At 33.0% G+C, this 144,179-nt stretch overlaps 6 protein-coding genes and 1 non-coding gene across 7 annotated transcripts in view; 3 read left to right on the top strand and 4 right to left on the bottom strand.

The window, feature by feature from the left end:
- The window catches only part of LOC132712978 (uncharacterized), a 12,664-nt gene extending 3,284 nt beyond the window's left edge, over positions 1-9,380 (bottom strand). The window contains exons 1-4 of the mRNA XM_060695420.1: positions 8,918-9,380; positions 3,716-4,357; positions 2,485-2,637; positions 1,124-1,451 (exon numbers count right to left, since the gene is read on the bottom strand). Of these exons, the coding sequence (XP_060551403.1) occupies positions 1,124-1,451; positions 2,485-2,637; positions 3,716-4,258 (1,024 nt within the window). The 5' untranslated portion in view covers positions 4,259-4,357; positions 8,918-9,380. The remainder of the gene's footprint in view (positions 1-1,123; positions 1,452-2,484; positions 2,638-3,715; positions 4,358-8,917) is intronic.
- Positions 9,381-15,633: 6,253 nt separating this feature from the next.
- On the bottom strand, positions 15,634-15,706 carry Trnat-agu (transfer RNA threonine (anticodon AGU)). The gene has a single exon. It is a non-coding gene; the product is annotated as a tRNA-Thr (tRNA).
- Positions 15,707-15,921: 215 nt separating this feature from the next.
- On the top strand, positions 15,922-44,269 carry LOC132712977 (spermidine synthase-like). The gene is made up of 8 exons (XM_060695419.1): positions 15,922-16,142; positions 21,300-21,420; positions 37,874-37,966; positions 38,729-38,882; positions 40,015-40,098; positions 42,545-42,690; positions 43,625-43,747; positions 44,195-44,269. The coding sequence occupies exons 1-8, from the start codon at positions 16,012-16,014 to the stop codon at positions 44,252-44,254; spliced, it is 912 nt and encodes a 303-aa protein (XP_060551402.1). The 5' UTR covers positions 15,922-16,011; the 3' UTR covers positions 44,255-44,269.
- Positions 44,270-66,456: 22,187 nt separating this feature from the next.
- On the top strand, positions 66,457-71,864 carry LOC132712976 (galactose-3-O-sulfotransferase 2-like). The gene is made up of 2 exons (XM_060695418.1): positions 66,457-66,804; positions 68,130-71,864. The coding sequence occupies exons 1-2, from the start codon at positions 66,725-66,727 to the stop codon at positions 69,445-69,447; spliced, it is 1,398 nt and encodes a 465-aa protein (XP_060551401.1). The 5' UTR covers positions 66,457-66,724; the 3' UTR covers positions 69,448-71,864.
- Positions 71,865-85,631: 13,767 nt separating this feature from the next.
- On the top strand, positions 85,632-95,441 carry LOC132712982 (arylsulfatase J-like). Its single transcript, XM_060695423.1, has 9 exons — positions 85,632-85,719; positions 86,003-86,378; positions 87,488-87,671; positions 88,177-88,355; positions 91,372-91,486; positions 92,769-92,864; positions 93,176-93,425; positions 93,985-94,136; positions 94,901-95,441. Exons 1-9 carry the CDS (start codon positions 85,694-85,696, stop codon positions 95,134-95,136), a joined length of 1,614 nt encoding a protein of 537 aa, XP_060551406.1. The 5' UTR covers positions 85,632-85,693; the 3' UTR covers positions 95,137-95,441.
- A 764-nt stretch (positions 95,442-96,205) lies between these two features.
- On the bottom strand, positions 96,206-126,302 carry LOC132712975 (uncharacterized). The gene is given in 22 exon segments (XM_060695417.1): positions 96,206-99,424; positions 99,996-100,092; positions 100,432-100,611; positions 101,333-101,462; positions 101,924-102,067; positions 102,627-102,829; positions 103,432-103,588; positions 104,334-104,454; positions 104,908-105,059; positions 105,354-105,470; positions 105,929-106,059; positions 107,278-107,374; positions 108,158-108,366; positions 109,415-109,564; positions 110,106-110,231; positions 110,637-110,718; positions 112,169-112,341; positions 112,947-113,121; positions 114,215-114,253; positions 114,256-114,331; positions 114,333-114,386; positions 125,725-126,302. Coding segments are annotated over 22 exon segments (2,844 nt in total). The 5' UTR covers positions 125,856-126,302; the 3' UTR covers positions 96,206-99,324.
- A 2,399-nt stretch (positions 126,303-128,701) lies between these two features.
- On the bottom strand, positions 128,702-134,282 carry LOC132712981 (amine sulfotransferase-like). Its single transcript, XM_060695422.1, has 6 exons — positions 134,013-134,282; positions 133,279-133,438; positions 132,472-132,632; positions 131,606-131,706; positions 129,706-129,883; positions 128,702-128,934 (listed from the first exon to the last, which is right to left on the bottom strand). Exons 1-6 carry the CDS (start codon positions 134,188-134,190, stop codon positions 128,822-128,824), a joined length of 891 nt encoding a protein of 296 aa, XP_060551405.1. The 5' UTR covers positions 134,191-134,282; the 3' UTR covers positions 128,702-128,821.
- Between the last annotated feature and the right edge of the window lie 9,897 nt (positions 134,283-144,179).

Below are 144,179 nucleotides of genomic sequence, written 5' to 3'. Positions count from 1 at the left end.
CGGTGCTCGGGGGCGTGGACGGTAACTTGCGGTATCGTCCATGAAGAGGATCATCAAACCGAGCCTGCAACATTTTCAATTTTGCCGTGTTGGGCTTTCTTTAGGGATTCTGTATTTATCTATTTCAAAGTGTAAAATGAGCAAAGAGCAGTTACTCCAAAATTAAGGAAGAGTTATGGTTATTTTGCACTGCACTCCTACTCAATGAGGTCTATCTACCTACAAAGTTTCTTGTTGATACCTCTTGTAGTCTAACACATAAAATCAAACGGACGGACAGAGGGACAGACGGACGTTCTCACAGACAGTAATTATGTGACTACTCTATTGTTCTATCTATTGTTCTTTTGAGCCACACAAAAGAAAATAGCCACATAAAAGCATTACGGAATGAATGACATCAAAGGGAAAGAACAGTTACCTATTGTCCCTCTAGCCACATAATTACTTTCCTGTGAGTGCGGACGGCCATCCAGACAGACAGACAAAGCGGCACATGATCTTGTCAATAAATGTATAACAGACAGCGGATTTGTAAAAAAGATAAATATAGAATCCCTAAAGAAAGCCCACACGGCAAAATTGAAAATGTTGCAGGCTCGGTTTGATTGAGCCCGTCCATGGACGGCACTGGAAAGTGCGGCACTGGAAAGTGCAAGTTACCGACCACGCCCCCTAGCACCGGCTTAAGCAGAATTCAACATTTAAACATGAAATAGTAAAGTTTTGAATTAAGAAACATCCGCAGATGTTTTCATACGGCGGTTATCATGGAACCTTCAATGTGACACTTCCGTGTCATTCCATGAAAAGCGGCGTATGGTCCCCAAGTAATAAAAAGCGTGTGCCCTAAAGCCTGCATATCACAGACATGACGTCATAAACACAAATAAAAAAGCAGACTGTATATCCTGAAGATTATAAAGTATTCAAGTAGGAAAACTGGAACCAGTGCCTAAGTTGAAAAAAGCCGAACAGAAGAAAATAAATATACCATTTAACATGTATACACAACAATAATGCCGAGCTGAACGATCTACAAAGACATGACAAAAATTTTGAATATGATAAAAATGTATCGATAGAGATATAATCACTTTTTTAGCTACTTAAATTTACCCACCGTCTTTTTGTTTCGTGTAAACGACATTGTCCTGTTTTTGTTTCTTTTGCAATTCTTCAAGCGCCGATTCAGATTCTGTTCTTATTCTCTTGATACCACGTCTTACTGCATGTTCTATTTCACTTTTGTGTTTAGAGAAAAGTTGTCGAAGCTCCCCTAAAACTTCACTGATACCTTCCTGTGCATTCGATTTGATAGATTGCTTTGCCGCATCCAAGAGATTTTGCTTTGACTTGTCGATACTTTCTTTAGCCTCGTCTATAGCGTCCTGAAGATACTTTGTGATATCTCTGCTAGTATCTGTTATGGTCCATGAGTCAGAACTGAGCTAAAATAAATAAAGAGATTTGCAATACTAGATAAAAAATTTATAACTTGCTTATATAAATAGAAGACACTCTCAAATCAGCTTCCATGACCTAACTCTTATTTGCCGCCATTATATTAGAAATAATTTTAAATATTTTTAAGTGAATTGGTATACAATGGTTACATTTTAGATAAGCATTTCAACGGAGGATAAAACCCACAGAAATTTATCATTCGGATATAATTATATTTATTTCTTGGAAAAAATATGTTGATATAGTTCCAAATGAGTTAGTATGAACATTTATATGATGAATAATGATATTTTGTTCAAGAACAATATATTATCTGCTATACATATAAAATGGAGACAATAAGAATCCCCAAAGAAGCCCGAAACGGCAAAATTGGAAATGTAGCATGCTCGGTTTAATTGAGCCTGTTCATGGACGGTACTGTCAAGTGCAAACTACCGTCCTCGCCCGCTAGCACCGGCTTTAGCAGAATATAACATTTAAACACAAAAAGGTAAAATTTAGAATATAGAAACATCTGTGCCATCCAATGAAAAGCGGCGTACGACCCCCAAGTGAGAGGAAGCGTTTGCCCTAAACGAGAAAACAACGGGCGGAACTAAACAAAATGGAATTTTGAAAGGGGATCAGAGGTTATGAAGCCTGCATATCACAGATAAGACGTCAAAAGCAGGCAACATAGCCTAAGAGTATCCAACTTTATTCAAGTAGGAATATTGGAACCACTCAAGTAGAAAAATGCCGAAAAATAAGAACTAAAATGTACCACAAACACAACAATTTGTCGTGCTTAAAGATCTTCAAGTATTGAAAATATAATGTACCGGGCGACTATTTACAGCCTACATACGGCACAAACAACGCTGATGTGGCATTAAAATAGAGAAAATAAGAATCGCTAAAGAAAGCCCAACATGTCAAACTTGTAAACCAAAATACATTTTATAAAAGTAAAATAAATACTCGTAGCAGTATAGAAAATGATATTATGAATATCACTTGCCGTGTAATATTTACCTCTCTGATGCTCTTTATGGCTGACTCAGCTTTTTTGTTACTTTGTACAAAGTCCTCCAATACCTGAATAAGTATGCTGATGTTGTCTTGGAATTCCTTATTCGAAAGTTCATAGCCATGATGATGTCTATGTTTATTACCTATTGCTCTAGCCTAGAAAACGAAAAGAAGAAGACTAAAAAACAATTCAAGCAAACATTTTTACATTGCTACCTTCGAAAAGAAAAAAAGGCACGAGAATGATGGAAATCAGTTGCTCATCTACATCAGTGGTCTACAATATGATTCAGTTTAAATGATTTCCTCAGTACAAATAATAGTTGAGGATTACCCGTTAAACAACCGCTTGTTTGTGAGAAAAAGCATTTTTTTTACATTTAAACAATCTCATGGGTCCCACCGAAATTAGTGTGCATACATTTGACAATAATCACTCATGACTCATACAAGAACATGCTTTTTTTGGGATCCCTTTAAACAGACTAATGAAATCTATTTGTGCAAACTTGAAAGTGGATCATAAAAGAAAACTACAAACACAATGAGAAGTTGTTAATATAATAATAATGTTTTCGCATTCGATGCCCCTAACAAGTACCGACAAATTATTTCTAAAGGACCATCTATGGATGCTACAAGTCCCGAGATGTTTATTTATATTGCTATGATTAGCTTTAGCGGCTTCTCAATTGTACTTAAATAATCAGAAGAGTTTGTTTTGTTTTTATTGGGTTTTACGTCACACCGACACAGTATAGGTCATATGGCGGCGTTACAGTTTAGCTGGTGGATGAAGACACCAGGTACCTTCCGTGCATTATTCAAGGCACGAACGGGCACCTGAGTAGAACCATCGACGTTCCGTAAGCTAGCTGGATAGCTTCCTCACAAGAATCGAAAGTGCAAGGCGGGATTTGAACCCAAAGCGGTAAGGGGCTAGTGGTTTAAAGTCAAAGACCTTAACTACTCGGCCACGGATGCCACTTATCAGAAGAGAGGAACCACACATCAAATTTTGGTGCAAGAGTTATGAACCTTGTCACATAAGATGTGGTTGATGATAAGGTGCATATATTTGAAGTTTGAATTGACACCTTAAGAAATGAAAAAGTTATAGTGAAAAATATTTTACTGCACCAAAACTTTAATCTGAAATCTGGACGCCGATGCCGGGGCGAGTAGGACAGCTCTCCATATATTTCGTATAGTTGAGCTAAAAATGTAAAGTTACCTTGCAGAAAATATTGTTGTTGTTTGATAAATCTGTCTGTACCTTGCTGTCAAACATTTTACAATTTATTATCACATTGATGATGCCATTAAAATCGGTTCCTGCAGCCGAAAGTGAAGAATCATAACCATCAGTGGACATGAAACATTTGGCTATCTGCCAAGGTGCGTCAGACCATTGCCGGGCATCGGTATTCTTCCACGAGGGTCGGTTAAATCTGTGTGCATCTTCAATACCATCTCTCACGTTTTGGCATACACCCAAAGGACATGTTTTATGGACGTTAACACATTTCCGTTGATAGAATCTACAGATCTTATTCTTGGAAGAACATTTTACGACATTTTCTGTCAAGCAAGTCTTACAAGGTGTTGTTATTTTTGTTTTTGTAGTTTTGTCACGATAAAGTTCATCATGAAAATTTGTTATTTCATTTGCAACAATATCCTGTAGTCCTTCTTTCGTTAGTACTAAAACAACACCATTTTTTATCCAGTTTTGGAACTTCATTTCGGACAAGACTGGCTTTTGTACAGATGCCATGATGATTCTGCACAAAACGATATCACACTTCAGAGAGACTTTTTATCTCCCTTTTCTTATTTCTATTTGTCTATATTATTTGCACATCGTTGTATGGCTCTGCAATGTAGAAAAAAATAGTTTCATGTGTGAGAAAACATATAAATAAAAACACACTATGCCCCAGAAATAGCTTTAATTTAATTCTTATCCAAGGTTATAGTTACAAAGTTACTCTTTGGCCAATTACCTAAACCATCTTTTTCTTCTGTTGCTTCTGAGCAGTTAGCGCATCTATAGTGAATAGTATTTTGTATAAAAGTCAAAATTCTATTTTTTTTCTACTTTTATGACAATTAACTTTACATTTAGCGCTACTTTCTCCAGGTTACAATCCTCTAACAGGTTCTAAACCACTATATCAACGTTATAAAACTCGTGTTTGCTCCTTCTAAAGTAATACAAGAAAAGCATTGATGCAAAGCATCAAAGGGCGACGCCAAAAGAATTTGATCCAGTTTGCACCTAAATACTTAACAAAAGATGTGTACTTTATAGCAGTACCATTTCATGTGACCTGGAGGCTAGGCCCAGTTTAAGTTGAAACTTAAACCAAAAAGAAAAGACTCTGTCTTGCCAAGATGCAAAGACAATTTATAGTCAATTAACTAATCTTACGATTTATTTTACCAGATACAAGGATACCTGAGTCATCATCATATAATCACAGGCACGAGTATTGGACCTGGGAAGAAAAAGTATGACCAGATTGATAAAAAAAACTGTGTTCATCTTAAAAGTGTCAAAAACCAAAAAAAAAAAAAAAAAAAAAAAATGTAAATAATGACCCCCTTTAAAAATATACTATTAACTTAAAGTATATTTTTAAAGGGGGTCATTATTTACATTTTTTGGTTTGTGACAATCTTAAGACGAACACAAGTTTTTTTATCAATCTGGTCATATTTTTTCTTCCCAGGTCTGATACTTGTGCCTGTGCATATAATAAAAGCTTATTGCTCAGGTTGCAGACATGTCATTGACATATATTAGACATAAAAGAGGACCTAAAATGAACATCAGGGGGACACCATAGGTACTCAGAGCAGTAGTAGGAGTACCAGCCACATCAACCAGCTGCTATCAGAGATAAGACTTGAACCATGTAAGAATGTCATTACATATGGCAGATGCTTGAAGTTCCATGAAGAAGAAGAAAAAGAACTTCTTCATGTGCAGTATAGTGTGATCAACTGTATCAAATGCTTTTTGTAGATCTAAAAGTATCATGCAATACTGCCTTTGTCCATTTCAAATAAAATACAATCTATTAAATGAATCAAACATGTGTCAGTTGAAAAACCACTTCTAAACCCTGACTTAAACTGCCTGACCATGACATCGAACCCATGACTTTCAGAAGACCAACTGAGCTATCCGGCCGGCTAGACATTTTCTCTTTAATAATGAAATAGTTCTAAACCACAACATATTTCCCCACTCTATTGGTTTATGTCCTTGAATTTCTGATGTTTACAGAGCATAGTGAATTAAACTCATGGTTATATGCAGTCACTGGATGAGAAAAACTTTCAGCTTGACCAGAACACAAACCTGTGACCCACAGAATAATGTACCGCGGCTGTAAGCGATTGGACTATCTGGCCGCTTACACATTTTCTGGCCTTAAAATAGTGAACAGTTCTAAACCGTGACAGATATTTAGATTTTTAAATTAACAGATAATTAATTCTTAATTAATAAATAAGAAATAAAAACCTTACATACTCATAGTCTAAATTAAAATAACAATTTATTTATTATGTATAATTATTTTTACTAAAAAGGGCTTAGACAGTAAACTATTGGTTGTGCCATTATTTATAACAGGTCAATTTGAAAGTGAACATAACTGTGCTAATACATGTACAATATCTATTTTTTGTACGGATAAAAAACTAACCTTTTTTGTATGATAAGAAATTTTATGAAGGCTGATTTGTATTTTGCATCAAGGGCACTGGGCGAAAACACGAAAATGCAACAAACACACCACTTTGTGTCTGGCGCCCGGTTACTTTTTTGTACTTTGTTGGTTTTCATGTGGCAAAAATCACCCGCTATAAAATTTAGTGTACAAATTTATTCAAGGGCAAATAACAATCTACTCTATGAAAAGTCTGTTGTCGGGTTGACTCAGGAGACCTAAGCTTGGAAATTGAGACCGGTGTCCCTCCATTACAAATAGATAAGACAGGAGCTGTCCTTTTCAATCTATGCACATGTTAGAAAAAAATTAGAATAACCATTCAAAATATGATTTTTTGAGACTTTATCAATTATATTGCTTGATCCAAGTTTCAGGACATTTTCAATCAATACATGTATTATCATTTATAACTTTAAATGAAAGTCTCATCCCTTTAATAATAATGACATAACTGTAACTATTTAAATTCAGAAATATTATAAGTCTCATCATATCAATATACTAAGATATACATGTATGCACATAACATTAATAATTCCCAGTTTCTATTAAATAAATATGAAATCCTAACATTAACATTGGTACTAATGGATGGAATTCAAAATCTAGTAGAATATATAAACTCTGTTATAGATACTATTATTAGCCAGCTAACACTGGGTATAAACAACTTTAACCTGTAGACTGATCAATACATGTATTATCATTTATAAATTTAAATGCAAGTATCATCCATCATAACTGTAAGTCTTTAAATACAGAAATACACATTATATCCATATACTATGATACACTTGTATGCACATTACATTAATAATTCTCAGGTTCCATTAAAAATAAATATAACATCCTATTAACAGGAATTCATAATCTTGTAGAAAGAAAACTATACTGTAATGTACATGATATTGTATAGTACATGTATAAAAGTAAAAAAAATCTCAAATACTATATATATAATATAAATAGTCTATATCATGTGATACAGATTAAGTTGTGTTAGTGTCTAAACATTAAATGCATATCTTTTACAGTAACAAATACTGTCCCTCTTTTAACCTTCCGTTAGACTTTACTATACAATGTATAACTAACTGCATATAATGTAATCAAGTGTTTAAAATGAGCACCTATATGTATAGCTTAAATATTCTACCTTTCATTTTTACCAAAGGTTATTTTAGTAACAATTCATATACAAACACATAGAAAATAATAATTTCACATAGTGATTAGAAGATGCCTCTAGCAGAATACCTATAGGTATGTACCAACTGAACAAACTAGAAAAATCTGTCCTAGGGTATATCAAGCCAGTAAAAATATATATCAATATTCACTCATCAGGGCCTCTCTGCTTTTGATGACCTTACAACTGGTAAATTTTATAAAAAACAAAAAATAGTAAGTAATACTAAAGATAGAGTAGACAGAAAAGAACAAATAATTTAGTAAACATGAGTTACTTCCCCTTAAAATAGAGAAAACCTGAAACCCAAAAGAACACCCTTAACATTAAAATGACGAAATGTTGCAGGCTCAGTAAGTTTTATTAAGCCATGCAAATTAATGGTAAAGTATTCATAAAAAAATAGATGACCATGTGACAGCAGTTATTGCAGAAAATCGGATAGCTTTCAACATCCGGATACTGGTACACTTTGTAAAAACAACCATTCTGTGCAACAGATCAACGTAATATGGATAAAATCAATAGGATAATCGTTAACAACAGTCCATTACCTATCCTTATACTCATTTGCAGGTGAACTTTCTTCTTGTAAGAAAATTTTGAAAATATATAAATGAATGAACGAACGGATACAGCATCAATGTAGACCACAACGATATTCGAAATCCGGGTTTTAGTATTGTCAATAAAACTAAGGGACAAGCTGTTAAACTGAGCCTGCAATTTCGTGAAAATAATATCACAATGCACATGCTTTTTATATAAAGTTATTAAATACAAATATAACAACATATTTGTTTACTTGATTTTTACGAATCAAAATAAATCTAATTAACTCAACATGAAATTAACTGCTAATAATAACAGCTCCTTCCATAGGCAAAAATAAAAAGCATTCCATATAAGACGACGCCGCTCACCGGCGTCGCCAAAAATATATTCGTCTCTGAGTCACAACGTGCAATCTTTAACATTCCTATACAAGCAAATAACATTTATTAATTACCAACATTTAAGCTCTCTCCCATTTTTTATTCCACATCTCTTCCATTTTTATCGATCCGTTCCTTAAGTAAGGAATTTAAATTTTAAAAACATTTTGTAATGCGCTTCAGTCGATATAATGACATTTGATAGGCATATTGCATTAAGATTTTTATCCAAAACTACCAGAGTGGACTATTACAAAGCCATCCATTAAATATGCTTTTGTTAATTAAAATAACATAAGGGAAATATAATGTACTTTATATGCACATATTTGTTGATCGTCGACAAGATCAGCGCTGAGTAGGAAATATCCGTCTGGCGGAAATAACTTGTACGCGCTACTTTTGACCTTGACCTATGAATAGACTGGTAAGTACACGCTACTACGCGGAACCGACAACTTTATAGATATTTTCTTTATTTTCTGTTTATCGGTGTAAACTGTCTTTTAATCTTTGTGTTATCAAACATACGCCAATTGAGAAGATGAATATAAATATCAGCTTACCGTTAAACAATGTAAACGCCAATTTCAAAACAACGGCCTACACCAAGTCCCCGTCTAGATCCTTCAATATATACTGATGTTGTTTTGAGACAATAATCGATCAGGTCAAAGCAAAGAATGACAAAAAGCTACTCAAGCGCACCATCATGACTATTGTAGGGTTATTAGTGAATATTCCATCACACGTACATATCCATAATTTCTAATTAACTAGCACAAATCATTCCAGGCACCGTCCTAATAGAGACGTTCAAAACATTAATGGAATATAATTATAACAAAACGAAAATTTAAGATATAGTTACTCATTCCTTTAAAAAAACATTCACCCAGTCCGATTGGCGTGTAATGTAAACACAAATTATAATGTTTTATTTTTAAAGCGTGCATGCCATAGTTTTGTTATTCAACTATTACAACTATCGAGCCGTCTGCTCAAAAAGTATCAGTTTCATGTTCTAGGGTAATCCCCGTCTTTACTCAACATTACAGCTTATGTTTATGTTACTATATCATTACACACGAACAAGCAGGTCATTTTAAAGCTTTCGCAAGTTTTTGATTTTATAGTTCGTAAGAAATAAACATGCATATATTCAGAGTTGTCAGATTTTTTTTTTCGGAAGAATTGCGTCTGTTATCAGTTTAACTTCCTGTTAAATAAACAGGGAAAGGACTGAGTATGAAAAGGATTTTCATTGGTCATTTTAAAATTATAGACCGAAATCGGTAAATCTCATTGGTCATTCTTAAAAAAATTGGAAAGGATAGTTCTAACCAATCTACAGGAAAATGTAAAGAATATTTCTTACCATTCTAAGATAAAAATTTTAAGGATAGCTTTAAAATAAAATGTTAAAATGAAATGTAAGGGATAATTTTGCCACTGTAAAATTAAATGTAATGGATAATTCTAAAATAAAATGTACAGGAATGAGGATAGTTCTTAAATTTTTGGTTAATTTGTCAATGATTACAAAATTTTTAAAGTCAAACGTAAAACAAGTAAAAGGGACACCTAAAATAGAAGTTGTCCTAATTTGAATAATCATCAATATAGATATGCTATAATTTGATTTCAATGCTTACAAAATTGGTATTTCCTTTAGCTACAAGAAATAACTATTATGTCATTGTTATGCAAGCATTGCTAACATTTCCTTTTGTATTGAATACTTAGAAATAACATAATTGTGCATGTTAACCCGTTTTACTTCAGCAGAGTATCTTTTAAAATTTAAACCTTTAAATAACAGCAGAAGAAAAAGAGAGCATCTTATTCGCTATGGCATGACACCCTGCACGTAGGTCTATTATTGCAATGTATACATTTTAAGAAAACTGTGTCAAATTAGCTGTTTACAAAAAGACATCGACACCAGTTTACATGCTTCCATTGCTTTTAATTTATGAAATTCGGGTATGTTAAAGATTTAAAAAAGAAGAAGTTGTACAGCATGATTTTTTTTCACCATGAGACAGGAAGTTTAATGACGGAGTAAATAAGTTAATTTAATATATATCGTAATTTAAACTATAAATTGTTATGGCTGCTATAATAAAACTATACTTAACTGTTTGTCCGCTTAAATGAAAAACAGATAAGAGGTATCATGTACTCGCACGTGAGTTGTTTCCCGTTCTATACCTTGTCTCTTGACTTTTAAGCTCACCTGTTACAAAGTGGCAAGGTGAGATTTTGTGATCAAAATTCGTCCGGTGTCCATCCTTCCGTAAACTTTTACTTATATTTAAACGACATCTCCTCCTAAACCAATGAGTCAATTTCATCCAAACTTCACAGGAATATTCCTTTGGTGGTCAACTTCAAAATTTGTTCAAAGATTTTAATTTCATGCAGAACTCTCTGGTTGCCATGGCAACCGAAAGAAAAACAACTATAAATAATCTTTTTTTAAAGAAAACCAAAGAGCTAGAGCTTACATATAGGACATAAACATCTTCTAGTAGATGGCTACCAAGTTTGTTCAAATAAAAGTTCTAGGGTCAAAATTGATACCGTCCGGGGGGTCATTGATTTTCCTTATATGTAAAAAATTTAATAAAAATTTAAATAATCTAAATACTCCCCAAAAAGCTAGAGCTTAGATATTAAACACAAAACATCTTCTAATGGGTGTCTACCAAGTTTGTTTGAATAAAAGCCCTGGAGTTAAAATTGGTCCGACTCTGGGTACATTGATTTTCCTTATGTGTATATAGTAAAAAATCTTCTTAAAAAAAAAACAAAAGATAGAGCCTAGATATGAGTGTTTACCAAGTTTGTTTAAATAAATGCCCTCGGGTCAAAATTGGCCCCGCCCGGGGGGGACAATGATGTTTTCTTATATGTACATATCTTTTGGAACTGTTGTTTTCCCTTAGCAATAGCGACCAGTAAAGATTTTACTCATGCACTATTTCAGATACAAATATGAACTTTTTTCTATCAGTTTAAGATTAAGATTTTATATCTGTTTCTGTTTATAGATTACAATGTTACTTGTTCCTTGTCATGGAGAGTTTTGTATTCAGGTGATCGATTTCAGGCCCATTATGGCCCTCTTGTTATTTTTTTTCTTTTAAAGATTATCAGAAATAATCATAAGATAGTATAAAATAATGTAGGCCAAGGTTAATAAATGCATCGAATTTTACCCATTGACAAAAAACACCAACAACAAAAACCACACACGCACGCACGCAAGCACACACGCACAAACACACACACACACACACTCACAGAGAAAACAGTGTACGGTCGAGGGAGCCGGGCTGTAAAAGCTTGATATATTATGATATTCTTTTATAAATCAGCCAAGCAAAGAATGCAGTTGCTAGAGGCATAGGTAATCCTTCTCTGCAGCTGTGGCTTCACCTACACAGGCCTCTCCTACGGCCACCTATGTGCTGACCCTCGTCATATAATGCTGCTAGCGTGCTGCAACAATTATATTCTGCCTATAATAAGAATAATCCGCGTAGAAATCCTTGCATGAAGAGAAAGTCCATGTTAAATCCAATGGAATTCACAAAAAAAGCATTTTTGAGACAATAACAACAAACTCAAGGCGCAATTACAAGGAACTCAAGCCGCCCGGTCGCCGGACTGCAAACCGATGACCATCCGGTGCCTGCTCATGAAACGTCCGGGTACTGGGCGATAATCGTTCGCCAACTGGTGTCTATTCGGGCGCCGGGCGAGACCCGGGAGATGTCCGCCCGGATGTCTTTAAATCGGAAGGTGATATTTTGCATTAATTGCCCGATCCAAAAAAAAATCCCCCGGGAACCGCCCGTCGGCCGGACAGTATCCGCCCGATGATTTCTTTAACTCACTGACCCCAAAAATTATCGCCCGGACGCCGTTAGCTTTTAAGTTGTATAACTTATATAACTCGATGGGGCCCGCCCGATGAACAAAATTTTCAGCTGCTGCCTCCGATTGTCACTGCTGCCAGACGACCGCCGGTCGATATTGCGAGTTTTTGGAGAAATAGACGACGTTTATTTGTGACTGATCAAGGCTTACACATCTATTTGGCACTATTTGGAAATTTGACGTTTGGAAAGTAATAATTAAGCCAATCAAATATGCCGTTTCGACTTTCAATTTATTCAAGCAAGATCTCTGCTGTGCCCCCTAGGCAGGAGAGTAACACTCTGTCAATGTCACAGTTATCTTATTCAGTCCAAGGCCATGATATTTTAACATAACGGTCGAGTTCGATATAAAAATGTATATAATAACTCTATTTGTTACATGATCAAAAGAAATAAGAATTTTGAATAAACGAAGAAAAAAATGAATTTGATAGTTTTTCCTTCCCATATAAAATTAAATTCCCAACTCGAAACCTTGGTTCCTTTTTATGGTATAGATCTATATAAATGACCGAATTTTGATTTTTCTAATTGCAAACCCCAAAACGTGAGAGTCGATTAGAAATTGTGTTGATGTTCTTGATTGGTTAGATGACTAGATAATGCATGAAACTGATATTTTTTCTTCCCATATAAGATTAAATTCCCCGCTCGAAACCTTGGTTTCTTTTTATGGTATATGTAAATGACCAAATTTTGATTTTTCTAATTGCAAACCCAAAAACGTGAGAGTTGATTAGAAATATTGTTGATGTTCTTGATTGGTTAGATGACTAGATAATGCATGAAACTGACACAAAAATATTCAGGGAGGAAAGAGCAGCAGCATTGAGGCCTGGGCCTAATTCCGTTACTGACTTAAGAGACTCGTTAGATTTCGGCGACATAATCACAAGTTCAGATCCTGGTTAGATTTCGACGGCAGCACCACACGTTCAGATCCTGGTTAGATTTCGACGGCAGCACCACACGTTCAGATCCTGGTTAGATTTCGACGGCAGCACCACACGTTCAGATCCTGGTTAGATTTCGACGGCAGCACCACACGTTCAGATCCTGGTTCGAGTTCGACGGCAGCACCACACGTTCAGATCCTGGTTCGAGTTCGATGGCAGCACCACACGTTCAGATCCTGGTTAGATTTCGACGGCAGCACCACACGTTCAGATCCTGGTTAGATTTCGACGGCAGCACCACACGTTCAGATCCTGGTTTGAGTTCGATGGCACTACAACCCAGACCTTTTAAACACATATCACCCGCAAGTTAAACCTAGAAATACATGCTTTCTTAAAGCATATATAAATACTTGCGAAATCTCTTTAAATCTATCTTTTTTCCATTCAAAGAATGACCATAGAAAAAGGAGGTAAACATTTAAGAATATACCCATTGACCATAGAAGATAAACATTTAATATTGTGAGGAATTCAAGGTATTTCAATTACGCATGTAGGAAATGTCATGGAAAAAGCGTGCATAAAATCCCTTTGATATTATAAAAGAGCTGCTATAAGGTTATAAAGCCTAAAAACAAATTGAAATTTTACACATACCAATTAAGTAAAGCACTTAAAATGAAAAAATCTGCCAAGAATAATAACGAATTATACTCAGAATTACATGTTATTAAATATCTATTTTTGTGCGATTCTTAGCTTGATTTGGTACACGAATCTGGAAACAAATATTTTCAGTCTCGTCATCTGACACATGAGGTCACACCGTGAATGGATCTCTTCCGATTTTTTGCGAATGATTCGTTATAACTACATTATGACTTACAAACGGAACTGGACCGAGTTATATGGTTACAGTATCAGACATCTACTGTGAAAAATAGTGATATTTTATATTTCCCACCAGCAAATTGTATTTGCACCTGTGAAAATCCCGTACATTTTGTCATTTAAAAGCGATTCAATACACATTGTTCGTTTCAATACACATTGTTCGTATATAAAATAACTAAATTTGTGTAAAATAAATCATATCTGCAAATGATAGAAAAATGCATATCAATTACAGACTCGCTCTCTAAAAAAACAAATCAAAACAAATCTTATTTCTTAATTAAATAAGTGATGTGAACAAATCCGTGAACATTTACCGAATTTCATTTTCGATAAATCACGGGCTTTAATTAAAGGCATGATTAAAGGCAAATTATGCCTCAGAAATCCATATATATATTTTTTTTAATGTCAAACATGTGTTTAATTATATTTTAATAATAGATTTAGAGCATGGCTGAGGAAAGTAGCGCTGAACATGCAGTAATTGTGTCCTAAATGTACCAAAATGTAAACAAAGTAGTATTTTGACCTATATACAAAATACTAATTCACTATAATTAATAGCAAAAGAAGTAGCCTAGGATTCAGGCGTTGATAGTTTTTGCTTATTTATCTTTTTTTTTTTATTCATAACATATGCGCTATTCCGTATTAGTTCTTCGTTTTGATAGTATCATGCAGTGTCGATTTGCCAAACAGAAACATAACAAAAAATCGACAGACTGGAACCCAGGCTACAAAATAAGCAAAGAAGGTTCAATTATATGGTAAATGAGTATTTTTTTGTAACTGTAACAAGATACCAAAAATAAAAAGGTTTTGAGGAATAAAAATGATAGAATTTCTGAGGCAAAATTGGCCTTTAAAGTCCGTGTAATGATAAATTAAGCAAAACTTTGCACTTCACTACTTATTACTGCATATTTGCCTTAATTAAAGTCCGTTGTTAAATTACTGTTGCACTTCACTATTTATAACTGCATATTTGCCTTTTCGTGGCAAAATATACCAAGGAGACAGAATTTTACACATAAAAGAACACAATAAATATAATTTCTTCTCCTTGATAGGTGTAAAGTTAAGTGACATAACAACAGGCATGCACGTATAATGCCTCAGAAACATGTTTTACATCCTTTAGAAATGGCAAACAAATTTTTTATTATGTTTACATAATGCTTATATAGGTGCATGATATAGACGCATAAAAAATAACAAAATATATACAGCGCTGAATGTGAAAATATTTGTTTTCATGTAGCAAAATGTAAACAAAGTATTATTTTGACTTCCATACAAAATACTAATAACTAGATCTGTACTGATTGCAAAAAAAATAAAACAAACACAAAAGAGTGTTCAAATAATTGGCTAGAGTTAGCTAAATGTAGCCTGTCCTTTTGGAAACTATATAATGTACAGGATACCAAATAAAAGAGGTTTAAGGTTGAAAATAATCAAATGGAGACTGGACCTTTAAGACATCACAAGGTGAATGATAAATAATTCTTGTATCACTTTTGCATAAACCAAAAAAGGCTCCAGTGGGGATCGAACCCACGACCTCCTGTTTACTAGACAGGCGCTCTAACCACTGAGCTATGGAGCCAGTTGACTGCTCTGAGGCTCAAAATTAATAAATAACCATATTTTCTTTTTAATACAAATAAAATATGTTAGCAATTGTTTCAAACTTACCTAAAGTAATAAACTTGTATCATTCATCCCTAAATTTTGCTTAATTTTAAATATTTTTTTGTACCTTTAATGTTAAATGCAAAACGGAAGTACACCTGTAAAAAGATCAATATCAGTGAAGCGCTTAAAATTTTCAAGCGTCCAAATCATTGACAAAGTTGTTAGCGAGCAACAGAGTTAAATTCCAAAAATAACGTGTTTCAAAGTATTAAAAAGATGTCACAAGTTGAGAATGGGTGGTACCGCGAAATGAATGAACAATGGGAAGGTTACAGTGTAGGGTTAAAGATAGAGAAAGTGTTATTTGAAGGAAAATCGCAATATCAAGACATTCTCGTTTTCAAAAGGTATCATTTGATTTGTCATTTCATTAGAAATTTATTTAGATCTAATGCATAATTTGAAAAGTTTTTATTTTAAAGATTCTGATTAATGCAAAATGAAAATATTTACTAAAATTAAATTGGAGATATGTCAGCAGTATCACCACTGCCATTTAATCCAACTGCTGAACTAGGCAGCAATGGTCGTGCAATATTCACTAAGGATATTCCGATATGGTTATGGTATAGCCCAACAAATTGTGCCCTTTAGGGCTTTTTTATATAGACGATGGTCGCCCTTAGACAGACATCTATGAAATATCAGATTATTAAATGGGTCTGTCTTGCCGTCGAAATATTGAGACTAGGTTACGGTAGTGCAATATATCAGACGTTACAGGCTTGTTATAGTTTATGTGGATCAAGCCTGACGTCTAGAGTGGTTTGACCAATGCTCGGCGCATACCAATGCTTGGCGTAAAAAAATATTTCTTTAGAATATCTGAAAATGTTTCAAGTTATCTCCCCGATTTAGGTCACTGGTGCTTTTATTTATATCTTCCACCATTTTATCCTGGTGCGGTTCACTGCTGGTGAAGTCACGTGACAATGCTTATAGCAGACGAACGACCGTATGTAAACAGCAACATATAAAATATACATGTACATTGTACTTATCAATTTAAAATAAAATAATACAAAATTAGGCAAAGTCTATGAACTGGGAAGTTGGTTAAGAAATCGTTTGTTTTTTCCATTTTAAAGGTGTCATTCGGATTTTCATGCACCATACCAGGATCCGTTTCCACTCAGAATACTTGACTATTATTATTAATCTGAAAAGTTGCTATTTTTCGTTATAGGAATACCCCGTCTATTATCATTGAGTTACATTAAAAATGGCGACGCCCAACTAGAACTGACACTGAAAATTTCATTGATAGGTGTAGAATTTTATATATGTATTCTTTAATTGTTTTTTTATTTGATTTTCTTTTAAATATACACGTGTAGTCTATAGCAGGGCAAGCCAAAGGTCGGGCTGGCTTCACGGTCCCAGTCTTTGACTACCCCGTATAAACATCAATTGATCTATTTTTGTCTATTACTGGTTAAGTAAAGCACTTTGCAGATTGATTCCAAATTTTTTGAAAGGAAAAATATATTGGAACACGCTGACGGTGCATGGGCAATTTTTTCGTTAAAAAATATTCTGTTCGAATATTCTGACTCAGTTAAACGTTGCATTTGAATTAGCCAATCAGATTTTGCACACTGTTTGGCAGCCAAATGTTTTTTGGCGGTGTAAGGAATTTAATTATATGAGAGGATTTAATGATGATTTTTCTGATGAGACAGTTTAATTAGTTTGTCAAAAGGTATTTATTTTTCAGTTTTGTTCATAAATAGGTCAAAATTAATGTAAATACACTCTGTCTTAATTGTTTTTACGTTCCGCCTGATTTTCTGGCGGAATGTTCTATGGGTTTTTGAGGAATTTGGATATGACGTTGCTTTGCCCAGAAGCAAAAATATCACAAAGCGACCTCATATTTATAGGACTATGGTTACCGTTGATTAGTTAAATCAAATTGAAACATTTTTTTTTACTAACTAGTGATTATTGATTATAACATGGCTGTATAATTATTTTGTTCTTCTATTCGATTATTGCTTAATAATTAATAAATCATTGTTTTAATTTAGAATGCAAAAACAACACTTGTAAACATATTTGTATTGGTTGTAAATGTAATGTATGTTGATCACGTTCGAATAAAAAATGTTAGACACCGATGCATAAATTGTATTGAATCAAAATATTGAAAGAAAGTGTCAATTAAAAACCTCATAATTGTTTGTTGGAAATTGGCAGTATACACATTGCCCTGATAAATATATATGCTCTATCTTCTCCAAATCCCGCCTGCGTGAGGTGTTAAATTAAGGAATTAAACTAACATACATGTACAAAATGTATATCTTTTTCATACATGCAATTTGGAAGAGTTTGTTTTTTTTTCTTAAAAAGTTCATACAATAATATAATTTGCAGTGCATATATTGTGTAATACACTATAAATTTGAAAACATTTAAAAAGCAGTTAATAGGTAACTAGATGTAAAGTATTGTATTGAATCTCTCACGAGTAGATGTGTAACAAAACAAAATTTAATTAACAGAATTCCAGATTTTTATGCCCCCACAGAGTGGGAGCATATAGCGTTGCACTTGTCCGTCCGAGTGTCCGTCCGTCAGTCCGTCCGTACGTCCCGAAATCTTGTGAACGCAACTCCTCTTAAACCGGATGGTAGATTTTGCTTAAACTTACAAGGATGAACAACCTTAATGTGTAGATGGTAGTAAAGGAAGGAATTTTCGCTGCGACCAAATTTAACAGAATTATGGCCCTTTGTTGATTTTTTCACTAGATCTATGTAGAAATTTTGTGAACGCAACTCCTCTTAAACCGCATGGCAGATTTTGCTTAAACTTACAGGGATGAACAACCTTAATGTGTAGATGGTAGTAAAGGAAGGAATTTTTGCTGCGACCAAATTTAACAGAATTATGGCCTTTGTTGATTTTTTCACTATATACTATGTAGAAATTTTGTGAACGTAAACTCCTCTTAAACCGCATGGCAGATTTGCTTAAACTTACAGGATGAACAACCTTAATGTGTAGATGGTAGTAAAGGAAGGAATTTTTGCTGCGACCAAATTTAACAGAATTAAGGCCCTTTGTGGATTTTTTCACTATATACTATGTAGAAATTTTGTGAACGCAACTCCTCTTAAACCGGATGGCAGATTTTGCTTAAACTTCACAGGGATGAACAACCTTAATGTGAGATGGTAGTAAAGGGAGGAATTTTCGCTGCGACCCAATTTTAAGAGAATTATGGCCCTTTGTTGATTTTTTCACTATATACTATGTAGAAATTTTGTGAATGCAACTCCTCTTAAACCGGATGGCAGATTTTGCTTAAACTTCAAGGGATGAACAAACTTAATGTGTAGATGGTAGTAAAGGAAGGAATTTTCGCTGCAACCAAATTTAAAAGAATTATGGCCCTTTGTTGTTTTTTTCATTATATACTATGTAGAAATTTTGTGAACACAACTCCTCTTAAACCGGATGGCAGATTTTGCTTAAACTTCCAGGGATGAACAACCTTAATGTGTAGATGGTAGTAAAGGAAGGATTTTTTGCTGCGACCAAATTTGACAGAATTATGGCCCTTTGTTGATTTTTAGTTTTCAACTTGTGGCACATGTAGTCCAAAAAATATTTGACCTAGAGTCATAAGATTGACAGAACAGTGGCGTGTGGGGGCATCCGTGTCCTATGGACACATTTCTAGTTTTTTTCATAATACTCAGGTATTACATTTTTATGCCCTCACAGAGTGGGAGCATATAGCGTTGCACTTGTCCGTCCGAGTGTCCGTCCGTCCGTACGTCTGTCCGAGCCAACATTTGATTATTATGAGCTTCATTCTGTAGTTAAATAAAGAAGATAATCTCATAAAATTGAAAATTAAGAGCTATTTTTTGTTTTTATGAGCTTATTTTGCTCATGGACGTTGGTCCAGGTGGTGTTTATGAGCTCATTTGCCTCATAAACATCAAATTTTGGTACGTACGTCCTACCATCCGTCCGTCTGTCCCGAAATCTTGTGAACACAACTCCTCTTAAACCGATTGGCAGATTTTGCTTAAACTTCCAGGGATGAACAACCTTAATGTGTAGATGGTAGTAAAGGAAGGAATTTTTGCTGCGACCAAATTTAACAGAATTATGGCCCTTTGTTGATTTTTTCACTATATACTATGTAGAAATTTTGTGAACGCAACTCCTCTTAAACCGGATGGCAGATTTTGCTTAAACTTCCAGGGATGAACAACCTTAATGTGTAGATGGTAGTAAAGGGAGGAATTTTTGCTGCGACCCAATTTAAGAGAATTATGGCCCTTTGTTGATTTTTTCACTATATACTATGTAGAAATTTTGTGAATGCAACTCCTCTTAAACCGGATGGCAGATTTTGCTTAAACTTCAAGGGATGAACAACCTTAATGTGTAGATGGTAGTAAAGGAAGGAATTGTTGCTGCAACCAAATTTAAAAGAATTATGGCCCTTTGTTGATTTTTTCATTATATACTATGTAGAAATTTTGTGAACACAACTCCTCTTAAACCGGATGGCAGATTTTGCTTAAACTTCCAGGGATGAACAACCTTAATGTGTAGATGGTAGTAAAGGAAGGATTTTTTGCTGCGACCAAATTTGACAGAATTATGGCCCTTTGTTGATTTTTAGTTTTCAACTTGTGGCACATGTAGTCCAAAAAATATTTGACCTAGAGTCATAAGATTGACAGAACAGTGGCGTGTGGGGGCATCCGTGTCCTATGGACACATTTCTAGTTTAAAACGTATTGAATTTGATAAAGGATTTTATCACAGACTTTAATTACTGTAATTAGAGTCTGTGATTTTATTATTTTATTACATATGTGATGACAATACACCATAGAAAACAAAGTTTGTCATTTGGGTAATATGTATTTAATTTAATAACATTTGGCACGATTATCACATGTATTGTTGATTTTCCATTTAAAGACAGGCATTATTTAACTATTTAGGTATGTGATTTATTTGTTCTTTGTTAGTTGATAAAATAACCAAGTTTTCAGATAATGTATTATATATAATATATTATTATGATTGCATCAAGATAAACCTTATCTTATCCATATTACATACATTTGTAATTATAATAATAGGCATATTGCACAGGAAAGGGTGACGAGATGACCAAAAAGGTGACGAGTTGACCACGTGACGAGTTGAATCGAAATTGATACAACCATTTAAACATTAATAAATGCCTTTATCATATCAAATGTCACAATGATAAATATAAATCATTAGAGGATTTTTTTTCACAATTATTTGGACTGAGGACAGAGCAAATCCCTGGCTTGAACAAGTCTTAATAGAGTAAAATTTGCAGACTCAGAACTCTAGTCCAACCAATTGGAGGAGAAGTCCTTCCTTTATTTTTGCACTATTGTTTTGCTTTCTGAGCTTTTATACATGCTACTCCACTGTCTTTGTTTTGGCTTGATAAACTTACTTAGTTTTGATCTAATTCTGTTATTTTTCAGTTCATCATTTGGGAATGTTTTGGTATTAGATGGCTGTATACAATGTACTGAGCGAGATGAATGCTGTTACCAGGAAATGATTGCACATTTACCACTTTGTTGCCATGCCAACCCAAAAAATGTATGTATATTAATATCTATAATCAATTACTAATAAGTTAACATCAACATTTAAAGTTGCATGCCTCCAGATGAATAAAATATTTTCAAGAAAAACAACCTTAAAAAGTACTAAGATTTATAAAAAAAATAGGTAAAAATATCAACGATTCAAGTAATAATTTACATATTACATGCGCCTCTGTGGTTGAGGGGTTAGTGTCGATGACTTCTAATCCAGTGACCTCTCTGGCGTGGGTTCGATTCCCAGGAGATGCTTTGGTAGTTTAGCACAGAGGAAGGTAGTCTGGTACTGTTGTAACTCTCCAGGAACGATGGTTAGGAAACTACCCGTCTATATGACTGAAATACTGTTGGGAAAAGGCGTAAAATGAAACAAACAAACATATTACATGCCATAAATGACTGAATCACTGTGTGACTGCTTGCCTGGTGAAAAAGGCTGATTAATTTATGTCCTAGCAGATTTAAGGGTAACTGGTTGGGGCAATCAACTGGACACTCTGAAGATTTCACAATTTTAAAGCTAGACACATGAAAATTTTGCACAGTACAGCTTGGTTCTTCTCCAGTCTAAAGTTTACGTTTGTTTATATTTCCGTTAATTTCCATATGTAACAAATAGCACCTATTGTATTGTATTTGCTTTTCATAATAAGATATTGCAATATGCACTGACTGTATGGCAAATTCACAATTATAATCACAATACAGGGTTGACTGTATCATTGCACAAGTGGTGTTTTACATGACATGCATGATAAGTCAAAATAATATGCTTAAAGATTTAACTTGTTGAGGTACATCTGTACAATGTTTAGAATTTTTCAAAGTGAAACAGAGAATTTTCACAAAAGTTTATCAATTTAGAGAAAGGCCTTTATTTGGCCACCCTCTGAAGTACAGTAGTGGTTAACTCAAGTGGCGTATTTAGGTTAGAACTAGATGTCATTACATTGGCCCATATTTAAATGCCTAAAGTCAAGGGGTTGATAAAACTTGACCTAAAATGACATGTCATCAAAAAATGTCTAAAAACAAAGCTACAAACTAATAAAAGTTGACCTACTAATTGATAAACTAAAGGAGTAATGGGTGACATGTACTTTTTGATCTTACAATCTACATAAGTGTATTACACACAGACAATCGTAAACTTGAAAAATTTATAAAGCAGTATTTTTCGTGCTTTAAATTTGGCCTCACTACCCTCTTCACTTGTAACCCTTATAAGAGTGTGTTGATTTTATTATCAAAATTTCACTTTTAATTAGAAAGGAAAAAAAAAGATAATTTTAATGATTTTATAAAATAATGTTACGAAATTCATTTCACTTTTGTGAAAAGCTTTGTTTATTCACTTTTTTCGCTTAAAAGTAAACCATTTCTCTATGCTGGTAAAATGAACAAGTCAAGTCCAAGTGAAAGCAGGATTATATTTATTGCAGTAAATCAAAATAATGCATCATTTTATTCTCTATCAACAGTCAAAACCAAAGTAAAATCCTTAACAACTTCAACAAATACATTTCTGCAATTACTAACTAACTCAACTCAACCAACTCCAACTCACTCCAAAACTCCTCAAAAACTCCAAAACTAACCCAGCTAGAAAAGTTCCCAGCTTATATACCCTTCTGTCCCAAACCAAAATCGCAAGCTAACATTGCAAGCTTGTCACAAGCTTGCTGCAAGCTTAATTTGCAAGCTTGCTACTGGCTAGTAATTGGAACCTTGCGGCAAGCTTGCGATCAGTTATTTAAAAAAAATCTGACTGCAAACTAGTTAATATTTAAGCTTGCGCAAGCTTAATCGCAAGCTTGCGCAAGCTTAATCGTAAGCTTGCGCAAGCTTATTTGCAAGCTTGCGCAGGTTTATCTGCAAGCCTGCACAGGCTAAGTCGCAAGCTTGTGCATGTATAACTACAAGCTTAATGTATAAGCTTGCGCAAGCTTAATGTATAAGCTTGCGCAAGCTTAATCGCAGGCTTGCAAAAACTGTAAACCCTATTTGGAAAGGGAGCTGCTACGTATAACAGTCTCTGAATCCTATATAACATGCAAAAAAAAGGCATTAATTACCATGATAAACTTATTTAATCATAAATTGTAAAAAGAAGCTGATGTTAAATTTTTCATATACTAATGTTTTCTTCCAATTACCATGGTAAATAGTCCAGCCTTGATGGAATGACATTGAAAAAATCCAGCCTTATTCCAGCATCCCTGAATGTTCTTAAAATGTAAAATTCTGGGATGGAATTCAGCACAGGAATGTTTGGGGTAGAATTTTTATGAGTTTAACATGATCACATATTTCTTTCACAAAATTTAATACATATCCATTAGTCCAAATACAGAATAGAACAGCGTACATTCACTATAACACAAACAGTTTTTTTCTAGCTGCAGGTTTTGGTAGGTTCTTGTTTTCTTAGAATCCAACACTTTGTTTTAAGCAATTATTTTGCTCTTAGTCTGTCAGTGACAAACTATTCAATCTTAAATTTGTTTTAAATGTTTCTGATTATTTAAATTACTATTTCTTTTATCGGTGTCCATTTTTAGTCCTCTGCCAGTGTTTCCTAGAACTTCTTATGGTTGTGCTGACCTTTAAAGATAAAATTCATAATTAATTAAATACAGATGCAGTAATGAACTATGTTTTATTGCATAAATGCAGTTATATTACATATCTTTTAATAACATCGAATCTAATGTTTCAACAGTATTAACTATTAAATATTAACTATGCTTATGCATTTTCAAAAAATACTAAAGCAATGCAATATATCTTATTTCAATGTGCACAAATGTTTAAGAATTTCTCTGTATGAGAATTAAGTAAATTTGTGACAATATTGTAAGGGACTGTGAATATTTATCAAATAGTTTACTTGCAGGACCTTGTAATGAATTTATCAGTTTAAAACAAATAATGTTTTATGACAATATGAACATTAAACTAGCATAATTTATTGACAAATGAGGTAATACTTTTCAGTCAATGCTTAAAACTTACCTGCCAGGATTCCTGAACTTGCCTGAGCCATTCATATTTGCTGATTTTATTTGTTTAGATAATTTCCTGATAAATGAAGGAATTAAGACCATGATATAGGACATTCTGAGGCTCTAGGACTATTTAAGGCACTATAAGGAGGTTTATACCTCAAGAAATGATTTATTTACTTACTTTGTTTATCCTGGCATCAAAATGGCCGATAAGAGTTGTCTACCTTGATTCAAAACTTTAAATGCATTTATTTTCATAAACATATACAAAAACTTATCATTTTACATGTAAGAACAAAGAATGTAAACCTTATTTACCTAAGACCTAAGTTACTTTCCAAATAATTAGCTGGCATTGCTGTATTTCATAATAATGTTGATGACCAGTATGACCTCTAAGTTTGTCAGGAGGGAAAATTCAAATTCCTGGCACTTGGAATCTTTTTATATCAATAGTTCATTTTTCTAAGCTATAACCATGATTGTTTTTGGTCCAGATCTTAAGTGCATCAAGTTAAGCATGTAATCCAAGTGTTAATTGCATATTTCGTTAGTTGTTAACTTTGTTAATTTACATTTTCTAAATTATTCCTGTCAATATGGCTGCCATTTTAAGAAATTCCTGTCTTTCCTGCCAGACTGCCAGGCCAAATGGAATGTTATGATTGGTCAATTGTGACAGTCCTGGCTATTTCAGAGTCTATATAAGTAGCCATGACAGGCTGTGTTCAGTTTGCATTTTGGCTTTAAATCCTGACAGTCGCGAAAACTAGTGACAAAAGCATTTTGTATATTTTCATGGAAACTTCTATTGTTGATCTAGCAAATTTAGTGCTCTTCAGAGTTGAATAAAGAAATTGTGAAATTAACTTTTTATCAATAAAAGTTGTTATTTGAACAGTTTTTGACTTAGCTTACAATTGGTGTCAGAATCAGAGGATTAAAAGAACTGTTTACATTTTTCCTTGAAGTGACCTTGAACTTGAATGATATCATTTAATACCAAAAAGAAATAAAACTACGCAAAAGTAAATTAACAGTAAGGAACAAAACAAACAAATGTCAGACTCTGAAATTCAAATAATGTTTGCAAGTACAGGAGAAGACAACAAATCAACTCCACATGCTAATATGAGACAAATAAGAATAATAAAACAAATTGCTGATAGTGAATTAGATAGAGGCGGTGACAGAAATGATATTAAACACCAAATTCCAGCCCTAAGGCTGAGATATTTTGGAATACCTGTTTACATTAAACAACAGTCCTTTGAAGGCAAATCACCTAGGGATGTATCAAAAATCTACCACAGTCCCAACTTGGATAACAAAGCTAAAACATACTTAAGGATATAGCTATTTATGCTAAAATGGTTAAAAGTTATTATTGGTTACATTTGAAGTTAACTGTTGATTTGTTATAAGTTATGACTGTTAAATAAAAGCACCAGAAGCTCTAGAAGGACATTAATATTAAATAATAGTGATTAATTATGTTTTGATACAATGGTTCAATAGGAATAATACGAAGTAGAGCATCAGAAAGACATGAACAGTAATTCATTCAGCTTAAATACAAAAACAATGGTAATTAATAAACTATGGTTCTATGAAATTGAAACAATGTAAAGTAAAGCAAAGATTGGAATTAGCTGTAATACATAGTTACCGTATACATGTACAATGGTTCAATGGGATTGATACTGAAATGACAAGATTAATGTGAAATTTTGGAAGTGAATCACAGAGCTCTGTGTGGTGTTGTTGAAATTCATAGTTGAAAATGGCCTGATCAACCATGTTTCACTATGTGGATTATGGTTATTTGCGAACCTTTTTGCAATTATACATTGCATCGCTTTAACCATTGGAATTCAAAACCATTGACAGGCAGTGGTTAGGAGTGAATTCCTGGTAAGTGGTTTCAGTATCTATCTCTTGGGTCTTTTGGAACTGTACTCGGAAATGATAATTAGTATTATCATCGGAAATGGTTATCTGAATTTGCTGTAATGCTGTGAACAATACACTTTATCAAACATAATAATAAGGATATCTTTGGAATCAAGTAAAAATTTTAAGAAATTAAAACTAACAATGAGTGAAAGCTTACATGAATTACTAGACATATAGATGTGTGACAGAGACATTGGAGAAATAATACAGATAAATGCATGATAAAAAGATGTTCAGTTACCCACATCTGACAACTACTACTTTCTTTAAGTTAACAGATAAAATCTAGTCCAAACAAAACTGTAAGAATGAAAATAAATTACATGTATCTACACTTTAAAGCCTGCAGGATATTCATTTAATAAGGAAATGATGCTGACATTGTATCCATGCTATTGACAACAAAGATGTTTCAACTAGTGGTGTCCTAACGTAAAAAAAAATGTGACAGAGAGAATCAACCATACAGAAGAAAAAAATTAGAAAAACAGACAGAAAACTTTTAGAAAGTATTTTATTTCTTTTAAGAGGGGGAGAGTGTAAGGGACTGTGAATGTTTATCAAATAATTTACTTTCAGGACCTTGTAATGAATATATCAGTTCAAAACAAAATATGTTTTAAAACAATTTGAACATGAAACTAGCATAATTTATTGACAAATGAGGTAATACTTTTCAGTCAATGCTTAAAACTTACCTGCCAGGATTCCTGAACTTGCCTGAGCCATTCATATTTGCTGATTTTATTTGTTTAGATAATTTCCTGATAAATGAAGGAATTAAGACCATGATATAGGACATTCTGAGGCTCTAGGACTATTTAAGGCACTATAAGGAGGTTTATACCTCAAGAAATGATTTATTTACTTACTTTGTTTATCCTGGCATCAAAATGGCCGATAAGAGTTGTCTACCTTGATTCAAAACTTTAAATGCATTTATTTTCATAAACATATACAAAAACTTATCATTTTACATGTAAGAACAAAGAATGTAAACCTTATTTACCTAAGACCTAAGTTACTTTCCAAATAATTAGCTGGCATTGCTGTATTTCATAATAATGTTGATGACCAGTATGACCTCTAAGTTTGTCAGGAGGGAAAATTCAAATTCCTGGCACTTGGAATCTTTTTATATCAATAGTTCATTTTTCTAAGCTATAACCATGATTGTTTTTGGTCCAGATCTTAAGTGCATCAAGTTAAGCATGTAATCCAAGTGTTAATTGCATATTTCGTTAGTTGTTAACTTTGTTAATTTACATTTTCTAAATTATTCCTGTCAATATGGCTGCCATTTTAAGAAATTCCTGTCTTTCCTGCCAGACTGCCAGGCCAAATGGAATGTTATGATTGGTCAATTGTGACAGTCCTGGCTATTTTAGAGTCTATATAAGTAGCCATGACAGGCTGTGTTCAGTTTGCATTTTGGCTTTAAATCCTGACAGTCGCGAAAACTAGTGACAAGAGCATTTTGTATATTTTCATGGAAACTTCTATTGTTGATCTAGCAAATTTAGTGCTCTTCAGAGTTGAATAAAGAAATTGTGAAATTAACTTTTTATCAATAAAAGTTGTTATTTGAACAGTTTTTGACTTAGCTTACAATATTTATTACCCAGTATGTATTTTTTCAAGAAAAGATGCGGAATAGAAAAGTATTGAGATTTAATAATATACCTTTTCAGGATTAATACTGCGTATCATTATTAAACACTGCCGCTATTTCTCACAGTCAGCACTTATGTCCCAGCCTGCAAATTATTTATGTATAATGTAATTTTAGATTGTTCCATTGAAAACACAACACATACATGTAAAATAACAAATGATTATGATTGACCCTGTTTAGCTGTACAACTTAACTACTGATTGTACCATTTAGTCCTATTTAATCAAATTGATTTAATTTGTTTAATTTGCAGGAAATGAAAAAGATCTACTAACATGCCATTTAAACAATATAAACAATCATTAAAAAGAAATCATTGAATAATTTATATTTTACAGATTATACATGTATAGATTAAAAAGAATTATAAGAAAAACAAATGCATGAAGTTGAAAATATAAAAACAACCTTGATCTCTTGTTACAAATGTTTATAATTTGATATATAACCTGTTTCTGCATTAATGTAACTTAAGGTTTATAAATACCTGATTCTGTTGTATATCTCCTTGTCCCAGGTGATTCTGATTGTTATCATACCAATACTTAAACACTTTAAATGTTAAACAAAACAATATCTCCAAAACTGCTAAAATATCAAGTACATCCTCTGCTCTCTTTGCTGACCCAGATATCTTAGAATTCAAATTTTACAACAGTTACTGTAAAACTGGACAGGTCTATCATTATGTAAAGCAGGGTTAATCTACTCATCATTTTAACTTTCATTCTTTGAGCGTAAAAGAAAATATCAAATAGCTAATAGATATATAGATTTTAAAAATCATTACAAATTTTTGTACAAAAAGATTGCAATGTCCTTCTAGACACATTCTGCATATGAAATTTATAATGTTATCTCTCCCCAAAATAATCACATGGAACAGCCTGATCTGTCGGAATGACCAGGGAGTAAATTAGTCATGCACAGATGGTCAATGAATTTTATCAAGGCTCTGATGTGTGTAGCGTAAAATCTCAGTGGATGTAGTATTTATTTTCCTAAATAAAAGCAATATATATTGATTAATTTAATATAGAATATATATGAGATTATTTCATGCACTGTTTTTGTTTTGTTTATTTATTTATTTATTGTTATCCAAAAACATGAATTCTTAGAATTTAAAAATGGCAAGCAATGCAATCCCATCTTGATTATTATAGTGTCTGAATGATTGAATCACAGACTTTAATTAATTTATAGTTAAACTTAAAGCCTGTAATTAAATGGATATTATTTCATTGTACATAATTTCATATAGATTTATTGAAATAATAATATGTATTTAACAATCAATTGATTTACTTCTTTTGCAGACATTTTTTCTGAGATACCCTTTTCCAACTACATGAAATGTATAAAGTGTCAAATTTCAAATCATTTACAGTAACTTGCATTAAAATAGATGATGATTTTATATTTTCTTCGTAAATTTACAATACTGAGCTGAATATATAAAATAACTAATAACTAATAATAAACTTTAGCGTGGTAATCTAGTTTAAACTAGTTAATTATCACTGATACTATCATTTTTGGAATTTTTTTTTTAATGTGTACACTTTTGACAAAAATTTTCTAAGTGTTTCAATTACTTTAACAAGAAATTTCTAAGTGTAGATTTGTACAAAAATTTTCTAAGTGTCTACTAATTGCAAGCTTGCGCCATTGCAAGCTTACATCAAATGTTTGCAAGCTTGCATGAATTTTAAACAAGCTTGCAATATATTTCAAAAGTCATCGCAAGCTTGCGCAAGCTTGTTGCAAGCATGCAGCAACCTTGTATTTAAGCTGTAAGCTTGCGGCAAGCTTGTGACAAGCTTGCGGCAAGCTTGTCGCAGGCATGCATTTTGGTTTGGGGTTTGCGCAGCTAGGGTGGTGTGCAAAAGTAGACTGTTGCGCGACCTCTTATTGCGCGACCTCTCCAGTTTTGCACACAACTCATTGCGCGACCTGAATGTTGCGCGACCTTTTAAAATGCTGACAATGCCTTAACAATGTTCAAAATGGCCTGCAACTGGTTCAGGTATACAGACTGTTGTACAATACAAACATTAGTACAAAAATACATAATAGTTATATAAATTTACATGTTTGAACACTCAATAGGATAATTATTATCTGTCCAATAATGCATCTTAATAGTGCAAAATATTCTTGCAGTAATAAAGATGTATGTACTATATATGGCTTATAAGACCAATACACTTACTACTGATTGACATTTCTATAAACTTATAATACTGACTGATAATTCATTAAACAACAGAAATATAATCTCTCCAGCTTTACAACATACAGCTCAACATTTGAACCAAGTAACCTGTACATAGATAAAGCTGTGAGTAAGGAATCCCATTCATAAAATCTGATATGACCAAATTATGCTTTGTTAACAACAATTGAGATGCTGAAGGGCTAAAAATAACTTAAACCTTGTACTTTTAGACTGCGCGACCTCTTATTGCGCGACCTCTCCATATTTGGAACTAGCATGCCTGGGAAAGCTGATTCTGCGCGACCTTTCCTATTGCGCGACCTTAAGTGTCGCGCGACCTTTGTCTGCGCGACCTTTCCAAATTTGGAATGAGGCATGCTCATAATCTAAAAATAACTGAGCTGTGCCAATGTCCTGGACTGTTACTGACTCAATTGTTTTACAACAAAAATGAGTAAAAGTTAACATAAACATTTTAACCAGCTTAGAAATATTGTCCAGATTTACCATCCTAAAAGAATACTCTTCTAGTAAAAGATTAGTTTCAAATTTCATAACACTCTCCCACCTTTGGACTTTGCTTACTCCGGAAGCAAAACCAATTAATTTACACATGTTAAGTTTTTAAATTTGAAGCAAACCTTAAAAACTCTTGTTAAGTGAAATTGAAATAATAATAATAAAAGAATAATATTGGTACTAAACAATACATGTGAAAAGCTACTAAGTGTTATATGATATTATGCAGATTAAACATAAGCAAAACTAAACAAATTAACAAATAAGCATTATGGATTTTTATGAAATATAAAATATAAGTATTCTACTGTTCAATTAGATAAAATCCCATAACAGTTTTCCCTGTCTCTTCAATTTAATTCACAATCTCCAACACACTTTTGTCAAGTTCAGTGAGACATTTTAGAAAGTCACTAATTGCCTGTTGTTTTTTTTTTTGTATTTTTATAAGTTCAGTTGTGGTATATGAACCTACCCAATTTGAGAACTTATACACTTTTTCAGAAGAAATGTCACCATTTGGGTACAGACCCCCTGCATGTGATGTCTGTGCCATATCCTTCTCTTTGGTGGCATCACTTAAATCAATGTTATCCGCAGCACCAGACTTAGGCGCACGTTTCTCCTTCGGTGCCCTAAGTCTTCTCACAGAAACAAATTTCTCACAACCACGAAATTTCTGTTCAATTTGCCTGAGAAACGCTCCCAGATACAACGCAAAAACAAACAGAAAATTCAGCACTGATGCAGAACAGTCCCTAACTAAGTCGGCAGGAACACCTTTTCCTCTGACTCGCTTGACTTTCTTAGACACCAGTGGAACCACATCATCAAAATCTGCAAGTTCCGACCACTGTTCATGCTTTTTCACACATTCTTTACAACCTCCACACGGAAGCTCACTTAGAATAGAGTGACCACTATAACAAGTACACGAACAAGGGTCACATGGAATCCTCAACAAAAAGTCAGCATTTGCATGCTTAGTTCCCTTGCGATGCTCTAGCTTAAAGTCATATTGTGATAGCACTTCAAGCCATCTAGCCATCTGATTTTCTGGTTCTTTGAAGGACATAATCCATCTTAATGAAGAATGATCACTTCTCACTAAGAACGAACGTCCTAACAAATACTGTTTAAACATAGTAACAAATGTAACAACTGCCAACAGTTCCCGTCGTGTTACACAATAGCGTCTTTGAGCCTTATTCAAACTTTTGCTCGCATATGCTATTGGCTTCTCGATGCACTCTCCAAGTTTTTCACTAAACTGCATTTGTGACAAAACTCCTTCTATACCGAAATTCGACGCATCGCAATCAAGTATGAATAATCCATCATCTTGAGGGTATGCCATGACTTCATCACCAGTCAATGCACTGCGTAAATCATCGAAACTGTTCTGACATTCTTCAGACCATTCGAATGGTTGTCCGGCCTCCAACAACCTATTTAATGGCCTAGCTCTTGTGGAAAAATCACGAATATATATCCTGTAGTATGAACAAAAACCAAGAAAGGATCGCAGAGTTGTTAAATCATACGGCCTTTCCCAATTTGCAATACAACTAACTTTAGACTTTTGAGGGCTTATTCCCTCCTTACTAACTACATGTCCTAAAAATGACACTTCAGTTTTTAACAGAAAACATTTGCTTGGCTTTAGTTTCATTTTACACTCACACAAACGCGTTAAAACTGAATTAAGCCTATCTAAATGTTCTTCAAATGTGCGGCCAAAAATAATCAAATCGTCAAGGTATATCAGCAAAATTTCCCACTGAAGACCTCTCATTACTAATTCCATACATCGTTGGAAGGTTGACGGTGCATTACATAATCCGAACGGCATTACCAAATATTCAAATAAACCGAATTTTGTAGTGAAGGCTGTCTTTGGTCGATCAGCCTCATCAACTTCAATCTGATAATAGGCTGACAAAATATCCAAGCACGAAAAATATGATGATCCCCCTAAACTTTCCAAACAATCACTAATATTAGGTAAGGGGTATGCATCTTTTTCTGTTACGTTGTTAAGCTGACGATAATCCACACAAGGTCGTGTTGTTCCATCACGTTTCCTGACATATACTAATGGTGACGCCCAAGGAGAATTACTTTCCTGAATAACATTGGCCGCTAACTGATCTTTAATTATTTTCTCTTCTTCATTTGCGAAAGCTTTTGGTGGGCGCCTAGGGCGTTGCTTAATAGGCTTTGCTGCCCCAGTATTGATGTTGTGCTTTATTACAGATGTACGACCGAAATCATTTGGTGACTTTGCAAACACATTTGAATGCTTAATCAAAAGATTCTTAAGTTTCACTCTTTGATCATAATTAAGATTTTTCACTGAATTTTCATAAAGCTCATTTAAATGAGATGGAAGCTTTGAGTCACACTTTTCATTAACAAAACACTCATTTTTCTCACAAAAACTAACTTTTTCAGCATTCTCAATATATCCAAGAGTAGTATTAGCTTCAATTTTTTACATTTTCATTGCTAATATTCATTAAACGAATTGGAACACAACCATTTTTAGAATGAGGGTTGACCAGCGTATGGCCAACAATTAAGCTATTTTCACTATCATCACCTGTTTTTAATGGCGTAACAATTCCAAACTCGGTATCAATTTTGCCGCCAGAACAACTACCTTCTATTATCACTTCACTATTTGCTGGTACAATGACTGACTTTGAACTTTGACACGCATCACTTTGAAAACTGAAGATTCCATCAACGTAGGATACTTCTTTCCGTTTAGACGCAAACCATTTTCTGCACTTAACACAAAATTATTTTCTTGTAGAAAATCAAGACCTAAAAGACCATCTTCTTGAATTGGTGCAATAAACACATTGAACTTAAATATATCCTTATGAATTTTAAAACTCATCACAGTTTTACCTAAAATAGGGAGATACCCTTCATTTGCAACTTCAAGCTTAAAATTTGGATCAATTTTCTCCAATGATGGACGAATATCAGAAGGCACACTATGATAGATATTAGAAGAAACAATAGTAACAACTGCTCCAGTATCTACTACTAAATTTGCACTGATATCACCAAATTTCACAGGTAATAACAAAGATAATCCATTGCAGGTATCATTAAAATGAATTTTTATCACTTTTTTCAATATGATTTTGGACTAACGCAAGGCCGTCTGCCTTAGTCCCACCTAGTTTTCCGCATTATTTTTATCACTCTGCTGACTCGTGCAATCACGTGCATAATGACCTAAATATTATGACACTTATAACACTCAACAGTAGATAAATCCCTTCTTTTGAATTTTTCTGGCTGCATATCTTGCTTTTTAATGACAGACAGAATCTCATCAAATTTTTTATCTATTTCTTTCTTGAAAGACAAAAACTGCTCTTGAGAAACATTGTTGTTCCCTTGACGAACCATTCGAACTTTGGTGTTTGCCTTAGTTTCATCCTTCAAACTATAATACGTCTCCAGAATCTCGCGTGCATTTTCGATACTGGTCGGATCCTTCATCCCTATAGCCAGAGCCATCTGGGAGTCACCCAGACCTCTAATAAAATGCCGTAAACAAATTGTACCAATAGTATGATCATCTGCAGTTGGGTAGCCCTTTCGAACCAGACGCTTTATATCTGCAACATACTCCACGAGTTTTTCCCTTGAGTGAAGCTTGACATTTTCGAGCTCCATCAGATAAGAGGCAGTAGAACGTCTTTCTACAAATCTTGCTGCTAGACATTGCTCAAGCTGTGTGTAAGATTGTTGAGTTTCAGGACTGACCTGGTTGAATACAAACTCTGCTGCATCATCCCTCAGACTATTCAGCAAGCGAAATGCCCTCTCTTTATCACTCCATTGGCATGTTTCAGCCAACACAGCAAATTGACGTATGAATGCGGTGTATGACGTTTTACCATCAAAAAGAACCTGGTTTGGTAGTGGAACATTATAATCCCGAGAATTTCTTTGGTTACTTTCTCGTAATGCAATGTTCTGCAGGCGACTAAGTTCAACATCTCTTGATTGTAAAATATTTTGTAATTCATCAATTTCATTTGACAATACTTGGATTTGTCTGTCTCTATTCGTCTGAGTTGTATGATATAGACTGTTCAAATTTTCCTTATCTCTTCGAAATTGTTCATTTTCACTTTCTATAATTTCTTGTAATCCAACTTTTTCAGTTTGTAAAATTTTGACAGTTTCATTTAATTTCTCAATATTTGCCAATGCATTAGTTAAATTTGCTTGTAAATCATCATTTTCATCAATTTTTCTGGAAAGTTGTTGACGTAAATCCATTGTAAGTTCTGAATTTTCAAGACGTGATGCTGATGCAGATCTAGCAGATTTCTTAGGTCCCATATTACTGACTTTCTTCTAAAACCTGAGTGTCATCGTCTAACATAGAAGCACGTAATTTTGCATTATATGATTTTAATTCACTGATTTCATTATTTTTCATTTCTAAAATTTCATTCACTTTGTTACAAAAATCACTAAATGCACTTGTAAGATTTTCACTATGACTAACTAGTTCTTTGGAGATATTTCCTATTTCTAAACAGCACAAAGAAACAGTCTGACGCAATGATTCTAATTCCTTTTCCATTTTTTTGTAAGTCCACTACACTCAAAAGTAGAAAAAATCAAAGTCTCTATCCCTATGCTGAAGCATGTTAAAGTTCTTATCCCGACGCTGCCACCAGTGTTACGGAATCATTTCACTTTTTGTGAAAAGCTTTGTTTATTCACTTTTTTCGCTTAAAAGTAAACCATTTCTCTATGCTGGTAAAATGAACAAGTCAAGTCCAAGTGAAAGCAGGATTATATTTATTGCAGTAAATCAAAATAATGCATCATTTTATTCTCTATCAACAGTCAAAACCAAAGTAAAATCCTTAACAACTTCAACAAATACATTTCTGCAATTACTAACTAACTCAACTCAACCAACTCCAACTCACTCCAAAACTCCTCAAAAACTCCAAAACTAACCCAGCTAGAAAAGTTCCCAGCTTATATACCCTTCTGTTTGCGCAGCTAGGGTGGTGTGCAAAAGTAGACTGTTGCGCGACCTCTTATTGCGCGACCTCTCCAGTTTTGCACCACAACTCATTGCGCGACCTGAATGTTGCGCGACCTTTTAAAATGCTGACAATGCCTTAACAATGTTCAAAATGGCCTGCAACTGGTTCAGGTATACAGACTGTTGTACAATACAAACATTAGTACAAAAATACATAATAGTTATATAAATTTACATGTTTGAACACTCAATAGGATAATTATTATCTGTCCAATAATGCATCTTAATAGTGCAAAATATTCTTGCAGTAATAAAGATGTATGTACTATATATGGCTTATAAGACCAATACACTTACTACTGATTGACATTTCTATAAACTTATAATACTGACTGATAATTCATTAAACAACAGAAATATAATCTCTCCAGCTTTACAACATACAGCTCAACATTTGAACCAAGTAACCTGTACATAGATAAAGCTGTGAGTAAGGAATCCCATTCATAAAATCTGATATGACCAAATTATGCTTTGTTAACAACAATTGAGATGCTGAAGGGCTAAAAATAACTTAAAACCTTGTACTTTTAGACTGCGCGACCTCTTATTGCGCGACCTCTCCATATTTGGAACTAGCATGCCTGGGAAAGCTGATTCTGCGCGACCTTTCCTATTGCGCGACCTTAAGTGTCGCGCGACCTTTGTCTGCGCGACCTTTCCAAATTTGGAATGAGGCATGCTCATAATCTAAAAATAACTGAGCTGTGCCAATGTCCTGGACTGTTACTGACTCAATTGTTTTACAACAAAAATGAGTAAAAGTTAACATAAACATTTTAACCAGCTTAGAAATATTGTCCAGATTTACCATCCTAAAAGAATACTCTTCTAGTAAAAGATTAGTTTCAAATTTCATAACAATAACATAAAAAATGAATTTTTAGCACATTGTGTTTACTTCTTGATATTAAGGGAAGAAAAGTATGGGTTTTTTAATATTTTTTTTTCCCTGAAGATGAATTTCATTTACCTGAATATAACTTTATTTTTTGTGTTCCTATTAAAGTAGTTACAAAGCAATTTTCCCCTTCAGAAAGGGACAATCGCCATTCCCCAAATGCTGAAAAATGTGCTGTTTGAATGAACTGTTGTTGCTTGCAGAATAAGCCATCAATAGGATAATCAATATAAACATTAATGAATTGTTACAAAGCAAAGGAAGTCAAACAAAATCTGTAAAGAAAGAAATGATTCTGTAACATATGGTCACTGCATTTCCTTTAATTAACAAATGTTAACTTAATTAATTACCTGTTTGGTATATGTACTGCAATATGCTGTCAAGCATGTACCTTATATTAAGGTATTGTATTAATCTTGCAGTATACAGAACAGCTGTTTCAGTCCTTTATCCAGCTGTCAGTTTTTAAATGGACGATTCCGAATTTTATGTCTAGAACTGTTCATTATCAGTTTTAGGGATATAATGAACATGAACAATTTGAAGTTGGTCAGCCAATAATTGATAGATCACCTTTAATTTGAATAACAATATATTTAACCACAAACATTGACATGTGCTCTTTTGTTAACAAATATGTTGTGGTGAAATTCTTGTTGTATCCACTAATCTGATAATTAGAATTAGACAGGTCAAGGGAACCTATGCATACATGTAGTACATGTACTGGTATATTGCGTGGTCAGACTGCACAGATGTTCAGACTGACTTGGTTCCAGCAGTTTTACATTGTAATTGTTAAATAAACTTTACTGTTTATGTATTGATGTGGACAGTACTCTGTAATTTCAGTACTTATATACTGAGAGAAAGTTTAATTCCAGGATGTTAATTTTGAAGATTGAATTATCATTGCTTAAGTCTGTTCTTGGGCATGAGATATGATATCCACTGATATGAATGCCTGACAATTTCATTTTTTAATAAACAAAGGTCATAAAACTGTTCTGGCTTTATCAATCAATTAATCAATCAATCAATCAATGTTCTTACATCTCTTTTTGCAGGTACTTGTTGTAGGAGGAGGAGATGGGGGTGTGGTTAGGGAGGTGCTTAAACATAACACTGTCGAAAAAGTAACACTGTGTGAAATTGATGAGGTAAGACCTCGTTTTAATAAATTTATTAACCTGCAGGTAAAAGGTTAAAAATCTTACAGCATGATACACAACTTATTCCTCAACCTACTGTATGTGTGAAATGGATTCTCCCAGCTTTGAATATGGAGCAGTTCATTCAAAATTAGAGAGATTAAAGAATCAAATTACAAATGCAAAGATTGCTGACTTCAAATCAATTGCTCCTGACAGGTTTGCGTTTGGGTTTGAATTCCGCCAGGGACTTTGGATTCTTTCATTTATATTCAGCTTACAGAAGGTGAGTGGTTCTACTCAGGTGCCTTAATGTGCCAGATATAATGCAAAAAGGCCATCTTAGCCGCTAGAGTAAAATAAACATCTAACCTTTACAGTGTTTGTGTGTCTTATTGAGTCCAATAAACAAAGTCATCAGAACAGTTTATAATACACAGCTGGAATCATTCTATTATGACTTATTCAACCAATGATTTTAGGGAAAACTGCTGTTCTATTTCATATTATGTATATTAATTTTATTGCATTATTCGCTTTATATAAAATATATTGTCATCATAATATCAGACAAACAATATAATTATCATAGAAGAAGTATGAATTACAAACATTTTCAAAATGATATACAATTTCAGATTAACTATAATTTTAGTTCGATTTACTTTACTTTTACCCCTTAAATCCTAGATTCTTACTGAAGTTTATTCTCGTATATACATGCAATCGTATAATAAAGAAGGAAAATGTTCTGTTTTTTTCCCTTGACAGAAAGTGATAGAAGTATGTAAGGAGTTTCTTCCAAACATGGCCAATTCTCTAGCAGATCCCCGGTGCTATGTACATGTTGGTGATGGCGTACAGTATATGAAAGAAAATAAAAATTGTTTTGATGTAATTATCACTGATGCACCAGATCCCATTGGTAAGTTAATGGATGCCTTAAAATGTTCAGAAAAATGCCACATAGTTCATACAGAATTTATTTCAGTTTCACTATGTAGGAATTATAAGCTAAAAAACACACTCTAGAATCTGTTTCTGGAACTAACCAGTACTGAGCAGTGAGTGTAAAGTTTCTTGCTCAGGGAAACAAGGGCTTGTCATGGACTTGGTAGCTAGCGATCCTTAGTTTACTAGTCCATTGCATGAACCACTGACTGGGGTTTCATACATGTGAACTCTCCCACTTTAAGCGGGAGGCTACAACTTTCTGCAGCCATATTTTCAAAGATTTTTCTTAAAATAATGGGTATTTTAACAAATTAAAGAAATCTCCCACTTTTTGATATCAGAACTTTCTTGTTTGTTTATTGCAAATACTAAAATCTCCCTCTTTTTGAAGACAATTTTCCCACTTGATCATCGAAAAAAGTTCACATGTGTGGGTTTTGAACCCACAAAGCTAGTTATCTTTACTTGTAACCTAACCACTCAGCCATGCTGCCACATGATGTCATTTGTATAGTGTATTCAGGTACAATGCACATACATTCATGTTTTTATTGCTACCATACTGATACCAAAACTGATAAGCCTTTGCCATCAGTGTAGAGTCAGGTCAGTCAGCACATTCACACTGTTTGTAGATTACCTTCGAATTTTCTTTTTGATATTCCTGAAATTGATAATGTGCAGTCCCAAAAATGGAAGCTATTCAGGTCCATTTAAGAAAGGCTAATCATTTTACTAATCTGCATGGTTTGTTTAGTAGCTTGTCTAAAACAGGATAGTTTTCATTTCCCCATGCCAAAAAAACAATATCAAAGCCATATTGTACTCCATCTAGCCTTGTTCTCATTCAAAGACCAAAAATTCTTATCAAATTTGAAACTCGGAAGTAAAGTTCTGTTAAAATGTCAAAAATACATGTAGGTGGTGTGAAATGAAGAAGTTAATATAGGTTTGACAGCTATGTACTCGTCCAATAGAATTCAGTATTGTACTCAACAATGTATACTAACCTCTTGATATAAAAGTTAAACAGACTGTATAACTGTAAAAAAGATTCAACTGCATGGTTATAGTTCAATCTGAATCTTGATGTATTGTTACAGGGGCAGCAAAAGGCCTGTATGAATTAGACTATTACAGATGTTTGAAGGCAGCTCTTAAACCAGATGGAATTATTTGCAGTCAAGGTTTGTATATATCATTAGTTAGTTGTTTCAATATTATAATAATGCCACAACAAACAGGTCTGGAGAAAAGGTGATCCTTCAGAAGAATTATAATCACAACAAAATTACATGGGAATTGCAAACTCTGTTTGATACTAGTATATTGAGATGTACTGGTTTTGGTCTCAAACTTTGATTATCTAGTCACTGAATGCTGTAGGTTCATATCCTATTGCAGAAAATGTACATGTATTCTTTCATGTAAGAAATCCTATAGTATGTGTACAAGCCAAGTGTTTGATTCACACTGAAACTGTGACTTAACCCACAACAAACAACGAGATTGATAAAAAGTCATCATCATGGGGGAGGACAGTCATAAGCTTTTATAGCTTTCTGCCCCATCCATAAATGTATTTTGTAAAGTGTGTTCACATGTTAAATGTTATGTTAATTAAGTATGTTTAAACCAAAAGTCATCAGGTAGACTTGAATTGAAAACATGTTCATAAAACACAAATTTTCTTACTAGAATTTGTAAATGAGTAATGAAGTGATGATTATGATTTCACAAAGGTCAATGGCAAAATATAAATTGTTAGCTCACCTGTCAAAAAATGACATGGTGAGCTTTTATGATCACTTTTCGTCCGGCATCCGTCCGGTGTCCTTCTGTCCGTAAACTTTTACTTTAAAGGACATCTCCTCATAAACCACTTTAAAAATTGTTCAAAGAATTTAATTCCAAGCAGAACTCTGGTTGCCATGGCAACTGAAAGAAAAACTTAAAATATCTTCTTTTAGAAAACCGCAAGAGCTAGAGCTTAAATATTTGGCATGAAACATTTTCTAGTGGGTGTCTACCAAGTTTGTTCAAATAAATGCCCTGGGGTCAAAATTGGCCCGCCCCGGGGGTCATTGATTTTCCTTATTTGTATATAGTAAAAACTTAAAATATCTTCTTTTAGAAAACCACAAGAGCTAGAGCTTAAATATTTGGCATGAAACATCACCTAGTCAGTGTTTACCAAGTTTGTTCAAATAAATGCCTCGGGTCAAAATTGGCCCGGGGGTGGGGGGGGGGTCATTGATTTTCCTTATTTATATATAGTAAAAACTTAAAAAAATCTTCTTTTAAAAACCCACAAAATAGCTAGAGCTTAGATATAAAGCATGAAACATCTTCTAGTGGGTGTCTACGAAATTTGTTCAAATAAAAGCCCTGGTGTAAAAATTGGCCATGCCACAGGGGGTCATTGATTTTCCTTATTTTGTATATACTATATAGTAAAGACTTAAAAAAATCTTCTTTTGAAAAACCAAAATAGCTAGAGCTTAGATATAAAGCTTGAAACATCTTCTAGTGGGTGTCTAAGAAATTTGTTGAAATAAAAGCCCTAGTGTAAAAATTGGCCCCGCCCCAGGGGGTCATTGTTTTTCCCTATATGTATATAGTAAAAACTTAAAAAAAATCTTCTTTTAAAAATCCCAAAGAGCTAGAGCTAAGATATTTAGCATGAAACATCTTCTAACGGGTGTCTACCAAGTTTGTTCAAATAAGGACCCTTAGGTTAAAATTGGCCCCACCCCAGGGGTCATTGATTTTCCTTGAATGTGTATATGTGTAAAAAAAAATTCCTTTTTCCTTTTAAAAAACCCCAAAGAACTAGAGTTAAGAAACTAAGCATGAAATATCTTCTAGTGAGTGTCAACCAAGTTTGTTCAAATAAAAGTCCTGAGGTCAAAATTGGCCCCGCCCCAGGGGGTCATTGATTTTCCCTATATGCATATAGTAAAAACTTAAAAAATCTTCTTTTAAAGAACCCAAAGAGCTAGAGCTAAGATATTTAGCATGAAACATCTTCTAATGGGTGTCTACCAAGTTTGTTTAAAAAAAAGCCTTGGGGTCAAAATTGGTCCCTCCAAGGGGGGGGGGGGTCATTGTTTTTTCCTGTATGTATATAGTAAAAACTTAAAAAATCTTCTTATAAAAACCCCAAACAGTTAGAGCTTAGATATTTATCATGAAACATCTAATGGCTGTCTGCCAAGTTTTGTTCAAATATAAAATTGGCATTGGCCCAGGGGCCTATATACAGGTGAGCGATTTCAGGGCCATCATGGCCCTCTTGTTTTTGAATGAATCTGTCATGTTCAGGTATATTGTGTATAAGTAAGAATGCTTTAGCTTATAGAAACTGCCATTTTTTGTAGCAAATCACTTGCAGCTTACTGCTGCGGGTTCAATTTTCAATTGGATTCTTTCATGTGAAGATACTATGCAGATAGTTTAGAGATGGTTTGTGGTTTGAACATGGGTACTAGCTTGTTCCTGAATTAGTATAGAAGTGACACCTTTCCTGTGAAGAAGTTATTCAATGATCTGATATATGAGAGAAGATGGAGGGTGTTGTCTAATTGGTGTAATGGCTGTTCTTCCTTGAATTATACTGTTGTTTTTTTACAGGAGAAAACCTGTGGTTAGATCTTCATATAGTGGAGAAGTTGTTGTCAGGGTGCCGCAGTTTATTTCCAAGTACAGGATATGCATTTGCCAGCATGCCCACATACGCTGGTGGGCAGATTGGATTTGTTATGGCCAGCATTAATCCAGTATGTATTTTATTCGTTTGAAGGCAGTACATCCCTCAGATTTGTGCAATTTTTTTAAAGATTCTGAAAAAAAATCCAATCAGCAAATGTTTAAATAAATTGGTTACTTTAAGAGTATAATGTGAAATCAGAAATTTTCCTGAAGGAATTAAGTTTTGTTAATTTGGCAAAGATTTTTGTGAAAATAGATTTAAGTTCACTCCATTTTGGTACTTTGATGTAAATGCTCCCCTGTGAAGACTTAAATAACACAACAGCTTTTTACACTACAACTGAAAGCAAATTTTGTTACATTGAAATGGACCTATTTAAAGGCCCATTATCCTTGGCTTTGGTAATAAAAAAAATTATCATTATGCATGAAGAGCAATTTTGTGTTAAATGATGTTGTTATAATTGATTCTAACATGCAAGATGCTCATCACCTGAATAAAATAATATTGAATATTAAATAAATTGCCATAAAGGTATCAAAATGTAAACAAAGCAGTATTTTGACTAACATACAAAATACTAATTCACTATAACTGTACTGATTACTGAAATGTAAAAGAAACAAAAGATGGCACAGATTTAATATGACCAATGAGTAACTATTTGAAAACTGTTACAGGACACCAAAAAAAAAAAAAAAACTTTTGAAAAATCAGAAATAGAACTATATCATTTATGAGGCTTAATGGGCCTTTAAAATCATTATTTAAAATCAAACGGCGTCGTGGCCAAGTGCTTAACACGCAGACTAGTAATCTAAGGATTGTTGGCCACGTGGGTTCAAACCCTGTCAGGTGCAAGCCGTTGTTTCTTTTAGCAAGAAACTTCACATTCATTGTTCAGTACTGGTTGATTCCAGGAACAGATTTGAGAGTGTTTTAAGAAGCTTATAGCTTCCATAACTAAATCATTATTATTCTCTATAATAATATTTTCACAGGATATTTGTTTTGATGAGCCAGTTAGAAAGTTTACAGATGCCATGATTGACAAGCTGCAGTTAAAGTTTTATAATCCAGAAATACATAAAGCTGCTTTTGTTTTGCCAACATTTGCTAAAAAGGTGAGAAATTTTGAACAAACATATAGTTGGTATATTTTATATATTTTATCCAAAGTAACCAATGTTCCAGCATCTTAATATGACTTTTCTATCGTTATCTCTTTCCCTGTTGTCGCATTAAGTAAACTTCAGAAAAAAAAGAGCCGATCAATGGGCATGCTCTGGAGTGTGGGAATCTAATACCTGCATTCCAGTTAACGCACTGTGCATGTATATGTATATGATATAACTGTCACTAATTTTCAACAGAAAGGTCCCCAATCTTAATACAAGTTAGTACTTGACTGTTCCAAAAATAAAGCAGGACAAGTCAATTACACTAAATCAGGATAGAAATGATCACATAAAAAATAGTAACAAAAGATGTCCTATTATTTAATTGAGAAAATTTTGTTAGACTGATTTATTTATAATGCTTTAAATTTCTTGTTTTCTTTTCATTCACAGGTTTTATTTCCTAAATCAGGAAAACAAAAGAACGGAGTTCATGATGACGGAGATACATAAACTTTTGTACCTCCATTAAAAGAGAACTTGTTTAGTAGTGAAGAGTTATCTTTCCTTGATAATGACTATTATAGTGAATAGAGAAAGAGCACAGTCACAAGTGTAGATTCACTTTGTATTACCCATGTTTATGTTAAATTCTGCCTGTTGTTGACCCTCTTAGCCATTAAAACAATTTCACTTGACAGGTAATAATGGTTTGTTATTTGATTAAAAAAACGTTGAATATTTATTTGTAACTATGTTACTTTATTATTGTTTAGAAGGAAAAAAAAAGACTTATGGAAAACATGTCAGAAAATTTCTACAGAAATTATGTGGACAGTTCACAGAAAGAAAGCACAGTACCCTGTTCACAAAACATGGTCATAGAATTACCATAGAAAAAATTTTCACTTAGGAAAACAAGGAACCTTCAAAGAGGGTTGAAATTTATAAAGTCTTAAGATATTTTCTAAGCTCAGTCTCAAATCTCAGGTATTTAATTGGTCAGGAACTTGAATAATAATTGTGCAATGACCATTGAAAATTCTGAGATCCTTGATAGAACCCAGAATATAAAAAAACAAAACTTTCAGACCTGTTCATAAGACACCCTTATTCTATATTTTATGTATTTTTTACCTGTACACTATTCTCTAATTGGTGTTTACAAAATACATGTATATTTGTTATTTCAGTAACAATGTTTCCATTTTTTTAGCTCGACTTTTCTATGAAAAGGGGAGCTATCCTACTCGCCCCGGCGTCGGCGTCGGCGTCACACCTTGGTTAAGTTTTTCGTACCACCCCACTTTATTTCAGAAGTATTACAAGTATGGCTTTGAAACTTACCATACTTGTTCACCATCATAACCTCCATCTACAGACAAGAGTACATAACTCTGTCAAGGTTTTTGACAGAATTATGGCCCTTTTTTGACTTAGAAAGTGTATTGAGCTTGGTTAAGTTTTTTGTACCACCTCACTTTATTTCAAAACCATTGGAGGTATTGCTTTGAAACTGACCATACTTGTTTACCATCACGACCTTCATCAACAGACAAGAGGACATAACTCTGTCAAGGTTTTTGACAGAATTATGCCCCTTTTTGACTTAGAAAATACATTGAATATGGGTAAAATCCACTTATTGCCTTAACCCTTTGAGAATATTGCTTTGAAACTTTTAATGCTATTTCACATCATTACCCCCATCTGTACGCAAGAGAAGGTAACTCTGTCAAGGATTTGTTTTAAAAATTAAGGCCTTTTATCGACTTAGAATCTTGGTTAAGTTTTTAGTACCAGTCCACTTTTTGACTGAACTGTTTGAGATATTAATTTGAAAGTTGGAATACTTGTTTACAATCATGATTCCCAAACATGTCCAGGAGAAGGTAATTCTGTCAAAGATTTTATTTGAATTATGGCCCTTAACTGTCAATGTTTTGTATTATAGGCAAGCACTAAAAAACTTAAAAAATCTAAAAAAATTCATTCCTATCCACTGAACCTGCAGTGTTCAAGGGTATCACACAATTCAGTAAAATAATTCTTCACTAAATATCTTAATGCTCATGGCCATTGTTCACTTTAAAAATACAGAGATTCTTGTATTGCCTTTTACTGCAAAAACTTTTTTTATTGGCAAGCAATAAAAAAGTCGAGCGCGCTGTCTTACGGACAGCTCTTGTGTTATGGATATTGTTAATAATTTTATGTTTAGAAAAGAAGTCTTTTTAATTATGTTGATAAAACTTACTAAAAATTTAGGAACTTAGATTTATTGTTCACATTTTATATAGACCATTAGTGTTCACAGTTTTTATATATTCACCTTTTTATACACATATGTATTATTATTGTATGTTACATATAATATACAGAAAATGTACAACTTATTTTGTACAGAAACTAGCACTTTGTCACAAATTTTAACTTAAAGCAATTTAAACGTTCTTTTATTTACATTGTAGTCCAATTTGATGTACATTTAAAGCACATTATGCCTCAGAAATCCATATTTTTTAGTTTTTAGAAATGTTGAACATTTGTTTAATAATGATTCAATAACGGATTTTGAACATACATTTATTAAGTGGTTTAAAAACAAAGTAGTATTTTGACTTCCAAACAAAATACGTTTCACTATAATTATAACAATTGCCAACAGAACAAAAGAAGTAAAAGTTCATCCATGTTGCAAATAAGTAATTCTTTTAAAACTGTAACAAGATACCAAAAATAAAAAGTTTATGTGAAATAAAATGATAGTATTTTTTAGGCATAATGGGCCTTTTTTGGGGGGTTTAATTGTCAATTTTTCCTATTTTTACATATTAATCAGAGTGTCTAGCTTTATGTTAGAAAAATGTTTTGGTCATCATTTGACTGTTAACTGATTTATGTTAAATCATTATAATTTACAATTTATTGAAATAAAATTTATTTTAACTGTAAAAAATGGCAATTAATTTTATGCGAAATAGGCAATTATCATAATTTTTCAAGTGGCATTAATTTTGTTTTCTGTATTTATGAAAACTGTATGTGCTTTAATTTGTTTTAATGTTTTCTGTTTTTAAACCAACATTCCTTTAGTGAAATGATGTTATTATTTAACATCTTAAATGCAAATACAAATATGAATTTTATTACAGATAAACTATGCTCAAATTTGATTTTTGAAAAAAAAACTGATAATTACTATAAAGTCTCTTTTGAAATGTAAAATAAAACATCTTTTGAATACACACAAAGAGAAAATATGTATGTTTTAAACTCTACACAATACAGGTAACCATAGTATTATTACATAGTGTCATTTAAATAACTGGCAGTTTTTATAAGAATATACTAAATTAATAGGGAATGAAGCTTCCCAAACATAGTTTATACATTCACTTATTCAAATTAGACAAATTCAGGAAGAATTTACTTGATTTTAATAAATTTCTGTGATTAAAATATTTTACTCCAGGATGAGCACAGTATATCTTTAAGCATAAAAACAAAATACATTGCTTATAGCCGAAAAACAATGATACACATGTACAGTGAGAAAATAACAGTTAAGAATATATAGTTTTCTAAAGAATTCAAATTAAGATTGGATTAAACAAGACTTCTCAATGATAAACATGAAGTTATATATAAAGAAAAAATAGATTAAGTAATATGTGTAAGATTTGCCAAGTACAAAAATTTAGCTAAGGCACATATAGTTTTCTTTGAGTCTGATGACAAAACACTATCAACTTTATTCTTAGTCAGCCAATGGCAATAGGGTTTAAAATAGTTTGTTAGAAGATCTAGGTAGTGGGGACATATAGGGAGAAAGTGATATTTACTCTCTTCTTGCCTTGAATTGCATGATTTACATATTTGCAATAAATCATAATTTCACACATAAACACTTTAAGTAAAGTATGCATTGTTAAAATTCTGCTGATTTATAAGTTGTTATTTTCATTTCATTTTCAAGTTATGATATCATTTTGATTAAGGAAGATTATTTCTATTCTTTTTCTAAATACAATATATTGTTCATTCAGTGATGTCTCAAATTATGTATAATGTTGTTTTATTTTTATTTTCTGTATTAATCCATATATAGAGCAACATTTTATGTGGCAAATAGCTTTAACATGTGTTCTCTTAAATTAGATATCATTATGATATTAAAAGTATACTTGAATAACTTTGATAGTGCTTCTTATGCTATAACTGATAACATTTTTATGCTCCCCGAAAAATTTCGGGGGAGCATATAGTCGGCGCCTTGTCCGTCTGTCCGTCCGTTGTCTTGTCCGGAGCATAACTTGAAAACCCTTGGAGATAATTTGTTGAAACTTCATACAGTGGTAGAGGGCATCGAGGGGGAGTGCAGTGTCAAAGAACCATAACTCTATTTTGCCCGGTTTTTGAATTATCTCCCCTTATAGAAAAATCTTGTCCGGGGCATAACTCTAAAACTATAAGAGATATCAACATGAAACTTTGTAGGTGAATAGATCTAAATGGGTAGATGTGCAGTGCATAAGAACAATAACTCTTTTTGTCCTAATTTTGGAGTTATTGCCCTTTGTTAATTTTAACACTTTGAACTTTGTCCGGAACATATCATTAAAACTATAAGAGATGTCAAGATGAAACATTGTAGGTAGATAGATCTCATTGAGTAGAGGTGCAGTGCAAAAGAACCATAACTCTGTTAAGCCTCATTTTTGAATTATCTCCCCTTTTAGAAAAATCTTGTCCAGGACATAGCTGTAAAACTATAAGAGATATCAACATGAAACTTTGTAGGTAGATATATCTCAATGGGTAGATAACTCTTCCTTGTCTAATTCTGGAGTTATTGCCCTTTGTTTATTTTTTTTTTTTTTTTGTCCGGGACATAACTCGGAAATCATAAGAGATATCATCAAGAAATTTTGTAGGTTGATAGATCACATTGATTAGAAGTGCAGTGCAAAGAACAGTAACTCTGCCTTGCCTAATTTTGGAATTATTGCACTTTGAACTTTTTCCAGGGACATAACTCTGAAACTACAAGAGGTGTACTTTCCTGTGTCCAAAACCTATTCGGGGAGCATCACCCGGCTCAAACCGGGCTCTTGTTTGTACTGGAAATTATGCTCTAAGCGATTACATTTTTGTACTGAAACTTATGCTTCTTATGCTGTAAGTGATTTTAAGTTTTGATAGCCTTATTCATGCTATAAGTGATTACATTTTTTTATTGCAACTCATGCCATAATAAGTTGTAGGTTTATACTTTTAGTTATGCTATAAGAGATTAAAGTTTACTTAGTGTTGCTTACAATTTACAGCTTAATAGTGTTGTTTATGCTATAGGTGATTATAGTTTTATTGTTTGATAGTGCTAATAATTGTTTATACTTTAAATGTGTTGTATTTGCATAATATTAGTTACTTTTAAATATGGCTGACGATCTGATGGTAAGCTTTATATTGCTGCATATGCTATAAATGAGCCGCTTCACAACAAAACCAACATAGTGCGTTTGCGACCATCATGGATCCAGACCAGCCTGCGCATCCGCACAGTCTGATCAGGTTCCATGCTGTTCGCTATCAGTTTCTCTACTTGTAATAGAGTTGGTAAGAGAACAGCATGGATCCTGATCAGACTGCGTGGATGGGCAGTCTGGTATGGATCCATGCTGGTCGCAAACGCACTATGTTGGTTTTGTTGTGACGCGGCTCAAATGTTTCTTTAGTTTATTTCTTAAACAGAAACTGGTGATATAAGTGATTCCAATTATGCTACAAGCAAATGTGATTGTAGTTATATTTTTATAGGGCTAGACTTATGCTATAAGCAGATAAACAGATTAGTAAACTTACAAGTCTTATGCTCAATTTATATACCTACTTGTACTTGAGATAATGCATAAAGGGCCAACTAAGGTATTCCTGCATTGATAAAAGCTAGAAAGCCACCATATGACCTTGACTTGGTTGGTTTGTAAAATTTTTGACATAAAATATAACCAAGAAATATATTGCTAGTAACTGAGTAGATAGTCAAATAAGCTTTTTGGTGCCATTTTCTCCTCTTTATTATGTTGTTTTTACTTTTCACTGTTGTTTTGTCTTTTTGTTCAGTAATGAAATCCATAACAATGTTCTTTAGTATTTTTTACGCCTGATATTTGTGTATTCATAGTATTTCAAGTTTCACTTTCATAGCACATATTGAGTGCCTTTCTCTGACTGACCTGACTATAAGAACACACCCGTTTCTTGGAAATAATGGAAGTTTCTTGGACAGACTTGACTAATAACCTGCCCATTGCTGGGGTTTATTGGTTGTTGAAGATTCAACTCAACCATGTTTTTTCCTTCAAGGTCATAAAGTAAAAACAGTGTTTACAATGAATCTAAGAAGAGGTCTTAGATATGTATTTCCTTGCTTGTACTTCTGTCCTTCCTTCAGTAAGACTTACTTCCTGTTTCACTGACTTCTCATGTGACTAATATTTTAGATATTTTTGATGACATGTACTCATAGTTGGTACTGTATATAAACTGTTTATAGAATATGGACAGATACCCTTGTTTAATGGTATATTTTCAGGTGTAAATTATCAGTTTTAATCATTAACCCTTGTTTAAACATTTACCTGGTTGTCTGTGTATCATACTTAAGGAATGTATCATGAACTTGGAATGCTTTAAATTAATTTGAACTAAGCTTAAGTGATTTCAAAAGTAAATGAGTCTTACATGAGCTAAAAGTCACTTCCAGCGATCACTTGCCAACAACAGTCATGTTGATTTTTTGCTGAAGAAATTATAAATGGCCACAAAATGCACATCAAAGGAAAGAGAGTAATATTTGGCTTTTGTGAACAGTCGCCTTTGTTTGAGGAATAATATTATTATATATTATTCCTTGAACAAAGGCACTTGTGAACAAAAGCCACTTTTTACACTCTCTCCTTAATGGTCTTTGTTCACAAGTTTGACTATACTATTTGGTCAGTCATCAGTATCAAGCCGGGTCAGACAGCCTGGACGTGCAGGCTCCCATGCCTATAATTACCTGTTTCTTAGTCTATACTTTTAGCAGTAGCTTTACAGTTTTGTGTGCATCATTGATAGGTTTTAAGATTTTGGTTCCTTTCTCTATAAAATTATTTGCCAGTAACTTGTCATCAATCAGGAATAAAATATGAGCCGTGTCACTACAAAACCAACATAGGGCGTTTGCAACCAGCATGGATCAAGACCATCCTGCGCATCCACGCAGTCTGATCAGGATCCATGCTGTTCGCTATCAAATTCTCTACTTGTAAAATTATTTATAAGCAAACAGCATATGGATCCTGATCAGACTGCTCAGATGCGCAGGCTGGTCTGGATCCATGCTGGTCGCAAACGCACTATGTTGGTTTTGTCATGACGTGTCTCAAATATGTGAAACAACACATGTTGTTTCTAAATAGTGATCTTTTTTCATATTGAAAAGAAAAATTGGTTGTTTCTAAAGTTATTTTCATATTGAAAATAAAATGGATTAAGTTTTAAATTTTTGTTTATTCTTAAAATTTTATTTTGTTTTGTCTTATTAAAAAATGTTCATTAAAACCATGTTATTTTAATTATTTTGATTTTTCAATGATTTTACATACTATGATATATGATTTACAAATATATTTGGCAGCTTTATCAGAGACGATGCATATTCATCAAAAGTTTCAAGTCACTTTCAGAAAACTATCCGGCTAACTTATGGAACATAGGTGGTTCTACTCAGGTACCCACTTGTGCCTGAAATAATACATGGAGGTGCACCTGAGGTCTTCTTCCTCGAGTAAAGCTGGAAAGATGTCATATGACCTTTACAGTGTTGATGTGACCTAAAGCAAGGTCGTTCAATTCTATTGGAAAGATCCTGTCTAAAGGGAATCCACTGAGGGAGGGTTTTTTTCGACATAACAAGACTGGAAATATTTTTTTTGAGATTTTTACCATTTGATGGAGGTCTGAACCAGTAACTTGTTCACAATATTTCAGATTATTCTCTCATTCAGTATTTTGAAAAAAAATTTTTTATGGTGCAATTACATGATAGGAATTATATTATTTGAATTTCTTCAGTCTATCTGAGTGTAAATTAGATAAATTAGAACAGACATGTATTGCCTTAAAGCTGCCTGCCTCCAGACAAGCCAAAATTTTCAAGAAAATTAAACCTGAGAAAAATGTACTAAGATTTTAGGAGAAGTAAACAGATTCAAGATTAAAGTTGAATTTTACATATTATGTGTAATTAATGATTGAATTTTCAGTACTAAAAGTGATATTTCTACTGTGTTACTTAAACAAAGTAAAGGCTATTTTGGAATATTTTTACCTCATTTTAGTAATTTGCATGGGTTGTGAGTGCTCTTTGTAATGTTTTAGTTGCTTCCTTTTGGTTACTTCACAATACAGACAATGCATGATGTATATTACTCATATATGATATTACTTATAAATACATTTTCAAAATATTCATGGAAATAAGCATGCATCTGGAGGCATGCTGCTTTAACTTGATACGATAGATCTACAGTGAAAAATATTGCACACTTTGTGTCACTATAGATATAGAGTATGAATACCATTGTATTTTTAAAAAAATCATGCTATATCGAAAGTAATCAAATTTTAACAAATTTCTATGATCGGCCATCTTTGTGACTAAATCCATTGAACCTAATCTTTCTACATACAAAACAAATACATGATCAAATGTGGCCAAATTAGGGACTTATAATACATTTAAATAAAGCTCTGTGGCCAAAATAAGTAAATAATATATTAAAGAATCTATCAAAATCAAATCATTAATCACTACTCATAATTCTGATAAACTAAATGTTAACATATTTCAATCTGCAACTGAAATGGCATTTTATCTGATAGGTAGACCAATAGCTTATTTTGTAAATGAAAACTTTTACCATAATCTAATTGCTGGATTCTACATCTCTTACATATACCATACTATGAAAATACATTTTGGTAATATATTATAAGAATCTTACACTGGCTGCAGGTACAGACCGGAAAAAAACGCAGGAAGGAAACTGTTTATATTGGTAATTAGGCTCGGCCAAGTTTCCGCTAAACAGTCACCCAAGAGGTAGATGTTTCTGTCTGTAATGGCAGCTGGTGTTTGATTCTTTTTCTTGCATACTACATATTAATCTTATTCCAGAAGGAAAGTACGAAAACTAATATTTTCATTAAGCACTTTTTATGCCACCGCAGCATCTGCGATGCGGTGGCATATAGCGATTCACCTGTGTGTGTGTGTGTTTGTGTGTGTGTTTGTGTGTGTGTTATATAGATTATATAGTGAACTTAAAAAATCTTCTTGTGAAAAACCACTAGTCCAATTTCAACCAAACTTGGCAGGATTGTTCCTTGGGTGAAGGGCTTCCAAAGTTGTTCAAAGAATTTCATTCCATGCAGAAATCTGGTTGCCATGGCAACCAAAAGGAATTATAAGAATAAATTTAAAAAATCTTCTTGTAAAAACCCAAAAGGCCTAGAGCTTAGATATTTTGCATAAGGCATCGTCTGGTAGACCCTTACCAAGATTGTTCAAATTATAGCCCTTGGGTCAAAATCGGCCCCGCCCCGGGGTCATTGATTTTCACTATATGTACATATAGTAAAAACTTAAAACACCTTTCTTGTAAAGACCCAAAAGGCCTAGAGCTTATATATTTTGCATTAACATTGTCTGGTAAACCTCTACCCAGATTGTTCAAATCATAGCCCTGGGGTCAAAATCGGCCCCGCCCGGAGGTCATTGTTTTCCTTATATGTATATAGTAAAAACTTATAGTAAAAACTTCAAAAAAAATTCTTCTAGCAATTGACAAATGCTAGAGGTTAGATATTTTGCTTGAAACATTGTGTAGTAAACCTCTAGCAAGATTGTTCAAATTATAGCCCTGGGGTCAAAATTGCCCCCACCCTTGGGGTCATTGATTTCAATATATACATATAGTAAAAAATAAATAAATCTTATTGTCTGAAGGTACAAGGCTTAGAGCTTTAATATTTGTTAAATAATATCATCTAAAGGTACTCTACAAAAGTTATTCAAATTTTGCCTCTTGTGTCAAAATTAGCTCCGCCCCCGGTGGCCATAGGTTTTCCTTATATGTATATAGTAAAAACTTAAAAAATCATCTTCTCTAAATTTACAAAGGCTAGAGTTAAGATATTTTGCATGAAACATTGTGTAGTGAACCTCTTGCAAGATTGTTCAAATTATAGCCCTTGGGTCAAAATTGGCCCCACCCCTGGGGGTCATTGATTTTCATTATGTACATATAGTGAAAAAATGAAAAATATTTTTGTCTGAAAGTACAAGGCATAGAGCTTTGATGTTTGATATATAATATCATTTATAGGTCCTCTACCAAAGTTGTTCAAAATTTTCCCCTGGTGTCAAAATTGGCCCTGCCCGGGGGCAGTGATTCTCATTATGTACACATAGTAAAAACAGAAAATAAAACAAATGTTTTCTGAATGGGAGAAAGCTATAGCTTAGATATTTGACTTGAAATGTTATTTGGTGGACCTGTATCAAAATTGTTTTGAATTAAACCCTTGGGTCAAAATTATGCCTTGCCCAAGGGGACAGTGACCTACTTTCTTGTCCTTTGATGTACAGCAATGACATTTTGACCACGTGCACAGTTTTAGTTGTAAAATTGAACTTTGATATCAGGTGACCTAGATTTTGATGATGTGACCTACTTTCTTGTCCTTTGATGTACAGCTATGAAATTTGAACCATGCGGTGGCATAGCATTTTTCTCAAATGCAATCTTGTTTCTATACTTGATCTAATAGTAGTGTATAAATTTAAAACTTCATTTATAACGACTAAATGACGTCATTCTAAGAACGCAATTCAATCATAAACGGTGCATGGGAATGACGTCATTTAAAGCACGTGACTTGTCTAACACAGAGTCACAAGCTGGGTGTATAACAGGGATTTCTAGCACGGTGTTAACAGTAGATGATCCTGTTTGATATGCAAGAAAAATGTCTGGTTATAATACTGTTATAATACTTAATATTTTTGCTTGATACATACATGTATTATACTCAACATCACTAATTCCGCGTCATCATTTATTTCACGGTAATGGCATATTTTCATGTGACTAGTGCTAAAATTGGTCAGAATTGACATATTTTATTCATACATCTATACAACAAAGTTTTGGTACAAAATATTTTTAATCTCTAGATTTTTACATAAAACAGAAGAACATTTAACAAATTTCTGCAAAAAGCAACAATAGTCCATTTAATTAGTGTGTATGTCTGAAACAATTCATCTTTTTCTAAATGTTCTTGTTTGTTAAAAAAATAAATTTTGAGGTTCAAAGTAGGTCTAAGGATAATTTTAATATTTAAAATCAAGCAAAATGTAGAAATTTTAACTGAAACATGAAATAACTGAAATGTAACACCATTATCGCGATTTAAATGATGACATACTGTTTTCAAAATGGCCGACATATGGTCTTCGTTTGGTCCATTAAAATTGACTTTGACTGAATATTGTTGTTGCCTTGTGCTATAGAGCAGAAAATACCTATATTTTATAGCTTATGACAATTTTTGTACCATAAGATTCATTTGTTGTTTTCTTTCTGGTTTCAAAGCATTAAGTACCGTGAACTAAGAGGAGCACAGTATACCATCAAAACAACTAATTGTTTATGCTATTTTTCTGTATATTCTTATATTTTAAGACATGTACTTTGAATAAGTTTATTATTGTGTTCAGTTCTATTCTGTTCTATTTTGTTCTCCATGGTTAAAGAATCACTTCTCGTAATCTTTCTTAGGCATGTGATCTGTATGAATAGTATCCCGGTCTGAAGCTGTTTTATTTGTTTTCCAATTAAAATATAAAAAAAAAATATATATATAGGTATAACAAGTTGTTGTTGTTCTTGTTGTAATGGAAACATATACTAGTACATGTAAATTTAAAATATAAAACATGTAAAACTTGTAACAGCCTGCCATCATTTAACCTAGTGTGTGGATAGATATTTTTTCAAAAGTAACCTCCCTTTATTGAAAATCGGGTAAAAGTTATTCTCCCTGACTGAACCAACACCATTTGTACCAAACTCCTCACACTGATTACTTCCCTTGGCAGAATTGTAATCTTATCCTGCTGTAAGGGGAGATCACTGCGTAGGAGATTGCATTTGTACCTGATGAGTGCCATATCGGCATGAAATAGTCTCATATTGCAAAAAAAAATAAAAAATTTTGATTCCTTTATCGTTTATTTACATGTTAAGCTGTGTTTCTGTTTAAAAATACTCGAACTACTTATGCTGTGTCAGAAATACTGTACAAAACTTATTGACTGATTCCTACTATGACATTTCATTTATGTGACCACAGAAATAGACATGTGCTCTTTTGTTAACAAATACTGTCCCAGTTATGAAAGTATCTGTCTATATATAGCCTGGATAGCACAGTATGCGTCCGTGTCGGTGCTGTATTTATGTATCAGGTTATTTGATTGATTGATTGATTGATTGACTTTCTTTAGACCAGGCGGTCAAGGATAACCTACGAAAGTGCAAGCACTTATTTCTAGTAGGGTCCTTACCTCAGCAGACTCTAGAGATTGCTATGAGATACAAGGGAATCCGGGAACAAGTCCTTAGCTCTTATTGAATAGATCCCTTGGTTCTTTTACATGCCCAGTGTATAGCACTGATACATGCGAGGATTACCTGGGTTTCGTACCAGTAAACATCTAGTTAGGTGGGAAACACTGAAAGTGTTTCTGAAAAACCCCAAGGGTGTTACGCAGGATCGAACCCGGAACCTCAGGAGTGACAGTCAGTGGTCTAACCAACTGAGCTATCGCGCTACCCATTATGTGACCACAGAAATAGACATGTGCTCTTTTGTTAACAAAAGGTTAGGTACAATTACATCTGAGTGTTTTTTATGTTTTCTTATTTTCAAATAGTTTCCAATGCATGAAATATAGTATTTTTGTACACAGGTTGATATGCACTTGTGTAAAAAGTTTTAGGAAAACGTCTAACAGAAAAGTGCATTATTTGAAATGTAAAAAAAATATGAAATAAAGTGTGTAAACTTATATTGATCCATATATATTACAATTTTTAATATTAATATTTCGTAATAGCAGTGTGTTTAGAATAATTCGATTTTTAAAATGAAATAAAAAAAAAATATAAGAAAGAAATGAAGGAAAGGAATAGAGATTTACAAAATTTAGACAAACAAAAGACAAAGTAAATAAAAAAGAGAGAACAACAATAACAACATCATAATTACTTGGCGGAGCTATGAGTTCAAATCATTAAAATTTACAGCGACATTGATTTATCACCATACTGAGACTACGATGTTACACATTCTGCTTAGAATTAAACTATCCTTGGACAATACTTTGTCAGGTGAAATTGTTATTATAATCTGGGACTTAAAATATCATAATCTGATCATTTGAATTAGACAGGCTAGGGTCATGAAGGGTTCTATGCATTGACCATGACTTTTTACAATTTATACAAATACTGATAAAAAACACAATACATTAAAAAGGTTAGATCGTTAACATAGAATATCTGCCTGCTCGTTTCTTTCTCACAGTAAACCCGGAAGATATTGCATTCACAGAAATATACTGTATCATATTTACTTTTAAAGCTGCACGCCTCCAGATGACAAAAATATTTCGGTAAAATCGAACCTAAGAAAAATGTACTAAGATTTAAGGAAAAGTATCAAGATTCACAATTCTATTAATAATTTACATGTTACCTATATGTAAATAATGATCGATTTTACAGTATTTATATTTCTACTGCGTTACTAACGCAGTAAGGGCTATTTTTGCATATATTAACCTTTTCATGGTAATTTACATGGGTTTTAAGTGCCATTGATAATGTGTATATTGCGTTCTTTTGATAAATTCACAATATTATACTGTTAAATGCATTTTCAAATTTTCATGAAAATCAGCATAATTCTGGAGGCGGGTTGCTTTAATTGCTGTACATTTGTGTAGTGGGGTCGCGTGATCATTTTTAGAGCGGCAAGCATTATGTAAGATAGAAAGGCAGAATATCTGTCCATTCCTTAGAAATAATGGAGACGAGGTCCCCATTACCTGTATTGATATCAGGAAATGTGTTTGAAATTATATTTTGTCCGATAGAACTGCAGTATTTCATTTGACTCATAACACATTTTACTACAGTAAATGGGTTGAACTTAATCAGTCTTAAATCGACAGTTCTAAAATTATAATTTCAAACACTAAATTGGTAAGAGATTATAAGTAAGCATGCAGTTACTACATTAAATTGGTCAAGAACGGCGCATTGACTTAAAAGATAATATTGTGATTAAAATAATCCCGCCAGTGTTTTACTGTAATCAATACGTCACAGTTTGTTTAAATAATTTATCATTTATCCTAATATTATTCCTCAGATACTTTTTCCTTGAATTGTCTTATGTATTTCCTACATAATCTTACATGCATCTAAGCAATAAACGAACAGTGACCATGGTAATTTGAGCCGTGCCATGACAAAACCAACATAGTGCGTTTGCGACCAGCATGGATCCAGACCAGCCTGCGCATCCGCGCAGTCTGATCAGGATCCATGCTGTTCGCTTACAAACCCTATTACAAAGAGAAACTGATAGCGAACAGCATGGATCCTGATCAGACTACGCGGATGCGCAGGCTGGTCTGGATCCATGCTGGTCGCAAACGCACTATGTTGGTTTTGTCATGACGCGGCTCATTTGATGTCTTGCACGTGCAGGGATATGCTGCAATATAAGTACATAATCTATTCTAAATACAATGTATATCACGTATACATTAAGACACATCTGCGCCAAACGCGGCCGTAATCCCGTATAATTTATTCAAATCTTTATAAATCTCATTATCTCATTTTCAGAGCTCTAGAAAATTTGTATTTATTTGATAAATACCGGTGATTTCATGTTATAGTATGGATATGAACTTTTTACGTATTCATTTAATATGAAATTGTAGAAATGTGATGATTTTAAATAATTATGACATGGACAGAAATTTTCTTTGATTGTAAAGTGTAGGAAATTGTTTCTTAGTACCGGTATTTACCATGGAAAGTAGGGACAAAGAGGAGTTTTAAGAAAGGCTATTTTACGATCACGGTTAGGCAGAATTTAAAGGTAGGTATTCAGTGTTATTTAGCCTTAAAAGACCATTTTACGTTCTATGTGCGTTGGACACACTGCAAACGCAGATGAATTGTTACGTAACGGAAATTTTACGTGGAATGATCATCGTTTATCTCGGATTTGTTGTAATACGAATGTACCAAATTTTATGTCGGGCCCTTCGAGTGACGACATGACTTTCTTAAAGTGTAGTTAAATAGTTCAGGATTAACCATTGTTGCGTTTAGGTCATTCAATGTTCGTTTTGTGTAATGCCCTCGTTGTATTTATCTTTCCTAACGTACTTAATTGGTAAAAAGTGTTGCATTTATCTTTTCCTATGTACTTAATGACGAAACAGTGCTGCGTTTATTTCTTTTTATGTATTCTTATGATGAAACAGTGTTACATTTATTTCTTCTTATGCACTTCCTGGGTAAACATGTTGCGTTTATTTCTTCTTATGTTACTATGGGTAAACATGTTGCGTTTATTTCTTCTTATGTACTTAACGGATAAACAGTGTTGTGTTTAATTCTGCTTATGTGTTCACAGTGTTGAGTTTATGTTTATTTCTTCTTTAAAGTACTTACAGTGTTGCGTTTGTCTCTTCTATAAAGTCATAGTGTTGTAGCGTTTATCCCTCGTCATACATTTACGACAGTACAGACATTGATTATCTTAATCTACTTAACGCTCACACAATATTGCATTAAGCCCTTGTTCCGATATTGTTTGCAATACTGAGCTCCCTTGTCATTTGAAATCTTAATTAAGTTAAGCATAGTAAACAGAAACAGTAAATTATTTTCTGTTTTATACATATGTACTGTCAGTATAGAAAATATTATATAACCGGGATAGTAACTATATCAAAAATGTCTTATAATCATACAAAAAGATAGAAATATCAGAGAGTTTCACGTAATCTTAAATCAGCATGTCTCCAGATTCATGCTAGTTTTCATGAAAAAGTTTCAAATGTATTTAAAAGAAAATTTTGTAAAGTGAACTTACACATTGCAAAGAACGCCGACAATCCGCGTAAATAACCCAAATGAAGTCAAAATAAGCAAAGTTTGCCCTTATATATAATAATAATTGTCATAAATAAATAAATAAATAATAATGATAAATTAAAAAAAAAGCAATTAATTAATAGTAATGATAATAAATGAATAAATAAATAAATAAATAAATAAATAAATAAATAAATAAATAAATAAATAAAAAAATGAAAATAAATAATAAATTAAAAATAAAGTAATTAATAGTTATGATAATAAATAAATGAATAAATAAATAAAAATAAATAAATAATGATAATAATAATAAACAAATTAATAAAAAAATAATTAAAAACAGCAACAACAACAATAAAACAAAACAAAAACAACATTGCAAGTTTACATTTGTTTTTAACTTCATCCTATTATTAAGCCAAATTTGCTTCATATTCAGAAGAATATTTGACGTAAGTTATTTTTACACAGTTTACGTCATAAATGTAATTCTTTAAACATCTTTAGTGTATTTTAAGAAGATTATATAGATAATTATATAAATGTTATTATTTTCCTTCTAACGTCACTAAAGTATTTAATTTAGTTAAAAATGTATAAAAGTAATAACTATAAAATGGTATAAGAAAGTTAGCAATTCTTTGGTGAGATTAGTAGTTCACGGATACACGACCTTATTGTTAATGTGCTGTTTAAATCTATCAATATTTATACAATGTATGAAGGATTTTGACTTCTTTAAAGTTAAAGGTGGACAGTGTAATATGAAACAATCTGAAAGTACACTAGATCAAAATCTGAAGACCGCCCCCATATATAAAAAGAAAGAAAAAAATAAAATAACAACAAAAATAAATAAATAAATAAATAAATAAAAATAAATAAATAAATAAAATAAATAAATAAATAAATAAAAAATAAATAAATAAAATAAAAATATAAAATAAATAAATATATAAATAAATTAATTAATTAATTAAATAAAATACAATAAAATAAATGAATAAATAAATAAATAAATAAAATAATAAATAAATAAATAAATAAATAAATAAAAAATAAAAAAAATAAATATACAAATTAATTAATTAAAAAAATAAAATACAATAAAATAAATTAATAAATAAATTAATAAATAAATAAATAAAATAAAATAAAATAAAATAAAATAATAAATAAATAAATAAATAAATAAAATAAAATAAAATAAATAAAATAATAAATGAATGAATGAACTAATTAATATAAATATATAAAATAAGAAATTAAACCCTTAGAAAATGATATAAACGACTGGATGTATGCGAATAGTCTTTCTTACTCCTCGCAATTTTACAGACTATTTACGAATTGATCTCTTTAATAGTCATTCCGAAGTCATTCTGTTTCTAGTTTGAAAAAAAGCAAATCTGAACAAATGAAGAAGAAGAACAACAATAACAACAACAGGTGCAACAACAACAATAATTGTCATTAAATAACAGTTTTGTAATTCATACAATGTATGTTCCTGTGAAGGTGCAATAATTAATTCATTAATCAAATTAGTGACTCCAGAAGAAAAGTCCAATGGTAAATATCAGATGTAACTTCACAGAAATGAATAATACATTATACACGATGGATTTTGTTTGTAGGTTTTTGCCATAGATTTTGTTTTTCAGTAGTTTTTTTTGCAGTTGATTTTTGTGAGTAGGTTTTTGCAATGGTGTCTTGTCTGTAGATTTTTGCAATGGTGTTTTGTCAGTTGTTTTTGCAATGGTGTCTTGTCAGTTGCTTTTTGCAATGGTGTTTTGTCAGTTGTTTTTTGCAATGGTGTCTTGTCAGTTGTTTTTTTGCAATGGTGTTTTGTCAGTTGTTTTTTGCAATGGTGTCTTGTCAGTTGTTTTTTGCAATGGTGTTTTGTCAGTTGTTTTTTGCAATAGTGTTTCGTCAGTTGTTTTTTGCAATGGTGTTTTGTCAGTTGTTTTTTGCAATGGTGTCTTGTCAGTAGCATTTCTTCAATGGGGTTTGATGGCATCAAGTTTAACGTTGCCCAGTTTTATTTACCGGTTTTAGCTTGAAAAACAACCAATAAGAATGGAATAAGTTCCCATTTTTTAATGCTGATGACAGAGTGGTATATACAGTACCAGCACACTGGCCCTTTTATTTAGCATTCATCTTAACAACAAATAAAGATGTAAAAATTGTGATAACAGAAGTATTTATGTAATGTTACTGTTAAAATGAAAAATAGAAATTGAAAATTATCTCTCAATGGAATTAAAAATACAAGGTGATAACCAATTATTAATACAATTTTTCCTGTACGAAGAGACATTATACACATTGACCAAGTTAGAAAAAATAAGATAATCTCTGTGTTTGATAAAATATTCTTTGTGACAACTATTGTTAATTATTCATCACTAACCGTCCAGTTATCATATTTATAATTAGAAGATAAGACTTTGTACATGGGTTACCTTGACCACAGATCAATATATTGATAATACATATACAACAGAACATATCATTTCTGACCATTACAAAATGGTCCATTTCTACCAAAAAGGAATACATTGTCTTATTTGTTAACTTCTAAAGCGGAGTGAAAAATAGCATTCTTTATTTTGAAAACTAACACATAGTACCTTTAATTTGTAAATAAGGACTTGCTTTTTATCAGAAAAGAAAGGAATTAAATTATTTCTTAAATCATTTTGGAAAGGAGAACGTACCTAAACACTATCTGAAACGTGTTCGAAATACTTCTTGATCGGAAATACTTATATTAGAAGGTAAGTGCATATTATAAAGCACTTAAAAATCGGAAAGGGGTCGTGAAAATCGACTGATTTTGGAAATTTTATCCATTTTTTAGTGCATATTAGTGTGTCAGATAGACAAATTTACAGACAATGTAAAACTTTTTGTACATCTTTTTTTGTCGTACATGTAACTATACAAAGATAATATGTCATTTGTAATTTTATCGAGAGCAAACGCGTAAAATGTAAGCATTTTCGGAGAATTAGTTGATGTTTTTTTATGAATTTACTTAAAGTGTTTATATTTTCTTCATCAACCATTGAGTCTTATTACAATGTCATAAGTCAAATAAGCCGTGTCACGACAAAACCAACATAATGGGTTTGCGACCAGCATGGACCCAGACCAGCCTGCGCATCCGCGCAGTCTGATCAGGATCCATGCTGTTCGCTTACAGACCCTATAACAAGTTAAGAAACAGATAGCGAACAGCATGGATCCTGATCAGACTGCGCTGGTCTGGATCCATGCTGGTCGCAAACCCATTATGTTGGTTTTGTCGTGACACGGCTCAAATATTATTTAATTAAATGTGACATATTATTACACACCAATGTGACACCCTAACGCTTATTTGTGTCATATTCTGACGGTCAAATGTGATGTCACTTATTCTGACACAGAAATTTAATGTGACATTCATTCTTTATGTCAAATGTTAGGTTAAATGAGGCATATATTCTAACACTTCTTAAAGGTTGTTAACTCTTATACTCAAATGTGAAATATTCTGAGGGTCAAATGTGACATACCGGCACTTTAAATGTGGCTTGCTCTAACGCTTAATTGTGACATATTCTGACGTTTTAATGTGACATAATTATTCTGACTTTTAGATATGACATTTTCTGGCCCTCGATGTGAAGAATTCTGCTCAGAAATGCAGACAATCCTTACTGATAACTTACCAGTTAACATTAGTGCCAAACTTGGTTAAAAATTCTTTATTCTTAATCGTTCTTAAGGTCTTGGAATGATTATGGAAGAATATGTCCTATAGAGTCGATAACCACGTCCGAACTGCAAGATCTATATACTGACTTAATGTGAAATGTTGTTCGTATTTGTGGTGTAAAATAAGCGTGTCAAATTAACAATACGTAACTAAAAACACACGTTGTTTGAAAGCATATATTCTTGCATGACTATATATATACGGCCTTCGTGGTCAATTCCTATGCATCAAACTCCAAACCTGTGTAAGATAGCCGGTAAACACCGCTGGGATTAATATAATCTCTTAAAGTGACATTTAACTATTCAAGTGTAAAGGAAAAAGGCAAAATAACTTTTAAACATTTTCCCTTTATATTTTAATACGCAAAAATAATAAATAACCCGCATAACACAAGCTATTTGTATTGCAAACATATATAATTAAATAGAACTACAGGCATACCGTTTAAACTTTAATACGTATTAATTTAATATAAATAAGCATTATACCACTATTTCGGCCTATTGTGTATCATGAACACTTAATTACAGACATATGATGTTTTTTACCATAGCAAGCTTTCATTGATAAAAAAAGAAGAAGAAAAAATCGATTCAAAATATCATATTTAAATGTGCACAATTTGTCCTAAATCTTAGTAACTAGTTTATTTCATTTGTTGCTTAAAACATAGTTTTATACATTACACTTGGTACATGTCTGCATTCAGAAAACAAGATATATTTCACATGTTAAAGCTCGGTGGTAGAAATAGTCACATGACAGTTCACCTCCCCATAAAACCTAAATACTATTTCTAGACTAATCATCTATATACATGTACGATATGTAATGGAATTAAGAGACATATATATTACAAAATGGTATTAAATACTGATTTAGCTACAGTTTTAAAAATTATCACTTTAATATAGATAAAGTAAAGAGCAATAATAATCATAGTTTTGAGTTGCCAAGAACCTTTTTCCACATTTCGTGTCAATATCCACATTTGGTGTCTATATCCACATTTGGTGCGTAAATCATTTGGTGTCTATATCCTCATTTCGTTTCTTTATCCACATTTGGTGTCCATATCAATATTTGATGTCTAAATCCACATTTTGGGTCTACATCCACATTTGGTGTCTATATCCACATTTATCCACATTATGTGTATATATATTTATATTTGGTGCGTAAATCCACATTTTGTATCTACATGTATATCCACATTTGGTGTCTATATCCACATTTCACATTTCTTGTCTATATCCACATTTCGTGTATATATCCACATTAAGTCTTGAAGCTGCATTCCTCAAAATGTTTCAAGAAAATCAAACTAGAGAAAATTTTACAAAGATTTTAAGAAAAGGAAAAAAAAAGATGCATGATTCAAGGAATATTTTACATGTTATATTTGTGATTAATGATATGTTTTGCAGTATTTATCGGCAAATTTCTACTGCGTGATTAACGCAGTTAGGGCTATTATTGCATATTTTGATCTCATGCCGTTAATTTACGTGAATTGGTATTGCCATTCACAAGAGGGTAAATTACTTTCTTTGTTCACTTCACAATATTTAACTGTCAAATACATTTTCAAAAATTTCATGAAAATAAATATGAAATTGGAGACATGCTGCTTTAAAGCAATAAAACTGTGTACACACGTAGCTCATGTTTCAATAACCCACCTTACATAGAATCGACTTCCTCCATATTATCACGATTAATGAAGATTATTATATAAGTCAGACAGTCTGCGTTAAAAAACAAACATCGAATCATTATGTTGTGTCCCCTGAAACGTATTCTTATTCCTGTAGAAATTACATACGTTAAATCGTGATGATACGATGTTAAATTTGTGTGTGTGTGGGGGGGGTTGGTTTTACTTTGGGCAAATATTGATAAAAAAATCCCCAGTAGAAACGTACCATTTAGATATTCCTTTAAAAGAATGTCGATAGAATTTTAAGTGATTCAGTATAAACATTTAAATTATGAGTTCTAGAATAATAGCATCTGAACTGGAATTCATCTTCGAGCTTATTACATATTTTACATTATCTGCTGTATATTAATATATAATATCGAACCATGTATCTCACACTTACCAACAATATCCGTATTTATTTGGAGGTTTGTACTGACATATGATAATAAATGCTACCAACATATTTATTTATGGCATTACATACCTTCCATTGTGGACTAATTCACGTTAAAATTGACGTTTTGTGTAAACATATGCATATATAACTTTTCAATGTAGCATTAATAGAGTCACCGAGTGTTTCGCCTTTAAAGTTTTCTCTCCAGAAACAAAATAATTCAGTTTCCAGACCTTGTTGCTTTTCAAAATAGAAGAATCTGGGGACAAACCTGTCTGGTGTTTTTTTTTCAACTTTACATGTCGTCGTTACTCTAGACGAGAATATTGCAAGTTTGCAAAAATGAAGCAGTGAATGTAATAGTGTAGCTATGAAATAATATTTTTGTCATATTCATCGCTTATAAATAATTACAACTTGTACGATTACCAATTATAAATAATTGTCCTTAATTACAGCATTGACATTTTACTTTCAGAAATAAGATGAAAAATCAATAATATTTCTTTAGCTGTAAATGTCTGTACAAATGTGTGATAATTTCTGTAGAGCAGGAAATATGATGTACAATACATGAATATTTGATATAACAATCGTGTAATCAGGTGTTTAGATAGAGGTATTTGTGTCTGGGAAGCACCGGTGATCGTCATATGGTGATGTATCGACAAGTGCCACTGATACGAAATTGAAAATATATAAAAATAAACAGAAGTAATGCTCCGCGGAGCGACGATGTAGAATATATATTTATACAATACTAGTATCAGGGGAAAACGTATAAAAGCTTGGGAATGAAATGACGATAATGATTGTTTGTAAATTCTGTATTATTTTCAGAATGATCGGAGTACAAAAGAAAAAAGGAGTTCCTAAATGGTAAGATTTAAATAGTTTATATATGCATAATGAGTAAATAAATATCTTAGGTTGAAATTATATTTTAACGACCAACAACATATATTTTAACGGAAGCGTCCTGGTGCAAAATAATAATGTTCTTTAAATTTCTTTTTTGTTTTTTAAAAATCTAACACCAAAATAAAGTGTTTTAAAATAGCCTAATTATGAAAAATAATATATTAATTACGACATTATGGTCCTCATTAGGAATTAAAAGCCTATAATTCTTAAATTGGACTATATGTAACTCTTAATTATGTATAAGCTTCTCCTCCTAATACGGAATTTATAAGTCCCAATTAGAGTCTGTAAGTCTTACTTAGGCATTCATCCCATGAAGGAGTTTAAAGATTCTCAATTAGGCTTTTCAAACTCCTACGTAGACCTAAAACACTCCTAATTAGGAGTCAATATTTTCAAAGAACGTTAAGATTGGCACCAGTACGCTTCCGTATTTTTTTAATTATTATTATTTGCTTGTTTTGATCGCCCTTTGAATATTATTTCAAACATATATGTGTAGGGTTTTTGGTTCACTATAACCAGTCACTATCCTATCTTATAACAATTACTGTCTTGTTGTGTTTTCCCTCAAAGTAACTTTTTAACGTGCGAATGAATTGGATACACGAGTATTTAGTAGTGATCAAAACTATTAAGAATCAAAATATGTGCCTCATCCATTACTCGAACCCACGAAAACAAGGCCCGTAGATAAGATATATTATACTTCCTCCTGAGCTTATTGGGCAGAAAATATTATACTACGTCAGATATAATAAATAGAACGGCTTAGCCGAAACGTTATATAAGTACAAAACTTAAATTTACCTAATGTAAAATAATGGCACCTTAGTAATTTAAAGATCATCATCTTGTGTTAATATAACAAATAAGTAAACTCTGTTTATATTATTTATTATAAATTATTTACTTATACTTGATTACAAAGAGTTTTTAGGTTATTAGAACAACTGTAGAACTAACAAGTAATGGTGATGAAATAAGGTAATGACCCAAGTAGGGCTTGAACGTACTCTCCCTGGGTTGAGAGGCAGGAATCTTTAACATGTTATAGGCGGCCGCCAGCCCGCATTTAATAACTCTATGACACCATTCCAGCTTTAATGTGAGGAAGACCTCAGGTTTCCCTGTGAGAATTTATTTAGGTGTTGTACTATCGATTCGCGCAAAATATAAAACAATATGATCCGATATATTAAAGTTATTTCAAGGATTATTTTGACATATTTTTGTAAATAAGAGTTACAGTTGCCTTAGTAAATATCATTTTATTTCAGGGTTGCAGTATTGGCAATTCTTGCTTTGGTTTCTGTGGCAACCGTTTTACAGACATACTCGTCGCTACGTATTTTTAGATCGATTTCCTCACCACACCTGTATCATGAAAGATTAATCCGCCGTCAAACTAACGACACAAGAAATATAACTTCAGCAGCGAGAAACGCTATAGTGACACCTGGTTTTATAAGAAAAGTTCTTGAAATAAATTCGAGAGAACAAGAGATTCCATCGGAAAAGAACATATTTACACATGCAAGTGAAAAGTCTACGACAAAATATAGTATAAGTTTTGATGAGCCCACGTCTACGCACAAAAAGATACCAAAACAAAAAGTTACTCATATCGGGTTCTTAAAGGTTCACAAGGCCGGTTCGACAACGATGCAAAATATCTTTTTCCGATTCGGTCTAAAACATAATTTGACGTTTGTACTGCCCGAGCGAGGGCACTATTTTATGACAACAAAGTCGGCAATGCCTGTGACTCCGGGGCACCACCGGGATATTTTGGCTTGTCATTCAAAGTACAGTCGGGGGTTATTTGGATCGGTTCTTCCGGAAGACACTGTTAATATTGGAATAATTCGGGAACCTTTTGACCGTATGATTAGTGCCGCTTATTACTACAGGGATGTTTGGAGATCCCCGATGCTCATTGATGTGCCGAGATTAAATTTCATTCACAATCTTGTCAACCGGCCTGACCTTTATGAACGCAAACCATTCACTAAGACAAAAAACGCAATGGGCCAAGATTTCGGATTTGCTCCTACAGTCACCATCAATGATACGGACATTATTAAAGATCATCTCGAAATGTTGACAAAAGATTTTAAACTGGTCCTTCTTATGGAAAAGTTTGATGAGAGTCTTATATTAATGAAAAGAACCTTAAACTGGGATTTATCGGACATAATTTACTTCACGTCAAATAGCCACGCCCATCAGCCCGTGATACTTAATCCAACCGAACTTGACAAATTTAAAAGCACGTGTTTTCTCGATTATGCTGTTTTTGAAAAATTTAATAAAACATTTCATGAAAAGTTATCTGCCGAAGGTTTACATTTCATGGAAGAAGTTGAACATTTTAAATCTGTACTCGAACTAGTCAAAGATTACTGCGATATACAGGGAGCAAGAAGGGAGCGCAAACCTTTGAATATAGTTGAATCTGACTGGAACGAGCCATTCAAAATAACACAAAATGATTGTTACTATATGCAAATGAAGGAGTTACCTTTTGTAGACTTTCTTAAAAGAAGACACAGAGAAGCAAATATTCTCAATGACCTTGAAATAAACAAATATTGATTATGACTAAAATGTCTAAAAACGATCTAGGCTTAGTTATGACGCCATGGTTATAGTTGAAGCAAGATTAAACGCAAACGTCTCCGGGAAGTAGGACAAGTTCCGATCCGGGGATATCCCGACACAACTTGATTTTGGATTTCCAAGGAAGTTACGTCATGTGTTCAGGTTGCTGTCTCAATCATAGTCTGGATTACCTGCCCTTTTTCTCTTTTTCGTTCAATAGTACTAAATTTTATAGTACGACGGGAACCAGACTACCAGGTATCTCAATCATCGCTTATGCTGCAAAAAGAACGCCGCCGTCTTTGGTTGGCATGTCTCTGGCTTCATAATTAGTGTATAGAAGGAACTCCACTGAAGTCTAAATGCATAAACATACTACATGTATTTAAATTCAATTTCTTTCATTGATTAAATGATGCACTTGAAAAAAATATGCAACAAATTTAAGCACAAAACAGTGATGTCATGGCATGTCGTGGTGATACTTTAAAAACAGTATATTTATTTCAAAGAATATCGTGATTCTCAATTTATTTATTTAGTTTAACAATGCAAAGTTAATCGAAGATACGTGATTGCGGCGCGATAATCAAACGTCCTCTGATCATGATTGTAATCAAGCGTCCCACGATAATGATTGTCTCGTGAGAGTCTCGTGGGAGTTGGAGTGTATGAATCCCACTTAACGAACATAATTGTCGAGAAAATTACTAACCCTTTGTACCCAGTAATTTCATTCGTTCATATGTAATGCACATTTCCCTTTCGGGAATCAACACAGAAATTAAATATTCCTAGTCACTGAACATTTACTGCCATTGGGAATATGCCTGGCACTTAACATACATGTATATTTGTTATTAACGTGAAATGCATATGTTTTTCATTACTAATTATTGTTGATTTTTTTTATTTAAAATTTTCATTGAAGTTTAAATAAACTGTCTACAGAAGAGAAATAAAGTGTCAAATCTTACATTATAACAGAATTTCTAAATGAAAAACATGGCATCAAAACGGTATTTCCTATTCAAAAATGACACCAGATGGAAATATGACACCAAAACAGTATTTTGTTGGTCATTTTGCTTTGATTTATTAAAATGGCATCGAATTGTATGTTCTTGGGTCAGTACGATCTCTATGGCTATCATGTTCCGCAGTAGACCTCTGAAATAATAAGGCGACATATTGGAACTACTTTCAGTCAGATGGTAAAATGGCGGACTCCAGCCTCCACGTGCCACATTTGTGGCGAAATGGGAAGTGATATGCTTTTTATACAGTGGAAGAAATAACAGTGATGTTAAGAAATTGATAACCGTCAATTCTCTTCTAAATTAGGATAAGCTTAAGTTTAACGATTGCATCTTGGGCATATACACGCGGAAACGACACTAAAAAGGCGACTAAAACTGATCTCAGAACGATTTTTACTATTAAGGGTATATATCCAAAATAAGTAGTCATTTGAATTCTGCATAGCTGATTTTACGCAACAATTACAATTAATTTTAGACATTTAGACTAAACATGTAATTTTATGCATTTAATGTTAAATGGGAAGTAAAATATCTGATTAAATGATATGAGTAACTTAAGTATAGTTGCTTTCTTTCGATTGAGAATTAAAATATCCCAAAATTTACTTGAATAATAAATAATTAATTTATTCGTGATGTTAGATAATTTTCAAAATTAATAATGTAATGTAATTTACTTAGTTTTTACGAGAAATGCGAGGAAGCGTGGCTTTTGTCATGTCTCACAACCCTTTGTTATATTCTTGAATAATTATGAGTATATTATGAGTATATTACGAGTATATTATGAGTATATTATGAGTATATTATGAGTAAATGCTCTTGTCATTTATTTTTTTAACGCTTTACCCTTCACGTTCAAAGTTTTTGACCTTTACATTGCTTATTAATAGCAATATCAAAACGCAATGGCTAAACAGCAAAATAATCTCATACGCGAGGTGGTACTATTTTTAAACGCGTATGTAGCGATGACAGGCGGTCATGTGGTTATGACTGCAAGCTTTAGAGCTTTCGCTTTTAAAAATTGCATCAGATTTCATGTAAAAAATAATTTAAAAATCCAGAGGGTCTTAAACTGATGCTTTGCATAAATGGTTTTCGTTGTTTTATATTAAAATTAGTAAATAATCTGGAAACTTTATACCTTATCATAGAAATAATAGAATAGTGATATGATGCGTTGTTTATTATATGTATACACTCAGAGGCCCTTATAAACCGACACTTACATTTTTTTCGGTATAAATATGTTATTTGAGAACGGATTTTGTCAAATTTGGACCATACAAAATTCAACATATCACACTTACTACTTAGAATTATATTTACAATTCATAGATAAGAAAAAAGAAAAACATAACAAAACAAATAGGCTACTGTAAAATGAAAACTCACAGAATGACTGTAATAATCGTTAGAAAATGAACAGTCTCTGAATCCAATTAAATCTGTATGTAAACCAGTTCTATTAATTTTTATGTCCTCCCAATTGGTTTCAACGACGTAGAGACTTCTGCCTCACAGTTCTCTATTCCTTAACAAGGGCTTGCTCGAGTTCCAGCAAATTGCGAGGGGCTTCTGGTCGCTTTCTCATTCAGCCGACCCGTGTGATGTTTAGATCTGGTGACTTATATTGCAGGAGTTGCTGAAACTCGAGGAAGTCCTTATTCAGGAATGGAGAAATATTCCCCAAGCCTTCATGAGAAACTACGTCATAACCATGAGACAGGTGTTTACACTTTGTTATAGCCATGGGAGGACACACAAAGTATTAGAACTGGTTAACATACAGATTTAGTGGGATTCAGAGACTTTTCATTTTGTTACGATATTTACAGTCATTCTGTGACTTTTCAATTTGCAGTAGCATATTTACAAATAACAAATTTATACCTAAATGTAAGTGTCGGGTTATAAGTGCCATTGAATGTATTGTAACAGCTGTGATTGTAACATGAACAAGAAGAAGAAAACTCCTGATATCGCAAAATGCATCGACAACAAACACATTTTATTGGAAATCAGAGAAGATTTTTTAATAAGGGGTTATATTTCACTAATTAAAAGTATATTAATACATCTGTTTCCATTGTCTATTTATTATTTACTGATTTAATTTTTAAGCCATATGTTGTTTATTACCTATGTGGTGTAGTGTTAATTTTGTATGGTAATATGATGAAAGATTACCATATAAATAACTATACAAACATATGCCCGAAAGCAATGAAAAAATTATTCGTCCATCTGGGAAAATACAACATATTTGTAAGAGTCGTCTGTGAATTATTTTTATTATGTCAGTGCGTGTGGCCGTTAAATAAGAGGCGGTCTTTTGCTTAAGGTTGACTGTAATTAACTTAAGGGGAAATAAAAATGACAATAAATTAATGTATGTTTTGTTAAAGGATACAAAATATATGTATGATCTAAATGTTCGAACGTGATGTGGATAGCATTAATTTATATCAAGAGCACTTTACATTGAACGCTACTCATTATCGTATATGATTTATCAAAGGGCTGTGTATACATATGAATATTTTCAAGCACTCTCTCGAATCAATTATATTTCTTATGATGATACATTTCTTTATCTGTTGTTATTTTTTCATTTTATTTATTTATTTATTTATAGTTTTTGATTGTTTTAGTCACAATGTCTCTTTTATGGTCATAAAGCGACTTTCAAGCTTTACTGGTGAAGGAAGATCTCAGTTGCCCTTCCGTGCATTATTTCAGCCTGAGTACGACCATCGACATTGAGTGTTAAATTCGGCGTTCTAAAAAAAAATCAGAACGCCGATGTGATCACCTTACGTTCGCATGTATCGCCGCAACAACACAGTGGCACCGCCGACGGCCGTCGCACACTTTGAGCATGGTTGAAACAAAAGCCGTCACTCGGCACGATCTGATTAGAGCGCAGTTGGATCTTAGATCTTCTTACATACAACAGGAGCGCTGCGAAATCGCATAGCATATACTGCACTCGGCATCAGAAGATATAAAGTTTGTGCGGACTTCGTTTCTGACATGTTGGCTGGTTAGATCCTCAGCATAGAGGGCAGTGACAATGAGGAGGGTACACGAATTCGTGAGCTCGTTGAATGCAGTGGCGGCTTGAAAGACATGCCAATTGCTTGGCACAAATAGCCCTTGTCAGGGTTACCTCGCCTTCTCATATTATCTCGGGTTACTGTACATTTAGGTACTTATTGACAGCTGTACAGTGATATACTTTTTTAATAATTTTTTCGTACTCTGTGAACTTTGCACGGAGGTAAATTAACACCACTTATGCAAAGGACATAACAGGTAACATGTCCGGGTTCCGTTCTCGACTTCGAAAGCTGCTTTTTGTGTCTTAACAACAGGCAAATGGACCGATAGACAAGTTACTTTTGTATCTATTATAGAAACCAACTTAGAGGAGTCATATACAGTATGACACATAATACCAATCACGACTGACTTCTCATGTCCCTATAAAAACAATTTTCATGACAAAGTTACTATATGTCGTCAAAGTGAAATTTTATAATTCCGTAAACTTGGTTAAACAATAATTCTGCATGATTTATTTGTATGTACAAACGTTCTATAACAACATTGATAAAACCTGTATGTAATTTGAACATATCATTATGATATGATATAATATATACATGACCATCTGCTGCGTGATATTAATACACTTGATCTTAACTGAACCTTACTATAATATAAATCAAAGTACTTGAAGTTCTGATGGAAGGCGATATTCGAATTATGAACATTTTATCGTTAATATTTTTGTTTCGCACTTAATTAACAGCTAGTTAAAGGGGTGGTGGTGGCGGGACTATGACTGAATGAACTCATTCTGACACGGTAACTCGAACTCCTCACAGTGATTACCTCCCTTGGCAGACTGATAAGGGGAGATCACTGCGTATAGGAGATTGACTGTAACTATGTAATGCTTTATACGCTACTGTACAGATCACGAGATTCTCTATTGACAGAGGACTTTTACGCGCCCTTGAAACAATATAACGAGTGTTGTAGTATTTTCTCTTACATATTTTATTTTGTAAGTATTTCTTTGAAAAAAAAATTATTCAAGAAATTGAAAACTTTCTATATATATCTCAAATGGTTTCGATCTGTTGAGTAAGACCGTTGCCAGAGTTAAAAATGAGCCGCGTCACCACAAAACCAACATAATGGGTTTGCGACCAGCATGGATCCAGACCAGCCTGCGCATCCGCGCAGTCTGATCAGGATCCATGCTGTTCGCTTACAAACCCTACAACAAGTATAGAAACTGATAGCGAACAGAATGGATCCTGATCAGACTGCGCGGATGAGCAGGCTGGTCTGGATCCATGCTGGTCGCAAACCCATTATGTTGGTTTTGTCGTGACGCGGCTCAATTAAGCTTTAGATGTAGATGACAACTCTATCTCTCTGTCGATTGTTGATGAATTTAACATGGTCCAATACTGATATTCTTTAATTGCTAAAATGGCTATCAGGGCTAGAAATAGAAAAAAACAACTTTGAACGACATCTCCTCTTACTTTAGCAATGCGATTAGCTCAATAGGTAGAGCGTTAGACTGTGAGTCGGACAACCTAGGTTCGATCCCCGGTTGTGACTGATGTTTGAATCCTTTCTACGGTCATTCGCACTGTGCCTATACTCTGTAACCTCTGCTCTGAAGTTCCTTGCGAAAAGTGAACTACAACTAGAACAGGTAAACTGCTTGACAGTCTGCCCAGGAACGATGCGATGGTTGAACTGTGCTCCGGTGAATTCAATGTGGTACTGATCCGGAGTGGAAACTACCAATACTACTCCATCTCCATAACTTCTCCTCAAAAACTTGGTAGATGGTAGTCCTGCTAAAACGTTCCGGTCTGATGAGCAAGGAATTTATTTTTAATTAAATCGTGTGCGATTGAAAACCATCTGTCTCTCTTTTTCATTTTATTTCTGAAAGGAATTGTCAATACAGGTATTTATGTTGAATATGCATAATTGATCAACGTTCAGGGTCATGTAACAGTGGTATATGACCAAAATATCATTTCGTAGCTCCAAACTTTACTGACAACAACTTGCAATAATCATGACGAACTGTAGAATTATTATTTATGTATTATATGGGGATATAAATAGCTTTATGACCAATTTTTGTCTTCTATGGTTAGAATCCTTATTCTTAATTGGTAGTCATTTGAAGTTGTAGCATTAATGATTTCACAAAATAACTATAATTCATGAATCCACTATATTAAATTCATTTTGAACATTTACACCATACATGCAATTTTATACATTTAATGCAAAAAAGGCAAGTGAAATATCTGATTGACTTATATGAGTAACTTAAGCTGTTTTCTTTAAGAATTGAAATTACTCCCAAAATCACGAATTATAAGCAATTGGTCGACAATTTATCCGTAATTAATTAACTGTAAGGTGATTTGTGAATAATGTTAATGTCATTTACATTGCTTCATTATATGATTTTCAATCGATAAGGTCAAGAGTATTAATATCACGCAGCAGATGGTCATGTATATAATACATCGTGTAATTGTATCATAGTTCGGAGACTTTACTGAGTTAAATCCGCAGTGTGCGTTAACTGGAGTGCCGCACTTACTGTCTATCTAGAAAAAGCTTGCTGATTGTCTCAGTTTTTCTGGGGTTTACTTATTGCGACGACAGGGAAATAACGATATAAAAGTTAATCTGATAAAAGTCAGCTCTAAAGAACGCGCCGCTTTTAGATCTGACCGTGACCAAGTACGAAATCATTTCTGGAGACAATTCACACAGCCAATCGTCGGCGAGCTTTCATAATTTTGAAAGCGGAGTGGTTTGTAATAACCAATACTGAGTAGGTAATTTTTACGATTTCGAGAACAACATGGCGTTTTCCATAAAGCCGGCAGGTAAAACAATCTCACTCATTGAAAATTGGCTCTACATCATTAATTTGTTAAAAATTACTTCAAACATTTTTTTCTAACAAAAATCAACAATTTGTTACTTTGCCTAGTATGTAAAAACCGGTTTGATTGCATGACTAAAAAGAGCTTTCTCGGGAAATCTGAATTATAAAGAAGGCGAAACATACGGTCGTCATCAGATCTACATAAAAGAAATAAGTATATCTGAACATAAGTCAGATTGATATAAAAGTCATATTCAGATGCTCTTAGTCTCGTGTTTCAATGGTCTTTCTATTACTAATGGTATGTTGTTCAAATTACATACAACCTATAGTTTGATATATCATGCATTGTCGTTTAATTCAGTACTGAAATCTGTCTTTACAGAATTGTATTTTTTTGTCTTTTCCATTTTAATTGTTTGAATAGGAACATATGAAGTCAGCCGTGAATGGTTTTATGTGTCATATTATACATGACTCTTTGAAGTTGGTTTCAATAATAGATCTGCTTGCATATATAGATATCATTATAAACATCACTATTTTTTAAAACTGAAATACGTAAACAAATGTTTAACAAGAGATTACAGTATTTCCAGCCTTCGCACACCTTAACCGAGTATTTTGACAGGAAGATATATCCAAATTATGCATTTCAAACACAGTTTTATTTCAAGGATTTAAAGTTATATCCATTTAAAAATTATAACATTTATAAACTGTAAACTCATTTTTGTTGTCATAACGTCTGCATTATTTAAATACATGATTATTGTATCTTAACAGAATAAAATGTTCAGGAACAAAATATAATGCTGTATCTTAACAGAATAAAATGTTCCGGAACAAAATATAATGCTGTCACGAAACGATAATGCAACCCGATGGCACAAACTTTGTTTTAGCATGATAATATGCCGCAATTGCAAGAACCATTGAGTGTACTTGTAGTTGATATAATAGAAGTTTTGCGCGAATACAGAAACTGCCTTATTAGTTAGTCTGAACAGATATGAAGGAAATGTTTATTTCTTCTAACTGTTACCAGCTCTCTTTTGAATTCGACATTTTCCCTCACTTTTCGGTTGACTTCGACACTGTTCGTACATCTTCGTCATTTTACGTAAGACTTCGTCAGTTTCCCTTTACCAAGGAGAATAACACTTTATGGTAAGTTATAATATTTTGCACGGTTTGTTTCCCTTGAACACACCTACACTATATTCTCGTGCCATGTTTATTTAATTCTAAATTCTTTAGAAATGTCGAACATGTGTTTAGTAATGTTTAAATAATGTATTAAGTGCATGTTAGATGATTAAGAACTGAAGAAAATAGAACTGAACGTGCAGTAATGTGTCGTAAAGTTAGCATAATGTAAACAAAGTAGTATCTTGACTTCTAATCCATACAAAATACTATAATTCGTTATACTTATACAAATTGCCAACAGAACTAAAGATGCAACTGATAGCAACCTTTTTTGGAAAAAGTAACAAGACACAAAAAATGAACAGTTTGTGAGAAATAAAAAAAATGACAGTATTTCTGAGCCATAAACGTAAATAAATGAAAAGTTACCTGATAAGAATTATGGGACCTATAGTCTAGGACAGAATAAACAACAACATTAAAGTAGAACAAGGTCTTGCCATTGTTTCAGTATCATTTTATATACACCAATACAATAATAACAACATTTAATTGTCTGTGGAAGCTGGTCATCTGCTGCATTTGTAACCTTGAAAGCTCTCAACCTCTACAATAAAATCATCTTAATCATTAAAGCATGCCGATATTTACACGGATAACAACAACAACAACAACAAATATAAAAGCTTTACCCAGCAGAGAAAGGCCGAAAAAAGACAATGACATAAGAGCAAAAACTTATTTATTTATCCATAAAAAAAGGTTACATTTTAGCATTTTATTTTTAGTTGCATATTTGTTATAGTAGATAAAATAATGGCTATATTAATGAATAAATTTTCTAACACTAACAACAGATTATTAGTATAACTAAAACTGCAATAAATATCTGATAAAATGTATCCAATAAACTTCATGCATTTGCATCCGAATAATGTTACAATATAACTATTTATTGGATCCAATGTTATAAATTAAGCCTCGTTTTAATTCTCAAAACTAGTCCGTATTTAATGCATATTGTACTTAATTAAATAATTTTGACTCGTTTTCATTTTGAGAGTACAAAAGTTCCATATCAAATACATGTGTACTCTATCTAGCATCGTTATTATTTTTCAGAGTTTAAAAGTTCCATATCAAATCCATATTGTACTCGAAGTAAGTGTTTCTTCAATACATTAAAAATACATGTGCTCTGTTGATTTTGGATGTGTCTTTTAATCTTACTTGTTTTCCCTTTAAGAATTTACAGTGTGAAATGTTTATTACTTTGATTTGGTTTTACGTTACCTAACCTAACCTTAACCGACACAGTATATGCGATGTTCCAGCTTTACCGGTGGAGGAAGACCTCAGGTGCCCTTCCGTTCAATATTTCAGGCACCGACGTTCCGTAACATAGGCGGATAGCTTCCTCACATATGGAATACAAGGTCCATTTCAGGATTCGAGCCAACAGCGGTAGGGGCGAGTGGTTTTAAGTCAACGACTTTTATCACTAGGTCACGTACAGTGTGAAATTAAGAGGTTGTTATACCGGTATATTGTTCAGTACTATTAACATTGTATTGGACAAGTACTAAATAGGTTTACAGCTGTCCAATAGGACTGAGTATTGTACTCACCAATGTATAATAGCGAACTCGAAGAGCTGACCCGAAGGGCCTGCTCCAAAGTGGGCTTTCGGTGACGCGAGTACTTACTCGAATGTGATGATTTTGAAAACTTTCGCCGGAAATACTGCAAAAACGGGAAATTGACACGTCTCAACAATAAATGTGGGTGCGATTAAAAAATTTTGTCGGAAGCATAAACTTCAACATCATTTCTACGCTGACGATTTGCATTTAAACCAAAGGAAGCCATTTCACGCGATGAGACTTTGCGACGGATTGAAGCATGCCTGAATGACATCATACTATGGATGAATAATTACTTTCTGAAACTCAATGCGGACAAAACAGAGGTGATCGTCTTTATACCAAAACGAAAGTGATGTTGAATATCTTACTGTAAGAGCCGGTGATTCTGTAAATAAAACCATCACAACAGTTAGAAACCTTTGGCGCCGTATTGGACTCTCATTTAGACATGGAACAACATGTGAACTCAGTTTCTCGTTCATGCTTCATGAAAAATACAACAAATAGGGTCAAATTCGTAAATACTTGACTGTTGGTTCAACCAGACCTTGATAAACTCGTTAGTGACATCAAATTAGATTACTGTAATTCGTTGCTATACGTGGATCTCCAAAGTACGTTCTCAACACAAGCTCCAAAATGTTCAAAATACGGCTGCTTCGTGTTATTACCAGGACACCGCGAAACTGCCACATAACCCCAGTTTTAAAGGAACTACATTGGCTTCCTGTGCACATCAGAGCCGAGTACAAACTCCTTACATATGTGTTTAAGGCGCTTCATGTACAGGCACCTACGTACATACGAAACATGCTAGACATTTATATCCCATCCAGACAACTTGGGTCCCAGGATGGTTGCTTAGCACTTGTTGTACCGCGTAGTAGGACTGTGACTTATGGTGATCGTGCTTTTATGACGACAGCCCCTTAACTCTGGAATGCCCTTACTTAAAAGCTGTGATACTCTATTAGTGTTTAGAGAGCACTTAAAACTCACTTATTTAAGAGGTTTTATTTGGACTGATTATTTTTTAGGTTCTTACCTGAATTTTATTATCTATGTGGGTCTTTTTAACTTTTTTTAACTACATTTGATTTGAATTTGTGACTTGAGCGATATTGATGTTTTAATTTGTTTCTTTTGTTGTTAATTACCTTTTAAATCTTGTATCATTTATTTTGTTATACTGTACAATACTTTTGAACGTGTCAATGTGCATGAAAAAAGTGCTAAGAAGTTTGGTATTTAATAATAATTATAACGATAAAAGCCGAGAAATTCTGATTGAAAAAAGATGCGTAGACTGGTCTCCTACGCACTTCTATTGGAACCATAAAAGGACAGGGAACCAGAATAAACGGAAGCAGTGCATAAAATACCGAATGGCAGTTTTAAAACGGAAAATATAAAATATGGTGTTGAGTGAATTGTGCGGCCGAAAGCGTGCAATTCTAAGTGTATTGAAAACATAAAATTTGTAGCAACCGATGGCTTTAAATTATAATGGACTTTAATTTCGGTCAAAGAGCTCGCTTTGAGGCTTTGCCTTATTCATATTAACCTCTTATTATATCCTATATAAAAATCAACACTTTTATTTCATGATGTTGTCCACAAATAAAATCTCCGCTTGCATGTACACGTTATACATATATAGTCTAATACTGTAATACAGTAGAAAAAAAACATCAATTATATTACATGTACTTATGATTTACAATAACATTAAAACAACAGCAACAGATGCAAAGAAGTTGTGGACAATAATATCCGACTTTTATTTAGATCTGTTGCTGCAAAAAATTCACGCGTAATAGTTATGTCATATCATGAATGTACATAATTTATTTCTACATGATATGTACTTTAAACGGAATGAAGCAATGACGTCCGAGCTTTCGTTCAGAATGCCTCGCCGATTTACTTTGTAAATAAAAAAGGAGTTAAAGATTTTTTTTCACGCGATTAACTTGTAATAATGTGTAGCACAGCGGTAGTTAATGAATATCCGGGCATGAATAACGAGTATTTCCGAAACATGAATTGATTGTTGAGAATGCAAGACAGACATGTAGAATCAATTCTAAAATGCAAGAAACTTGAAATAATAAATAGATAAATAAATAAAAATTCGGAAAATGACGTAAACTCGTAAAGAATGTTAATATTATTTCATGAAAATGATCTCTTTTAGCGCTTATATTAAACTTAAGTGTCAATACCCGATAAGAAGTTTGACGGACATGACCGAAGAATTCCGATGTATTGCCCTATATTGCCTTCCCTAATTCTATACAATCAAACACCTATTCAACATGCATTCATATATTGAAAACTTTCACCATGAAAAATGGGAAACAGCTTTTCTTTTTATAAAATATCAATTCCCATCACCAGATAAAATCTCTCTTTTCAGTTACAACATATTCCAGGTACTTGTACTTAAAACATTTTTACTGTTTATATTTATATATAAGTCAAATGGATAATTGATAATTAATATAAGAAACAACTTATACAAGGTAATTAATTTTTACTATTTTATTGGACTCGTTAGAAATTCAATGAACGCTAGCATCAACACATCAAGAAGATGAAGATTTATTAAAAAAAAAAACTTTTAGAAAAGACTAATTCTGCCTAAATTTATTGCATTAGTGAATTCAGAAAATGAAATAGAAATTAGAAAATGTTTGTCCCAAGAAGTGTTTATTATGTATATTTGTTTTGTTTTGTTAAGTGTTTATTTATACCCTTATGATAGGATGGTATCTCTCTGAGGTATGTATTTACCAGTAATATCCTATTAATTTTTTAAATTTAAAGGACATGTTTGAATTTGTGTTTAATAAGTGGATTAGTATTGTCCTTTTATTGCCTAAAATAAATACTTGTGTGGTAATAATATTAGTTTATAAAGTTTTTGCCAATGACATTTGACCTGTTTTTTTTTTACTTATTTGTAACATTCTGAAGTACGCAATGGGCAATTTTCCCCCAAATTTGATTTTTGAAAAAATTTGAATGGTATTATCCATGGTTATTAAACAGACTAACCTCCAATAAGTTTGGGTGGATTACTGCACGGAGTTTTGACACGACGCATCTTTTTAAAAGTACTGATATATTTACTGATATGAGGCCTTGTTAATTCAAAATTTCATACTAAATGTAGCAAGGGTGTATTGCGCCGTCTTTGCATAAAGAAGAACACTGACGATGTTTTTATTAAGATGCCGTCCCTTTATCATAGATATAACCATGACGTCAATGAAATGTACATTGTTGCACTGTGTATACAGCTGACGACGTTTACAGCTTACGGAATAGCGGTATCGTTGATCTGAACACAGTTTACAGCTTATACCGAATACACTTTAATCCGAAACCAGCCTATACCGAATACAGCTTACTCCGAAATCACCTTATAACGAATCACTTATGACGTATACAGTTTATGACGTATACAGCTTATACCGAATACAGCTAATACCGAAATCAGCTTACTCCGAGTCTCCGACAACAGCTTTTACCGAATCACTTATGACGTATACAGTTTACGACGTATACAGCTTATACCGAATACAGCTAATACCGAAGACAGCTTATGACGTATACAACTAAAGCCGTAAGCTGTTTACTTCAAGATGCTGGGAAAATCACCGTAAAATAAAGCTCATTTTTTGTAAACTTACCAAAAAAGAATAGTCGTTTTCCCCTTTTAAACCCCCAACAAGACTACGCCCAAAAGCCCCAAAGACCACATAAACGCTGCCCACTACGACCCCCGAAATGACCAATTTTTTTTACGAAAATCACACGACAAAAAATTTGACCCCGAAATTTAACGACTTGAGGACTTCGAGTAAAAAGGTACGGGCTACGAAAAACGACAAACCCTAACCCACAATTTTTAGTACGGGCATTTTGCGTTTTTGCGGTCATACAACTATGATTGAATTGACTATTTAAATCTATTACTAGTATTATTGATACGAGTTAAGTAAAGATTACGGCAACGACTATGATTTTTACGACTATGACTGCAACCAACAAAGTACCTACACCGCCTGATACCTCACTTTCCATGTTTGAAAATAAATGATGATAAAGATGATGATAATGACGAGGATAATGATGATGAATCTGCCAAAAATGAGGATGATGAATGATAATGGTGATGAATTTGATAAAAATGAGGATGGTGGAGGCATTTAATCATTTTCACTGCTCATTTTAAACGTTATTCTGAGTTATGCTAATTATACCCTGTACACTTTTGAGCACATATTTTATATACCCAGTATACTAGGCGCGCGAATTATTTGACGCTGTTGAAGTTAATTGTTTTGTCTGGGCTTGGAGTACATGATCAGAGACAATTATATCCGGCGTATGGTTCCATACATCCGGTGTACGGTTCCGTACCGTGTTTACTTTTGTATAACTTGCATTGGTAACGTTCAATAACCTACAAAAGCTTTTTCATTACAGTATGCTTTATAATATATAAAGCTGTTAACTATGTCATTAAATGCATACATGGTAGGAAACACATGTACCACATTTACTTTACAGCTCGTTAGGTACGATGTATATGAAAAATATTTGTCTGTCACAGCCCTCACATGTGATTATTATGGTCTAGCTTACTGAACACAGTCGATTATAAAAAAAATACGGGATAGGTATCGTATTGTGTTCACCTGTTTATTTTTTTTCAATGATTTTTGCTAAAACTACAGTAGTTTTGATTAAATGTATTTTTCGGCAGAATGCCGTCTGATTTCACCTTGACTTCCGCAAGAAATGAATATAGGCAGAATTTTCATTGGTCATTTTAACACTAATAGCCTGTTCGATTGATACTTTAAAAGAGCTACCGTTATAGGTAGAGGTCTGTTCGATTGCGCGATGGCAAGAAGTGTTGAAAAAAAAATAAGACAGAATAAATATAAAAACACAATAATGAAATTTTCTAGATGTTTCTAACAGCTTTTCAATAAATATATGAAATTAAATACGACAGATCGCCTTTTTGATACTTTTGCGTTCGATTGGGTTTCTCTTCTATGCTGTTCTAGTCAATATATTCTCTTCTCGAACCGGGCATAAGACGATTGAAACGAACTTTCGGCTAATTTACAGTTTCACAATTCTACATGGAATAGGTGTACAGTATCTACTAAATCTTTGTTTTATAATAAATTCCTATTCAAATCAAATTCCATTTTGATTAAAATCAAATAATGTAAGTAATATTGTTTAAATCTGAGTAACAATTAATGGGGAAAAACATTGTGGGTAAAAATGAACTGAAATAAAACTATTGAGGACGAATAAAATGTTCTGTTTGTGGTTAGCATGGTAAGCAGTAGCTTATCCTATGCAAGTTAACAAGTTTGACTTCGGCCGAGTATCTTTTTAAATATAAGATACTTCTTGTTTCATATAAAATGATCTATTCCATTTAAACATGCTCCACCATAGCAATTGTAGGGCGATCTTAGTGATCTTTGGTATACATTGCATATTAAATGTCTGAAATGCTCAAATTTTCCCATAATAAAAATGGGAAATCCTTAATCGTCTGACATTGTGTTGTTGTTGTACTGTTTTCATTTTCCTTATTTTCCTGATGCGTGGTCTCAAATGGTCAAACTCTAAACAAAGTTAATACATACAATTGATGAAAATATGATCTTAGCTTTATTGATAATCAGGGCAGGTATGGGCGAATAGGTACATCTTTGTTTTTATCAATTTTGCAGAAAAAAACGCATCCTGCTCGGGCAGAAGCAAAATTGATAAAAACAAAGATGTACCTATTCGTACCGACTTTAGCTCGACATCTGGGAAAGTTTTGCTTGGTTCCGGAATAAGTATATCGCAATACGGTAAAAATAAATGCTTTCATTTGAAAATTGTTCATTATTGAACTTAAATAACAAGATGAAAATTGTACATTTACTGCACAAATTGCACATTATTGACATTAAGAACGAAATGAAAATTGTACATTATTGTACATTAAGAACGAAATGAAAATTGTACATTACTGTACATTAAGAAAGAAGGTAAAATTTAACACATTGCATTAATTAAGGACGAAACGAAAAAGGTACATTATTGGTATAAAGATTTTATATTACCGTACATAAATAACAAAAAGAAAATTGTACATAACTGTGTATTAAGAACGAAATAAAAAAGTACATTAAGTACATTAAGAACTAAATGAAAATTGTACATTTAAAAACTAAATGAAAATTGTACATTATTGTACATTATGGACGAAATATAAATTGCACGTTATTGTACATTATAAAAGGGTACATTGTTGTTCATTAAAAATAAATGAAAATTTCGATTTTCGTATACTTTCAGCCTTGGAAGCTGGCGTCGTCACTAACGTCGTTTAACGTTGAGTGATATGAACGAAAATGAACAGTGTATGTGCAATGAAGCGGTATGTATAAAGTGTATCTCATTTTATAACATTTCAATTCGGTTTCATATGTATAAGATAACAGTTAAATTTGTTTTAGCATGCAATGATGTGTGCACTTTGTAAAGTAATAAATATATCTAGTTTTTAAACCGCTCCTGACAATCATAAGAGTCCGGGGACGAAACCGCAGATTTTGGAACATATTTCCAATTGTGAAACGCCGCGATTTGCGGACCCGTTCCAGAGCACCTATGATGACAGTCACTCGCATGTTATCGATGTTTTTCTGTTTATTCTAAAGAACGTTCAAGACCAAACATATCTTGCTTTCGCTGATGGCTGTGCAGATTCTTGTCCTTGTATCCATCGGCTCAGGAGTACTCCAACTATTATTCTCACTCGTATCATATTGTGAAGATCACAAGCAGCCTTTGAGATCAACGTGGAACACACCATCTACCAACATTCGTCACGTGACACAGTTTAACAACACACGTCCGCACATTATATTTATTCTAGCAGACGACCTAGGATATCGTGACGTCGGCTACCACGGCTCCAGAATAAGGACACCAAATATTGACAGACTTGCTATGTCCGGGATAAGATTAGAGAATTATTACACCCAGGCAGTGTGTTCTCCAACACGTGGACAACTACTCACTGGAAGATATCAGGTATGTTTCCTAACATGTGGTCAATTACTAACTTGTAGATATCAGGTATGTTTCCTAAAATGTGGTCAACTGCTCACTGGAAGATATCAGGTATGTTTCCTAAAACGTGGTCAACTGCTCACTGGAAGATATCAGGTATGTTTCCTAAAACGTGGTCAACTGCTCACTGGAAGATATCAGGTATGTTTCCTAAAACGTGGACAACTACTCACTGGAAGATATCAGGTATGTTTCCTAACACGTGATAAACTGCTCACTGGAAGATATCAGGTATGTTTCCTAACACGTGTACAACTACTAACTGTAGCTGGTAGAAATCAGGTTTCATAGGTATCATGCTCCCTTACACGTGGTCAGCTACTCACTGGTAGATAGCAAGTATGTTTCCTAACACGTGGTCAGCTACTCACTGATAGATATCAAGTATGTTTCCTAACACGTGGTCAACTACTCACTGATAGATATCAAGTATGTTTCCTAACACGTGGTCAACTACTCACTGATAGATATCAAGTATGTTTCCTAACACGTGGTCAGCTACTCACTGATAGATATCAAGTATGTTTCCTAACACGTGGTCAGCTACTCACTGATAGATATCAAGTATGTTTCCTAACACGTGGTCAACTACTCACTGATAGATATCAAGTATGTTTCCTAACACGTGGTCAACTACTCACTGATAGATATCAAGTATGTTTCCTAACACGTGGTCAGCTACTCACTGATAGATATCAAGTATGTTTCCTAACACGTGGTCAACTACTCAATGGTAGAATTTCGTCAGAATTTTTCATGGGGACAAGAGTGTAACGGAAAAACACATTATATCCATTCTAGGAGAAACAATAAGTTCTTTTACTCACCAGGTGAGGTAAAACACACATTAAATCCATTCTAGGAGAAACAATAAGTTCTTTTACACACCAAGTGAGGTAAAACACCAGTTCACAATGGATATCAGTTAAAATAGCCCCGTCCGAAAGACTGCATTAGAAAAGCATTTGATCGAACTGGCGACATTGGGTTTGTACCACCCACTGTCGCCTTTAACACTACCCGTATGAGCACACCGAGTTAACTCCCATCAAATTATATATTCATTCCAGATACATACAGGGTTCCAGTGGGTATTGTGGCCTGCCAGTCCAAGGGGTTTGTCATTAGGGGAGACAACTATTGCGGAGAAGCTTAGAGAGACCGGATATGCGACTCATATTGTCGGGAAATGGCACTTGGGTTATTTCAAAAATAACTATTTACCAACGAATAGGGGTTTCGACAGCTTTTTCGGTAACTATCTTTTCTGTTTAGAAAGTCAGTTTAGTTTATACTTATTTATTTTAGTTCGATTGTGTTGGAAGTTATAAACAACAGCTTGCCCCTGGCGGGGATTAACCCATGCGGACAGCAATCGCATTACGAACAGAAAGAAGTATGATGAAATATTACTTATTTTACTCAAGTATTACTTTCAAAAAGATACACAACATAACAAGTTCTTTTTGGCGTTTAATAACTAGGGTTGTTAAATAAGTGTATCATAGATAAATCATATTTATATCTAATGTACGATTGTATCGTCTGCCCGGAAGTTTGACCTATCAGTCTTTCTCATCATTTTATCAACTTGTGCTTCCATCGAGAAAACTTTGACACTTTATATCAACCAAAGAATGTCCTGTCATATCGCTGATTTCAATAATTTCATGTTGTTTTTCTCTCTTTTTGATGTGGAAGGGGGGGGGGTAATAAATTTTAAACGATTCTATAAAATATAAATATGGAATAATTACAGGATTTTTGGCGGGACATGGTGACCACTATACACATCGAGCGACGTTTAACAAAATGGAGGGGTACGACTTGATGGAGAATGATAAACGTGCCGACATGTCCAAATATAACGGAACATATTCTACAACACTTTTCACTAATAAAGTTAAACAAATCATTCAGAAACATAACCCGGAGAAAGTAAGTTAAATAACATAATCTTGAAAAGGTAACACGGTAAGTATAGAAATATATTCCAGACAAGGTATGTGAAGAAACGTAATCCAGACAAGGTAAGTAAATTAACATAATCAAGACAAGGTAAGTATAGAAACATAATCAAGACAAGGTAAGTATAGAAACATAATCAAGACAAGGTAAGTAAATTAACATAATCAAGACAAGGTGAGTCTAGAAACATAATCAAGACAAGGTAAGTATAGAAACATAATCAAGACAAGGTAAGTCTAGAAACGTAATTAAGACAAGGTAAGTCTAGAAACATAATCAAGACAAGGTAAGTATAGAAACATAATCAAGACAAGGTAAGTCTAGAAACATAATCAAGACAAGGTAAGTATAGAAACATAATCAAGACAAGGTAAGTCTAGAAACATAATCAAGACAAGGTAAGTATAGAAACATAATCCAGACAATGTAAGTCTAGAAACATAATCAAGACAAGGTAAGTATAGAAACATAATCAAGACAAGGTAAGTATAGAAACATAATCCAGACAATGTAAGTCTAGAAACATAATCCAGACAATGTAAGTCTAGAAAACATAATCAAGACAAGGTAAGTATAGAAACATAATCAAGACAAGGTAAGTATAGAAACATAATCAAGACAAGGTAAGTCTAAGAAACATAATCAAGACAAGGTAAGTATAGAAACATAATCAAGACAAGGTAAGTCTAGAAACATAATCAAGACAAGGTAAGTATAGAAACATAATCAAGACAAGGTAAGTCTAGAAACATAATCAAGACAAGGTAAGTATAGAAACATAATCAAGACAAGTAAGTCTAGAAACATAATCAAGACAAGTTAAGTATAGAAACATAATCAAGACAAGGTAAGTATAGAAACATAATCCAGACAAGGTAAGTCTAGAAACATAATCAAGACAAACGTAAGTCTAGAAACATAATCAAGACAAGGTAAGTCTAAAAACATAATCCAGACAATGTAAGTCTAGAAACATAATCAAGACAAGGTAAGTCTAGAAACATAATCAAGACAAGGTAAGTCTAGAAACATAATCAAGACAAGGTAAGTCTAGAAACATAATCAAGACAAGGTAAGTATAGAAACATAATCCAGACAAGGTAAGTCTAGAAACATAATCAAGACAAGGTAAGTCTAGAAACATAATCAAGACAAGGTAAGTATAGAAACATAATCAAGACAAGGTAAGTATAGAAACATAATCAAGACAAAGTAAGTCTAGAAACATAATCAAGACAAGGTAAGTAAATTGACATAATCAAGACAAGGTAAGTATAGAAACATAATTAAGACAAGGTAAGTCTAGAAACATTAGCAAGACAAGGTAAGTTTAGAAACATAATCAAGACAAGGTAAGTATAGAAACATAATCAAGATAAGGTAAGTTTAGAAACATAATCAAGACAAGGTAAGTACAGAAACTTTATCAAGACAAGGTAAGTTTAGAAACATAATCAAGACAAGGTAAGTTTAAATACATAATCAAGACAAGGTAAGTTTAGATACATAATCAAGACAAGGTAAGTCTAGAAACATTATCAAGACAAAGTAAGTCTAGAAATAATAATCGAGATAAGTAAGGCCTAGAAACATAATCAAGACAAGGTAAGTATAGAAACATAATCAAGACAAGGTAAGTTTAGAAACATAATCAAGACAAGGTAAGTTTAGAAACATAATCAAGACAAGGTAAGCCTAGAAACATTATCCAGACAAGTTAAGTATAGAAACATAATCCAGACAAGGTAAGTATAGAAACATAATCAAGACAAGGTAAGTCTTGAAACATAATCAGACAAGGTAAGTATAGAAACATAATCAAGACAAGGTAAGTATAGAAACATAATCCAGACAAGGTAAGTATAGAAACATAATCCAGACAAGTTAAGTATAGAAACATAATCCAGACAAGGTAAGTATAGAAACATAATCAAGACAAGGTAAGTCTTGAAACATAATCCAGACAAGGTAAGTCTAGAAACATAATCAAGACAAGGTAAGTAAATTAACATAATCAAGACAAGGTAAGTATAGAAACATAATCAAGACAAGGTAAGTGTAGAAACATAATCAAGACAAGGTAAGTCTTGAAACATAATCAAGACAGGTAAGTATAGAAACATAATAAAGACAAGGTAAGAATAGAAACATAATCAATACAAGGTAAGTATAGCAACATAATCAAGACAAGGTAAGTATAGAAACATAATCAAGACAAGGTAAGTCTAGAAACATAATCCAGACAAGGTAAGTATAGAAACATAATCAAGACAAGGTAAATCTAGAAACATAATCAAGACAAGGTAAGTCTAGAAACATAAACCAGACAAGGTAAGTCTAGAAACATAAAACAGACATGTTAAGCCTAGAAACATAATCAAGACAATGTAAGTTTAGAAACATAATTTAGACAAAGTAAGGTAAGTCTTGAAACATAATCATGACAAGGTATGTCTTGAAACATAATCATGACAAGGTAAGTCTTGGAACATAATCAAGACAAGGTAAGTCTTGAAACATAATCAAGTCAAGGTAAGTCTTGAAACATAATCAAGTCAAGGTAAATCTAGAAACATAATCAAGACAAGGTAAGCCTAGAAACATTATCAAGACAAGGTAAGTCTTGAAACATAATCAAGACAAGGTAAGTCTTGAAACATAATCAAGTCAAGGTAAATCTAGAAACATAATCAAGACAAGGTAAGCCTAGAAACATAATCAAGCTAGACAAGTTAAGCCTAGAATGGGAATTGAGACAAAGTAAATCTCTAAACAAAATCAAGACAAGGTAAGTTTGGAAACATTAAGTAATTGTAGCTGCTAAATTTCGCTCAACATTATGAATATATATAGTATAAGCGAACAACCGTTAAATATGCTTTATAACCTGCTCAATATTTATATTTCTTATGATACTTTTGCGTTTCAAAGAAAGACTTTACTTATCTTGACATACACAAATACATTTAACGTTATTTTGTTTCAGCCATTATTTATTTACCTACCTTACCAAGCAGTACACGGACCACTTCAGGTACCAGACAAATACATAAGAATGTATAAGAACCCTTTTGTAAATGAAACCAGGGAAACTTACGCAGGTATGTTAGTAACGTAGCAGAATACTTCCGACACGGAATTTACATAGTTTTTGATGTTGTTGATGTTGTTACTGTGCTTTAACGGTAGATACGCTGTATTAGAGTGCTTTACAGACTAATATTTAGAAATGTTTTATTGGCATAGGTAACGTAGATGATAATGTGCTTAGTTGTAACAAAGTCCACGTACTTTGCCTTCGGCAATCGACCCTATATTGTCGTTGGCTGCCTAATTTTGATTACAAAATATGAAAATATCTAAAAACTAATCAATACAGTTGAAATTTTCTAACTCAAAGAAATGGTAGTTCTTTATTCCCTGCGGTCTGGAGACCGCAGGGTATTGGTACGCGTTTAACTTTTGAGGCATGGAGGAGCACGTGACCTGATTTCGGTACATGGAGGAGCATGTGATCTTTAAACCGTATATGATTGGTTAATTGACCTTTTCGAAAACCCAGCTAAAAATCGTTTGCCGGTACGTTACGGATTTACCTGTAGGGAATTAGTCCGAATTATACCTAATTGAGAACAAAAATCTATAACGTGATATTTCTAATTTTCTATAATTATTTTACCGATTAAGGTGGAAAAACTTCTTGAATGATGTGTTTGAAAATTATCAATGTTTCTTTAATATCTATCTCAAATTTTACAAACAATAAATTGTTTATACTGAAAGTCTACAAAATTAAAATATTCGTAGTGGCATCTGCCATAATAAAAGAGATATTTTCTGCGTAAACTTGTGTGTTTTTTGCTCGGAATTATTCATAAAATGGTAGGCCTATTAAATCATTTTCTTAAAAAGAAATAATTGTTTTATGTTCGACCTTCTCCGGTCTTCAACGGTCACATGCAGTTTCCAAAGACCTTCTTCTATATTGTTCGATTATTGTCAACTATATTCCTGTTACAAACGTTTATTTATCCCCCCCTCCCCCCAATTAATGTTGAAAATAGTTAAATGAAATATCTTTATATCATTAAAAATGTTCACCGCAGGAAACCATTTTACTTGTATAAATCTGGCATGGAAATAATTTAGAAAAGTAAATGTTTTCGGTCGTAGGCTTTTTGCCATCATTATTCCGTTATTTGCCGGAATTGTAATACAACATTTTTTTTATTCAGAAAAAAAGAGAAAAAAAAGAAAAAAAAGAAAATTGGTAACGGTTAAACAATGTTTACCACGGCCGATTATGTTTTAAAAATTACTTCTTGCTTTGTTTAAAATGTAGATAAGAATTAATAAACTAAGCGTATATCATGTTTGTTTCAGGAATGGTTACATGTATGGATCAAGGTATAGGGCAAATCGTTAAGAGTTTGAAAAAGAAAGGCATGTGGAACAATACTCTCCTTATATTTTCCTCGGGTATACAACTTTGTGTTTATCTTTTAATTTCAAATTTACAGTTGATTTTGTTTGTTTGATATTAATGGACAGAATTGAGAAAAGGCGCTGAATTGAGTCATGTACATGCAGTCTATTGGAGCATCTTCTAAGATATGATAGCTGGTAATATTATGTTATCAGGATAAACTATTAATTACGTTATTTTCTCTTCCATCGGCTGTCGACCTCTAGAATAGAACATAAAAGATAAACATAAGTAAATACCAGTTCTGTGTTGGCTATTGACTATGTTAACTATAAGATAATCATTTTTTTTAATCATATGATAGATAATGGTGGTAAATATGAAGCTGGTGCCAGTAATTTTCCTCTAAGGGGAGAGAAATGTGACATGTGGGAGGGTGGAATACGTGTACCTGGTTTCGTTCATAGTGAACTGATAAATAAAGAAATGGCTGGTACCGTCTCAAATGAACTTATGCACGTGACGGACTGGTTCCCGACATTGCTTAGAGCTGCAGGTGGTACTATTAATGGTACGAAACCGCTGGATGGATATGACCAATGGGAAACTCTCATGTAAGTTATTTCTTGTCTAGTCTTAAAAGTGATAAAAAAAAGACAAAACTTATAGTCTAGTGAGTTTGAAGTACCCGAACAGCACATTGTTCATCCCGATAATCAGGGCTTGTTGATAATGACAGAATCTGATGATAATAACAGGTTGTCAGAATAAAAAAATACCGAAAATAGCGCAAATGTTTCTACTTTTATCTTTTACTTTAATATGTAGATTTTAATTACGTTTTTGATCGAAAATGTCTTAGGCAAGCATTTGCAAGACAAAATATTTCTGGAATTTATCACCTACATCAAGATGAAAACCACCAAAGAAGGTAAAATGTCGGCCTATCGCTCAGAATTACATTATCGAGATACATACCATGAAACAGTTATGAAATATAAACTATTTACTTGCTGAATTGATATTTTTAACAATATAACAAAGCTTTATTCAAATTTGTTAAAATTAAACAGTGCTTGAGAGTGCCGAATATTTAAAAAAAAAAGGTTCTGTTGAATCAAATTGCTCAGATATTACCATTAATTATCTGTTTTTATGTTTTACAATAATCAGGTATGGAAAGCCAGGTCCACGTACAGAAATTCTTCATGACATATTACCATTAAACAAGCGTCGGATAGACACACTGTATGATAATGTTTTAAATTCAACATTCAGGGCGTCAATTAGGATTGGAGATTGGAAACTTATGAAAGGACACCCAGGTATTTTAACAAGTATTAAGTGTAGTCATACCACGTGATATGTGACGCGAAAAACCTCAAGAACTCCTACTGTACTTTCAAATAATTGAAATTTATGAACAGGGAACAGATTTTTACTGTATTCCATTTGATATGTAAATGAAATACGCACAGCAGTTCATTTTAAAATGTTGCTTATGATACCTTAATCTTTAATGGGTGGACTAGCTTAAAATTTGGAATAGTCCATTTAAGGATTTCAATATCTAAATACGAAAATTAAGCTATCAACTTTATAGTGTCTAGTCAGACCGTATAATGTCCTGACTAGCCTGGCTTTATATTGGCGATGAACGCTAATCGATTTCGGTCCCAAAAGAATAAGTTTTTAATCAAATAGCAGACAATTTTCGTTGATGTTAAAATGACACAAATTGACACTTGGTCATTCAATAAATACCCCCCTTAAATTACAATTCATGGTAAATTGGTATTAAGGCGTCACCAGTTCAAGATGTAGCTAGGTAAGCGTTGGAAGTGGAATTTTAACTTTCCCTGAGAGGTGTAAGACAATATCAAACCAAGACAAATATTCACACTTGACCTCTACTGTGTCTTGTATAATGACGTCGACTGATTTTGCGTTGTTGTTGTTTGTTGTTGTTTTTCTTGATTGAGCAGTGGTGTGATAATGACATAAAAGTCGTCCTTATTACCAACCTGTCTCACAAAACATTGTAAAATTCTTTCTTATTTACTGTACATATTTTACGTTGATATAACAGGTTCAACGACACCAAGACGACCAGACAGAAATTTTACCACCAATGTATGGCTGTATAATATAGCTAATGACCCGGAGGAAACTACAGAGTTGTCGGACTTGTATCCGGAAAAAGTCCAAACTATGTTACAACGGATAGAGTATTACCGGAAAGGCATGGTTCCCTGTCCATATATAAGAGCAGACCGCCGCGCAGATCCTAGACGTCGTCGTGGATTTTGGGAACCATGGCTATAACACGGGTCTAAAGATAGAAAATTTATATCAAATGTTCTTTCAAGTCAATAAATAAGATACTCTTATTATAAATCTATGATACCTAACTCTAAACAACAATGAAGAACAATTGTGTAAGAATGAGATTTAATATCTAAAATTATGACATTATGCTCACATCTTTTTGCTGTCCAATTGAGTTACAGTAGTAATATATTTTGAAAAGATTGACTACTAGTATTATAATGCTGATTGATCAGTATTTGATAATGAAAAATGTAAACGATGCAATATAAAAACTACCTTATTAATAAAAAGACTGTCACTCTTTTTTAAGAAAAAAAAAACAAACAAAAAACAAAAACACGATACATTCTGGATAATATGTACTTAAAGTGTCATTGGTCACATGAATTCTTGGTAAAATATAGAATTGAACACATTTCATGTTATTTTTTTTACCTGTTCACTGATATTTTACACTAGAATGTCACTTTAATCGACTGATTTCAACAGCAATGTAGTTCTAAAACCATTTACAATTTCAAATTGAAAGTCCAAAACGTTTTCAGAGAAAATGTATTTAGTATCTATTTGATTTTAACTGTTTATTGTGTATGTAAGCAATTTAGTTCAAGAATTTGCATGGCTCTCGATAAAATGGCGGGAATAATTCTCTTACCATGCTAGCATCTTAAAAGAACTTGTCAAGTGTGAATCTAAAATAAAATTTCATCACATAAAACGAAAATTCCAAAATAAATACCGACTGAAAACCAAACAGTGAAGAACCACGATCAGACGACATTAGGCCAGCACTGATCGCTGGGGCATACTCGGTTGCCACTAGCAACTAAAGATTAAATCATCACGTTTAGTCAAAATGAAAATAAACGCTTCACTGTCGAATACTTACGCAAAATGAAATTTAGACAATAATTGTTTACAAGACTTAAAAACTACTTTATAGTTCAATCAAGTCTAGAAGCCACTGTTCCATTGGTACAAAAATATAGATCGAATTTTTCCATCGGACGGACGGGATACAGTGAGCGGAAAGCTCATGTGGTACAAATAAAATAACAAGCACATTTATTAAGTACCTTCGTTTTAATGTCTTTAAGTAATATGGCACATATTTCTGTATATAAACATAACAAGGAAACATTAACAATTGTTCTTACAACGGTTGCATTAAAATAATATTCAAAATAATAATACATAATGGTGAAAATACAAACATAGTTTTGTGAACACAGATATATATAAAAAAATATTCTCATTAATTTGATTCTATTTTATTTTGTACTTTATTCAAGCTTTGAGGATTTCGAAATAAAATCTGCCCTCCATTTCTTGTGCACTAAAGAAAATATAAAATGAAAATATTTTAAGGTACGAAAGACCGGCTATGGCTTCTGCTATGTGCATTGGTGAGCGGTAAAGAATTAGCACGAAACTTTCGTGTATTTGAACTTATAAATAAAGTTTATAACCGACTTCTCTTTTAACAATTCATACATGAACCCCTGCTAAAATAATTTGATTCTGACAGATAAAACAATTTTATATTCCAGAAATGTTTAAAGGCTCATTACACCTCATAATGAATACGACGTTCCTCTTAATAAAAAGGCAAACCCATGTTTTAAATAATATTCTGATAATAAAATTATTTGCAAGCGAGGTGTTATTATATGAAGAGAGAAGTGTTAAATGTAAAATAATTTCTCATAAAATTTCAAAACTTAAAACAGTGGTATTTTATGTTTCATACAAAATACTTAACCACTATAACTATATTGATGTGCAAAACAGCATAATTAGTTTCAATTGTATATTTCCAGCGATTACATTTTCTCCTGAAATGGTGACAGAACACTAAAAATCAAAAGTTTTTGAAAAATAACTTTTCGAAGGGCTTAATAAACCAGTACATTTGGACATCAAATTAAATGTTTATGTATTTAAAAACATTGACTAGTATACGTAACAGCTAGTTTATTAATATATTTACAATGTTTTATCGTTAGTTTTGCATCCCATAAAATTTCAACATAACCGTGTTTGGTGTGGACAGTAACTTGCACTTTCCTGTACCGTCCATGAACAGGCTCTATCCAACTGAGTTTGCAACATTTTTAAATGTACCGTTTCGGACGTTCTTCAGAGATTTCTTTTTGCTCTGTTTTATATGAAAGATATCAAAGAAAGGCAATATTTCTTTTATTTCAACTAATACTAGTTATAGAACCTATAAGGCACATTTTAGCTTTTTTTTTAAATAATCTAAATATAAGTCAAACTGTGCTTCGATCCTTCATTTATCAAGATCACAGAAAAAAATCTATAACATTAAATGTCATCATAACGTTGGCCAAATAGGGAGTAAAAGTGCTAAGACACTTTAAAACTACATGCCTCCAAATGAGCCAAATATTTTAAGAAAATGATACTTGAGAAAATTGTACTAAGATTTGAAGAAAGATTCAAGATTCTAGTAATAATATACATGTTATGTGCGTTTAACGACCGTTTTTGAAGTATTTATCACCATATTTTTACTGCGTGAATAACGCAGTAATGGCTATTTTTGCATATTTTGACCTTGTTTATTTTTGGTAATTAACTTGGATTGTAAGGGTCTTTGCAATGTGTAAATTACTTTCTTCGTTCACTTCACAATATCTTACTTAAATTTTCAAAACCTTTTTTTCATGAAAATTATCATGAATCTTCAGGCAGGCTGATTTAACAAAATGGCACGTATTTGGCAGAGAAACTGTCAACAAAAACTAATATGTTGACATCTTTCAAGAATTATTTACAGAGATAATGCAGACGACAAGTGCATCAAATACATTCATGCATCATATTGGCAGCCGGTAACTTTCTATTTTAAAATATCACGTTTTCAAAGTTCTATGATTTTGAAAATATAAAAATATCTCGGATATAAAAGTAACAGTATTGTATCAACAGCTACAACTATATAACAGTCGTTGAAACAGGTAAGTCTAGATCGAATTTCAGTCTGACAACGTTTTATACCCAAAAATGATAAAAAAAAAGGATTTTAAAAGAACGAAAATAAAGCGTTATTTTAGGCGACGAGAAATTTTTTCTCCGAACCAGAAAAAAGAATTGCGTAGGGGCAAATTTCGTGAGTCGGTGGCGTTACTGCAAACAAACATTTTTTATGTGTGGCCGTGTCGTCTGCCTACTTTTAGCATTTTAGTACAAATTAAGTTTAATTCTAAAATAAACTTAATACAATTCTAGTATGAAAGCAAAATCCCTCATATAAATAAAGGACAGGTTCAAGGTCACAGCGTGACAAGTCCGTTTTACAATTTTAACATTCAAAATACTAAAGGAGCTTTCTTAGAAAGCCTAATTTGACAATATAGTGTACATATTTAATAACAATACATGATAACCCGAAAATCAAACAGGAACAATTTATTACATGTTATCAAGTTTTAACTTAAGTAACACCTAAAAACAAATTTTAGAAACAGGAAAGCATCATGAGAAACTTTGTATTTTTGGTATGCTATATATATTTACAGTGTAAGTTATTGACCTTTTTTGATACAATAATAATATGGTCCATTTTTAATGGTAATATTATGCAACAAAGGTCATATAATCTGTCAAAAGTCTTTATAAAGAATTTATCATAATGCGCAAGTGCTTTCTTTGACCAAATAAATAAAAGTCAAAAAGATTTGCAACAGCTGTGTATATTTCCATTGTCCAATCAAAATCATCGTTGCAAACGTATAAGCAATACATCTTCATATACCCGCAGATACTGAACATAACGGATTTAAAATCCATTAAATGATGTTTAAAACATGTTGTTTTTTTTTGTGAACTGAGGTTAAAGTCGAATACCCGCTTTATTTAGAGTATGTTTTAACTGTAAAGAAAATTTGAGGAAACCCATAAATATCCAAATATTTAAAGCAGTTGAATAAAGAGAACACACATTTTTACTGCCACAATAATAAACATTTAAAAGAAAATACTGAAGCACATAAGCCATGGAATAATAAATGTAGAAATGTTTGAAAAAGCATTTCATGTTTTCAAAACAACAATGTTACTCAATTAACAAAAATAGACATCATACTGCTTGCGGAACGCTGAAAGAACGTTGAGCACGAAAGGTCACGAGAAGGCACGAGAAGACACAAGAAAATTTCAACTCTCCCAACTATCCAGACTGTCCTGGCTTTCATCTTCGTCCTTCTTTACCTTCTCTAGTAACTTTGTAATGAGAGCAGTCCAACCAGTCTGGTGGCTAAAACAAAATCACAACATTAGTTTTAAATATAACACTGCCACACTAAATATCTTGAATGGACTTGTCCATCTTTCAATTTGGACCAGACCATTTATCAGTTCATTAGATACCGAATAGCGAATAGTGTAGACCATGATAACGTGGCTTGAAATCATTTGACGTCATCAAGCTTAGGGTTAAACTATTATGCGCATGCAGGTATATATAAATTAACGGAGAACAAAAAGTAAGCGGACAGATTCGCGTGACCACGCGCCGTTGAGGCACATGCTATGCGTAAGTCAGGGCGCAATGTAAAAACAGCTAAATGCAATGACAGCCCATATAGCCCTCGGACCTATTAAATCATGCGGGCTCGGGCGCTAAATAATGCGTCCTCATGCTTCTGCAGACAATAATGCACGAAAAGGGTGTGCATTATACATGTATATACATGTAGCTCTACACAATGTTTTAGTTTTTACTGGATTTACAGTCTGTCTAGCTCTAAGTTTCTAAATTAATGGCCAGTGCAAGTAGTTATTTGCGTCAACTAAAGATTGAAATATTTTAAAAGAAAGGCACACACCTTGCTCCACATCCCCTACCGTTGTCCCCATCAAAATATTCATAGAACAGGCATAAATTCTTGAAGTTAGGATCTTTGGCATACAACTCTGATTTACCTGTCAAATAATAATACTGAGTTATCTAACATTTTAAAGAAACAGGAATAACATGAACGTAATAGGAGAAAATCGAGAATATCTAAACCTGATGCTATAATATCAAGAAAGATATGTGCAGGGATATAAAAAATAAAAGCACTACAATTTTTGATCAACTATTTTTGTAACATTACAAGTGTAAACATCAAATATGAAAATATAAAAATCAATGTGTACAAACTATTTTTATCAGAAAACGAAGAAAGCCAATGTTTGTTAATATAATAAGGGCAAATACATGTATACTTAAATCAAATACAAATTTATAATAAAAGAAATTGGAAATAAAGAAATTACCATGACAAGGGCGGTAACCCCTCGGGTCCGGTCTAAACAGATTGATTAGTCGGGTTTCAAGTTCCCTAGCAACGGATTTAAGTCTCATAAAGTTACCAGAACCAGTCGGACATTCAACTTTTAAATCTTCGCCATAAAAATAATCAAACCTATGAAGATTCTCAATAATGAGATAGTTCACTGAAAAATAAGGAATAAAAAGTTGAACTTAAAGGCCGATTATGCCTCAGAAATTTTTTTATCTTTATTTCTCAAAAGCTTTCTAATTTTCTTTTATTTTTATAGTATCAAAACAAGTAAGCATTGGCCAATTACCAGAACCATCTTTTTTACCTGTTGCTTTTTGGCAAAAAGTACAGTTATAGTGATAGTGAATTAGTATTTTGTATTGAAGTTAAAATAAAACATTGGTTTACATTTTGCTACTTTTATGACAAATTATTTCACATTCCTTCAAAAAACAAGCTAACATTCTCTACAACCATTATTAAAGCATTATAAAATTCATGTTTGCTCTTTTTAAAGAAGTAAACATTTATTTGTTTATGAGGCGAAATGTGCCTTTAAAAGCTATACATAATTACATCACATTATTTATAAATAAGCATGAGACTTAAAGCAAGTAAAACACGGTTTAATGTTAAATACACGGTTAAAGAATTCATACATTTAGACTCAAGTCTATTGTAATATGATAAGTTATTTTATATTTTCAATCTAGTTACAGTCACTGGGCATCATGTAGAAGATTGTGTATTTAGTATACCGGGAATTTACTTGCCACAACTATTCGATTCTGTTACACTAAAGACATAAGCTACGCATTTAATACAAAATTAAAGAAATACCAAATAAAACAGACACATTAAAACTAGTATAACAAACAAATGTTTGTACTCACTTGGTAGCCAAATTGGACCTCTCCAATTACTATTACCACCGAACAATTTAGTCCTCGACTCCCCAGGTTCATAGCTTACACTATAGGTGTAACCTCCAATATGTAAATAGTATGGATGTTCTTCATGTTCCTTAAATACAAAATAAACATAGTATTTATCAACAAAATAAAACGATAAGATAAAAACAGAATCATCAAGTGAGCACTATGTGAGGTTGATATTTGGAAAGTCTCGCAGATTACCTATAATTAACTTATAATGGTATCAAAAGCATAGAAAAAATTTTATCAACTAGGTATCTGAATTGCTGCCTTAATCTAGAAAATTAAGATGTGATCCTCTTAAACCTCCAACGCTTTAATTATCAGCTCAAAGAAATATTGCCAAACAATCACACACAAAACACAAGCCAAATACATTTTAGACTCGCTGACCTCGGCCATTAGCCCATCGGCATCCAGCCGGAAATGGAAGTGCGAAAAGACACATGGTTAATAACATTCCTCCGAAAATGAGCAGAAAAATTTCAACTGGTATGCCTTGGAATTGCTTCCATTAAAATCTAGATAATGATGTTTTGTGTTTCTTACCTTGGACAGTGATCTTATGCCGTGTGGTGACAGGAACTGTTTCTCGTCTAACATATGTTTTAAAATCTGTAGAAGCCTTTCTTTGTTTAATACTGACAGTAAGATTGAGCCCTCCTGGTGTGTCCCTCGACTCATTAGTGAAATCTACCAAAATGCAAAGATCATAATCATACGGGTGATGATAATCGAGAAATGTCTCCAATTTCTTATTTAAAAATGACGTAACCTTCATATACGAGTACAATGTTAACAGTACAATGTCAACAGACTATTGTTTTGTTGTACTTTTTTGTATTTGTAAGAAAATAAATCATCAAAAACGGTATGTGCCTGTTTATTTCTACATTATATTTCTAAAATGCTCAGTTTCAAAAACAAATAATAATTTGTAACTTATTTTTAGCAAGACGGAAAACACTTTTAAAGATTTAAGAACATCTCCTCTTTGGTTTATACAGAATTTATTCTGATGTAAGTAAGCTTTATGACGCACATCAATCGTTCTGACACAATGAATATAATCTATGTCAAGAAAACAACACTTGTCGATATTATTTCAGAGTGAGATGCACATGATGATACACACGATTATATTTTAATATGATCATAATCTCAATGATTAATGTATATGTATAATGATTTATTAATAATAAAATAATTATGTAACAATATAAGCGTGATTGTAAGAAAAAAATCTGTTTACCGATTTCTTTAAGTCTTTCCTATTGTCCAGGAACCACTTTGTCCTCTTAGCAAATCCTGGATGTCTTACAAAGTCCGAGTCTTTGAGTACCAGCGTACAGAACAACGGAACCATCCCAACCATAGATTTAATTTTGACTGGTTGACTACAATGATTGTTCCTCACGTGATCATAGTAAAACCCGTCCTCTTTATCCCATAATCCTTTAGTACAAAAATAGTAACAATACGTCCAACAATCCTTTAGTACAGAAATAGTAACAATATTGAGAAAAATGAAGATTTTTTGCAAAACATGTAATTGAAAAAACAGATAAATCGAATCAAATAGTTTCATGCCTGTTCTGTTGAAAAAAAAACACAACATAAATGATAGGTAGATCCAAAAAGAATACAATGCTATATTTCAATATGGTAGTTACAGCTTATTCTGCTGGTATAAAGGGAATCCCTTACAATATTTTCGATTATTTCACGGGTTCAAAACGTGTCAACTAAAGTGGTAAAAACACTAGCATATATATTTTTTAAATTTTAACCGTTGCAAAGTTGTAGTCCGAGACAACTGATATGTGCGCACAGACGAACGGACAGCGCCAAAACATTTACCCCGACACTAATTCGACGTGGGATAAAATCTTTACAAGAAATCGTTATTGTTTTCTCTTAAGTGAAAGACAGACATCGCATCAAGAATTTTAAAATAAAGATAATAAAACATGTCTATAACTGGCATAACATTTTATATGTTTCCGATGACACTATATATAACAAGACAAATTTCACATCAACATTCTCACTCTTACCAACTTCATCTACATTATTCATGGCGTCTGTGATAGCAACAAAATGCTCGAAGAACTTGCTGGCCATGTCCTGGTATATTGGTTCCCGCTGTGCCAGTATCAAGCTAATCTCTAACATTATAGAACAGAAAAATCCCATCCATGCTGTTGCATCCGCCTACAACGTTATATTTACACATAGTGATAATTACTACACTTTATAATAAAACAATAAAACAATGGAAACTTTGAAATAAACAACTTATTTCAAATTATTCATTACTTCAATAGTACTCGTAAAACGTTGCGTGTTTCTCGTCTTTCCACATATTTTTTTTTACATAAACGAAGGGAACTTTTTTTATTTGTTTACCATTTTCTGAAAAAGCATGAACCCAAAACTTGCGCCGTAATTTTGCTCACTTGAAGAAGTGATCTTACTTTCAAAAATATCAACCTCCTAAAATCTATTTATGAACATGGCTGAACCTACCTGGGCTAAAAATCCACCTGTAGGTACCATTTTCTAAAAAAAGTATGAACCAATAACTTGTGCCGAAATTTTGCTCACTCCCTTTTCCTGCATTATTATTTTTATTGCGTAAAATAACCGAAAAGAAAGAGTTAAATGCTTTATGCTCAAATTAGGTTTAGAATTGCAAAAAAATCTTTTTACAATTCAATTCTGCATATTTTTGAATTTTAGTTTGCATATTTTCAGTTTTAGATGCCCTGGCTAATATCTTTTTCTTTGTTTACGCTTTTGGAGTTCCTTTCATTTACCAGTACTGATGTCAATGAAATTATTCTGGGTCTTTTACTTTACCAATACCAAGAGATATTTAATCATTTTTTGAAGAAGTGATCTTACTTTCAAAAATATCACCTTCCTAAAATATATCTATGAACATGGCTGAACCTACCTGGGCTAAAAATCCACCTGTGGGTAACGGTTTTGATCTGTCAAACACCCCTATATTATCTAACCCCAGAAAACCACCAGAAAATATATTCTTGCCTTCAACGTCTTTACGATTTATCCACCTTCAATAACAATGTTATATATATTAATTTCCAAACAGTAAAAAAATATCGAAATATTATAAACAAAACAAACAAGGAAATGCGGCGTTAAATTAACGCAACCCCAGACGACCTAGCAACAAGGACCAGCGGCCAGGAGCCCAAGAGGACCTTAGTTGCGACTTCAATAGGGTAATTTTTATTGCATACTTAGTTATAGATATCATATAAAGACATGAAAAGTTCATGTTCAAAAATAGAAACAACAACAACAACAAAAAAACCCCACAAAAAAACAGGTTATCATCACATCAGTTACTGTTTTATATTTAAAGATCTCTTTTATCAAATTTACCTTCCTGATTTAATTTTATATCACATATAGATCTACAATATTAAAATATATTGTAATATATAAGTATTTATTATTATTTTACTACTTTTGACAAAAAAGTAGATTAAAAATGTTCCTACCATGTAAAGTTAAGAACTAATTTGTGGAAACAACGTGCTAAAAATTGCACGTCACGTGTGCCCTTTAACCCGGAAGCTTTGAACACTTTGAGTACTGCGTACGCATGTACCGGCGGATTGACGTCATCGAATGAAAATTCATACGCTGGAATCTGTAAATAAAGACAGAAAAAACTCTTTTCAAGAAATTATCATTAAAGATTTCATTCACCGTGCTTGTTTCTTTTACACCCTCACATATAAATCCGTCCACAATAAGAAGTTGTTAAAATTGAGTTAAAAACATGAAAGCGGCAAAATAGCAAGTTAAATCAAAAAGTATCTCAGAATATTAAAATGCTTGATATGTTGATAACAAATAGCCTAAAATTATAAAAGCATTGAAAAGTACCAGAGGTAATTGACCTAGCCGTTACTGTATGATTGACAAAGAACAAATAACAAACCTGTCCATTTGGATGCATGTACCACTCTCTGAGAAGAAGGACTAACTGTGACTTGGCAAACTGTATATCTATCATAGACATTGGAATCATGTGGAAGGCAAGGTCCCAAGATGCGTACTATTATATAAAAAATATAATAATATAGATAGATACGTTTCTTGATATGTTTCTGCTGGTACATACATAAAAACATACATATAAATAGAAAGTTTATGTTAAAATATGTGAACAGAAAAAGGGTTGTATTAAAATTGCCATCGATATTACTTAGCGCTATTATTTTTACTGTTTTACTTTAAAATTATTTTAGGAGAGTTTTGTTGTTTCTATATACAAATGTATAATATGAATCCTTTTTTTATTTCCACAAATTATTGAATAAAGAACAACTTATTTTTTTCCTGACATTTTGGTCTTCAATGAACATATCAACGTGATGCGTTATAAGAATTGTAAGAGATAAGAAAAATAAGAACAATAACAACGGGTGACAACTCTTTATTATTTACTTTTAATAATTATGACAGTCTTTTTATATTGCCTTATGTATAAATACTATATTTTATAAAAATTACCCATGGATACTCCCATTTATCTGGTACAGAAAGAATATCTCTGTTAAATAAATGTTTCCAGTCTCGGTTACGTCCCCATTTCTTTCTTGTTTCTGGTGGCAGAGGTTGAGTCTCGTCTCCATTAAGCCATTCTATAATAATAATAATAATTATATTCATCATCTTCATCATCATAATAATCATCATAGAAATAATGATTATGATAATGATGATGGTGGTAGTGATGATGATGATGATTATGATGTTGATGATGATGATGATGATGATAAAGATGATGATGATTATGGTTATGGTAGTGGTAGTTATGATAATGATGATGATGATGATGGTGAAAAACCGAACATTCTAAACAGTAAGAATGTTGAAAAGAAAGGGCATTGTCAAAGGCAATTTGTTTTGGGATAAAACAACGTGCGAAAATGACGTTTTTAGAATCGAGACATTGACGTTAAAAACCGTTACATTCAATCAAATTTGAGTTCTTGTAACCTCTCAAAAGGGTTTTTATCCCGAAGCAAAGTGCGTATGGGCATTGTTACCATGAATCGAACAAAATACCAATTGGGAAACATTGAATGGTAACTTGAAATTATAAGGAATGGTGAAATTTTATAACCGTTTCTTAATCATTGGTCTCAGATATATGATTCTTGATCCTAATTATCGTCCTTATTTTGATCAAGTTATTATTAAACTAGCTTTGTATACGAAAATGTAAATGTAGTCATCCCCCAAAAAGAGCAATTTTGTTAAAATATTTAAAAAATTAAATTAAACAAATCATTTCTGATTTTTAAAAAAGATTACTGTAAATTTCATACATAATAGAAAAAGTTATAATTATTTGATCCAAATCCAAAATATTTTCTTACGGCCCAGATGCTGTAAATCATAGAATAAATAGAAATTATAGAATTTATTGGAAAACTTTAGTTCCATTAATTACTCTCTACAGATGGACACGTTTCCTTTAGAACTTATATTGAGCTATGAATTAATAATGTTCATTGATTTATTGGCACAATATGTCTTAGAAATGACTTATTTTTTACTTTTTAAAAAAGGTCGAACATCAATTTTATCACGTTTTATGACATAATAGTTTTAGAGCATGTTAGATGCTTGTAACCTTAAAAAAGTAGCGACGAATGTGAAATAATTTGTCATAAAAGAAGCATTATGTAAACATAGTAGAATTTTGACCTGAAGATGGTTTAGATACTAGTAATTGGCCAATGAGCAACTTATTGTAAAGTTTTGAAGTATACCACAAATATAAACTTTTTGAGGAAAAAAAATTCTGAGGCATTATGGGCTTTTAATATGACAAAATCGTTATAATTTCGAACCTTTTTGTATGTAGTAATAGAACTGTTTCGTCCACAATAGGCCAGCATACGCCTGTCTCGCTATCAACCGTTCTTGTTTACCCCTGCTTGGAATTACCTTAGAAATAAATATCATATGAGCCGCGTCATGACAAAACCAACATTATGGGTTTGCGACCAGCATGGATCCAGACCAGACTGCGCATCCGCGCAGTCTGATCAGGATCCATGCTGTTCGCTATCAGTTTCTCTACTTGTAATAGGGTTTGTAAGCGAACAGCATGGATCCTGATCAGACTGTGTGGATGCGCAGGCTGGTCTGGATCAATGCTGGTCGCAAACCCATTATGTTGGTTTTGTCGTGACGCGGCTCATATTTTATTATGAATAAGCATACTCATCTGATAAAGTAATCAGTAAAATGTCATATGAACAGTTACAATCAAGAGCGTTTGGTAAACACAAGTGCCCACGGCCCACATTCTTACCCGTAACAAATCATAATAGGTTTGCCCATCCACTCAGTTATGGAAGAACAATAAATAAATAAATGTATAGCTTGACAGAGTCATAACCTTTTGCTATTGAGAAAAATGAAAATTGGCATGTCTTTGCTAGTGGATGAAGTTGGAAAACATTTAACTTGACAAAAAGTTTATCAGGCAAAAAAACTTGAACTCAGAGATCACAAACTGCACCGACACTAAAAGGGCCACTTGAGTGAGGTATGTTCCTTCCAAATTTGAGACGTTGGTAAAAAGGCTGCAGCATAAAATAAAGTGTAAGCAATCTAATGTTACCATATGTGACCTTGACCTTATGTGGTACCAACACAGGACCATTTCTTTCAAGAGAGCATACACATTAGGTATATTATTAAATAAAGATTGCCCAAACTAACCTCATCATAAAACAAGTCTGCCTCCACAATTCTTTGCTCAAATACTCGGTCGAACCAGTTTGGTGCAAATGTCTGTTGTTGTGGTGGTGACTCACCACTTTGATACAGCCTCACTTTGATGACAGCCTCCTCTCCAGGTTCAAGGTCAAGGACGTAATGGCCGGCACATTTTGTTCCGAAGTTTTTAGGATTTACTTTTTCTTTCATACCTTCACAAGAAAGTGTCATTGTCAATCAGAATTTCAGAGAAACACACAAAACAAACAAGAGCACCGCTAAGCGGAGCATTATATGCCCTAAAGTGTTTTGTTTTTATAGTAAGGATGAAGCATACGTAAGACATGGGAATTAAATAAAGTATTACCTCCCTCAAATAGCAATCCTCCTATGAAGTTGAATATTGTGGGCCAAATGGAACTAAAGTTATGCTCCGGAAACTGTTTTAAGTTTAAAGGTGGTAGTGACCTTGACCTTTGACCTTGTGACCCCAAAATCAATAAGGGTCTTCTACCCAATGAAGTTTGAATATTGTGGGCCAAATGGAACTTAAGGTATGCTCCGGAAACTGTTTTCAGTTTTAAGTTAATAGTGACCTTGACCTTTGACCTTGTGACCCCAAAATCAATAGGGGTCTTCTACTTTGTTTGTTTGTTTTTTATGTTTCATTTAACGCCTTTTTCCAACAGTATTTCAGTCATATAGGCGGGTAGTTTCCTAACCATTGTTCCTGGAAAGTTACACCAGTACTAGACTACCTTCCTCCGCGCTCAACTACAAAAAAACTCTCCCGGGGATCGAACCCATGCCAGAGAGGTAACTGGATTAGAAGTCATCGACTCTAACCCCTCGACCACGGAGACGGGTCTTCTACACAGAATGGACAATCATCATATGAAGTTTGAATATTGTGGGCCAAATGGAACTTAATTAAGTTATGCTCCGGAAACCAAATTGCTAACGAACGGACAGACAGACGAACGGACGGATGGACGCCAGGGGTTATAACATAATATGCCCGAAATTCTTTCCGGCATATAAAAATGAAACGAGCATAACTATGGGTAAAGAAAATTATTATTTAAACAGTGAATATTGGGAGTTAAAAAAATAAAATAGAAAAAGCATCAACAGAAATTTCTTAAAATTAAGTAGTCATTGTCACTATTATCATTTCCAAGAAATTAAGAGTGTAACACAAAAATAACAACCAAACAAAAAAGCAAAAAAACAAGTAAAAAGCCCACAATTTTTACAAACCATTTATAACATAGTCATGAAATGCATCCTTCTGATATTTTGATCTATTTTTAACTCCATACAATTTCATGTAGTTCGTCTCATTGTCTGTAAACAGTAATGGTACCTCTTCTCCTTTAGGGTGTGGTCCATATTCCATACGAAATATCCCTGTAAAAATTGAAGATAAAATCACAGTAAAAGTACTCATTCAGAAAAAAATAGTCCCTCGCTTTCAAATTGTAATCGATGTTCATTTGCAGGGAAAATGAGAGATCGTTGGCAAAATGAAAACATTATACATGTATAAAAATCGAGTGAAATGTGTTATTCTTCGGTCTCGTGACACAGACGACATTTATGGATCAGCCGTTTTGTATTTATATACAGTCTTTCAATACTTCCAGTTGTTTAATTTAATATCTTTATCTCAGAACTGCATTTACATAAAGTTAATGTGGTAATAAAAAACATATGTGAATATTTTATACGCTAGTGCTAATTCCTATTAGGGTTCACTTTTATCATAGCAAATGCCGCTGAAGGTTTGAATCTCGTCGGAAGTTTGAATACCTTTCCGTGAAACTATTACGCTGGCACGCCTGTGCAAACACGTGCTGCTAATCCTGTGTTCAACTGTCTTTTTCCATCAGTAAAGCTAGGAAGTATATCTGTAAATTGACAATCCTTAAACCAAATAAAAAGAAATTACCTTCATCATAACCGTTGACAGTATGCCCACCAAGATTGAACAAATTATCTGTACCCCTGTGTACCGGTTCTAATTCTTCAACGTATCTGTCCATACTGTTTAATCTTGCTCTCTGTTGGGACTCTCCTTCAATGTTTTACAGATTTTTTTTTATTGTAACATTACAAAAGTTATCTATGAAAAAAACGTAAATTAAAAAACATAGTGAAATGCTTTTTTATTCTTGAAATTCTATTTTATTCGATCTTCCACATCATGATTAAAACACTTACAATATTTAAACAGAGTATTACTATATAAGAGCAGTGTCACGACAAAACCAACATAGTGGGTTTGCGACCAGCATGGATCGAGACCAGCCTGTGCATCCGCGCAGTCTGATCAGAATCAATGCTGTTCGCTATCAGTTTCACTACGTGTAATATGGTTTGTAAGCGAACAGCATTGATCCTGATCAGACTGCGCAGATGCATGCTGGTCGAAAACGCACTATGTTGGTTTTGTCGTGACGCGGCTCAATTATATATATACCTAATGTAGGATGTTCACATCTCACCATGCCTGCGGGATCTTTATTTAAATGTTGTACCATTGGTTTAACTTCAACTGAATTCTGAAAGAAAAATAATATATTTTTAAAACAATTAACGAAAATATAAAAAAAAGAAATAAAAATGATCTTCATATAACAGTCAACACGATATTTTAAGACAATCTTACAGAAGAAATAAAAAAGGTTATGTTACGCTTTCATGAAATTACTACAGTAAAACCTAGGCATACCAACCATCATGGAGGACAAAGATTTTTGGTCGTGGATCGAGTGAGTTGGTGAGTGGATTGTTTTAGACAGGTATAAATTTATTGTGAAGCCTTACTTTGAGTATTATTGATACTGTTGTCGCAAGGAGGTGATTTCTCTTGAGAGGGCCACTCTCCAGAGGATGAACTATATTTCTATGAAACACCTAAAACCCTATCACCCACGGAGTAAGGGCTGTTTTGCAATTGACACATATTTAAGGCGATACCTATAATATTTCTTTATTTGTTCAGTTTCTGTAATCATTCTTTACAGATTCATAAAAAATTATCATCAGTATGGGTGTATTGATGGGGATATGCTTATTAATGGTGATATGCAATGTTTTTACAATATTTCACTCACTTTATCATCAAAGTCTATCGTTATTGAAAACTTTCATATAGGAGAAGAAGATATATTGTTGTAGACATTACGTCATTAAGTATTCACGACAAACGAACAAACTCAATTCATAATTTATGATAATCTTGCTATTAGGCTAATGGACACGTTTGTTTTTCAGACTCGACATGTCAAAGTCTTATATATTACCATGACAGATATTTTTAACAGTATAGTTAATTAAAAAGGTGACTTGTAGTTAATGACTTTACTTTCCTTCTTTCGCGGGTTTCGGAATAACGGCACGAGACAGAGGGACTTAATTAGTCTATAAGAAATGTAAATGAGGAGAACATTATTTCATCTCAGTGATTGAATACTCCTGGATCCGAAAATGTCCTGCCAAACAAATTAGAAAGCTGTCGTTAAATGACCATTTTATACACTCTGCAAAATGACCTCCTACCGTAATAGTCAGTAAGGCAAAATAATGCAGACACAATAAACACAAGCTTTTTATGATGACGATTTTTTACAATTTTTTTTCTCAGTGACACCGACCAAAATTTTTATAGCTTGGCAAAGTTCGTTTATTTTCGTATAAAATTTACAAAATGTAAGTACATGTATTTGAAAATCAATGAATGAAAAAGATTTAATGTTGATATCAACGTATTTTTGATTTAATTAAGACATGAAAAATGCCGGTAAATACCATATTTTCACGAGCTATGACAAGTCTTAAATCATAATTCAAATAATTATCAACTGAAAAAAATAGCACACGTTTATGTGCTGACAGAATTATCAAAAAGAAAAAAAATTAAAGATTTTTTTTGACATCTGGCATTTATGAAGCATGCGAAAACAGCCGAATATGTACGGAAACACCCGATCTAGCACGGACATTACTTACGTCACAATCGTCTCCCCAGTCCCAGCTATTTCTGTACCACAGTGTTGGGAGAACATGTATGGTGGCCCGGTCGGGACCTCTGTTTATTATAGTAAATCGTCCAAGAATATCATTCGGAGTTCCTTTACAATATTCAGCCACTACATCAAAGTAACGGCTTTCGTTAAATACGCCTGAAATAAACAGGGGGTTATTATAATTAGGGGGTTTAACAGAAGAACAGTTATGAAAAATAAGTTCCAAGAAACTTGCTACATTTTTTTATTGTTTTATCATATAAACATATAAACTTCAATCAATTTTAATCATATATACAATATCAGCGCTATTGTCCTTCAGCAGACAAGACTAGAAATGTAAGAGATTGTAAATTTTCAAAGAATACAAGACAAGATTTATTGTAAAGAAAAAACCTACATGTATAAATAATCATTATAATTCTATATTTTTTTGAAATTCTGAGAAAAAACAGGACCCAACCTTTAATTCATGAACTACCAATAATTCTAATTCAAGTTCTTAAAGGCCCATTATGCCTAAAATAATACCATTTTTATTTTTTATAAACTTTTATGTTTTGGTGTTGTTGTTTTTGGTTACAGTTTCCAAATGAAAGTCTCATTTGCCATATAGAGCAACTATAAAATATATTTCTGAAGTATAATGTGCCTTTAAGAAAACTGAACTTTCTCAAAACCAAAAGTAAACAAATCGACTGATTTTAGGCAGGCTTATTTCTTTCAACAAGTTTTCAAATCATGTTAGAATGACAACCGACCTGTATCTAACAATTCATATTCCGGATCATGGACAGATCTTCTGGCATTTTCTCTCTCTATTTCAGCATACGGGAATTCTTTCTGTGGATATTTATAGAGTGCCTTCATGTATGAATGTGTTGGTGTGTTGTCCAGGTAATAATACAATTCTTTAACATCTTCTCCGTGATTTCCCTGACAAAATAAAATAAAATATGTCTTAATTTTAACTAATATTCCGGGGTGATGCGTCTCCCTACAGTCTTTCTTCATACACAGTTAACTATATATAAATTACAATTAACAAACAATTTGCTCTCTGCCGTGAGAACTCACTTGTTCCAAAATTGTTCAAACAAAAATCATTCCCAAAAGCATTCCTGGTGTCAAAGACACCGGAACTCTCGGTGTACATGTGCATCTCAGTTTTACCGGTTATACAAGGTGAATCCGAATTCATCGCAGATTTTTTATTCATAACGAAAAGACTATAAAATATTGCCTAGGTGAATTGGCCTAGATATAAGTTAAATTTTAGTCCTTGCGTCTTACTTTTGAATATAAACATCGTTGCAGTCGGTTCCAATTAATTCTAAAACACTTATTACCAGTGTAAAATGCTTGATACCAGCTAGACGAGATAACAAATCACCCATACATTATCAATCGGTAATAAACTATACTTAAGGTAATGTTCCTTCTCCTACAGCTAGGGTAATTCGTGACAAAATGGCTGTTCACATATGATGCGGCAAGAAAGTGACAACCTAAATTGGTCATTCCCACCAACTTTGCGGGGAAAATACGAAAGTTAATAAAATACAGACATTCTGTTTACTACTTAAATTGATACCATATAGGAACGTTTATACTAGAAATATTTGTTTTGGTTATATTTTTTTTTCAGATAAAAATACAAGCCAAATTATGAAAAATATATCTTTATGTCATTTCATAAGAACAAATTGCATCATTGTAATTTCATAAAAACGCAAATAGGATATGCAAGATAAATTTTCCGAACAAATTCTATCTACAGTGCTCGGATTCATGTTAAAGTACTTATTTATGAGGAAATGTGAGAGAGCTTATTAACCTATCATAGAGAAACAAACACAAATTCTTGAAATAAACAGATATCTTACACGGCCTTCGTGGTCAATTCCCACGCATCAAAACTGCAAAACACCTTTCACACATTTCCTAAACAATCACGTAGGTATCAAAAGAAAGAACATTTCAAAATGAAAAGTTCAAAGGTAAAACTCATTATATAGATAAAAAATACCTGATGTCCATTAAGTCCATATAGCCTCCTCTTTAAGTATTGGAATCTTTTGTGTTCCAGAGCGCTAGTGCCATACATAAAACGACACTGTCATCTGTAATGCCCATAAGTCCATTTCACCCACCTGTATGCACGTGACCTGCGCCATATCGTGCGTGAAGTGGACTCCCAACTGGAATTATAAATTAAGAAAGGGATTATTAAAAGGCACTCACTGAGGTCGAAAAGCCCGAGAAAGATAAAATATAAATATCTTAAGTAAATTAACTGAAATCACTTCTAATGGAACGATTAGCAAATTTGTGATAAAGAAATATACCCAGTAAAAATTATTTCCAGTTCAATCATGCCCTTTAATGTACATATATTCTACGATAAGAAACACAAAATCTAAAAGCTCACAGAACAAAATCAAATCATTTTATATATAGCAGACGTATAAACAATCTTATAGCATAGCTACGTATTTTCGCTTAAATATCAAGCTATGCTGTAAAGACTGTTTGTCGTCCGTCAGTTCGACATTAAATTATTGTTTCTCCAGTCGCACTTTTTATCGTTCGTTTCTCATTTCTTCGATTCGCTTCCCAGTTTATAAGGTGTTTTTGATGTTGTTTTGTTGTCGTTACTTGTTACCGCCACCATTACAGTAATATTCTGACTAAGCTAAAGATTACTTTTAAATTCAGACAAAGATTCTTTTCTACTGTTGTTATCTATGGTTGCAATTCACCATTTTTTTCACGCAATTATCAGAAAAAAGATCCACACACAACAGCATAAAATTGTGTCATTTAAAGTTAAGTAAATTCTGCTTTCAATAGTGGAAATTATGAAACGTAGAGTACATAATGACCTTGGGAACACGAAAAAATATGCATACATACAGTGACACCAAAAATGTATGTTAATTATGGAGATACACTAATAAATTTGTATGTGTTACGTAGTAATTAATATCTATTACATAATAACAGTAGTCTTAGGATAAATGAGAGCTTTATATCATTAAATAATACAGATGTGAAAAACAATCGAAGGGGATACTCTGGATTTTCTTCTTCTTTTTTTCCTCTATATATATTATACATATAAAAATGTATGTATAGAAATGTATAGAAAAGGAAAATATCAAAACAGTCGTGAGAACGCCTTTATAAATTGTGTGCAGCGAATTTCGGTTTAAAATACTAACTTAGTGTCATTTTTGTTTTGCTTAAAAGGGTTTGAATTTCTAAAATAATATGTACAATGTATAAGGACATCTTTATTTCACTTTTTCCATTTCTTTTAAATTTTTTCTAGTGTACAATGACAATTTGTTATGAATTTTGGACTCTGAATATGGAAATGAGCTATGATGGAGTACATAAAAGGTTTTCCTATATATAACCTGGTAAACTAAAGGCACACATTTAAAAGATAGGATATAACCTCGACATGTCAGGTATACAATTTATCTGGCAATCTACTGTTGTATATGTATAAAAATATATAAACTAACACGTCTAAATTGTATAAAATTCGCCTGTCAGTGAACATCTCTACAACGGCTTTAACCTGAACGTTATGTTAAATTTTATTTAACAGATGTTTACATAAAGCATCATTACATGTTTAAATGACAAACTTGTCAATAAATACATGTAAAATCAGAAGAAAACAAGATAGACATTGTCCGAGCCATCATCCTCTGTGACAGTTCTGCACAGTAAGAAAATAAGTTATAGATCTACATGTCACCTGTTCAAATATATGATGTTCTTTTAGCGTGTAGATTAAGCAAGAGGTATTCAATAAGTAATAGAAAGAGCACCGAAACACGAGGCTATCTGATTTGTACGAGGGGGCGTAGCCCCCGAGTATAAATCAGATTGCCGAGTGTTTTGGTGTTCTTTCTCTTTTGTATCATAGTCAAACATAAAAACACGTTCCCTGTTTTCACAATTTTAAACCCCGGGAAAAAGTAACCAATGATCGAGCATCTGAATATGATATTTCTGCCGCTTTCCCTTTCTCTGCCGTCACAATATGTAAACCCCAGCAAAAATGAGCCAATCAACGGGCATGATCTGGAGTGCGGGTAACTGATACCTGCACTCCAGTTACCGCACTGTGCATGTATATGTATACGATTTAACTCTGACACTTTTTCAACAGAAAGGTCCCCAAACTAAGATACAATTGTTGCTTGTATCATAGTTTGGGTACCTTTCTGTTGAAAAAGTGTCAGAGTTAAATCGTATACATATACATGAACAGTGCGGTAACTGGAGTGCGGGTATCAGTTACCCGCACTCCAGATAATGCCCGTGGATTGGTTCATTTTTGCCGGGGTTTACATATTGTGACGGCAGAGAAAGGGAAAGGGGCAGAACTATCATATTCAAATGCTCGTTCATTGGTTATTTTTTTCTGGGGTTTCATACTATGACAACAGGGAACGTGTTGTCATGTTTGACTATGATACAAAAGAGAAAGAACACCAAAACACTCGGCAATCTGATTTATACTCGGGGGCTACGCCCCCTCGTACAAATCAGATAGCCTCGTGTTTCGGTGCTCTTTCTATTACCTATCGTTCCTTTATCGCGGGAGGATATGACTTTTTTATCATTAAGAATAGTTCTGCGTATAATTTTGATTAACTGTAGCAATGACGTGAAGTTTTGCAGAGATTCTGCCTCGTTTAGATTCTTACACTATGATTTTTCAACTACTTTGCCAAATATGTGAAAAAAAACAACGACATTTGAATGATATTTTATATTCGTGCGTTTAATGGTCGACGTCAGATAGCAGAAGTATCACAGTCTTGAAATGGGAACACGCTTTTCATACAAATGTAAACTGATCGACGTAATGACGTCATATGACGGCAAGCAAACGTTCTGTGTCCGCTCTATCGTCACCTTGTCTAAAGATGGAAGTGTGTATATTATGATACGCAAACAGACCTGTTGGCTGCATAACTGTCGTGATCTTTATTGTCAGTAACATGTAAGTTGATCTATAAACATGAATAAATGCCAGCACAAGTTTACAACATTTGTCTCAACCCATTCTGTGTGCTAAACCATGCAATCAAGAGAGAAACTTTTCACTAATTCCCTTGTTTGACTCGGTGTACTTTGCCTACACATACAAATACATTGTTCATCAAATATTTATATTTATGACATTGGCCAAGAAACGATATCAAATATTTGTAACGTCACAAAAAAGTAGGTCTATGTTAAGTAGACAGATAACTAATAAAGACATATGTATGACATATATTACACATATATTAAATATCTAAAACATGATGAATGTTCAACGATTTCATTTTATGTATCATAAGCTAAAACAAGAGCTGTCGGTAGGACAGCAACGTTCGACTATTATTAGTGCTTGATAGTAAAAACAATGCTTGATACAATTACCTCCTCCTGTTTACAGGTTGGGGTAATGATGGTGAACAAGTGTACAAAAGTAATGATGGTGAACAAGTGTACAAAGTTCAAAGCCATATGTCAATGGACTTTGAAAATATTTGAACTATTACAAAAATTTAACATAAATTCTAAGTCGAAAAAGGGGCATAATTCTGTCAAAATGCTTGATACAGTTACCTCCTCCTGTCTACAGGTTGGGGTAATGATGGTGAACAAGTGTGCAAAATTTCAAAGCCATATTTCAATGGACTTTGAAAATATTTGAACTATTACAAAAACTTTAACATAAATTCTAAGTAGAAAAGGGGGCATTATTCTGTCAAAATGCTTGATACAGTTACCTCCTCCTGTCTACAGGTTGGGGTAATGATGGTGAACAAGTGTGCAAAGTTTCAAAGCCATATGTCAATGGACTTTGAAAATATTTGAACTATTACAAAAACTTTAACATAAGTGGTTACGCCGACGCAGACGCCGACACTGACGCCGACGCCGACGCTCGGGTGACTACAATAGCTCTTCTTATTCTTATCGAATAGTCGAGCTAAAAAGTGTCACTGAAGTTGGTATTTTATCAAGTGAAGGAAAAAAAATAAAACGTCAGATAATTGTGATGAATTCTTGACACTGCTTCTTTTGGTGGAGACAAATTTATCGTAAAATTGTGGTGATATATCTTTACATTGAGCTGCAGTACTCTTTTATACTCGTCTGATAGCTGACTAATTTGACTTATACGTCGGCATTTCTGAATCCAATTAAAGAACCAAACACCTTCAATTTAATTTCAATTTAATACAAATATCAACGCAATGAAAATCATCAATTTAATATTTGTTGTACTTTTTCATCATCCACTCTAAAATCACAGCCGTTTCCATGACAAATTTCAATATTTTGCGACAAACTTATGGAAACAACGAATATTGATCAACTTAGTAACGAGAAACCATTTCACATCACATGACTTTATTGTCTACGTTACAGGTTTAATGTTATCTCAGGGGACTGATGAGTGATTATTATTTTATGTGATTCTCACGACATAGATCATACCCTATATACTGTCTAGACATTTCACTGTCCGTTAACAATAATGTCTGGAAGTACGAACTAAACTTAAAGTGGTACACATAGAGATTGAGAAAAAAAAATTATATTCATACTACATTGAATTTCACTCTACATACGGAATAAAATTCGAAGATTTTTTAAAGCCATTCACAGGAAAAAAATGTGCTTAATATACAAAACTACATTATCAATGAGTACAATGATGAAGAGACTGATGTTATATTAGTAAATAATAACTTCTGTCTAGGAATTGTTCTGGTGTATATACATGACAGTATAAATAATTTAATTTCTGGCTGCAGTAGCAGATCAGAACGTCCACTGTTCAGAAAGGGGAAAGCTGAATATGAATATACATTTACTTTCGTAGACTTTAAAACGTAACAATAGTTAAACGAAATAAATGAGGCCGAGTTGTTGAAAATGAATGAATTTATTTAGAATTAACGTCATTGCTAGAGTTGATGTAATTGTAAGCAGAACTATTCATTAAGTCATAATTATCTCTCAGCAAAAAACAGTTACGACAACAATGTGTCAATGAACACCATTTATTACAACGGAATATAAAAACAAAAACATTAACTCTATCAATGACGTTATTTCTAAATACATTCATAAACATATTAAATATTTCAAGAGAATCAGATTCAATCTCTAGAAAAATTATTAAGATCTTAAGAAAAGTAAAAAGATTCAATATTTAAATAAGTTTTTACATGTTATGTGCGATTAATGACTGATTTTGCAGTATCAATCACTATAATTCTACTGCATTACTAACACAGAAAAAGGTATTAATGTATATTTTGACCTCTTATTACCTCTTATTTTTGGTATTTGACGTGGCTTGTTAGTGCCGTTTGCAAATACATTTTCAAAATTTTCATGAAAATTAGCATGAATCTGGAGGCATGCTGCTTTAACAATAATTACAGTTTTTTAAATATCAGAATTGCAGTCCGGCCAAATATACTTATGGTTTAAGTATTGCATTTATCTTTGGACAAAATCTGTACATCGAATTCCGGTGCCCCATACTACAGGGATTCGTACTGACGAGAGTCTGACCAAGAACACCCCCCCCCCCACACACACACACACTTAAGCTTTAGACGTCAAAATACTTTGACTATTAGAACTAGTACAGCATCTCTCAAAATAATTAGATCATTTCTCAAAACATTACCGTAGTACTTATGCAATAAAATCTGAGAAACTGCAGGTATTTTTACAGGTAAGATAATAAGTTTTTGTACCATATGTTGTATTGTCTCAGCTCTAACATTTCATGTCAGCGACCATATATCATGAAAACCCAGTCTATGCTTGTTTCTTTTTTTTGTTTGGTTTTATGGTGCACCAACATAATTTATGCCATGTGGCACTGAACAGGAAAGATGATTTTGGCTAACCTAGGGCTTTTCAAACTTAAGAAACGCCAAGGATTACAACCACCCCAGTTGCCGGAGCTAAGAGATGCATAGACTCCAGTAATTCGAACTCATTTAGTCGCCTCTTTAAAATGCGATCAAACAGAGGAAACGGTGGCCTCAACCCTTAAACGCAAACCCCTGGGGACGTCTATGCTATCGCCTTTGATATTAATAAAACAAATTGCGATATAATGGGTGTGACAATAGAAATTCAAATGTACATATCATTTATTTACAAGATGAAGAACAAAGAAAACATATGTGAGGCCTGATTTCCTGATTCTTTACGAATCATAATTTTTTACCTTTCTACATTAGTTTTGTATTATGTAATTGTAAACACAAGTAAATTGCCACGTTGCAGATTTGTTTACTAATATGACCTATAACATGTCAGGTAGCACAGTTTAAAAATGTCACCCTGACATAGAGTGTATATAATGTTATAATTTTCATCTCCCAAGAAGGTAATATTACATCAACAATGTTATTGTTGAAAATCCTTACTCTCCTCAGTAATCCTTACTCTCCTCAGTAAGATAACTCCAACAATATAGAAGATAATCACTTCGTTCTGGTATAAACATGCAAACTGCTAAAATACTGTCCTATAGTTTAAAAGAGCACAAAAATGTTATTGGCCATTCACTCTGCTTTTCAAGAATAATAATTTGTTTTGTGCATATCAATAACAAATAAAAGGAAAAAACGTTTGAACACTAAACTCACATCAGACTCGAACATAATATTGATTTTTCTATTTATTCCCGAGTATATTTTCTTACTATCTTTTTCCTGTTTTTCCATTTTAAATAGCCAAAATGATCTATGTAGGGTTTGTTAGGATTTTGTACCTCTGTTGAGCTCCTTTGAGGTTTAAATGGATACTCGATTACTATAAGAAAAGAATACCAGACGCTAAAAATGTCCCATGGCGACTTTCCATGCCAGAAAAAAAAGTCAGAAGCCCCTGTAACACGATTGATCTATAAGTTAACAGGTACGTTGTTAATTGACACGTTGTTGTCGTTATAGTTGTTGCAGAGGGATGCCATTTAGTAAATAGTTCTGCTTATAATTAATTCTAGCAATCATTAGAATTCCTGCGGAGATTCTAATTCGTTTACATACCTACATTATGTTATTTCGTTACCCCTGCCAAAGTCGACAATAAAGTTATAGGGTTCTAATAAAAATGTATCATTCATGCGTTTTGCATGTGACTAGAGCGCGCGAGCTCACCGACATAATTCTGTTGGCGTTCTGATCCGCTACTGCGTATTCACTAGTTTTTTATGATTTATAATGTCAGTAACAAAATGATCTCTAAAAAAACAACAACAAAAATATTCCAGGAGAAAAGTAGGTAATGACAAACGCTAAACCATCCTCTACAAGCATGATATGTCTTTGGTACTTTTTTTGTACAGAACGCATTTTATATACTGGGAGTTTTTATAAAAACTTTCATAGTTTTTCAGATTTGCTTCTAAGCGACATGTTTTAATTTAAATCTTCTCAGTTAGCAGACAGTGTCAATCTTATGGGGGAGGGGTTTGTGTTTTATTTTCCATTGGCTTTTGTAATCACTGCTGTGCCTTAACACAAACCATTTTTATGTCTTTCTTTAACTTTCTATATATTAACTTGCATATTAACTTGCATATACACAGTAGTATTAACTCAAAGAAACACGGTTAGGAGATAGGATATAACCTTGACATGTAAGGTATATCAATTTGTCAATGAAACATTTTATCTGGCAATCTACTGGCATAGTACATTGTATATAAATTTAAAGATAAAAACTAGCACGTCCACATTGAATTATACTGAATTATACAACATGTTTTTTTTTTTAAATAACATACATGCATAGGTTTATATAATGTATTAAAGCAGTTACACCTTAAATGTTATGTTGTTATGAAAAGCGTTTAACTTCAGACATTTTAAGTAATCTTTTACTGTCTTCAAAGTTAGGATGAATGATCTTTTTTTTTCAAATAAATTACACTTCTCAGAGTAAATGTTAACACGCTGTCTCGAAATGGGAACACACATTGCAGGAAAAAGGTAAACGAACGTTAGCCTTTATTTTTAACGTGGTACCGTAAATATGAAAAATGTGTATGAATAATAAAAAGGGCCACCATTCTGTTCGAGTTATGGGCTTTGGACAGTGACCTCCTATTATGAGTGATGTATTGACCTTGCTATAGTAGTTTTGAAGATGCCAAACGGCACGACGCCAACGTCTGGGTGAGTATCATAGCTCTCGCTATTCTTTGAATAGTCGAGCAAAAACTGCTTCAATACATTTTGAAAGCACTTCAGTTTGCAGAGCTACTTTAATGGAAGCAACAATATAAGCAGACTTAATGTCATCTCGGGGGACTAGCAAATGATAGTTATTTTATGTGATTCTCGCGGAATATATTAAACCTTAACGCACTGTCTAGATCTTTTCAATGTCCGTTCAAAATACTGTAGAGCTGGTTTACATAGATTGATATGAGTAGTTTACATAGATTGATTCGAGATTTATTTCAGTGGTTTACATAGATTAATTTTTGGCGAAGCAAAGAGATAAACATTAATTATTTTTTCTGGCAGAAATAGTAGATATTTTAATACTTTTGCAAGAACCCTTTTTCTCCAACCATCCAATGGTATTTGTGTATTTGTATAGAATAAAGTGTGCACCTGAGGGTCTTTTATAATATGTGGGATAAAATGCGTTTGAACTTTTCTTCTTTTGGCCATATGCAGTTTATACTAAATTATACGACAGTATTGTGTGGCCAGTGATCAGTTACGGAGTAGCAATATGGGGAACCCGAGAATACTCAGCGATAAACGCAGTTCACCATCGTGCCTGCAGATTCTTCCTTGGTGTAGGCAAATATACTCCGAACGACGCAGTTACAGGCGACATGGGATGGCTATCCCCTCGGATAAGACAATGGCGATCTACACTCGGACATTGGTTTAGGTTAAATAATATGCCATCCTCAAGACTTATTGTAGTGAATAAAAAAATAGCGTTACTTTTCATTAATGAGTTAATAAACAGGCTACTACATATATCACATCCTAATTTAGTATATTATGTAAACCAACTTGGTTTTATTACTGAAAAAAAGAAGACAAAGTGTATTCTATTTACAAGATGTAAAACCAAATAACGAAATTGTCAGGTCTTTGATGTTTTACATTAAACCCATGTTCCTGTTTTGAAGGAAATTCTGTTCCAATCTACATGTTCTGATAAACTTACAAATTGCAACGTTGCAGATTTGATTACATATCAGAGTTATAACTTGTGAAGAAACACGGCTCACAGATATAAAAACACATAAATACAAATGTATATACATTGTATTTAACCCTGACACGGATCGTATATAATTCATCAATGTTACATTTTATCTCAAAACACGTATATAAGTATTAAAAACAACAAAAAACTACAGGAACACAACAAAAACAATTGTTAATTGAATAAATCATGGTTATGTTAGTGACACAACTGATTACCTTCATTCTACAAGGGTATTTACTGTATCACTGCTGAGATACATTTTATAGTCCAATTACAAGTCAAGTCAAATAGTATTTGATAGTCCAATAACAAGTCAAGTCAAATAGTTTATTTATGTCTATTCATGTATGGGAACCGCTTAATATGACATACATCATTTTTTAATATAAAAAATTTACCAAAAACTGCCGTTTTTTTTAACATTCGATTTTGTTACATTATACATGTATTATCAGACCTTCCGGTGTCTTTTAAGAAACAGTATCAAGCCACCAATTCTTATTTGGTTCACTACGTAAAACATTGTGAAAGCCAACTCTCAGATTAAGGGTTTTTTGGACTTTTACTGCTATGTTTTCAGAAACGATGGCCCCAACGGAACACCGTAGTTATATGTACGTCTGCTGCTGTCTTAATGAGGAGGGGTACGACTTAGTAAATAGTTTTGCAGTACATATAATTAATTTTAGCAATGATGCATTCGTTTACATTCCTACATTATGTTATTTCAATAACTTCGGCAAATGCGTCACAAAAGTTATTACTTTGATAAAAAAGAAAATGTTTGTTGCATGCACTTAATAGCCGACATTTATATAAAAAAGTAAGTCTAAGTAAGTAAGAGACTATTGAAAGAGGATATTAATGAAGACTTTGTTTCCAAGTTTGAGCTTTGAAGTAAAGAATCGATCGACTCAGCGGCAATGATTCTAAGTAAATTGCAATACTGGCTCAATGTCACGTCGCCTGACTAATGATAGTTAGTTTATATGATCCTCACGACACAGATATTCCAATGAAAGATACATTCGTCTGTGGTGTACATATAGTTTTACCTTTCATTATTCCAGAACATTTATGTAATAGAAGTTGAGAAACTGCAAGCATTTTAACAGGTAAGATAACGTGTTTTCTTCACACACTCGTTTGGACCATATGTTTTATGTTATCATTTACATAATATGTTGTAGATGAAAATAATTGATAGGAGACAAAATATAGCGTCTAAGTTCAGTACACTGCCAAAATTGTTGACAAAAAAGATTTTAATTCTGGTAAAAATATAACATTAATGCAATTGATAGTCGACGATAATTAGTAGTTATTTTCTTTCCTCCTTATTTTAAGATAACTATATGCTCCTCCTTGAGTAAAATATTTTAATCTTATAAATTTATTGAAAACTATAAAATTCTTAATTGGTATGTCTAACTTGATAATCTATGTATGTGAAGCTGGGATTATTATATTACAGGTCAAGTAACTGGTCTTTTTCTAAAAAAAATCCAGTTTTTTAATGACACTATATATTCATATTGTGACGACCTATATAGTGTGTAAAATTCTAAACATGGCATACGTACATGTATCTACTTTGTGTGAAGTCAAAACATGTTTATTTTATAGTTACAAAGAGACTGTGTTGCAATTATCAGTGTTTTCTAATTTTAAATTTGACAATATCTTTAACTTTCTCTCTATTTAACTTGTCAACTAACGCGGAACAGTAAATCTATCTGCTACCCCAAAAAGTTTGCTTTCAGATCCGCCACTGCATATAACCGCACTAGTTAAATGATTAATAATGTCAGCTTACATGCAAGTTGATCCAGGGACATGGCAGAAATGCCAACACTAAACTAGTTATTGACAAATTAACACATTTCTTTGTCACTGAACTATATTTTTTGTGTGTTATGTACCAAACACATGGTGAAAGAGGCTTTAATCTAGGACACTGAAATGTCAATATACGCTGTAGGTAAACACAACCGAGTTTTAAACTGTTTAACTCGCCTTTTAGCACTCACTGTTTTATCAATCAAATAAAAAGCAAATTTAACAACAAGTCGTATTGTAGATTGCTTTAAATACAATATCTGTTTTCTTATTTATAAATTTACGAACACTTGCAGTTCTGGATCCAATTGAAGATGTAAATCTATTAAGCTTAACCAGGGAAGGTCAAGGTCGCTTTATTATAACTTGTATACATGTATATACATACAAGTTACTTACCAATCCCCATTTTCCGAGTAGTCTTCTCTCACCGTGCCCCACTGTCGCTCCGACAGGTAGGGACCCCAACGTTTCCAATTTAACGCTCTTTCTTTATCTTCCTTCAAACGTTTTCTTTCTAACCCGGCCATTTTTTTCAAAACTATTTTACTTTCACTTTTTGTACAAAGTTTATCCAAGAATTTATTCCACAAACTTAAGTTTAAGCCACTACAATTAAGAAATCCGAAGATTTAAACAGCACCTCTTATGTCGGTACATTGTTACTTTGCATAAACCTATATATCATTATATAACTGTAAAACAGTAACCTATATTATAGTAAAACACAATCACTAGTATATAGTATAATATAGCCTGTAAGTTAAAGCATACATTTCCCCCACATATATTATAAGTATATTATAATCAACCGTATTCCGGTTTACAAGGAATTTAACTGAATAAAGCACTGCACGCGAACATTGTCTCCGGAAAAAATATAATTATGCGGATCTTAATTCGCAATTCTCATTTTTATACTTCGACGAACGCAAATGTAAACACACATTAATCCGGAGAGCGCGTGACTCAACTAATTCGGTCACAGATGGTAATGAAATTTCCGTGCGGTATATAACAGCAGTTCGTGTGTGTGTTTTACCGATAAATGAAACTCGACCTAACGTGTTTTTATTTTTGTATTTATCAAAGAGCCTTTTATCTAAGTTTATCATTGGACTTGTAACACTACACTCATAAAAACAATGTATTTTAACACTGTAATTTACAACCGTAGCTTATCTTAAGGAATATGTTAAAAGGACTAATATGTCAAGTTGGCATTTTCGTCGCCGCTTTTTATCTGAAATTTACCTTAGATGAACCTTGCAAGGTCAATGTTTTAACGGTCAGCGAAATAAAATAATATCAACGTATTTTTAAACGAGAAACTTTTAACTGAGACTGTAAGAGAGTGAAAAAACGCACTTTTTAATAAACAAATACAAGCACATTTGTGTATGAAATTAAGACGTGGCTGACGTTGTAAACGTTTCGACGTTCGTTACTGTTAGGATAGTATTCCTTCAAGGTAATATTTATTTATCGGGTTGTCTTCTTTTATCAAGTTGAGACAGATTCAGGTTATCTACCACCATGTTGTTTAGCAGCATGCCTCCAAATTGATACTTATTTGTCATCAAAATTTTGTAAATTATATTTAAAGTAAAACTTTGTGAAGTTAACAAAATAAAGTAATTTACACATTTCACAGGAGCACTTACAATCCACATAAATTACCAAGGAAAAGAGGTCAAAATATGCAAAAATTAGCGCTTACTGCGTTAGTATCAAAGTAGAAATGTGTTGAAATACGACAAATTAAGTTATTATTCGCATATAAAATGTACAAATATTTAAAGAATATCGAATCTTCTTACTTTTCTCAAAATTTAAGTATATTTTTCTCAAGTTTGATATTCTTGAAATATTGTTTGCTCATCTGGAGGCATGCAGCTTTAAAAAGCAAAATACGAATAAAATAAAAACTCAATAGGAATAATATAATTATAATGTATTACAACGTGGCAGTTTCAGTACGTTTATGCAGTGCTCCGCCTGTCTGTCGCCACAGTAGTTTGAATCCCACGACTTTGAAATATTTTATTTGTAAATGTGACGCCACAACTTAAGCAATGTTGATTACTCAACTAAAATGTAAGTTGTTCGGAGGACTGGTTCCCCCTATATTGTGAAGGGATCGATGTCTTTCTTATTTGTCGAGACAAGTGCATTTTTTCTTGTAGTTGTGAAGTTTAAGCGTTTTTTAATTTACAATTGTGAAGGAACAAGTCAGATTTTAATCTTAATTGTGAAAAAAAACCCCAACAATTTACATCATTAATGATTTATCTTTATTTGTTAAAGATAAAACATTAACGCGAAATATTTCAACAAAAATGTTAAAATAACTATGAGTTCATCAACTTGGAATATTTTAGGTTAAGTATACACATGTACTTTGAGATGGCGTTGTTTAAAACAATTTTGTGGCAGCAATCGAAGATATGTACGACTGTGAAATTGTCATTTATAACAGATGTGAAGTTGGTATTTTGGCATTTGAAGGGGGCTACTTGAAATGGGAATGATCCATTATAGGGCCCATGTAACACAAATGTAGTGAAAAGGCACTGGTCTGTGCATGAAATTATCCACGAACGGTACCAGGAAACTTTGTTTGTCAACTGGGTGCAAAGCGTATAATTTTGATAACACCTCTGCCATTCGAACCTTTTAGGACGTTAGTCATTTCGTGTTATCACAATTTTTGTACGCTTGCATCCTGACAAATTTCAGAAGAAGTATTGGCATTAACCAATAAGAAAATCATTCTGAACACCTCGCCAATTATTCATAATCATATAAGGTAAAGGTAAAGGTAAAGGTCTTGTTTATTATAGTGCCACCCCTACTGAAAGGGCCAGCCATTTTGACTTATGAGACACCTTTTGCTTGCATACCATGTACCTCCCAATTCCTATCACTATGCCAGGCGCCAGGCGGATAGAAATCGGTTGCCATTCATTTTAACTACCTCGCGGCTCACGAAGCGGCCATTTCGGAACGAGTCCCACGAGAAACATTCATCCTTCAATTAACGCTCCCCGTGGGGCTCGAACCTTCGACCTCCCGATCCGAAGGCGGACGCCTTAACCACTAGGCCAACGGTACCGGTATACATATCCGAAAGGGCCATACATTTGCGTTGTTAGAGCATAAGAATAGTATTATTATTTTTTGTTGTGTGCTAATCGTTGATTTTAGTTAAATTTATTTCAAATCAAATGTTGGATTAGGTTTGTAGTTGTTTTGCTTTTTGTCAGAAAATGATTTTATTTTTTCTGCAATAGGAATGCGCAAAATCATTAATGAAAATGTTTGCATTAATAACAACAAATATGTTCCATGTAGTATCATAGCAAATATAATCTCTCTGTTTGCAAAATTACATTTTCCTGATAATTAATAGTTCTAACAAAAAAAGTAACAGTACTAAAAACAAGTATATAAAGATCTACACAATGGATGATTTTATGATTACGTGCACGTGGTGTCACAACTGATAGATTAACTTGAAATTTGAGTCTTTCATTTCTTCAGATACCATTCTATCTACCTCCTCACTCTGGGCAACTGTAAACCAATCCTTCCAGTTACCTACTTGCCCTGAAATCATATACATGTTCAAAAAATATGAGTAACTCAACATACTATTCTCATAATATTTCCCGTTTGTATTTTACGTCGCTTTTCATTGGTAAAATCGTGACGTTAATATAAAAGACTGATCTCAATTTAAGAAGAAACACACCTTTTTCTCTAAAAAGGAAGTTTGCTGTATTACAAATTCTTTAAAATGATTTCCAACAGGTTATATGGCCGTATATAAATAGTTATTTACAATATAACCCACGCCTAGCGGCTTGGGTTATATAATGTAAACAACCGTTTTAATACGGCCACATAACCTGTCAAAATTTCTTCAGACTATCTCTTTTACATTCAACAATTTTCTTGTTGAAAAAAAATTACTGGTATCGTATGGTTCCAGATTCGTTACTTTGGAAATAAATAGTATATAATGACTTTCCCTATTAAAACCTTATTTTGCCAAAGTTGATGCAATTGATTTGTTACTTTTTTAAAAGAAAGGAGCGATTGTAATTCACACCTGGCAGGCTGGCACTGAAACAATTCGGGAAAAATTACTATAAAAATACTATTTACTGGTAGACAATCGTTAACAGAACAGAAACTTTATTACTTAAACGGTCTTGGTTTAAAAACATATGGTTTGTGAAAAGTAAAAATGTTTCATAAGTCAGAAAATTTCTTAATAAGAATTTGAATATATATAAGTAACTCTCAAGCTTTTACCTAATATTATCAAATTCAACTACATTTGTGTAATATTTTTGAACTATAATTTAAACTTACCCTTTCTCATAAATCCGTATTTAACTTCCGGTTTATACAGACTGGGTCCCAGCATGCTCTTGGAATATCGCTCCTTCATATGCTGGAACTGACATTTATCTGAAATTTCCTGTAACAGTTCGTCACTATGGTGAACTCCTAGAAATTCTGCAAGTTTCCTTACCCCTGTCAATGTATCCTGTAAAATAAATGAACCACTGTTTTATTTTATAATATTGCATTTTAATTTCATTCTATTTAATTAAGTAAATGCACAATAAGTGTATGCATATGACATATATATATATAAATAATCTACAGGTTAAAGTAAATTAATTATATATGCAGATGAAATATAAATGTATAGCATATTAACCAGGGTGCCGTTTTATCAACCAAGACGGTCGTAACTGCGATCTTAAGAAACTAAGCTTGAATAAATGATATTCAAATGTCAAAGAAATATAACTCATGTTATGATTATGTCAAAAACAAATCAAAAAGTCATTCTATCGAAGTATATATACCCATGCATTCAAAGAAACACAAATTGATTCCAAATCACATTTGAGCCGCGTCACGACAAAACCAACAGAGTGGGTTTGCGACCAGCCTGGATCCACACCAGCCTGCGCATCTGCGCAGTCTGATCAGGATCCATGGTGTTCGCTTACGAACTCTATTACAATTAAAGAAACTGATAGCGAACAGCATGGATCCTGACCAGACTGCGCGGGTGCGCAGGCTGGTCTTGATCCTTTCTGGTCGCAAACCCATTATGTTGGTTTTGTCGTGACGCGGCTCATTTCTTTTTGTACAAGATTGAACTACACATGTATCCACTTTCACTTTAAACAGTGTCTTTTAAATAGAAATTATATTTGAAGGCCCTGCTTTAATTATAACCTGTGCTCAGATGTGACACAGTCAGTAATATCAAAAATTAATTAAAATCAGCAATACTCTAATAAAATGAGCAAAAGTATCAAAATGATGCATATCAACAGATTCATTATACTTGTACAGTATACATTGTAATTTTTACTCTTGTTAAACATGTTTGGTCATGTATGATATTACTTGTGATAATCAGACTCTTTACCAGCAATGGCTCATGATTGGAAATAAAAGAATACATGTATTCTATTCTGTCAAGAGTATATAGAAAATCTGGAAATAGACATAATATACATTGTATCTGAAACTTCTGTAGTTAACCTATAAAAAGAATTCATCAGTTAACTATTAATTTACAAGGGCAAAATTGTCGCAAAATACGCCCGTCACAACATTTTGACAGAGATGTGGGCTTTATAGATATGCGGAAAGATCCGAAAAATGTCTGGATATTTTATCATCTCTAGTGACCTTGACCTTGCAAATATTAACTTAAATTACATGTTTCACACCAGTAGTTATGATAATGACCATTCGAGTTTCAATCCCTCACTAAATGATGACTCACTGGTCCGAATACACATTTTGATATTTTTATCAGAACTTTGACCTTGGCCGAAGGGACCTTAATTTAACACACCACACTCCGCCTCACAATGTCGAACATTCGTGCCATGTTATATTGAAATCCTTTTATGCATGTAGACGTTTTGTTCCGGAAATGCGTTTTTCAATGATCTCTAAGTGTGACCTTAACCTATGACCTAGAACCCCGGTTTATGCGCGCTACAAAGCTCCTCATAGTGGTGAACAGTTCTATGAAGTTTAATTAAAATTTCTCCATGGGTGTAGGAGATATACTTCTGACAAAAATTGGACGCCGTCCGCCCAGCCGCCTGTCCGCCGGGGGAAACTATAATACGACCCGTTTTTTAAACGGGTGATTAAAGATTGCATCCTGGTACTTAAATATTATGGACGCCGAAATATATTATAAACCAACCAAAGGTAAGTGTTTCAGTACCTTTTTTAATTCCTCGAAATACAGCACCAACATGTTATGTTTATTAGCTTTTAGTACATCCTCCCAGTCCTTCAAATATCTCAAATATCGGTCATAGGCAACTAAAATACACACAAGGCAAATAAAATACACAAGATAGCGGTTATCGGCAAATAAAATACACAAAGCAAATAAAATACATAAGAGCGGTTAAAGGCAACTAAAATACTAAGATATTGATAATAAGCAACTTTAATACATAGGAAAGGCGGTCAAAGGCAACTAAAATGCACAAGATATCGGTCATAGGCAGCTAAAATACACAAGATAGGCGGTCTTGGGCAAATAAAGTACACAAGATATCGCCTTCGGTCTCAGGCAACTAAAGTACACAAGATATCGGTCATAGACAACTTAAATATATAAGATAGGCTGTCCTGGGCAAATAAAATATACAAGTTATCGGTGATAGGGAACTAAAATAGACGATGTATCGGTTATAGGCAACTTAAATACACATGTAAAAGTCTCTGGGGCTTGCTTTTGAAAAGCGCACTTTTGTCTTCTATTGCTACATGTGACAATCGTGCTATAAAATTTGATACGCTCTACCAAGTGCACTTAGATGCAACGATTTTTCCTCTAAATAAATTCCTATACTTGGACTTTATGTTAATATCACTTTTAAAAGATCTAAGGACCAAATATGTGTTTTTTTTATTATTGATAGAATTTTGCTATACCGATATGATATATTAGGTATTTACATCTGTACCATACACGTACGTACCGTCATAATACCGTGTTTACTAAATGGTTTTGCATTTCACATGGTATGGGATACCACGACAGCTTAGATTAAAAAAGAATTGAATAAATAAACTTACGATCACCGCGCAGGAACAGGGGTAGCCAGTTACTGAATGTGCCGCTGTAGTTGTAGTGTTTGAACGCGTACAGCATGCTGTATAGTGACACCGCCACGTCCTTTGGATTTCGAACCACAAACACAATTTTCACAGTTTTGTTGTTTATGTCCGCCGGTATTCTGAAAAAATTAGTTAACAACAACAACAACCTACAACAACAAACACAACCAACAACAAAACCACTACAACACCCATCCACCCCCCCCCCAACAAAAAAGAAAAAAGAAAAAAAAGAAACAACAACAAAAAACAAACAAATTTTAAATGCAAAACACATGATCTCATAGACACCTGAATTTAGAAAAAAATGGACAATGAAGATCAAATTTTAAAAAAAATAACTGAATATTTCAAGACGTACAGATAATTTACAAACATATTCTAATAACGTAGCATTTATTTGTTACCAATATCATGAATATAATCACTTTTTTCTTACCAAATATAAGGATTGAAATGGGAACTTTTCAATCTCAATTCATTTTACATGCAAACCTGGGTTAATAAAATAAAATGAGCCGCGTCACGACAAAACCAACATAATGGGTTTGCGACCGCGCAGTCTGATCAGGATCCATGCTGTTCGCTATCAGTTTCTCTACTTGTAATAGAGTTGGTAAATGAACAGCATGAATCCTGATCAGACTGCGCGGACGCAAAGGCTGGTCTGAATTCCATACTGGTCGAAAACGCATTACGTTGGTTTTGTCGTGATGCAGCTCAATTCTTTTGTTAAATGAACCTTATTTTTTCCATTTAGCTTACCTTCTATAAGGTAGATGCGTGTTTAATAATCTAGGTGACTGAATTTTGTTAATATCGTCTGCGGATGTCGCTTCAATCATTGAGAACATTTTACTTTCTGCTGGACCTTCTGGCTTCCCTTTCATCAGCATTGTTAGTATTTCGTAAGTCCATGTACAGCCTATAAAGAAAGAAATGAAACAACATAATTATCTTTAGTATAAGCGAGGAAAATCAAAATGACAGGAAAAAGAGAATATTCAATACTTGTCATATATAATTCTTAGCTTTGCAGCATGCCTCCAGATCAATGTTAATTTTCATGAAAATTTTGGAAATGTATTTAAAAGTTAAATATTGTGAGAAATATATATATTGCAATCGGCACTTACAATCCACGAAAATTACCAAAAAGTGGTCAACATACGCAAAAACAGCCCTTACTGCGTAATGAACGCAGTAGAATTGTGGTGATAAAATACTGCAGCACATAACATGTACAATACAACTTGGATCTTGAATGTTTTTACCTTTCTTAAAAGTTTAGTGCCTTTTTCTCAATATTGATTTTTCTCAATATTAATTTTCTTGAAAAATGTTGGCTCATCTGGAGGCGTGCAGCTTTATATGAAAATAACGTCATCGGTAAAGTCGGAAATCTCATCCTAAACTCAAGACTTCCGTAAGGTATAGCTGGTTAGGCAAGATAATGTTTATTATTACTTTTTTTGCAGAAACTTTATTTGCTTACTTACCTGCTTTTGGATAAGAACATAGAAGAACATCGTCGTCTTTAAACTGGAAATCATTCAAATGTTTGTTCACATCGCGGATGTATTCGATTGTCCGGCCAAATAAAGAAGACCGGAAGTTGCCAAAGTCGATCATGGTCAATGTGTCTCCACCTTCATCCTTCACCTTAACTTCGGTCATATCTGCAAGCCTAGTCTACTGCCCTGAAATCCTGCTGCATAAAAAAATCATACATCTATAATGATATGAAGAGAATATTTTTGGTTCTCTGCAAAACTTACTAGGTGAGGCTCGACTTGTGAAGGTCGACTGATATTAAACAAAAGGTGAGGGTTTACTTAAATTTGCCAAAAATTGATGGTCGACTCGTATTTGCAAAGTAATAAGGGACGAAAGGTAGTGGTATATTTACCAAAAGATCATGCCCGACTTATGTTAACCAAAATTTGAGGTGTAGTGGTATATTTACCAAAAGATCATGCCCGACTTATGTTAACCAAAATTTGAGGTCGACTTATATTTTCCAAACGGTGTCTATTTGTTAATAATCTCTGAAAATACAGTTGATAAATGGGTGGGCCCAACAATTAACGTTCAAATATAACGTATTAAACTCCTCAAGGCATACACGATTATATTAACCAAATAACGATGTGACCTCTTTGTACTATACACAGAGTATTAAAGGATTATTATTAACTTATTTAACCAAAGGTCACTGCACATTGTCAAATTGACTTCATATAATTCAGTAAATTTACGATAGCTGGTGTGCAATGAGGTAAACCTGTAATCCTTTAGTCAGGTTTGTCACGTGACAATATAATGTATGTAATGACATTGTATAAATAATGTCACCCTTCTGATCTTTTATTAAAAGCGGTCTGGTATAATACATACTGCCTGAGTAACAGGTATGTCCCTAAAGTAAAACTCTTGGAAAGAGGAGAGCCCTCTGAATAATGGTGTCAAAAAATCTCGGTTTTATTTAGTGTGTTTATAACAAACAATAGAAAGTTCAAACTCTTCAACAGTAAAACATCATAGATCCAGAAGGACTAGAATAAATGTGCTACCGAAAATTTGATGGAAAGTTTTATATCGATATCTTGCAAGCTGACTATCGATATATTAAATTTAACAACTTAAACATATAAATATGTGTAATTATAACTGTTATCATAGCGTATGCAAGCATGAATTAAACATTGCAAGCACAGAATTATACCAAACGATAGTATGTTTTCTTCTTGTTATATATAACAGCCACACGTCTGAAATCAAACAAGGCCTGGAGAACGGAGAAAAAAGACTTTTTCCCCTTTATACAAAGTCGGATGATATTTTCATATGTGATGAAGAAATGGGTCACAAATTATAGTATCGATATTCTAAATTGTCAATTGATATTGCATGGAATCAATATCGCGATTTTCAATGGCAGCTGCACCAAAGATGCCAGCCTGTCACATAGCAAGAAAACACAGGTCTTAAATTTACATGTCCACGATATACTTTGGGTCTTTAATACGGTTTATTTACCGCATCAATTAAAGGTCCATATATTACGTCCCCCGAAAAATGCTTTTTTCACAATAACATTTTTAAACACGTTTAACCCTTTTAAAGAATTTAAGATATTGATTTTTAAGGCATATATAATGCACCTTTATTAATTATCTTTGTATCTACTTTTACATCTTTATATGAACTTTGAATGTGTGTAAATTAACTGAGTCGAAACGCTAGGTGATGAACCATATATTACAAATGTAGATGTCTATAATGAAAAAATGAGTGTATGAATGAATGCAATGAATATCACTGGTCGACATGTAGATATACTCTGCTCAATCTCGAGTAACATATTTAACTCACAGAAATTTATTGAAATCTATGAAAATCTTATTGAATATGTCTAATTTGAATAAAAGAATGAACAAACTATGTGTGAGAAGCTGCGTTCCCTATTATGGGACATGTTAAATTTGTACTTTCTTACAAAGACAGCCAGTTTTTAATGGCCTTACAATATGTTCATCTTGTAACTACCTATAGTGTGTAGAACTTAAAACATAACGTATCTTCTATATGTTTATTTTTAATAAAGAGACTGTGTAGCAATTAACAATTATTTCTAATATCGAATTCGATGATAATATATCTTTAAACAGTAATTATTTCAATAAACATTATACATGATATGTTAGTTGACCGAGACAGTCATGTCATCTTTTAAAGACAGCGCGCAACAATATGTTTTATTATGCTGAACCATCATATCCTATACAATATTTACAAGGTAGCCTCCCTTTTTGTTTAATCCTAAAAAAATACAAAGTAATTAGCCACGTTCGAAAAAGTAGTGCTAAAGTGTATTAATTTGTGATCAATTAATTCAATAACACAAACTCACCTGCTATAGCCTAATATAAATTATAAATAATCCGGTAAATCATTCAAATTCTTTGATAAGTTATACCGATGTAAAATCTTTATGCACTTCAGATGCAGTTTTTATAAGGGAAGTAACCCCATGAACTACATTTTGAACTCCAGTTTAACAACATAAATTTATATTGACCAGTATCTGTGTGTACCATAGATAACACGTTTATATGTATTTATCTTACACATCAATATAAAGTTTAGCTTAAATACAAGATTGGCTATTTTACCATTTGTTAACATAGTAAATAATGAATAAATTAACAATCTTATTCGGCGAGGTGTGTTAACTTTTAGCTTAAGTAATTAAAAATTGTGTTGGCCTTATAATAAATTGGTATACCGTATGATAACGTTACTCATGCTTATTGTGACAGCCATTTACAATAGATTTTTAACGGTATTGTATAAAAAAACTGAAGAAAATTAACAAAAGATCGAAATATATTAAAAAAAAACTACATTATTTATTTACAAACTGTTTTTAGACACCAAAAGAACATATAGACACCAAAAGAACATATATACCTGTTGACATTATTTTGGATTTGATTGCATTTATGCGTGCGTGTGTAAAGTGTGTGCGTATATACAATGTATGTGTGTCGCGCGCGCGCGCGTGTGTGTATTTTAACACTTTTCGATCATAACATCACCAAATTGACTATTTTTCGGCAGATGTCAAATTAATGCAATCGTTTCCACCAATGTCACGTGGTAGAAATATTTTTTTCAATCCGTAGTAACTCCGAGATGATTATGAATAACCGACGCTAAGTTAATTATAGCTCGTTAACTAAAAGAATTCCACTGCGGCCCAAAACCTTAAAACATAAAATTTGAATTTCTTACAAAATATAGTATGTAGTAATATAGAAATATATACTCGTCTTGAAAATCATATTTTTTGTATTGTGCATGATCCGACTTGAGTCAAATTGACCGGTTTTTTTTGTTCTTTTTTTTGTTCTTTTTTTTCAGAACATTGCAATATTGTTATTTTATTTATCATCATGGACGCTATATTTAGATTTTCCTACTCTTCAAAATAATTATGGATATACGGTTCTAATATGTTCCAAACATAATTTTTACTTTGAATAGTTAATCACTTAGTTTAATTTATACGAATATATTTTAGTTTGATTGTGTTCGAAGCTATAATCTTATTGAATATCACTCTGTTACTCGAATATGTTCCTGGAACCAACCAATACTAAGCAATTAATGAGTGTAAAGTTTCTTGCTCAAGGAAACAACAGCTTGCCCCTAACGGGCTCTGAACCAATGCGGCCAGCAATCCTTAGATTACTAATCCGACGCGTTAACCACTCGGCCAGACTGTTAAATATTTCGGATTCTGGTTTAGTTGAGTGGCCGAAGGTTTTGCTTCATCTATTTAAAAAAAACATGATGGAAGTTTTTTGTTAAACGTTCCTCGTTGTGAAACTGGAAGCAAATATGCTATGGTAAGAAGAAAGTTGTATGGCAAGATGCCATGTATTTCCACATTGTTCGGAAGCTCATCTAAAATTACAAAATTCTACGGTATCAACGAGTCAATACGATGATTAAAATGCTGGCTGTGTCCGTTAGTTGATTGGATGAAACCATAACGGTGCTTCACCAGTGATAAAATGACATCATATTAAAACACACAAGTTTTTTACAAGGTTTCAGACAAGTATGGTTTATTGTTGATATTGTTATTGATACAGTCTGTTTTGTCAGTGAAGGTTTCCAATTGAACTTTCTTTATCCAATCTTGCACTCTTAGGGATTTAGGAAAAAAAACTTTTTTCAACAGACATCAATACACAGAAATTTCCGGGATAGGACAAAAAGATTTCATCCATGTTTGACAAGTTATACGAGTACATGTATATATTATATTGCCTTGTGTATTTTCGTTCGTGCTAGCCTTCAGGGGAACACATAATTTAAGTGTCTCCATTTTCATTATTTTATTAACATATTTTATAAAAGTGTAGCCCCATTTCAAACATAATCCACTTTTATTTAGAATGTATTCAAATCTTTTAACATATAAACAATATTAACATGAAAAGAAAATGTTGATCTTACGGTTATCAATAATATGTTGTTAATAATGTTTTCCCTTAAAACACCAGTTCCTAACAATAACTTGTATATTCTATTTGAAAAAAATAAGCGAAACAACATCTGGTGTGGTGAGATCCAATTTTACAGCAGCATTTTTTTTACATCATTTATGACTTTGACCTATGCCGCCTTGGCATAGTAACCATCCAGGTTCCATTTCTAAAAAAAATCAGTTTTGAATACACCACTAGAACAAACGTTTATTCAACAATACTCAAAGTAATTTAAAGTGAATCTGAATTAATTAGAACTACAGATCAAAATTTTTCATAAGAAAATAAATAAGTTTACAAAGACACAAGAATTATCACAGAATAGTTTAATTGTTTTTATCGATGGTTCATGATACTAAGTTCCTCTTGCTCTCTTTTTTCCGACATTGCCACAGTTAACTTGGCCAGGAATTGGCTAAACTGGTTTCTCACGGCCTCACTGTCTTCTTCAATGTTTGTATGTACCACAGGAATGTTGCTAAAACATGTTGCTGGAAAATAATTTATGGTATTTGGTTGTAAGAGCCTACAGATGTAGCGGCATATTAGACTAAGCCTGTAAGAATATCAGACTCTTTGTGTAAATACTCGATGTCTGGTGTTAGTACATTTAGTCTTTTAACTTTAGTATAAATGTATGCTATTTTACACGAAACGATGAAGTTCAGCTAAGAATTATTTGTAAGAATGTTTATTATGCAAAATACGTAAATGTTAGAAACCTTTCTGAGAAATGACAATATACGTTCATATTTTGCTTATTACTTATATTTGGTATATTTACTTTACCTGTTTAACCTATAATAATTAAGTTCATAACAATTATTGTTCTAGAAAGTGCACTAAGTACTACCAAATTGTTTCCAATTAAGGGATGATACAATTGAATCTTAACCATGTTTTAACAAGAGCACCTTTAGGCGAAGCACTATATGCCCGAAAGTGTTTTTTTTAGTAAAGATGAAGCATTTGTAAGACATGGGACTAAAATAAAGTATTACCTCCTTCAAATAACAATCCTCCTTTGAAGTTTCAATATTGTGCTCCAAATGGAACTTTAAGTTATGTCCCAGGAACTGTTTTCAATTCTAAGGTAAAAGTGACCTTGACCTTTGACCTTGTGACCCCAAAATCATTAGGGGTCTTTTACCCAATATGGACAATCATACTATGAAGTTTAAACAAAGTAGGCCAAATGATACTTAAGTTATATTCCGAAAACTGTTTCAAGTTTTAAGGTAATAGTGACCTTGACCTTGTGACCCCGAAATCAAAAGGGGTCTTCTACCCAATATGGACAATCATCCTATGAAGTTTGAATATTGTGGGCTAAATGGAACTAAAGTTATGCTCAAGAAACTGTTTTCAATTTCTAAGTAATAGTGACCTTGACCTTTGACCTTGTGACCCCAAAATCAATAGGGGTCTTCTACCAAATATGGACAATCATCCTATGAAGTTTGAACACTGTGGGCCAAATGGAACTTACGTTATACTCCGGAAACTGTTTTCAGTTTTAAGGTCATAGTGACCTTGACCTTTGACCTTATGACCCCAAAATCAATAGGGGTCTTCTACCCAATATGGACAATCATCCTATGAAGTTTGAATATTGTGGGCCAAATGGAACTTAAGTTATGCTCCAGAAACCAAATTGCTAACGTTTTCAGTTTTAAGGTCATAGTGGCCTTGACCTTTGACCTTATGACCCCAAAATCAATAGGGGTCTTCTACCCAATATGGACAATCATCCTATGAAGTTTGAATATTGTGGGCCAAATGGAACTTAAGTTATGCTCCGGGAACCAAATTGCTAACGGACGGACAGACAGACGGACGGACAGACGGACGGACGCCAGGGGGTATTACATAATATGTCCGAAATTCTTTCGGGCATATAAAAAACCATATAAACAGATACGATTTCTATGGAATTTAAAAAATTATCAGGTAGATTCTAGGTCGACTTAATGTATTGCTTGATGATCAGACAATCACCTAAAACTTATAAAATTGAAATCAATCATGATATCAAAATACTAAATTTAAAAACATCATCCACAAATGCAACTACCTACAAAAATAAATATAACATAAGGTTTCTATAATGCACACATACCGACAAAATACATATAATCATATCAGTTTAATACAAATATTGCATTCTCAAACAAAGGTATGTATGCAAAGGACATGCATTTGAAAAATAAACAAATAATGCACACAAACTATGATTGCTGACAAAAAAGTAATTATAATTATGCTTTTGGTGAAAAAAAACACTCATTTAAATCATCATTTCTGATGAAAGTTCATATTTTCATAGAAAATAGCTTCCTAAATAAATACCATTTCGATTCACAGCCTTGACTGCCACAAATTCAATTTTTAATAACTTTCCACAAAATAATATATTAAATGTATAGATTCTGCAGAAATTGAAAATGTTAAAGCAGCATGCCTCCAGAATAATGCTTATTTAATGAAAATTTTATAAATGTGTTTAAAAGTATTGTAATGTTGGGGAGTAGACAAAGAAAGGAATTTACATATTGCAAACAGCACTAATGCCATGCCCAATCCACATGGGGAATGACCAAAACAGGGTTAAGATTAAACAAAAATGTGCAAGAATTAAGCCCTTACTGCAATATGGTGATTATAAAAAAAAATAACAGCAAAATCAGTCATTAAATGTTTTTACTTATCTTAAAATCCTATTGTCAATGTTCTGTAATTTTATGAGAGTGCCTACTCTCACAATATATAAGTGTCAAATTTCAATAGGGATACATACAGACTGAAACATTCATGTTTCTTTTAAAAATAACATCTATTTGTTTGTACAAGACAAAATAATGACATAAGCTCATTGGTAAATAAAGAGAAGCTACAAAGAATAAATAACAACACAAGGAGACATTTCCTTACCAGATGGCCGGGCTGGTGCATTCGCTACATACATGTAATGTGCAATTTATATCATGTTTCTTTCTTTTATATTATACTAACATGTATATTGGGGAAAATGACATATTAACTAGTACAAATCTAGTACATATTTCAGCTAAAAGAGAGATAACAACAATTTCATTGGGTTTGAAATAAATAAATAATATATTTAATGTTAATAATTTATCTATATCCGATTCTTTATGTAAAAGAATTACATGTATTATCTTTTCTGTACAATTAAATGATCTCTGGTGTTATAAATAAGTATTGCTGCTATCATGCAGTGTGAAAGTTTAGCCTATTTGGTGGGCAAGACACTGAGACTCCTGATAGAAAAGATGCCTGATCAATTTCCTCTTATTTAAAATCTTATATAGCAAATACTGAGTTTAAAAAAAATAAACTTCCAAGTAAAGCAATCAAATCTTTTATATAGTTTGTTATGTAAATGAAAAGATTATAAATAAAATTTAATATCTGAACCAAATAGTAGGCATAATCATATATAAGTAATCACTATACTTCTGGCATCAATAATGTCTTCACAAAAAATTCATGCAGCCACTCAGTTCAGATTGTGACTGTGTTGTGTTGTTTCAATCTCAATATTTTTATCTTAAAACATTAAACCAGACTATGCGCAGTTCCAAATTCAAAGCAGGTAAAAATCCACACAGAGATTCAACAGGGTGAAGTTACAATAATATCCTATTAGTGTTAGAATTACTAAAGGTAGTACAATGTATATAGAAATATGAAGATGTTTAATAAAATTCTACAACATCAAAAGTACAGTAATTTATTGTAACACGAGGGCCATGATGGCCATGAAGTCGCTCACCTGTATAAAGGCCCCGGAAGCGGGGCCAGTTTAAACTCCAGGGCTTTTATTTGAACAAACTTGGTAGACACCCATTAGAAGATGTTTCATGCTAAACGACTAAGGTCCAGCTTGTACATGTTGTAGGGTTTTTTCAAAGAAGACTTTTTCACACATTATAGTTAAAAACAATGACACACCTGGGGCAGGGCCAGTTTTGACCCCATTGCTTTTATTTGAACAAACTTTGTAGACACTCTCTAGAAGATGCTTTGTGCTTAATATCTAAACTCTAGCTAAGTATTTGAGTTTTTTCAAAGAAGATTTTTTTAAATTAAGTTTTTGTTATACACATATACGGAAAATTATTACCCCCGGGCAGGGCCAATTTTGACCCCAGGGCTTTTATTTGAACAAACTTGGGAGATATCCATAAGAACATGTTTTTCATGCTAAATATCTTAGCTCTAGCTCTTTGGATTCTTTAAGGGAAGATTTTTTAAGTTTTTACTATAATTATGTGTATAGGGAAAATCAATGCCTGGGGCGGGGCCAATTTTGACCCAGGGGCTTTTATTTGAACAAACTTGGTAGACACCCATTAGAAGATGTTTCATGCTAAATATCTTAGCTCTAGCTCTTTGGGTTCTTTAAAAGAAGATTTTTAAGTTTTTACTACATGCATATAGGGAAAATCAAGAACACCCTAGGGTGGGGCCAATTTTAACACCAGGGCTTTTATTTGAACAAATTTGGTAGACACTCACTAGAAGATGTTTCACGCCAAATATCTTAGCTCTAGCTGTTTGGGTTTTTTTAGAACAAGATATTTTAAGTTTTTCTTTTGGTTGCCATGGCAATCAGAGTTCTGCATTGAATTAAATTCTTTGAACAATTTTAAAAGGTGACCACCAAAGGAACATTCCTGTGAAGTTTGGATGAAATTGGCTCAGCAGTTTATGAGGAAATGTCATTTAAAGTAAAAGTTTACGTATGACGGACAGCCGGACGACAGACGCCGGACGAAAAGTAATCACAAAAGCTCACCCTTTGTGACAGATGAGCTAAAAATGGTACCAGTGCTCTGATATTATACGTGTATAAGTATCAATGCATATACATTTGTTTTATCATATACAGTCATGAAAATTTGAAGTATCAATGTTTAGATGTACATGTATGTGTTTTAAGAATTTTGTTCATGAATGAAGTTTGTTTTGACATGATAAAGGTTATTATGGTGACTTTGCAGCTTAAGGAAGAGTTTAGGTGCCCAACTGTGGTTTAATTCAGGCACAAGCAAGCACACTGGTAGAACCACAAAGTTTCATATGGAAACAATTAACAGCACAATCCAAAGTCTTTAACAGCTTTGCAGGGTTTGAACCCACAGCAAGGGAGAGACTATCAGGACTAATGATTTGAAGTTGGCAACCATACCATAACCACTCAGCTATGGGTGCCCCAAATAAATTTGTACTTATTTTATTCAAATGTATTATAAATGCCTTTGCAACATACCTCTAAATACTAGCATTAAGAATGCCAGGAAAAATTTAACAATGTTTCTCAAAACACCACCAGTTAGTATGCCAGGAAAAATTTAACCATGTTTATTTCTTTACAGAAAATTTTTTAATTATTTTTTGGGAAAAAAAATTTTTAAAATTTTTTTTTGGGGAAAAAAAAAAAAAAAAAAATTTTTTTTTTTAAAAAAAAACCCCAAAAGGGGAAAAAAATTCGAAATTTTTTTTAAAAAAAATTTTTTTTTTTTTTTTAAATTTTTTTTTTTAAAAATTTTCTTTTTTTTTGGGAAACCCCAAAAAAAA

Source organism: Ruditapes philippinarum, unplaced genomic scaffold (genome assembly GCF_026571515.1).
Source record: "Ruditapes philippinarum isolate M1 unplaced genomic scaffold, ASM2657151v2 ctg2104_1_1_1_1, whole genome shotgun sequence".
NCBI lineage: Eukaryota > Metazoa > Mollusca > Bivalvia > Venerida > Veneridae > Ruditapes > Ruditapes philippinarum.
Note: the sequence above shows the minus strand (reverse complement) of the source record. Positions and strands in the feature narration are given on the sequence as shown.

What these genes read in the sequence shown, in the direction of transcription:
- LOC132712982 (XM_060695423.1), top strand. Translation starts at nt 85,694, where the DNA reads ATGAACAGTGTATGTGCAATGAAGCG. An exon ending in AGTGTATGTGCAATGAAGCG is followed by an intron (nt 85,720 to 86,002) that starts GTATGTATAAAG and finishes TTTATTCTAAAG; the next exon opens with AACGTTCAAGACCAAACATA. An exon ending in ACTTATGAAAGGACACCCAG is followed by an intron (nt 94,137 to 94,900) that starts GTATTTTAACAA and finishes TTGATATAACAG; the next exon opens with GTTCAACGACACCAAGACGA.
- LOC132712981 (XM_060695422.1), bottom strand. Translation starts at nt 134,190, where the DNA reads ATGACCGAAGTTAAGGTGAAGGATGAAGGTGGAGACACATTGACCATG. An exon ending in CCTGTTCCTGCGCGGTGATC is followed by an intron (nt 131,707 to 132,471) that starts GTAAGTTTATTT and finishes TGTGTATTTTAG; the next exon opens with TTGCCTATGACCGATATTTG. An exon ending in ATACGGATTTATGAGAAAGG is followed by an intron (nt 128,935 to 129,705) that starts GTAAGTTTAAAT and finishes ATATGATTTCAG; the next exon opens with GGCAAGTAGGTAACTGGAAG.
- LOC132712977 (XM_060695419.1), top strand. Translation starts at nt 16,012, where the DNA reads ATGTCACAAGTTGAGAATGGGTGGTACCGCGAAATGAATGAACAATGG. An exon ending in GACATTCTCGTTTTCAAAAG is followed by an intron (nt 16,143 to 21,299) that starts GTATCATTTGAT and finishes GTTATTTTTCAG; the next exon opens with TTCATCATTTGGGAATGTTT. An exon ending in TGATGCACCAGATCCCATTG is followed by an intron (nt 38,883 to 40,014) that starts GTAAGTTAATGG and finishes GTATTGTTACAG; the next exon opens with GGGCAGCAAAAGGCCTGTAT.
- LOC132712976 (XM_060695418.1), top strand. Translation starts at nt 66,725, where the DNA reads ATGACGATAATGATTGTTTGTAAATTCTGTATTATTTTCAGAATGATC. An exon ending in AAAAAAGGAGTTCCTAAATG is followed by an intron (nt 66,805 to 68,129) that starts GTAAGATTTAAA and finishes ATTTTATTTCAG; the next exon opens with GGTTGCAGTATTGGCAATTC.